Raw genomic sequence first — 144179 nt, 5'->3', positions numbered from 1 at the left:
CCACCATTATCACAATCTGGTACGGCAGAGCCTCCAGAATCTCAGTCCACACTGGCAGTGGTGGGAAAACAGTCATAAAAATACTCCAGGGCATGAAATACGAAAAATCACGAGGAGCAAAAATGAAAAGAAAATTAGAAACTGAGTCAGGAAAAAGTGTTGTCAGTACCAGTACTGAAGGCAGATCATCTCAGCCAAACGAAAAAGTCTGTCATTCTGTGTCAGCTGAGAAACTAAGATAAAGAGAAGACAGGAGAACCAACACGAAAAGAAAACAGCGCCTCCAGATTCATGTGACAGAGATGAAGACACAACCTATTTCATTAAAGGTTCGTCGAGTGAATGGGTTGAAGAGGAAGAAAACAACGATGACAATGTCAATGACCCTAACCGAGGGGATTGACTTTTAGTGAAGATTACAATTAATATACCGCTAGATTTTATGTTGGTTGCATTGAGGAAGTAATTCCTGGAGAAGGGCTTGAAGGTCGTCACATTAGAAACAGTATTGGATGCCATTTCAGATATCCTGGGACAAAGTATGTGAGCCTTGCTGACTATGACCAACATTAGAAACAGTATTGGATGCCATTTCAGATATCCTGGGACAAAGTATGTGAGCCTTGCTGACTATGACCACAAAGAAAAAAATCGAAGTGCTCCTGTTTCCATGGAGGAACGGGGAGTTTTAAAATTTGCTGTAAATATCCAGGGCTATGACATTAATTAGGCACTTACAAAGATGTGAAAAACATTTACTACATTTGTTAAAGTTAATGTACGTTAACCGGGAACCTAGAAACGACAGAGAGGCTCCGTCCCCGCCGCAGTCCACTTCACCCCTCTGTCGCCGCACACCGAACCCACAGGTACTGTGCGGTTCGGCCCCCGGTGGACCTCCCAGGGAACGTCTCACACCAGACGAGTGGAAACCCTATCTTTGCGTGGTAGAGTAATGGTGGTGTACGCTTACGTGGAGAACTTGTTTGAGCAGCAATCGCCGACATACTGTAACTGAGGCGGAATAAGGGGAGCCAGCCCGCAATCGCCGAGGCAGATGGAAAACCGCCTAAAAACCATCCACAGACTGTCCAGTTTACCGGACCTCAACACAAATCCCCCGGGCGGATTCGTGCCGGGGTCCAGGCGCTCCTTCCCGACCAGAAAGTCGTGCGTTGGACCGCACGGTCAACCGGGCGGGCAAGTTATTGTATTAGTTAGTTCATTAATAGTTGTGATAATGTTGAGTGTAGGTCGACGTAATTTTGTGTCTGGGACTTAATTAAATATTTTCCATTAAGTTGATGAGAATGAACCTGTATAACGGATGCAGTTGACAAAAGCTGTTAATGTCCACATTTTCGATCCTAAAATTTGTTTTAAAAATTAAAATATAACTAAATAACAAAATAATGTATTAGGACCTCTGATATCAAACAGAATGTGTGCGAACGTTCATTTACGTGTACTTTTACTACGGTGGTCGATTTATCACCAAGTATTGGGTATCAGAGTCGACTGGCGCTTAAAATGTGTTTACCTCAGTGACCGTGGACGTTAATAGAAGTTAAATAACAGGAACCGACCCCTTACTTGTGAGCTATAAGATACTCTTCTCAGTGAAAATGCTGATCGCTTTGTCTGTGAAGTAGTGACAAAATACGATAAAAAGCAGGTTGGTGGTAACTTCTGCTAATATTTGCCACGTTTTTATGCCTATTTTCCTGCTGAGTCAGTAACTATTGACGTGTTCCGAAGAGTTGCAATTTACGGCGAGAAGTAGAAAGTTGTAACTTCATCCTCGTGGGATCTTGTGAACGCCGCGACCAATTGGTCAATAACTGAACAAGCCACAAATACTTTTAAAATGCATTATGTCGATGCCATAACAGGTTTTGGGCTATAATGCTTATCTTCGGATGACTAACATTTCCTGTCACGTTGATATTTTGACCAGCAGCCTGTCGTCTGCTTCTGCACTTCTAAAGGACTTTTGAGTATTTAGAGCCACTTTTTATGTTGTTTCATTACTGAAATATACTAATGGGCCTCCAATTAGTTAGACATAAGGTGAAACAATTGTATAGAATTACGTATTTTCCAGCGTACGGCGATTTGTTTTGTTGTGGTCCTTACAGTTTTCCAGAACGATGTATATGCTGATTTATTGCAAACATCACCCATTTTCCTTCTCAAATTACTGTGGCACACTTCATAGCATTCTTAACGTCAGTGTGAGCTGAGCTTCTCACATACGCTTAAACCACACTTATGGTTTACAATGCAGAGAGTATTCATTAAGCAAATATGTAAAGATATAATTCATCCCTGTTGATGTAAACTAAGCAAGGAATGTATATGGGATATGCAGCATGACAGTAACAAAAAGTGCTTGTACTCTAAGAATAAACTTATTAACTAAGGACTACAGGACAAGTTGTTTTAAGCAAGTTTTATTTTTCCAACAACTAACAGTGGGAATTTTAAGGTAATATTAAAAGGCCATCAGATTTTCTACTATAAATTAGACACATATACTCGCACATTGAAATACACAGAACTTTTGAAGATCATTAGAGTTTATACGTTTGTTGAAGGCAATACTAAATTATAAAGGTGAAGGGTGGGACGAGGGCAACACATTCGCTCAGCATTAGAGTTAACACTTACGTGACTTAATACTGGCACCACAAACAAATCATTTCAGAAGTAAATAGCAGCAAGGTACATTGTATCATTGGAACATACCCGGTCATGTCTGTATATTGGGACTCTGTTTGAGAGCATTGTTTAAGTCGCGCGCGCAGCGAGTGCTGGCGAATTGGTGCTACCAGGCGGTTGAGCGGTGGCCGGGCGACGCTGGCAGTGCTCGCCTCCGCTGGGGGCAGGTTGACTGGTCATTGGGTTTCTCGCGGGCTGGTCGTCACGTCAGTTTGCAGTAGCCGTCAAAACTTTCAATTTACTCTTTACTTACTTGCGCATATGCAGCGCCAACTGTGTTGAACAGAGGGCCGCACGATGTGTCACATGAAATATAGTTTGATTACGAATCCAATGATATAAAGATATGATCTGGAAATGACATGTGGAAGGAGATACGGAGACAAATATATGTCAGTAAAAGTAATACACAAAGTAATTATTATTGATTTTTAAAATATTTACCTCACCAAATAGATCGAGCACTCAGTTTGCAGGTATGAGTAAGACACATCGAAGTATCTACTAACACGATCATTAACCTTCATTATTAAGCTGTGAGAGCAATTGTAATTGGAAAATTAAATGGAATCAGCCTGTCGTGTGAATGAAAACAGATACACTGACACCATGGCGTTATCTGTTGGCGGCGAGTAAAACTCACTAAACGCATCATGTAGATGTTAAGATATATTATTTTATTCCCCATTCTTATTGTTTTATGCTAAATTTGCATAGATTTGCCAAAAATCCGAAATTCTTCAATAATACACGAACCCTAATGACAGCAGAAGAAAGAGGATACAGAATTCTATAAAAATGAAGTGGTATTCATATTTGTATCATAAATAGTAAAGGTACCAGGAGAATAAGCAATTCTCACCATTGCAAGTACAAATTTTAAAATTTAAACTATGATTTTAGGGTAAAAGTATAGCACCCGGAAATTATTAAACACACATGTTTATAGTGTGAAGTTGTAGTGCACTGCTAATTGTGAAAACGTAATTTTGATCAAACTTTTGTATAAAAAGTCCTTTAAAAGGACTTGTGATCACAAGAAATCTTTATGTGATGTGAGTGGGCGAATTTTTCGCGGATAGAGGTGAGGAGAGTTGGACAAGGGCGACATTTCTGTGGTGGGAATGAGCGAGCCATTATATGATCGATGTACAAGTTCCTCGAACACTCGACATGTCGTGCAGTTTCCGAAATGCTCAGGCCGAGCCTCTGGGCCATCAAAACCTTCCCTTGCTCAAACTCATATACTAGGTGATTATAATTAAAGTTAATCTTTCAAACCGCTGTAGAAATAACACCACTGGTCAGAATGACGTCAAATTGCAACGGAATATTATCGGGGAAGGGGGAAAATGTATTGCAGAAGAAAAATAAATAGTTACAAAATGCAGCAATAGATGGAGCTGTAAGCATCATAATTTAACAGCGGTCGACTACAAATGAAGAATACAACAATGCCTAAGGTGTATGTTTGACGTTAAACAAACTGTTCTTCTCACTGAGCATGGGTGTACATGTGTGATACTGTTAGTTACGTAAGCGCATCCACCATGGCAAGGTCATATTTCATCGGGTGGGAAAAAAGCGGTTTCTAAGTGTCCTGAGGCCAAAAACCGCATAAAAAGCATCATTCACATCGGTTTTTAATTGTCCTGAGGCTAAAAACTGCCTAAAAACATGACTCCCATCGGTTTTTAATTGTCCTGAGGACAAAAAGCGCATGAAAAGCATCGATCACATCGGTTTTTAATTGCCCTGCGGCCAAGAACCGCATAAAAAGCACCAATCAAAATCAAATCGGTTTATTAATTTCCGTGTGACTCTCGCAAAACATGTTCAGTATGCTGTCCACCGTTTTCTACAACACGTTGAAACCGAGAAACAGCATGCACCACAACTGATCGAAGTTTTTCCGGAGACACGTTCAGAATGTGTTGCGCAGTGCGGCTTTTAATGCAGCTAAATTTGCAATAAGAACGCTGAACACCATATCTTTCACTTAGCCCCACAGCCAGAAGTCACACAGATTAAGATCAGGTGATCGGGACGCTCAGGCTGTAGGGAAATGGTGGCTGATAATTCTAGCATTTCCGAAATAGCGCTTCAGCAGCTGCTTAACTGGATTTGCAATTTGCGGATGTGCGTCATCTTGCATAAAAATGATCCCATCCACAAAGCCACGCTGTTGGAGAGCTGGAATGACGTGGTTGCACAAAAGACACTAATAGCGCTTACCAGTGACCGAACAGGTAACAGGATTGGAAGCACCTGTCTCTTCGAAAAAATATGGCCCTATGATAAATAATGCTGGAAACCTGCACCACACAATGACATTTTCAGGATGAAGTGGTACTGGTTGATTTGCATGTGGATATCCCGTTGCCCATATTCGACAATTCTGTGTATTAACATATCCTGTCAGATGGAAGTGGGCTTCGTCTGTCCACGAAATCTTCCATGGCCAATCAGTGTCCACTTCCGTGCCAGCAAGAAATTGTAAAGCAAAGGTCTCTCTCGCTGGCAGATCAACAGGAAGCAACTCGTGCACACGGGTAATTTTGAATGGATTGCAAAGAAGGATGTTTCGTAGGATTTTACGCACCGTGCTCATGGGTATGTCCAGTGTTCGGGCAATTTTCCGTGCAATACACGTTTGCACTCCACCACTAGTCTCCTCCTGCATTGCTGTGGCCACTGCTTCCACTGATGTCGAATCAATTCGTTTCCCCCCTCTACCAGGTTGCACATCAAAAAAACCCATCTTTTCGAATTTCCGAATCATTTACTCCAGACCTACGGTAGTCATCAGACCAACGCCTTTTTTCAAACCTTCCAGTGCCCCGAATTTTTGCAGAGCGACGTGTGCACAATCATCATTCTTGTAATGCAGCTCTACAAGCAGAGCGCGATCCTGCATTGATACAGCCATGGCGAACGTCGCAGACGCGAAAGGAGGAAGAGCCGTATACGCGGTGTGTTTATAGCAACTTCAGGGGGTCGTGCGCATGACAGGTGTTTTCATACACGTATTCTGACACATGCAGCGCCATCTATTGATCAATTTTCACACTATTGTTTTTCTTCTGCCATACGTTATCCCCCCTTCTCCGATAATATTCCGTTGCAATTTGACGTCATTCTGACCTGTGGTGTTCATTTATAATCACCCTGTAGAACGCGCGCCCTCCCTATTGTAAACACGGACTGCACGCTCATTAGTACCAGCTGTAGCGTGCGTCTGTCTGACTAGCAGTCATTCCTCACCAGGTGACGCTGCTATCTCCTGGGCGGGTTTATATTGATAGTAGGTCGGTGATCATAATATTCAGGCTGTTCAGTGTAATTGGTAAGAACTGGTCCAGCAGTTATGTGTTTCAAATATCTCGCATTCCGTGGAACTCAAAAATATACCGGCGCTGTTGGGACTCTGATTAATTTTGCACAGTGTTCGACTTAGTCTCAAATAGGTAGTGGGACTTGGAAATATTCTGGCACAGTTTGGACTGTGAACATTTTGCACTGTGTGTCACTGACAGTGTTGTGGGGACTGAAGTCAAATTTCTTAACTGAACGGCATAGGACTGTGAATCGCTGTGTCGATTAGCCAGTTTAGTGGTGACGGTATGTCAGTGAATTTACGGCAGTTGGGTTGGGTTGTTTAGGGGAAGGAGACCAGACAGCGAGGTCATCGGTCTCATCGGATTAGGGAAAGACGGGGAAGGAAGTCGACCGTGCCCTTTGAAAGGAACCATCCTGGCATTTGCCTGGAGCGATTTAGGGAAATCACGGAAAACCTAATCAGGATGTCCGGACGCAGCTTTAAGGCAGTGAACACGATCTGGTGCTTTCCAGCCACTTTATTGATTTATCAAATTTATGGTGTAATGTTATCCACTACTAGGGGCTCGAGTAATTTTATTAATTCAACATAATAACTTGTGTCATCAGGTTAGTGGATAATTAATTATACACTAAACTATATGCCAGAACTTAGATCATTTGTAGTTGGATAAGTGATTTACAACAGCAACTACATTCAGCCTAGCAGATCTTGGAGTTACGACTATTCGACAGTAAATATTTTACAGTTCTATTCAAGTTTAGAGAGTCGCAATTTAGGAAAAAGAATTTGGCCTCTAGACTAACGTAGAGAGAGAGAGAGAGAGAGAGAGAGAGAGAGAGAGAGAGAGAGAGAGAAAGACTGAGTCTGTTTTTGGTTTTCTGTTATTAAATTAAAAAGTACCTCGCTTCCTGCTTTAGTAAGTGTTAAAATTAAACGATTTGTTGTTAGCCTACCCTGTGCTGATTCTCGTGACTGTTACCTTACTTCTACAGGAGTCGTTAAGATGTTACTTAGTTCAGGAGCTTTTCTATTGCACTGAGTATGTTATTATACAAATTTCTGTCTGCTGGGGGTCCATGTTGTGTTTATTAGGCAGAAATTGTCAGTTAGCTAACAAACAAACAGTTATTACCCCATCACCCACAAACAATTTCTCTATAATTTCTTCAGGTTGTTCACACAAATTAGACACAGCGTAGACACCCAGAAGTCAGAAATCTTTGCGAGAATTTCCTCACTGCAATAGGAAAACACCCGCATTAATTACCACCCTAAAGACTGCTATAGCAGAAAAGGAACCGACACCAAAATCGACACACTGAGAGTAGGCTAATAACAAATCTTTTAACTTTCAACCCTACCTAAAACGTGCTAAAAGGAAACTTCCGTTGATTTACTTTTGAAGTCACCAGTTTATGATGTCAGTATAAAGCTACATAAATCTCAACAAACGATGACTAAATATGTTGCCCTCATTCCACCCTTAATCATTTTAATTTTTGCATTGCCCTCGAATAACCTGTGAATTTGAAAGACCACCAGAATTTCTGTATATTTAAATATGTGTACATACAGGACGTGGACAACTCACTAAAACCATGAACATAACACATTAAAATACCTAATACGGTGTCGGAAACCAGTTCGCATTCAAAACAGCTTCCAGGCGTCTATGGAATGGATAAATACAGGTCCTGTTCGGTTTCAAAGGAAATCGCATATCATTCTTCCTGAAAATTAGTGGCAAGATAATGATAGAGGTCAATACGGATCACACATCCTCCTCTCCAAAGCAGTCTACTAAGGCTCGAGCGAGCGGTCTGTTTATATCAGACATTACAAAAACATTGAGCAGTGTTCTGATTTTCTTTCTTTTGTTGATGTTTTCCTTCGTGAGTAAAGTGCTCCACCATCTTCTTTGGTCACGAGCCGCCATTGCAACACACTTTAAACCTATAGGAAGCAAGTCAGCAAGTCTCACAGTCACTGCTGTTTCCTTGGAATGTGCACCACTGTTGCTCCACCTAACAGCTTCTACAGTGAAATTCAACAAATATTTTGCCTACAGTTTACGCTACTCCGTAAGTGGAGGCATTATTCGTAAATAGCATCTGTTGTTATCGACTTCAATCTGCACACTGCTTCAATGCAGTGCTCCACACGAATCTGTCACTTGGAAACCTCTTCACATCTGCACAACAATGGTTGCCTACATTCATTCGAACTTTCTTAGCGTATTCATCGCTTTATCTCCGTGTACAGTATTCAGTTGCCACTATTACCTTATTAGCAGTTTATTGATACCTAAATACGTGTCCTATCAACGGATTCCATCTTTTTGTCAAATATGGTTCAAATGGCTCTGAGCACTATGCGACTCAACTGCTGAGGTCATCAGTCGCCTAGAACTTAGAACTAATTAAACCTAACTAACCTAAGGACAGCACACAACACCCAGCCATCACGAGGCAGAGAACATCTTTTTGTCAAGTTGTACCATAAATATCTAGCCTTCCACTCTCCCATTTTGATTTAGTACATCCTCATCTTCCTGTAAAATGGCAATGTATGGAGCAATTTTTACAATTTATTTAATGATCATTTATATTGATATAATCTGAAACAATTACACTAACGTTCTCTGTAATTATCCGTTTTGGAATTTGGCTATGTGTTTGACATAGATAAAACCTGCCCACACTATAATTGCAGTCCATAGAAAATAATGTCTTTATCTGATTCATTACAGACAGTGACATCAGATAGAAAAATCGAAAATGGTAGCACTTCGTCAGGTGATATTACGTCGCCCTTACTTAAAAACTTGAGTACCATTCAAGCTTTCAAACAACTGGCCTAAAAATTTATAGTCATATTGTTGAAGCAATTTGGGACACACACACACACACACACACACACACACACACACACACACAGAATATATATCTCAAAAAGTTTTGCATCACCTCAATTCTCAGAACTCCTGTAGATAGACATTGACTGTGGATATTGTATCACAGACATAGTCACTTTGACTGTTCAGAGAGGTCACTAAACCCACCCAAAGATGTAAACAACCATCCACGGGCAGCGCCTATTAGACGGAAAGGGTCCGACAGCCGATCATTTCCAGTCATTTCACCCGGAAGGAGGTACACGGCTCTTGTTGTCTGTAGTTAACCATGCCTAGATGGTCAATACCGCGGTTTGATCACGTCGGCCGGCCGGGGTGGCCGAACGGTTGTAGTCGCTACAATCTGGAACCGCGCGACCGCTGCGGTCGCAGGTTCGAATCATGCCTCAGGCTTGGATGTGTGTGATGTCCTTAAGTTAGTTAGGTTTAAGTAGTTCTAAGTTCTAGGGGACTGATAACCTCAGAAGTTAAGACCCATGGTGCTCAGAGCCATTTGAACCATTTTTTTCGATCACGTCCGTATTGTTACTTTGTGCAGGGAAGGGCTCTCAACAAGGGAAGTGTCCAGGCGTTTCGGAGTGAACCAAAGCGATGTTGTTCGGACACGGAGGAGATACAGAGAGACAGGAACTGTCCATGGCATGCCTCGCTCAGGCCGCCTAAGGGCTGCTACTGCAGCAGACGACCACTACCTACGGATTACGGATTATGGCTTGGAGGAACCCTGACAGCAAAGCCACCCTGTTGAATAATGCTTTTCGTGTAGCCACAGGAGGTCGTATTACGACTCTAACTTTTCACAATTTTATTATATTTATTTATTTATTGTTCCGTGGGACCAAATTAAGGAGAAGTCTCCATGGCCATGGAACGAGTCAATACATGAAATTATAACACGATATTAGAAACAGATAAAATGAAATGTAAAAAAACATATTCAGGTGACAAGTCGTAAGTTTAAATGAAGAAAATCAACAATGTAACACTGGAATTTGCTTAATTTTTTAGCTCTTCCAGGAGCTCCTCGACAGAATAGAAGGAGTGAGCCATGAGGAAACTCTTCAGTTTAGACTTAAAAGAGTTTGGGCTACTGCTAAGATTTTTGAGTTCTTGTGGTAGCTTATTGAAAATGGATGCAGCAGAATGCTGCACTCCTTTCTGCACAAGAGTCAAGGAAGTGCATTCTACATGCAGATTTGATTTCTGCCTAGTATTAACTGAGTGAAAGCTGCTAACTCTTGGGAATAGGCTAATATTGCTAACAACAAACGACATTAAAGAAAATATATACTGCGAGGGCAATGTCAGAATACCCAGATTTTTGAATGGGGGTCGACAAGAGGTTCTCGAACTTACACCACATATAACTCGCACAGCCCGTTTTTGAGCCAAAAATACCCTTTTTGAATCAGAAGAATTACCCCAAAAAATAATACCATACGACATAAGCGTATGAAAATATGCGAAGTAGACTACTTTTCGTGTTGAAGTGTCACTTATTTCAGATACTGTTCTAATGGTAAATAAAGCAGCATTTAGCTTCTGAACAAAATCCTGGACATGAGCTTTCCACAACAGCTTACTATCTATACGAACGCCAAGGAACTTGAACTGTTCCGTCTCGCTTATAATATGCCTATTCTGTCTCATCAAAATATCAGTTCTTGTTGAATTGTGAGTTAGAAACTGTAAAAACTGAGTATTACTGTGATTTAGCATCAAATTATTTTCCACTAGCCACGAACTTATTTCATGAACTACATTAATTGTTACTGTTTCAATATTACACACAAGATCCTTCACTATGAAGCTGGTGTCATCAGCAAAAAGAAATATTTTTGAATCACCTGTAATACTAGAAGGCATATCATTTATATAAATAAGAAACAGCAGTGGCCCCAGCACCGACCCTTGGGGAACGCCCCACTTAACAGTGCCCCATTGGGACTGAACATCACTACCACTCTCAATATTGCGGGGAATTACCCTTTGCTTTCTGTTCTTAAAGTAAGAGGCGAACCAGTTGTCAGCTACTCACCTTACTCCATAATGGTCCAACTTCTGCAGTAATATTTTGTGGTAAACACAGTCAAAAGCCTTCGTTAAATCAAAGAAAACACCTAGCGTTCGCAACCTTTTATTTAATCCGTCCAAAACCTCACAGAGAAAAGAGAATATAGCATTTTCAGTTGTTAAACCATTTCCAAAACCAAACTGAACATTTGACAGCAAATTATGTGAATTTAAATACTCCAGTAACCTTGTATATACAACCTTCTCGATAACTTTAGCAAATACAGATGGCATAGAAATAGGTCTAAAATTGTCAACATTATCAATGTCTCCCTTTTTATAAAGTGGCTTCACTACCGAGTACTTTAATTGGTCAGGAAACCGACCACTCCTAATGGAAAAGTTACGGATATGGCTGAGAACTGGGCTAACATACATAGAACAATACTTCAGTATTCTGCTAGATACACCGTCATATCCATGAGAGTTCTTGGTCTTTAGTGATTTAATTATTAACTCAATCTCCCTCTTGTCATTATCATGGAGAAGCATTTCAGGTAACAGTCTCGGAACATTTTTTTCTAAGAGCGCTATATGATTCCCTGTTGGGATTAGGTTTCTATTTAGTTCACCTGCTATATTCAGAAAGTGATTATTAAATACTGTACATATATGCGACTTATCAGTAACACGGACATTCCCACTACGCACTGATTCTATATACTGGACCTGTCTCTGCAGACCAGCAACTTCCTTTACGACTGACCATATGGTTTTAATTTTATCCTGAGACTTAGCTATTCTATCTGCATACCACATACTTTTTGCCGTCCTAATAACATTTTTAAGCACCTTACAATACTGTTTGTAATGGGCTGCTGCATTTAGATTTTGACTGTTTCTAACGTTTTGATACAATTGCTACTTTGTTCTACAAGATATTCTTATACCTCTAGTCAGCCACCCAGGCTGCCAGTTTGTGCTAGTACCCTGTTTTGATCGTTCTAACGGAAAGCAACTTTCAAAGAGCACGAGAAAAGTCTTGAGAAAAGCATTATATTTATCGTCTACTGTATCAGCGCTATAAACATCTTGCCACTCTTGTTCCTTGGTAAGGTTTACAAAGGTCTCTACGGCAAATGGATCAGCTTTCCTGCACAGCTGATGACTATATTTAACACGCGTTGCAGCACAAAAATCTTTTAAAGTTAAAATTTGTGCATCATGATCTGAAAGGCCATTCACCTTTTAGCTAACAGAATGCCCTTCTAGTAATGAGGAATGAACAAAAATGTTGTCTATGGTTGTTCTACTGTTCCCTTGCACTCTCGTTGGAAAGAATACGGTTTGCATAAGATTATATGAAGTAAAGAGGTCTACCAACATCCTTTTCCTTGCACAATCACTTATACAATTAATATTGAAGTCACCACATACAACTAACTTTTTGTATTTCCTATAAAGTGAACCAAGAACCTCCTCTAGCTTTAGCAAAAATGTTGTGAAATCGGAGTCTGGGGATCTATAAATAACAACAGTCAGAAGTTCAGCTCCGTTAAATTTAACCACACCTGCACAACATTCAAACACCTTTTCAGTGCAGTACTTTGAAACATCAATTGACTCAAATGGGATGCCGTTTTTCACATACATGGCTACTCCCTCACACCGCAAAGAGCTCCTCGAAAAGCTGCCAGCCAACCTGTATCCTGGTAAAGGAAGCCTCTGAATTATCTCCTTATTTAAGAAGTGTTCAGATATACCAATAATTTCCGAGTCAACATCTATAAGCAGTTCACTAACTTTATCTCTAATACCTTATATATTTTGATGAAATATACTAATTCCCTCATTACTCGGATACCTAAGCTTTGTAAAAAGTGATTCCCTTGTTAGAGAGACTTCCCTTAAGCAGGAATACCTATCAGCTGACTTCAATCTAAAAAAGGTGCAGCTCTAACACCCACTACTGTAGGAATTTTCCCATGAGTCATCCCACCAACCCCACCTATGCTGTCACCTATAAGCTTTGCCAGCCTCCCCTTCCCATACCTGTTGAGGTGCAGGCCATGTCTAGTGAAACCCGTCGTGCTGATAGACTCCACGGACACCACTGAAATGTGACCCATGCTTTCTGTCATCAGCGCACCCCCAAGTCTCATGTTATTACGCCTGACGGCTGTATTAACATGAGGCCGATCTTGACGCTGAAACAGTTCCACGAAATGCACATTCGTGTTGCCAGTCTGAGTGGCTATCTTTTCCTGGTCACCATCTATGTTATACTCCCCATCCCTATCAATACTATTACCAGCCCCACCCACAATCACTACCTGATCCTCTTTAGTAAAATCCCTACATAACCCCCCTATGTTAACAGTCACCTGAGCCAACCCTGCATTAGGCTTCACAATGCTGGTGACCTGGTACTCACTCCCCAGCACTTCCTGCAACTGCTGGCCTACGCCTCTGCCGTGAGAACTACCTAACAGCAGAACCTTCTTCTTTCCTCTTCGACTTTGCAACTGTTCTAGGCTGACTGAAGTCTGCTGCATACTTCCTGCATCTTCAGCTACTAGACATTCCTCTCCAGTAGACTCTGACAGTTGGTCATATCTATTGTAAACACCAATAGTAAAACTATCTGAAAATCTTCTTCTCCTAGCAGATCTCTTGCCAACAGCCACCTCCCATTCCCCAACCCCCTTCTCCCTCCTCATCATATCTAGCTCCTACAGTGCGTTTTTCAACTGCACCTGAAGGGCACAGATCTTACGCTCCTGCTCCTCTATCAACTTATTCTTGCTACATAACCTGCAGTTCCAGGAGAGGATCTCACCAGAATGCCCACCGGCTTCCCCACTGCATTCCCCCAGTGAAAATACTTCGAACAAGTCTCACACCGCAATCCACTACTCACAAACCTACGGCAAATCCCACACTTCTCACTCATGGTAAAATCTTACTTTTTCTAAGTTCCGCTACTACAATAAGAAGATGTTAAAAACCTGACTACAATAATCACAAACTTACCCTACAAGGGAAGTAATTACTATTATTAACAGTATTAATAAACAACAAATGTGAATATAACAAAAGACTAATACAGAAAGAGAATCAAACGTCTAATGACACAGTAACGAAGCTGAAAACAGTCCCCAAAACGTTCTTCTGAAATTATTTCACCAGAAAACACCAAGAACACCGGTTGAAGACTACTAAAGTTCCTAAATAAACCACTATACACAAACAATTAATTAGTACTTAGCTTTCGATGCGCCGCTACAGCTGCAACTGGTCAGCGCGGAATGTAAACACAGGCAAGAGGTTAAGTTGCTCGATACGAAACACAAATATCAGGTCACAACACAAGAAAGGCAGAGGTGAATGAAGAAACCGCTAATACGTCACTTATATAATAAATATTATCACAAAAACCGTTAAAATATGTATCTGAAACCTAAAAATATATGAAAACTTAGAGAGGGATCTCACACGCAGTCACTCGTATAATTCACAGCTTCACTCTCGACGTCCATTGCGAGGGCCATCTTTGCAACCCCGACGCCACGCAGCGCGGTACAGATGGGCCCAGCAGCATGACGAACGGACCGCTCAAGATTAGCATCACGTTCTCCTCACCAATGAGTGTCACATATGACGTCAACCAGACAGTTGTCAGAGAAGTGTTTGGAGGTAACCCGGCCAAGCTGAACGCTTTAGACTCACTGTTCAGCGAGTGAAGGTAGGTGGAGGTTCGCTGCTGTTTTGGGATGGCATTATGTGGGGCCGATGTACTCTTCTGGTGGTGATGGAAGGTGTTGTAACGGCTCTAAGATACGTGAATGCCATCCTCCGACCGATAGTGCAACCATATCGGCAACATATTGGTGAGGCATTCGTCTTCATGGACGACAATTCGCGCCTCCATCGTGCACATCTCATGAATGACTTCCCTCAGGATAACGACATCGCTCGACTAGAGTGGCTAGCATGTTGTCCAGACATGAATCTAATCGAGCATGCCTGGGATAGATTGAAATGGCCTGTTTATGGACAAGGTGACCAACCAACCACTCTGAGGGATCTACGCCAAATCGCCGTTGAGGAATGGGACAATTTGGACCAATAGTGCCATGAAGAACTTGTGGATAGTATGCCATGACGAATAAAGGCATGCGTCAATGCAAGAGGACGTGCTACTGAGTATTAGAGCATACGTACAGCAATCTGGACCTTCACCTCTGAAGGTCTCGCTGTATGGTGGTACAACACGCAATATGTGGTTTTCATGAGCAATAAAAAGGGCGGAAATGATGTTTATGTTGTTCCCTATTCCAGTTTTCTGTACATGTCGCGGAACTGTCGGAACCGAGGTGATGCAAAACTTTATTTGATGTGTGTATAGAGAAACTGGTACACCTGCCTAATATACTGTAGGGTCCCCGCGAGCACGCAGAAGTGCAGCAGCATGACGTGGCATGGACTCGACAAATGTCCGAAGTAGCCCGTCCGGTTAACTGTGGGGTCTAACGCTCTGCTTTCCGGGCGGGAATGCGAGCCGGTATCCCGGCACGAATCCGCCCGGCGGATAAGTGTAGACGTCCGGTGTGCTGGCCAGACTGTGGATGGTTTTTAAGGCGGTTTTCCATCTCCCTCGGTGAATGCGGGCTGTTTCCTATTATTCCGCCTCAGTTACACAATGTCGGCGATTACTGCGCAAACACATTCTCCGCGTACGCGTACACCATAATTACTCTACAACGCAAATATTGGTATTACACTCGTCTGGTGTGATACGTCCCGGTGGGGGGGGGGGGGGGGGGGGGGGGTTCCACTGGGGGTTCGCGAAACGCACTATAACCGTGGGTTCGGTGTGGGGCGGCGGAGGGGTGAGTGGACTGCTGTAGCCAGTTGTGGGGTTGTGTACCACTGAGGCTACGGCGGTAACGAAGCCTCTCCGTCGTTTCTGGGTCCCCAGTTCAATACACAATACACACAGTACATAAAGTTCGAAGTAGCGGTGGGGGGGAATGACACCATGAGTCCTGCAGAGCTGTCCATAAATCGATAAGAGTACGAGGGGGTGGAGGTCTCTTCCGAACAGCAAGTTGCAAGGTATCCCAGATTTGCTCAATAGTTTTCACGCCTAGGGAGTTTGGTGGCCAGCAGAAATGTTTAAAATCAAACAGAAATGTGTTCCTGCAGCCATTCTATAACAATTCTGAATGCGTGGTGTGTCGCATTGTCGTGCTGGAACTGCCAGTCGGAGTGCACAACGGACGTGGAAGGTAGCAGGTGATCAGACATGACACTTACGTACGTGTCACCTGTCAGAGTCGTATCTGGACGGCCGTCCGATGTGGCCGTGCGGTTCTAGGCGCTTCAGTCTGGAACCGCGTGACCGCTACGGTCGCAGGTTCGAATCCTGCCTCGGGCATGGATGTGTGTAATGTCCTTAGGTTAGTTAGGTTTAAGTAGTTCTAAGTTCTAGGGGACTGATGACCACAGATGTTAAGTCCCATAGTGCTCAGAGCCATTTGAAACATTTTTTCGTATCTGGACGTATCAGGAGTCCCATATCACCCCAACTGCAGACGCCCTACATCATTACAGACCCTCCACCAGCTTGAACAGTCCCCTGCTGACATGCAGGGTCCATGGATACATGAATTTGTCTCCATACACGTACACGTCCATCCGCTCGATACAATTTGAAACGAGACTCTTCCGACCAGGCAACATGTTCCCAGTCATCAACAGTACAATGTCGGTGTTGGCGGGCCCAGGTGAGGCGTAAAGCTTTGTGTCGTGCAGTCATCAAGTGCTCACGAGTGGCCCTTCGCCTCCGAAAGTCCATGTCTATGATGTTTCGTTGAACGGTTCGCACGCTGACACTCACGGATGGTCCAGCATCGAAACCTGTTGCAATTAGAAGGGTTATACTTCTATCACGTTGAACGATTCTCTTCAGTCCTCGTTGGTCCAGTTCTTTCAGGATCTTTTTCCGGCCGCTACGATGTCCGAGATTTGATGTTTTACTCGATTCCTGATATTCGCGGTACACTAGTGAAATGGTCGTAGTGGAAAATCCCCGCTTCATCGTTACTTCGGAGGCGCTGTGTCCCATCGCTGATGCGCCGTCTATAACATAAAGGTCAGCCTCTCTTAAGAGGGGTAGGACGCCAAACGGGCCGACTTGGAGCAGGAGAGGCACCACAGGACATTTTATTTTCTACTGTCTATACTTTTACAAATAAATTCATAAAACTTTGTCAGCATGACCAGGAAGGATTCACACTCATAGCAGTGGAAGTGCAAAAACATTACAAAATAATTTTTTTTAGATATGAAATTTCGTCTTTTTTTCACTTACTGTTGGCTGCATTTGTTGCTATAGGTACATTTTTATTCACAATTAAGAGAGATTCTTTGATGAATTTTGCACAGCATACAAACCATACTTACAGGTGTATGAAACTCTAGAATTTTCCAAATCTATTAAAAACTATGGTAAAAATTGAGATAATTCACTACAAAATTTGATTTTTTTTCTAAACATGAAGTTTAAAACGTAACAGCTCACTCATATTTCATAAATTAAATTGATTCTAGAGTTTCAGACACCTGTAAGTATGGTCTGTATGCTGTGCAAAATTCATCGAACAGTCTCTCTTACTTATGAAGAAAAGTGTACCTATAGCAACAAATGCAGCCAATAGTAGGTGAAAAAAAGATGAAATTTCACATGTAAAAAAATTATTTTGTTATGTTTTTAAACCTCCGCTGCTACGAGTGTGAATCCTGAATCCTTCCTGGTCATGCTGACTAAATTTTATGAATTTATTTGTAAAAGTATAGACAGTGGAAATAAAATGTCCTGTGGTGACTCTCCTGCTCCAAGTCGGCCAGTTTGACGTCTTACCCCCCTTAAATATTGATAACCTGATATTATAGCAGCAGTAACCGATCTAACAACTTCGCCAAGCACTTGTTGACTTATATAGGCATTGCGGAGCGCAGCGCCGTATTCTGGCTCTCTACATATCTTTGTATATCAGGACGCATGCCTATACCAGTTTCTTTGGCTTTTCAGTGTAGCTTATAAAAGAAACGCAAGTACAGTGGATTAAAGAGTCGCAGAAGTGACTCGAGTCGAAGGCGAGTCGCTAGAAGGACCAGGCACAGTGTACCTTCTTTGCTCATTTCTGCAAATGATGTGAACAATCACTACGCAGAACACCACAAACGGATTAACACTGTATTCGCTACGTTGCGTATTGCTACGGCGCACAGAACTGTTAAGTAGGTAAGGTTGGCAGAGTATGTAATTATTCGGGAGTGGCATGAAATCAGCCGATCACAGTAGGGCCAAGTAAAAGAAGAAAATGAGGTTGTATCTTAGAAGGAGACCGCACTGAAATCGTATGTTTGTAATTTTTAGATTTAAGGTAACTGAATTCCAAAGCAGTTCGAACCAATTCTCAGGCATTCTCGAGAAAGTCGACTCTGAAAATTTCTGATCGGCTTTAACCCTTCGGTGCACCATTATGACTGCAGTGGACAGCTTTTAATAGTAGTCACCTCTTTGGCGTTTTCAGGCAAGTCATGAGGCTCTAAATGTATGCACGACACATCACCAGTAGGGAGTGCCCGCTGTGGTGGACTACCGGCATTTGCAGACGCAGGCTGATTGAAAACGCCAAAGAAGTGACCACTCAGAGCTACGCAGTGCGTGGACAAGGCGTTCCATAGGGTTATTACTCTAAACGAAAATCGAATTTTCAGTAAGTAGTACCGTTCTGTGGTAGCGTGCTTGCTTGCCATGTGCTGGGCTTGAGTTCAATTCCAGGCGGATGCAAACTTTTAAACAAAGGTGCATGTTCTACGAGGGTTTCTATGAAGCGTACAATACAGGAAAGTGAAAAAAATGCTATAACGCTCGAGACTGGTAATAACTGGACGAGTCTCATACCGATCATTTTTCTTTTCGTACAGTTCTAATACTTACACCATTTTAAACACAAAATTCCTCAGATATATGCTAATTAATATATAAGTATCAGTTTGTTATTTTCATGAGTGATGAACGTCTTTCTATTTTTAATTATATATTCCACATAAAAATCGGGTTTTCATTCCCAATATAAATGTACAAGTATTGATTTCTTATAAAATATTGTTAAAGAAGCTTGCTTACATTAAAAACAATTAAAAAATTAAATTTCCTTTTTATCTCTAAGTATTTTACGCGTCACGGAATTGCTCGTAGAACATGCAGCCTTGTTTAAAAAATCAGTCAGGCTGGGAATTGAGCCCACCTTACTCACGAGGGAGGCAGAGATTCTGTCAAACAGCTGCATAGGGCTGCAAGAAGACTATCTTGATTTCGTGTACTTAAGACATTTAGAACACTTAAAACTGGATTTTCTGAAGAATTTTTGAGAGTTGCAGGGAACTTCTTTGGACGACTGTTGTTTGATACCTCAGCTTCACTTAAAAAGGAAATCATGTCCAGAAACGTGTCTATTTCCCGACACACACAAAAAGCGCAATACACGTTATTCTCTAACTCCTGCTCCTTGTCGTCTGGACAGACTTACAAGAAGGGTCCCATGCGACGACCACCGGCGTCAGCATATATACAGTACCCCCGTACCATCTTCTGGTACACAAAATCACAAATCTCTGGCTCTCGAGCATCCACCACATCCATAAAATACGTCAGTAGGTTTTCCTCGGGTGCCAGAGGGGCCTCGTAAACGAAGGATTTCGTGTGACCCCACAGGTATAAGTCGGCCACAATAGTATTACACCTGGAAGTGACCGCTCTTCGGTCAGCTAATAGTAAGTTTCCATCGTGGTGTTTAATGAGGACATACTGAAACACTTGATGATATACACTGATCCACCAATGCAATGTCACCACCGATCTACTATCGATATAAACCCGACAAGGCGATAGCAGCGTCACCTGGCGAAGAATGACTGCTACTGACACAGATACATGGTGTATATAGTAAGCGTGCTGTCCTTGTGTAGATTTATATGAGTCTGAGCAAGAGCAGATTTTGATGGCCCAGAGGCTCGGCACGAGCATTTCGGAAACTTAACTACTTGTCGGGTGTTCGAGGAGTGCTGCAGTGAGTGTCTTCAACACGTAGCAGAACCACGGAGAAACCACGTCCAGACGTCGTGGGGATGGGCGACCATCCCTCGTTACATATGTCGGACGTCGTAGGCCGGGCAGACTGGTAAAACAGGACAGGCGGTGAACTGTGACGGAAATAACACCCGACTTCAATGCTGGGCATAGTACAAGTGTATCTGAACGCACCGTTCGCAGAACACTCCTAACGAATCCCGACACCTTCATCATCATGCCGATGGGAAGGCACATACTCTTCGTCTTCCAGGGGAGCCGCTCCTCGACACCTGTACTGCGGAATGGAGACAAGCTGGCGGCCGATCCATTGTGCTCTGGGAAACATTCGCGTGGGCACCCATGGGTCAGTTGGAGGTCCAGCAAGGTACCATGACGGCCAATGAATACCGTGCACTGTTTGCAGACCACGTGCACCCCTTCGTGACAATCATGTTTCCCGAAGGCAGTGGTATTTTTCAACAAAATAATACGCCATGTCACAAGACCAGGAGTGTGAGTGAGTGGTTCGAGAAACACAGTGATGAGTTCCCATTGATGTGCTCTTACGTGTCTCACTCTATTCCATATCGCTTCAGCAACGCAAGCTTAAATTTCTAGTACAAGTATTTTTTAACCTAAGTGGTTTCCAAATTTTCAAGGGAGGAGGATGTAATACCACCTAGTAGGGCGCCATCATTCTCGATTTTTATTTTTTCTGGCATTGCCTGTGATAAACGAAGCCGTATAAGGGTATTCTTCTCCATGGGTTACCGTTATGGTCTATACAGCTTTTGTCTATGTGAAATATATAGCAAAATTCCAAACCACTTAATTACATACAGTGCGAATCTAATCGTTTCCAACAAGATGAACATAATTTGAGGCATGTATTCAGTGATCGTGTGAACCCTTCCATGACTTTCAATGCATTACCGATTGTGGAGTGAGAACGCATACAATTTACATGTTACAAGCATAGATGATGATAAAAGTTGAAGTGTTGGCATAAGAGCCAACACTGTGTTGCTAGAGGAGGCCGAAATGCACGCGTTTAATTACACGCTGACTGGCGTGAGGTCTGGAACAGTTAAGGGAATTAATAGTAGCAAATAAAGTACGTAGTTGATATAATACTTAACTTTAATCCACAATTGGTGTACATCGCTCTTGATGGTACATGTTTTATCTCAATATCAAATGCTATGGCGCCTTGCTAGGTCGTAGCAAATGACGTAGCTGAAGGGTATGCTAACTATCGTCTCGGCAAATGAGAGCGTAGTTGTCAGTGATTCATCTCTGGCTAAGTCGGCTGTACAACTGGGGCGAGTGCTAGGAAGTCTCTTTAAACCTGCCGTGTGGTGGCGTTCGGTCTGCAATCACTGACAGTGGCGACACGCGGGTCCGGCGTATGCTAATGGACCGCGGCCGATTTAAAGGCTACCACCTAGCAAGTGTGGTGTCTGGCGGTGACACCACAAAAGTAATGGTTGTTATCGCGTTAATTTCGGAAACTGTATTTGTAGTCTGGCGTGAGGTCAGTCGTTTGACGGCGCGTTTCGGGGCGGGCCCGCCCGCTGCCGGCGCGCCGTAGGGCACGGAAGCTCGCACTGGGGCGTATCGCTTCCCAGTCGGGTGTGCCGCGGCAGTCCTCACAGGGGAAGTGAAGCGTCTCTTATAGCCTCTCCTTCCCAAGTGGCTCTTTCCGCCTTCCCGTGGTGCCAGATGTTAAGCTTGGCGTTCTGCCTTGCGACAAAAGGGAGAGCTGCGACCCAACCCGATGCGAAAGCGAAGGGTGCGTGGCACAGGGGGAGCTGTGTCAAGGGACCGAACACCAGTCCCTTTCTGTTCGCAGGGCACAGACCAGCAGGTGCTCTGCATGCCGGCGACCTCGTTTGTCGGCGTGGGATCGCGGCGCGAGTCGGCAAGGGTGCTTCGCCGCGCCCCTGGGTAACCGGGGCGTGTTCTGCCAAACCCAGGAGGTGGTGACATCGCCTGGGCTAGGTTAGATGGGCCCAGACCGCCGAACGACTGGGGGACCGACCCACCACCTGAGTAGGAGTGGGTCCTCGGCCTTCAGGTGGAAACTCGGGCTAGTAGGCGGCGAAGGGCGAGGGGTGCATCCGCCTCTCCGGAGTGCTGGGTGCACTTGCCGAGGAGCGTCGAGTGAAATCGTCGACGACGAGGCCTTCGACGGGGACCAGTGCGCTGGCAACGGCGCGTTGAACCCTGCAGCTCTGGAGTGCCCTTGACCTAGGGGCGAGGTCGGTGGGCCAGCTCCAACAGTCCCCCCCCCCCCCCCCCCATGCCAGAGGAGCCGGTCCGGGGCAAGAGACGGGCTCCCACTTCTTTTATCACTCGTTACCTATGATGGCTGAAACTGAAGCGAGTGATACGAGTGCGCCTTTACGGGCTTCTATGATGTCTGCTCCCTCACCACAAGACGGGATGGGACAGGTAGACGATGAGAGCGTTTTACAGAGAATAACAATGCTTTTAGAGCAAAATGTAAAAAATGGGAAGATAAGTCAAGCGGCTCTTAACACAATTAAAAATGAGCTATCGGCCTGGGCCATAGCTCATGCAAGACTGGAAGGCCGCGTAATGGAGCTAACAAAGGAGAATGAAAGGTTAAGAAAACAACCCAGCAAGACTTGGGTGGCTGTGGCTGCACAAGCGCCAACAAAACAGACCTCAACAAAGGAGACTATAGAAAAGGTTGCCAAACGGTCAGACACAGCAGTCTTCTTGAGGACTCTGCCTGGCCAAGACACCAGCGTTAAAAGACTACAAGAGCTGCTAACAACAACAATAGACCCAGTGTAGGACAAAATTAAAATCAAAAAGGTCAAACCCAGTAGAAACTCTGTCATAGTGGAAGTTGCTAGTGAGGAGGATAAAGAGAAACTTTTGAATAATCAAAAATTAAATGCAGTCGTTAAGTGTGAGCCACCTAGAAAAAGAAACCCTTTAGTAATATTATACAATGTACCTACGGTTATGACCAACGAGGAGCTACATGAGACAGTAAGATCGCAAAATTTCGATGATATTCATGAGCAAGAATTTAAAAACTCCTTTAAGCTGAAATTTAAAACGGGACCTCGAGATCGCGATGTGGTACATCACGTGGCCGAGGTCTCTCCGCAATTACGGAAACGAATTAGAGCAATGGGCAGACTATATGTAGGCTTTCATGCCATTAACACCAGGGACTATATCGTGGTACCTCGATGCCATAACTGTGGCGACCTGGACCACATTCTGAGGCACTGCACCAGGGGGTCGGCTTGCTCCAGGTGCGGTGAGAAGGGTCATAACCGCAAGGAATGTAAAACAACGGGGGTCTGCATTCCGTGTAAAAATCGTGGAAAGAAATCCTGCGGTGCCACGGGACGTAACTGCCCCACTTACCGGATGCTTGAACAACGCCTGATCTCGAGAATTGATTATGGCTGAGCAGAGCGCAGCTAACAGGATGCTCAAACACAAGTCCCCGAGTAAAAGAAGGAGGGATGCTGTGAGGGCTAATAAATTTAAGCAATTTCTAAGGTCGCTTTCGGGCACCTCAAACATCATGACAGTTGAGAGGGAAATTCAAACAGATCCCTTTATGGTGGATAGATGCATACAAACTGATTCTCCGGATAGAAACACAGCTCCCCCTTCCCCAAACCGGGGAGAAAGGCCGAACAACAACCTTCAACGGCAGAAGCATCCTGTAGTGGTGGCGGCCTCCCTGGCCCCTACACACGAAGCTGTACAAACCAAACAGCCACTCCAAGAAAGTACAGTTACTAGCACCAGTACCAACCCAACTGAGGCAGATACCCCAGTAATCAGGCTACCGCCTGTAGATCCGATTAGGGTATATCCCAACATAGAATTTACAATGCAACTGGCAAGACTGGAGCAGCCGGCTATCCTGACCACTGCCTTACGACATGTGGTCCGGGTAGGACACGAGGACGGAAGAAAAGTCACCTTCTCAGTAATGGAGGCAGTGGACAGGATACAATTAAAGTCAGTGAACCTTCCCACCGACTTCGGGGCCCTGCGAGACTTACTTAAGAAAGTGTTTGACAGACGCGGGGAGAAATTCGACTTAAATGACATTTACACTCAAGCAGTCCTAGCTCACGGTCGAATCGCTTTTGATTGGAGCAAGACTTGGCCTGACGATAGAATGCACACTTACTTCCCATAATGACAAAATTAACTGTTGGACAGTTGAATACGCATAACAGCAGACTTGTGATGCAGGAGCTCCGAAGAGAGGTGGAGGAGAAGAGGCTTGACGTACTCTGCTTGCAGGAGCCGTACTCTCAAGCTGGAAAACTCTCATTCGCAGCCGCTACATGGCAGATAGCTAGCAGTGGGGAAGCCCCCAAAGCGGCAATTGTCATAACCAACCAATCTCTAAGAGTAACAACACTTGCACAGTTTTCTACCACTTACTGCAACGTCGTGGAGGTACAGGCCCCCATGGGAATTATAACCTTTATAAACATGTACTTCCAATACGGGGACAACATTGAGCAACATCTGGATCACCTGACCAGAGTAGCCACGGCGTTGCGAGGTCGCAAACTGGTCATAACAGCAGATATAAATGCAATGGTGAAAAAGTAGAGGAAATGATTATGGCCCTACAACTAGTGGTTGCAAATAGACCTGGCAACCCCCCCACTTACGCAGCGGGAGGGGGGCGCGGCACTAATATAGATGTAACGCTAGTTATGCCAAATTCTGCCAACATCATTCAGAATTGGGAAGTCAAGGAGAACGCGACAACAAGCGACCATAATCTTATAATGTTCAGCTTAGGAAATGGAGGTTGTCACTGGGCTGCAGGGTGGGAGTTGCAACTGAATTTCTAGAGAGCTGACTGGGAGAGACTGGCGAGAGAGTGCGACATTCCTCCATTGCCAGAAGGTGATGCACAACAGGACCTGGACATAGACAAGCGGGCCAAAGAACTGGTAGGTGCAGTAACCAGAGCGGTCAAGGCAGCTGTTCCAACCAGGAGGAGAGCCATGGCGGCCTCCCCGTCACCATGGTCAGCTGAACTTCAGGAAATGCGTCAGTCTGTCAGAAGGCTGAGGAGGCACTACCAGCGCAGTGTCGTTTGGTGGGAAAAACAACGATGGTTACAACTATACCGGGAGGCTAAAGATAGATTTCAAAAAGAACTAAAAGAAGTCAGACTACGTAGTTGGGAAAGATTTGTGCTGGACCAGCTGGCCCTGGATCCATGGGGAATACCCTACAAACTAGTGAGGGAAAAGATCCGGTCCCCAATGATGTTATCAACAGTCAGGTGCGGGGATGGGATGACAGAGTCCTGGCAGGAGACTGCCGAGGTTCTTCTCCGGTCCCTGCTGCCTGACGACGATGAGGCCAGTGACACGGAGGGACAGTCCCAGTTACGAAATCAAGATCTGGATAGAGTTGCTAACAACAGGGCAGTCTACCCCTTCTCTGAAGAGGAAGTGGCTGGCCACATTAAAGCATTGAAAACAGGTAAAGCCCCCGGCCCAGACGGCATTGTGGCGGAGGTGGTGCAGTTCCTGGCACCTCAACTGGTGGCACCACTAACCCAGTTATACAATGAATGCCTAAGACAGGAAAAATTCCCGAAAATCTGGAAAGAGGCAAACGTTGTTATAATCAAAAAGGGACCTAACAAGGACCCAGCGGATGTTAAGTCTTATAGGCCAATTTGCCTACTGAACATCCTCGGGAGATTATTCGAAAAATCACTAGCTGACAGACTGACTGCACACCGAGTGCTGTGTGGGATGAGTGGCAGGCAGTTCGGCTTCAGGCCGGGGCGATCGGCAACTGATGCGATCGCTCTAGCGGCTGAGGTCTGCGACTCTACCCCACACAAGTACGTTGTTGGCATCATGGTTGACATCAGTGGCGCCTTTGACAACCTGTGGTGGCCTTCGCTCTTCTCCTGCTTGCGGGAGAAGGAGTGTCCAGGGTCGCTATATGGTTGTCTGAGGAGCTATTGTGAAGAGCGGGAGGTCTGGCTATCATCCCCTAGCGGCAGAGTAGGAAAATCCATAACTAAGGGATGTCCCCAGGGCTCCGTACTAGGTCCCCTGTTCTGGGACATCCATATGGAACCGCTTTTAGACAGTTTGGAACAGAGTGAAGAAGTGCTAGAGGTGATAGCCTACGCGGATGACCTCCTCTTGCTGGTCAGCGGCCGAAGCCGCGAGGACATAGAACCAAAAATAGACAGAGCGATGACCAAATTACAACTGTGGTGCACAAATACTAAGATGACGATCTCACCGACCAAATCGACGTACTTATTACTGAAGGGACAGCTGGCTAGGAACCCTACAGTTAGAATCGGAGGCTCACCAGTAATAAGACGACAAGAGACTCGTTACCTGGGCGTCATCATCGATGAAAGGTGGAACTTTGGAAAGCACATTGAGTCCGTATCCCAAAAAGCATTGCAATTATTAAACAATCTCACCTCAATAGGTCATAAACGATTTCATCTACCACCACATCTAATCAAGTTGTATCATAATAGCATATTAACATCAGTAGTGGGTTACGGATCGGGAGTCTGGGCACATAGACTCACAAGGGTGGTGCCTGCCATGGCAGTGAGAAGAGTACAAAGAAACATGCTTCTAAGATCCATAGGGGCGTATAGAACTTCTCCGGGAAGTGCACTTTTAGTAATAATGGGGCTCTGTCCTTTGGACATCAAAATTCGGGAACAAGCAGCTTGGTACTGGGTCAAGAAGGGGAACAACGTAAAAACAGAGAACATCATGGGAATACTGGTAATAGATAGGAGAGAAATACGTAGGAGGGGCGAGGACCTATGGCAACGGTCTTGGGAAACAGAAGAAACTGGCAGAAGAACATTTGGGTTCTTGCTCGATGTAAAAGAAAGGCTAGGGATGAAGTACTTTGAGCCAACGCGGGGTCTAATACACTTTCTCACTGGTCATGGGCCCTACCCGACATACTTGTGTCGGTTTGGGAAAAAGGCTACACCCGAGTGTGACTGTGGAGCTTCGGAGGGTACTCCAGTACATGTGGTTTACGAGTGCCCCCTTTTCGATGATGTAGCAATGACACTAAGACAACAACTTCCACACAATAACACATATGACCTATTAAGACACGAAGAAACTTTCGACACTTTAAACAAATTGGCAGACGAGGTGTCACGAAAGGTATTGACGGCATACCTGACTGACTTTCATGATTGAGGCATATACCAAATGTGTCCCATTACGAGATACGTAAGGGTCGTTTACGATTAGAGACACTCACCGAATGTGACCAATTACCCTCATCCCATACCGCCTGTACGTGGACTGGTCGACTTCTTAGTTGCAATCCGCCACGTGCAGGACTAGGGGGATCAGGGTACACCAATGAAGACCAAAGCACCGGAATTGACGTAGGTTTAGTAGTAGTTGTAGCTCTAGATATAGATATTAAGCTAGGAACCTGCAGCGACTAACAGTCTTGGCCAGCCCAGTGTCAGGGGCACGCTCATCGGGATTAGCTCGATGAGCAGGGCCTAAAGCAGTAGGTTTATATCTATGCTGACACACCTGTAACGCTGCAGGCAGTTAGGAATTAACTAGTAGGAAGATATTAATAATTAGTATGTAGAATTTAGTTGTAGTCTGCCTATTATTCTCTAGTATTCTGTCTGTAGCTCACAATAATTAACATAGCATAATATAATAATAAGAATAAATAGCTGCTGAACACCTAATAAATGTAGATCAGTTATGACCCACTAATCACTAAGGTAGTGGGTTCCTTTGTATAAATATTAAAGTTGAATAAAGAGTTTTTTTTTAAAAAAAACTGTATTTGTACTTTATAAAGTAATAGCAGAGGAGAAACTGAAATTGTGTTCTGTATGTTGTGGATGTTTCAAGAAATATGATTGTAAAGCACAGCTTATGCATGTTGTAAATATAGAAAATATATGAACAGTGGATGTAAGCTAAATGTAGTAGATACATAAAAGATGTAAACTGAGAGTGTAAGGCACATGTTGAAAATGTATTATGAAGTTGAAACTGAAAACTGGATCTTGTGTAGGTATTATGAATACGTGACTGTAGCCTGATGGTTGTACCTGGTGCTGCCTAGATAACTAGTTATTCCAGTTCTGTAAGTCCATCTCCTCCCCCCTCTCAATCCATCTCCTCCTTCCCTATCAGTCCATCTCCACCTTTCTCATACCTGTGTCGATCTCCTCCGACCCCCTCTCTGTCTGTCCATCTCTTCCTCCTACCTTCTTTCTCCATGTTATCAACCCGGCCGGGCGGAGTGGCCGTGCGGTTCTCGGCGCTACAGTCTGGAACCGAGCTACCACTACGGTTGCAAGTTCGAAACCTGCCTCGGGCATGGATGTGTGTGATGTCCTTAGGTTAGTTAGGTTTAAGTAGTTCTAAGTTCTAGGGGACTGATGACCACAGATGTTAAGTCGCATAGTGCTCAGAGCCATTTGAACCAATTTGGACAACGTCTGCTAAGTGTGTTCCGAATGGAGTTATTAGTAAAGCAGTAATAAATTAAATTCTCATTCCTGATGCGTCGGTTTTACTGCAAGAACCGCGAAAATGTAGTAAACGCTAAATTCTTTTGCGTACATTATTTTGTCTGCATTGGTGGGTGCGGTGGGGGGAAGGGGGGTGAGCGATAAAAAGTCTCGTAATTTTGTTAAAATTATGTGTAAAGTTTGTTGCAATTCATTAAGTGCTCTCATTCTTAAAACTGTATGAATATGGTCCGACTATTTGTGTGTCGTCAGTTACGCTACTTTTTCGACCCTTTTGAGAGGTAGATGGTTCTTACCCATACAGCGGTCCTTTCTGTTTAGGAAGAGATATAGAACACACATACATACATTCGTACAAACAGTTTTAAAATATGTATGGTTATGGATAACGATAAAATATTCTATAGTATATCGAACTACATATCTCACTTGTCGGTATTTTTCTCGTGATCTGTACTTTGCACATCCTGCTTGAACTTCGGTAACAGACGGAACGCACGATCCCCTTCAAGTATTGCCTAAAGTATGTCACGTACTCACCTACAGACTAAGGGACTGTGTTGCATGGAGACTGACACAAGCAGAGAATACTCAACGTGTGTGTGTGTGTGTGTGTGTGTGTGTGTGTGTGAGAGAGAGAGAGAGAGAGAGAGAGAGAGAGAGAGGAAAAAGGTCAGATTGCTGTGAAGCCAGAGTTGTCCATACTTCACAAGGCTACTCTCCCTGACCACACCTATCACAGTTAGCTCTCAACAACCACGTGCAGATATTACTGGCCAATATATACAATTTAGGCGAAGCTTAAACACTTTGATACGTAATACAGACATACAAATGCAGTAAGTCACACCCTATACATACCTTTCGTAAATAATCTAATATTTATGAACATGGTGCAAAATTGAGACCGTTTTAATATCTTTGAACACAGCACCAGTTTACTCAAAATTCTGTAGATCTGGATCCTTTTTAACGTGGTGACTTCATGATGGTAGGTTGTTTTGTCTTAAGGAATGGCCTGTGATTGGCTGTATCATTTATTCTTTGGTAATATATTAACTAGACTGTGACTGGGAGAGCAAAATACGTGTGTGTGTGTGTGTGTGTGTGTGTGTGTGTGTGTGTGTGTGCACGCGTGTGTGTTTTTTTGTAATTTCGGAAAAAAAAATCAGAAGTTTTGAACATGGTGTCAATTTACGCAGTTCAGGTGAAACTTATGTAATCTTGGAAATACTGTAGTTTTGTAAATTTCTTTCTGAAACAACTGGATACGTTTGAACATTGCGCCGCACTACTGATTAAGTTGTTTCGCTTTAATGACCCCTGATAAGATACTTCTCTGCGATTGGCTGTTTCATTTTAATGATTGGTAAAAAAATTAAATATCCCTCCAGCACCATCTTGCTTTTTTCAAACTTTGCGCCACTGATCTCCTGCATTTTTTAACTTCCCCTTCATCACCGTTCTGGAGTTTTAAATTTCCTGCCATCTTGGATTATGTCGTCATGTCAAAAATCCCAGCACTGTTTCCTGACCGAGCGAGGTGGCACAGTGGTTAGCACACTGGACTCGCATTCGGGAGGACGGCGGTTCAATCCTGAGTCCGGGCATCCTGATTTAGGTTTTCCGTGATTACTCTAAATCGTTTCAGACAAATTCCGGGATGGTTCCTTAGCAAGGGCGCGGCGGACTTCCTTCCCCATCCTTCCCTAATCTGATGAGACCGATGACCTCGCAGTTTGGTCTCCTCCACCAAACAGCCCCTCACTGTGTCCTGAAGTCACAACTTCTACGTTCAAACTCGGAACTGAGGTGTGCACCAAAACAGTCGTAGTAATGGCACTTTTACACTGAGAAAAATATCTTCAATGTTTATATGCCCAACATTTAAGCTGTTTGGCTTCACAGTTGGTGAGATTGAGACCTAATTATGATTTCTGATTGTCATCGAAATGAAACCTCTCAAGCATATCAGCAAAAAAGTAGTTGTTTCGATTGAGACTGGATGTTAGGCTATTGTATAGTTTCTATTCAGTCTTCCTCTGTAGCAGCAAATATATCACTACAGTTACTGAAATATGGAAGATTACAACCTGTCTAAGAGCAAAATACGGTCGTTAAACTTGTAAACCTATAGGCGAACTGTTGACTGTTTCTCAGAAATGTGTCTTTAGATGGTTTGGAAGAAATATCATCACATATATTATGACGTTTCATCAACACGAATTAAGCGGCAAATATCATCGTCATACTTACATTACGAATTACACTGTCGTTCTCATCGTGCGATACACTACTTACGGTCAAGCTCCTGGAAGAGAACGAAAGGGAGATAATTTTGTTCAGTACAACCTGTGCACCATCCAACCAGTCACCCAACATGACTCAGCGAAAAGGCACGTAGGGTAATCTCATGCAGCTGTTGTGATGTTATCTTTATTTTTGGTTGGTATTCATTTAACTGTGTTCATCTGGGACATAATCGTCAAATTAATGACTACAGAATTGCTAATAAAACCACCAGAAATGAATAGTTACTACCTCCCGATGGATACAGAGAGGAAAGTATTGCCACCATTAGATCCAAATGTATACAGGAACGAATTCTAGTTTACTGTGTTCACTCAGACATTGTCCTAAAGTGCGTGGCTGGCTGCCTGCGTGTCACATACAAGAGGCAGACAACACAACGCGATTTTACGAACTCCAGCACCATGGGCTGCACTGCATCTATCTCTCCCCTCATCGATGTATAATTCATCCCCAGAAACTCCCAAAACTGAATACACTATCTTCTCTTCTTTGAACAGCCTTTACAAGAAGCGACTCACTTGAGTAATGGCCGCTCATTCTGTAGTCCGCTTAAATTTCACCGCCCTAAACTCTCAAAATGGCTCTCATTACTTATTTCCTTGCAGATTGCATAGTGTATTTGAACTGCTACTAACTATCGAGAAAATTGCTCTGTCCTACAAGAGCCAAATCCCGCCATAAACACAGCGCTATCCTATTGCATTACGACAACCCTCGCAATCCTCGCCTAACAGTTGCCTTCTGCAGCCCATGCCTCAAAAATGAGTTCTCATATCCTGCTTGTATGAGAAATCATTAGTTTGGTGGCTAAGTTAGTAGCGTTTTTGTTTTGCGTAATGGTATTCCGATTGCTATGGGTGTATTTATGGATTGTCGTTTCTGTGTTTGTAGTTCATTGTTGCTACCTGAATTTACATATTGTCATTTTCTCATTTGGAGACAATGAGTGGAGTTGTGGATTGCCAAGTACAGAAATCGGAACATTTCCGACATGTGCTTCTGTTTGAGTTCAGTAGAGGGGTCACAGTAGTAGAGGTACGCAGAAACATTTGCACCGTGTACAGGGATAATACTAATTTACAGAGCATGGAAAGAAAATTGTTTTCTCGTTTTGACATTAGTGACTCTCCATGTTCAGGAAGACCTTGGTTGTTTGATGAACGGTGCTTAAACTCATTAATCCCCAATGATCCACGTCAGTGTACACGGGAACTGGCAAATGTGATGAACTGTGATCTTCCACCGTTGTGCGACGTTTGCATGCAATGGGGAAGGTTCAAAAATCGGATGCTCTAATCCAAAATCACAAATATCAGTGGGTGGTCATATGTGCATCTCTGCTTGCTCGTCATCGATTGGCTCCTGAACACCACCGACCTTCCTATCCTCTATTGTTGCTGGTGACTAGAAATGGTATCTTTATGTTAACATACGGAAAAGAAAGGCCCAAAATTCCTGCGCACATCCACAAAAGACAATGTTATACATCTGGTGGAACAGCGACGGTGTGGTGTATTACGAACTGCTTCCCGGGCATGTAACCATCACTGCTAACATTTATTGTCAACAACTGAGACGTCATGCAGACGCAGTAGAGAAACAACTACCAGGAAGACTGCGTGAAGTGATGCTACTCCACGATAATGCCCGCCCGCAATTTGCTAGACCGACAACAAAACATTATACAGGAGCTGGGTTGGAACTCATTCCGTACCCACCTACTTCACCTGATCTTGTGACCTCAGATTTTAATCTTCCCCGCTCTCCATTGAACAGCCTTCGAGGAACTCCCTTTCCGGATGAAAATGAGCTCCGATCGTGGCTGCACGACTTCTTCGTATCAAAACCACGTGATTCCTACAGTCGCAGAATTGAAAAATTACTCTTTCTAAATAGTGAAGGGGAATATATTATTGACGACTAAAATGTCTGTTATGGGTATCTGCTGTGTTTATGTCATAAAGAAACACTACGAACTTATGCACCAACTCAATAGCTACTTCTAAAGATCAGTGAGGTTGATAGGACGAACGTGACAGGAAGTCTCACGGCAGCCAAATGACTGAGTGACGTAGCAGGCAGCGGAACAGCGGAAGCCGCGCAGTTCACAGAATGAAGTCATTCGGTCGTGTTAGCCCAAGCTACCCGGGCCCAGATATGCAGCAGCGGAACAGCTCGTTTCTGAATCTCCGACTATGTGAAGACCCTGACGTTTCCGCACGTGACATTCCAATGAGTTCCTGTCGTTCTCCATATAAACTCGTAAATGACGCAAGAGGTGAGGAGCTACGATCCTGAGCACGCTAGTCAGCTTACGAGTTGCTTGTTGTGTTCACTGTAACTGCCCAAAAGAATGCGTCATCTAGGATGTCATTTAAAAGCTTAATTTCTGACTTAAGCCAATGTATAACTTCTACCCTACATTGAATAAAAACGCAAAAAATATGAACTGAAATGTGAATTTTACTCGTATTTTACTGAGCAGCTAAATGACGCAGTTATGAAATAATTGAAGCTTATGTTATTTATTCAACTACATTGCATCGCAGTAACAGAAAGAACTGGCCATATAATACGTCATTTTATATCGTAGACTTATAAAAGGAGTAATACCAGCATAATGAGTTTTTGAATTACCTAATGCGAAAATGATAGTATCTACTAGAACAAATTAATAATAATATCGAATCCTCAGCTTAAGGTATTTTCATTTTTGCAAAGCTTAACAATATTCAAAGAAATAGGAAGATATCGGTCAGCGCCCCTCAGCAGGAATTATACTGCCACTTTCCTGTAATGTTTTGGGAAAACCATACTGAAGTCCAAATCAGAATGGGATGAAGAGGAAACATTTTCTTTGTTCTTTTCAAATGAACAGTATTTTATCCTATTTTTATTCAGTTTAGTGCAACATAAAGAATTCAGCACCATCAAACTGACACGAGTTTTCAATAAAGTATACAATATTTTTCACGTTGATTCATTTCAATGAATTACAGTCACCTCAAAAACTTTGTGGAACCTGAAGAGTTACTGAAGGGATAGAACGGTTTTGTGTGGAGAGCGGAATTCAACCTGATATCGAAAGCTTGAGATTGCATCCTGCTGTTCCTTTGACATAAATCCTTGTTTTAAATCACAAATCTCACAAGTGACTAGATGCGCTTGGTTGATAGTTCTGCTTGTTGAATAAAGACCTGTGTCAGGATAGTGAATTAACACCGTATATAGCCCAGGGAGGTCACTTGCTGCCTGAAAATATTCCTTGTATGTACTTTGAGTTTCTGCCGAATATAAAAATGGCACTATCAGATTGGTTTCGCCTGTTTTGCAAGTCACAGTTTATTCATACTTCAGTTTTCTTGCCCAAATATGTCTCATCCATCTGTGTCATCATCGGTGGATTCTTATTTTATTGAAATTAAAGGAAAAGGCAGAAGATCTGTTATTTTAACAGTCGTGGGTGCAATAACTACTGTAAGTTCTTGCGTAAGCAGTTGTTAATCAACTCACTTCATAACCTTGTTCTGCAGTGCGCATAATACTGCTGTTCATAACATCAAAAAGTAAGTTGGAAACAATGCAAGACAGTAACTGTTATTCATAAATAGACGGCATCGATGTAACAACTGAGGACGAATGGCTGCCAACATTAACAATAAGATCGAAAATCTGGCTAGTTTGAAAAAAAATTTACGCTAAGGTATTTTGATTTGATGAATTTGCGTTGCGGGAGCTTGGAAGCTGCGATTTCTATTCGTAAATAAACACTACCAGTATTTACTGACCGATTTATTTAATCTTTCAGCGTAACAGTTAAACAAATGGTTACCAGAAAGTATTGTTACAGACAGCGAGACAGTCCCCGAGAAGTAGAAAGAAGGAAAGAAAGAAAAAATTTGGGGTTTAACGTCCCGTTGACACGGAGATCATAAAAGACAGAGCACAAGGTCGGATTGCGAAAGCGTGGAGAAGGAAATATACCGTGTCTTTTCGAAGAAACCATATCAGCCTATGTCTCAAATGGTTAAGGTAATTCACGGAAGAACATAAATCAGTATGGCTAGACGGAGATTTCGACTGCAGTCCTCCCGAATACGAGTCCAGTGTCTCCCCACTGAGCCACCTCACGTGATCAAACAAGTAAAATTTCTGTGTTACGTCAATAAATGATCTGGCAGTTGTTATTAATTAGTGTTACTCTGTCATCGTTGTACGAAGCCTGTATACAGACCTTCGTTGATAGAAATCGTCATACTGTCCAAAGGCTTTAGAGACATATTGCAGAAAATATTTAAATAAAGCGAGAATTTAAACTGTAGAGAGTGAAAATTGATGTGTCGACAGAAGTGCCAACACAGTGTCATTTTGAGGGGGCCGATAGGCACGCTATCTAACGCAGACGGGCGTGAATTCTGGAACAGGATAAGTAGTGAATTCTCATAAGAAAAGTATGCAGCTCCTCAAATACTTATCTTTTATTCTTTGATGAATACAGAGTTCTTCTTGAGACATTTATACTATAACTCTCAAAGTAGGTAAGGCTAATGGCGCCTTGCTAGGTCGTAGCCATGGACTTAGCAGAAGGCTATTCTAACTGTCTCTCGGCAAATGAGAGGAAGGCTTCGTCCATATTGTCGCTAGCAATGTCGTCCGTACAACTGGGGCGAGTGCTCTATCGTATCTCGAGACCTGCCTTGTGGTGGCGCTAGGTCTGCGATCACACAGTGGCGACACGCGGGTCCGACATGTACTAAATGGACCGCGGCCGATTTAAGCTACCACCTAGCAAGTGTGATGTCTGGCGGTGACACCACAAAAATAGTACCTAATATTTGTTGATAAGAATCAATCTGAGCTGACGACCCTTACAAATCTAACATTATTCGTAATCTGTATTGTCTGCCATTGAAACACTTTTCAATCTTATAATATCGTTGATATGCTGGATTTGGGTGTCTCCCCATACTATTAACTTACAAAGGTATAACAAAAGTCTGACATTTACAAAAGGTTGTGATCGGCAAAGAATGTAGAATCGGGTTTTGCATCAATTTACTTGATTGAAATCTCAAAGTTTTATTGTCAAATGTAGCTGTTGTAATGGGTAGGAAAACTAGGACTTCTTTAGGATAAACCATGATAAGAGGCTCTCTTCCCTTAAAAGGATCTCAACCAGAATAGAGATCTCTTCACGCAAATACCACAGAAATTTGCACGTAATTACCTATTCTTCATAAAAATGCACTCTCTGTTAAAAATATAATACAAGAGCTTGAAGCCGAATTTCAGTCTTTGAACAGTATGACGGTATGCGTTACTAGCTCCAGTACTGAGGTAATGATATACAGTGTTTACAGTCATCGTCTCATGAATGTGGAAGTTGTTACTGCAGAATTAACGTATCATGTACTTATATCAGACGTGACACACGTTTGAAAACTAGAGAATGTGTAATCAAAATCGATGTAGGTAAACATTTTGAACTGGCAACCCTTGAACTAACAAAGCTGGACATTTGTAAGAGGTTAGACATTCTGTTGTGTGCCGCTCACGTAGTGGTAATATAGAAACTTTCTGAAAGAAATTAACTGAAGTCCCCGAAACTAACATAACATTACTTAGACACCTAGTTAACAATTGACACATGTGCTATGAGAACTTCTGGCTAGGGACAAATTGTAAGTACTGCTACTAGGATATCAGAGATTTCAGCATCAGTATTAGGCAATATACTCACAGATATTGACAGGGAAAGTTTTAAAGTATTAATAAGAGATCTTGACCTGTCTTATCATTACTGTAAGATAATAAAGCTAAAGACAGGCTTGGTAAAACCCACAAAATTGCACGCCTACAGAAAATTCTTTTCAGAACATAAAATACATGCGTTTTCTAGGACGTTGGCAAATCAAACTTGGGATGAAATGTGTATGAACGACAATGAGAATGCTAAATTGTCTAATTTTGCAAACTGTTTAAATTAATTCTTCCGTAGACATTTCCAAATAAGCTACCACTACAGCAGCAGGTAAGGTAAGTAAATGGATAACTGCGGTGTTGGAAAGTCCTCGCAGTCAATTAAATTTCTCAGTTCATTACAAAAACAGTATACTTATCCATAGTTCCTAGATTACTATGACACGTATAAAAATTATACAGGAGGGTAATGCTTGCTGTAAGAAAGTTATTCAGTAACAAAATTTTAAATTATGCGGAGAATAAATGCAAAAATGTTTGGGATGTCATACAACATGTGACTGGAAAAGGCAGACGCAAATACAGTAATATGCTAATCAAAGATGATGATAGAATAATAGAAAACCCTCAGGAACCGGCAAATTTCTGAAACAACTATTTCTCTGATATTGCAGAGAAATGCAACAAAATCTTCCTAAAATATATGTAGCATCCACAATGGCTTGTGCAGCAAGCAGAATGGTGTTGTTCCGTACGGTAGAACTTGAAGTCCGGAAGACAATGCAGAAATTAAGAAATACGATATCAGCCTTTATTAATGTGATTTCAGTCTCTGTTCTGAAGCCGTCCTTAGACGGCTTACAAAACCCACTAATAAACATAAAAAATAAGTCCGTTAATTCAGTCATTTTCCAGAGTACCTATAGCACACACAAGTTGTGCAATTACTAAAGAAACTTAGTACAGAGAGTATTGAAAACCACAGGCTAGGTTCACTACTGTGTGCATTCTCAAAAATATATCAATCAATCATGATAAGTAGACAAATCAGTTACATTAATTAATGCAAACTTTTTAATGAACCAGAGTTTGGTTTCCATAATGGGAGAGGTACAACGTCGCCATTGAAGTGTTTACAAAAGTGTTACCAGAAGCTCTTGACAACAGTGACTGTGTTACTGGCGTATTCGTAGACTTGTCAAACGCTTTTGATACTGTTGACCATCAAATACTACCAAACAAACTAGAAGCAGTAAATGTAAGAAGAACAGCAGACGAGTGATTCCATCCTTACTTGGAAAACAGAGTGCAAACGGCAGAGGTAGCTTACTCATTCGCAGATGAGAAATTTTTAGCGACACAAACAAGAAGTATATAAATAAAAGCGTTCTTCAAGTGAGTCTATTGGATCTAGTTCTTTTCTTAATATACACAGTGGCTCAACTGCCACTACCGATGCCGTTTTGTACAACCCGAAATATTACGTCTTACCTTCTTAACCCACGTGCGAGATTTTTCATATTCTCTCGCTCTCTACGCGCAAACTATTAGTCCTACGGAAAAAATGAACAGGATCTTTACTGTAGGAAATGTGGTAAATTTTTTTACTCGTATACGCTCTCGCGTAAGGCCTTAGTGTTCAACTTGCTCAAGAAAAACTCCAGATGCCGTTGTTTTCGAGTTATTCAAGAAAGACGTACAAAAATAAATTTCGGACCCCACTCCCATACCCAGCCGTTACCGGCCAGTATGTCTAGTATGTCACTCATGGCTTTCCCTCTTACCTCCGTACGAAAATTTCCGACTACACGAACTATTGCCGATATTCGACTCTTTTGGTCTTTATTGACTGGCCTATTACGCCACTAGCATAATCGGCTATTTCGCTAACATTAATAATTTAAAAATGGCCCTGAGAGTAATGAATGAAAAAAGATTTTCGTGAACGTTATGCTAAAACTAATTACGTTGACAATTCAGCCCAACTAAACCCTTGAAAGCTTGGTAGTTCCGTAGTCAGAAGGCCTGACTAATACAACGATGTAATTGATTATTTTATGCTGTTAAAATTTTAAAAAATCTCAGGTAAAATTTACAAAAATAACAGTTTTACGATTTGTAAATGTTCGATAAAGACTGTGAGACCAATCAGTGAAGACCAAAACAGGTCCAATGTGGAAAATAATTCGTGCAGTCGCAAATTTTTGTACAGTGATAGGAAGGAGTGCCATGACGACATAGTAGAAATCCTGACCGGTGGTGGCTGAATGTGGCAGTAGGCTTTGAAGCTCAGAACGTCTTTCTTGAATAACTGGAAAACAACGGCATCTGGCGAAAACTTACTCCAGTACAAAAGTTTAACTACATTAAATTTCCGACGACAAACGTCCCACTTCTTTTTTCTGTAGGACTAATACTTTGCGCCTAGCGAGCTGAGAGAATATGAAAACGTCGCGTGTGCTTTTTGACGGCTAGACATGACATTGCGAGTTATGTAAAACGAAATTGGTAGGGGCAGCTGAATCACTCTGTACATCAATTACTTTCGAGACATTATTAGTAATAAGGAAAATTTACTTTTTGCTGTTGACGGTAATACCATAGTCACTGATGAAACATAGGATCTTTTACTACAGAAAGCAAAAGCTACTCTAAAAGATGTTTGCGATTGGGAAGTATATAACAAGTTAACGTTGAATACAAAGAAAGCAAACAGTATGCACTGCAGCGTAAAAAGGGAACACATTTCTGTCGCATTAAGCATAAACGATAAGTTTATACATTGTGTAACAAACAAAAAGCTTTTAGAGATAAATATTAATTGTCGAGGGACACGAAATGAACACTTAAGGATAGTGGCAAAATGTATGTTATCAGTGTGTTTATCTCTTAGATCCCGATCATAAATTTGTACCAGTCACTGTCTTTCGGTGACATATTATTCCTATGTACGCTCTGTTCTTAGCCATGAGACTCTTTCCTGGGGAACGAAGGCACAAAACACAGATACAAATTTTAAACTGCAGAAAATCGCCGTAATATAGGAACTAATAGTCAGGCTCATTGTAAAAATTGTATCTTTATTGCACAAAGTGAGTACATTTACCAATCTGATCTCCATATCAGGGTAAGCATTTCTATGTACTTCATTAACAGTTTACCCATAATCATGGGACAAGAGCCAGTTTGGGCTCATATTTACCCAGGAAAAATAATAAAGAAGTTCCAAACAGCAAAGACTAAAATTTTACAATGAATTTTCAAAGCAGACGGTAAGGATTACTAAAGTGCATCTATTTAAAAAGGCAACTAAAACGTTCTTCATGTCCAGTGAATACTACTCGTACATAATCAGACATTACGTGAGAGTAGTTGTTGCCAATGAAACCAACTGCTTTTCATATTACCATATTGTAATGCTTTTTTAAGAAAATAATTCGCCAGATCTGTAGTGTATGACAGTAATGTGTTGCCATCCTCTTGAGTTCAATATGTCACTCTTCGTGAGGGGAAGCTGATTCAGTATCCAAATGGCGTGACAGTAGAACATGAAACGTGCTTGTGGAATAACGGCAAGTTTACGGCCGTGCAGTCAACTTTCTGAACCGATTGGAGTTAGTGCGTAAGGCACATCAAGAAGTTTGTGGTTCCGGAGTCACCTACGGGTGTCCTTGATATGTGCAGCGATGAAGAGAATAACGATTTTTATAACAAAGAATATAGAGGAATAGGGATCAACCGAATGAGGCAGTGCTGTTGTTAAAGCTCTAAACTCATACTCAGAAGAATGTAGTTTGCTTTGTCTATCCATCATTATTTAGGTTTTCCGAGGATTTCCTAAACAATTTCAGGTAAATGCGGATGTTTTTCCTGCATCAAAGCTCAGCCGACTACTTTTCCTATCCTCCAACGGCATAGTTATGTATTCTGTGTGTATCTGAATTTTTCAGCTGTTTACTTTCATTCTGCCATGTCGATAAATTTAATATGATAGATATATTTAATATCATAGATGAGGCCTGGGTGAAGAATTAGTAAATAAATAAAATAATTAAAGTAACAGTTTGTTTATTATTTACGATTGCTAAGAGTACGAGTATCTTCTCCGTAACTGTCGGTTTACATAAAATCTGAAAAAAAACATATTTACTACTAATTCCTTGTCAGGAGACTATGAACTTTTAATCTTAGCGTAATGATGTTGCTGCAACATTGGAATCCCCAGGCTCAAGTAAAAATCAATTAGTGGTTTGAATATTAACACCAAATGTTAATTCAAAGTAAGTTCCCGAGCTAGACGCAAACATAGTTGAAAAACCGAGTGATGTGTTTGCTGCTAAAGACTGCATGGGGTCACATTTCGCACAGGTATTCAACCAGTTTCGCTCGATCTTTGCAGAATCTTAGTTTTTTTTACAGAGTCTGTGGGCTTGTAACTTGTAACCATCCATTTTTTCTGAATAAGTTCATCAGTGCGCTGCACTTGGTATGCTAGTCAATCTGCGCCATTCTCAGCATATAGGGAGCTCAAACCAGCCTCTGAAGTGCCACTGGATGCGTCACGGTACTGATGCATGGTAACTCGACTCTCGATCATCAGAGTAGAGCATTGGCTTATCTCTCAGGAAATTGATGTGAATGTAACTACTTCCCTGTGTACCATCAACGCACTGAAAGTAAAACTATTCTATCCACACAACTGCCACGTATTTGTCAAAAGGAACTCTAGCATTCCAGAAACAGTTACATATCTTTATATTGACATCCATTGTGGTTCTGCAGAAGAATTCTGAAGATTAGTGGGGTAGATCACGTAACTAATGAGGAAGTACTGAATAGAATTTGAGAGCAAAGAAATTTGTTGCACAATCTGACTCGAAAAGTGATCGGTTGGTAGGTCATATTCTGAGACACCAAGGGATCACCAGTTTGGCACAGGAGGGAAGTGTGGGGGCTAAAAATCGTGGACGGAGACCAAGGGATTGTACAGCAAGGATATTCGGTAGGATAGAGGTTGCCATAGTTCGTCAGAGATGAAGAGGCTTGCTCACGATAGAGTAGCTTGGAGAGCTGCATCAAACCAGTCTTCGGACTCAAGACCACAACAGCAACAACGTTGGCGGTGGTGTTAAGAAAGCTGGACTGTTACAACAGGGAAACAGATAATCTTTATGAATGAAACATTTTCTTAGACTAGCAGTGACAGTATACATGCTTGGAAGCGTTGTTCTGCGTCAAACTGCGCCCAGTACTAGTGTTGCTGCGCAGGTGAATAAATACGTGTACGCCCTGTAGCTGCTAGGGGAACATTTGAAGTGACCGATGGACCTGACCGTTGTATCACAAAAAATCTCGCTTCACGTATACCTTTTACAATGTCAAGAAGCTCCAAAAATTGCATGGTTTCCCCAAAGTATAGAAATACTTCGAAATGAACATAATTTAAGGAATGAAATCAAAACAAAACATTTGTCCTCAATTGCACCATAGTCTGTGTGTCTGAGACTCAGTTGGTCCGCATGTCTGATAGGTGCCTGGCAGTGTGTGTCCCGCATCCACACGTATGTGTGTGTGTGTGTGTGTGTGTGTGTGGGTGGGTGGGTGGTACGGAGGGTAGGGGGTAAGGGGGCAATACGGGATGTATGCAACCCCTTGAAATCTGACACGTATAAACTTCCTTATTCATTAGAAAATTCTCATGCATTTCTAGCAGTGAGTTTCTGCGATTTTACTAAACTGTAGATTTATTAATGTCAACAGAAGCAGCAAAAACTGTGGCTTTAGCAACCTCTGTATTGTTGTGATCGGGCGGTTTTTGCTTTACCTTCAGGTGCTGCGAGCGGTTAACGTCGGTGTGCTATTAGATTAACTCTGAAAATAGAGGCGGATGAGTGTCATATGTTAGGGACATCTGTAGTGGACTCGGCCCTTAAGGGAACTGCCAGAGAAACTGAATCCCAAGGGACCAGCACTTGTAGATGTTGCGCCTTCCGTCGGTTCTCTTTTAAAATAACGAACATGGCGACAGGGGTGGTAGAACTTAAAATGGCTGCTTTACTTCCGGTATCCAGACGACAGGTACATTTAACCTTACCTGCTAATCTTCTGCTGTCTTGTCTGTAGCCAGAAGCAGGCCTCATCACTTCTAGCAGGGTTTCGGATTATTAATTAAATCATTGTAGAAGGCAACACGGGAATTCTGTAGATCAGAAGTCGGACAGATCTCATACGGTACAGCACATAATAACATAAGCACACACACGGAAAAGCAAGGTAGTTTGTTACAATCAAAATATCGGATACTGCACACATAGGAATAACACATGCCTGACACAGAAAAGTCTTGTTGCAGGACAGCACAAAGACCATAATTGTGCAACATAAACGAGCGTTCTGTTTACTCGTACAGCCATTGAGGAACTGGACGAGAATAGTGTTTAACGTCCCATCGACAACGAGGTCATTAAAGATGGAGTATGACCCCGGATTTGGGTAGGATGGGTAAGGAAATGGGCCTTGCCCTTTAGAAGGAACCTTTCCGGTGTTTGCCTGAAGCGATTTAGGGAAACCGTAAGAAACTTAAAACTGGATGGCTGGACACCGTTTTGAACCGTCGTCCTCCCAAATGCTAGACAAGTGTGCCAACCATCGCACCACCTCGCTCAGAACGTGACTGAGTGCACTGAGAGAGAAATCGTAATTATTATTACCCACGAGAAAGAATAAACTGAAGTGACAGGGGCAGTACAAAGCATTATCACGCAAGCATAGTTAGCTTTGTTGCGCCTACCAATATACTGTAAATCCAAACCGTTGCATTTCTGATCGTTCATGATCGTAATGATTGCGGTTGCTTTAGCTTTAAAGCGAAAGAGCACTAACCAGAGCTGTAAGGTCAACGCCTGTTACTGAGAACAGTAAGCAAGCACAAAGATATACAAATGGCGGCAACTTCCGCGTTACTGAACTCCACGGACCAATTCCAACTAACAATTGGAAGCAAGTCAGGACCAAAGGGCCCCTCCCGTCAATTTTGTTGCCGAGAGCATCGCAACCCAGTAAGCGTTCACCGGCAGAAAGAGGAGCCCGTAGCCAAGGTAAACAGAGTGACAGTCAAGCATTGTTCCGGCCCGAAAGGCCTGGTCTCACGTTTCCGAGGTTGGGACCCGTATAGTCATGGCAATCCTGCAGAAAGAAGAGGACAGAAAGGTGTCTGTCCGTCACGAAGAAAACGAGGTCTGGAATTCGAAATGACGGATCCAATAGCGTTTGTGGCTGTTCGCCAGATTCCTAATTACTTGGAATTTTTAAATTAAGGCTCTGAAAATTACTTCACCCCCACGAGACAACAGTCCTACGTTGCTATGGTGGTATCTGACTGTTCGGAAATATTAGCACGATTTGGCTTAACTGGAGTTTAATTTCACCCACTTCCTCATTAGTAATCGGATCGATATTTATGATACATCAAGTGATTCGTAAATGTCCGTATAGTTTGAATCTGTCGTCAGAAAATTTAAATGTATTTTTTTATAACACTCATTCTTTGTAAAAAGGCTCTTAAGGGTGGCAGTCTTTCCTACTGCACACATTAAGATAGGCTACAGAAAAGTCTCTATTCTACTCACTGAAGTTCATAGTTGTGTATTTTCTGTTCTTGAACAGCTGTACAATAATTCCGTGGGTGGTGCAGAGCGACTGCACGATAGATTCAAGGCGTACGTAGACGAAACACAAAAATGCGACGTCCTACATCACTAGACGGAGATGAAATGTTCGGAGTCTGTTTTATTGTCGCCGATTGAACTTTCTGTTCAAAAAACCATTGGGACTTTGTATCTTACGATCTCTGTTTCCCACGTTCCCATGTGCTGGGGACTGTTGTCCAACCCCGCGTAATAAATTTCCGTGAGCATCACGGCACCATCCGAAGTGTGCTCCTCTCCCTTCGTGTGTAGCCACGAGGGACGGATCCTCGCCATTTTTGGTACAAATAATAGTAAGAATTGTCGTCGTCACGGCGTTGGTGAGAAGGGGCTCAGTGTTACTACTTCATCTTCGCCGGTGTGGTGCCCCTTGCTCGTAGGCCTTACTAAGCACTCCCAGGTATAATAGGAGAAATGCTGAGCTATCGAATTCAAACGAGGACTAGTTAACAACCACGTCCTTACAATAGAACTGATACATATTTGTGACTGGAAAAACCCAGACGAGATAATCAGAGAGCCACCGGATAACGTAATTGCTACATTCAATGGCGCCGGACGGGCGAATGAAAAGGTCACTTCTAGCGAGGAAACGATACGCCTTGGATCCCAGTGAACTTACATTGGCGTTTACGTTGTATGTGCATTGCGTCAGATAGCGCTTCTGGTTTCGCCTATCGGTATTTCCGACGTTGGCAATGGCTACTGTTGTCCTAGACCATAACAGTTTAACCATAATAGGCTACGGATGAATAAAGCTACTACCAATGCTACTACTGGATATGTTTGGCTATCACGCTGTTGACGGGGCATCGTTCTGTTTCTTTGGCACGGCAGCCGTTTCGGTGCTGTCTTGAGGTCGAGGTAGATACCATTCTTCCCTCTCTCATTTCCCCGTACAAAGTTTATCGAACATCAGAAAAACATCGGTCTAACATCTTGACCCACGGATGCCGGAGGTAATTCTCAGCACAACGCAAACATGAACACCATGCCTAACCAGCAATCGTCTGCATGTCCCACAAGAACACCCACTCCCCTCGATAATCATCGTAATCACAACAGTCGTTTACCGTTTGTCTGTGGGCAAACAAGGTCCGTGACCGCATGTTGAGTTTACATGGCAGAGTTATTGCAACAGGGTACAAAGAACATAGTAATGCAGTACTGTATGTATGTACATTTACACTTCTTTGGGCCCAGATGCATCATTAGAAATGAGAGGATAAAACGAGAGTGTTCAAAGGTCTGAAAGGTTTCCTCTGTAGGAAATGGGACCCTCTCAAACTCTATGGCGTAGGAATACGGTGCAACGTGCAGCCACAGAGTTTGTAACCCTGACGTACAGTGGGCACGGCTGCACAATAGAGAGCCAAACGAGGAGCCGAGTACGGCCTTGCTTGTTATCATTAGATTCTACTCGCCAATTTCTGGGTGTTTTTTGGGGTGCCCCACATACTCCACCCTAGAAACCCAAGAAACGTATCTTGTTCAACTGTAATTTCAGCAATCATCATTATATAAAAAGAGACATGAAAATAATGAAATAAATCCAGTAACATAATCATATGTAGAGATCTGCTAGCTAACGACGTATTATAGGTGGCTACCAAGGACAATAAGCGTTATTTATTCACGGTGGCCGGCCGGTGTGGCCGTGCGGTTCTAGGCGCTTCAGTTTGGAACCGCGCGACCGCTACGGTCGCAGGTTCGAATCCTGCATCGGGCATGGACGTGTGTGATGTCCTTAGGTTAGTTAGGTTTAAGTAGTTCTAAGTTCTAGGGGACTGATGACCTCAGAAGTTAAGTCCCATAGTGCTCAGAGCCATTTTATTCACGGTGTTTTCGTGATACTTAACTACGAGGGGTATATATGTGACGTGTTTTTCCGGTTATTTTTACTGCTATTGAAAGGAATTCCTCAATAACTCTGATATTTTTGCATTGCATACTTCTAATTTTCATATTTTTATTTTCTGAGTAGAAATACTTTCATTAATCGACACACTGGATATCCTGGATTTATTCGTAAGAAGGTTGGGGCTTCAGATCGAAGAACCAAAAATATTCTGTCCGTATTAATATTAAATTTTATTCAAAGGAGTACTGCACGTATACTAATGAAACACGCTTACCACTCAGGCATCAAACAAATCTACCTTAAATTCGTCTACACCTACCATACATCAATACCCCGCAAGCCACCGGACAGTGTGTGGTATAGGATACCTCTGGTATCAATAACTGATTCCTCTTTCCCTGTTCATTCGCCAGTGGCACTTGGGAAGAATGACTGTCGGAAAGAGTCTCTATTAGCTTTAATTTCTCTGACTTTCTCGTTGCAGTCATTTTGCGAGACGTATTTTGGAGGAAGAAGTATGTTGTCCGGCTCTTCCCGGAACGCATTTTATCGGAAATTCAGTAGCAAGCCTCTCCGTGATGATAACCGGCGATCTTGTAGCGTCTGCCGTTGGAGTTTGTTGAACATTCCTGTAATGCTTTCACACCATCTAAACGATCCCATATTGAAATGTGCAGCTCTTCCTTGAATGTTCTCTATGTCTTCAATCAGTTCCACCTTATAAGCGTCCCAGAATGATAACCAGTACTCAAGAATCGATCGAGCAACTGTTTTGTAAGCCCCTTCATTCGTGGATCAGTTAAATTCCCTTATGAGTTTTCCTATGAATCTTGATGTGGCGTCTGCTTTTATTGCTGTATGTTTTATGTGGTCATTCCACTTACGGTCGCTCCGGATGTTCGCTCCTAGATATTTTATGCTCTATACTGTTTCTAACAGTTTCTCATCATTATCACAATTACACAATAATGAATTTCTTCTGCTATCACTGCGCAGTTGTTACTCTTCCATAATAACATTTTCTCTTTGCACCGTAGTTTGTGCTGATATGAAGCTTTCTAGTAGATAAAACTGTGTGCCGGACTGAGACTCGAACTCAGGACCTATGCCTTTATCACGAAGTTACTCTACCAACTCTATTTTATAATAGGAGTTTATTTAACATTACCACTTTGACCCTAAGAGAAATATCTGCACCACTTCAGGTGTTGGCCCCTAACCACACCTATCCCAACAATTCTGTATAAACCAAAAAGGATTTCTTGCACGTGTTCTCAACATAAAGAGGAATACCGTTGGGGTCATAGTATCAGAAATTGTACATCAGATCAACTGCTCATTGTATTGCATTCCAGCTACGTGGTGCGTCGTTGGAAGCACACCAAAGGAAGTTGCAGAAGTATTTTCTGTATTTCGGATTACTGACAATGACCAGTAGCAAAAAAAATATCGAACTGCATGGCCGCGGAACCAATTCACAGACTGAGTCATCGCCTGCGGGTAGCACACGACATTCTGGAACAACATCATCTGCGTTGTTATTCGATCAGGAGTGACACATACGAGGAAGGCCAAAATTCGCTGGACCAAGTGCCAGAGGCTTACTGCCGGGCCACAAACGAAGCGTTTGTGCCACGGGAGGGATCCACGATGCTATGTGGGCATTGACACAGTGCTTATGTTGCAAGAAGTCAAGGGAGCGGAGGCGATGTTCAACGAGTTGAAACCCGATCTGTTGCAGCAGCCATCTGCAGTTGAGGGCCGCAGAGCACCGCAGGTCAGCCGTAAAATAGGTGCCAAGGCGGCGTAAGCTATCGTTTACACTGAGTAGGTGAACGATCCCCTCAGGCAGGCCTGTACTGATATACATAGCTCGCCATTTACGTACATTAAGTGAGCTGCCCGACTCCTCGCCGTAGGTCACCACCCACACAAGCGCCACCCGAGTATCGTCAGCACTTCGAAGGCAAAGGACCAAATCATCCACATAAGCGGTACAGCAAAACCGGTGTCCGCCTAGCGACGTCCCCATTTGTCGTTGTCGTAGACCACACAACAATAGTTCTAGTGCAAAGGCTAAAGCAGCCCGACAGGAGTCACCCCTGTTCTACCGAGTGCCGGATCAGGATCGGTTGAGTGAGCCTACCATTATAAAAATGGCTCTGAGTACTATGGAACTTAACATCTGAGGTCATCAGTCCCCTAGAACTTAGAACTACTTAAGCCTAACTAACCTAAGGACATCACACACATCCATGCCCGAGGCAGGATTCGAACCTGCGATCGTAGCGGTCGCGCGGTTCCGCATTGTAGCGCCTAGAACCTACCATTATACAACAAGAGGGATGTCGCATCGTGCAGGGGATTTATGACCACTTTGACAATAGTTTGTGTAACACATATGACGGAGGACAGCTGTAAGAAAGGAATGATCAACCCTGTCAACACGTGGCTGAAATCTAAGGACATCAAAGCCAAGGGCAAATGTTGAGCTCGAGTGAAGGCAATCAGATCCCTGTAGGCTGGCTCTGAGCACTATGGGACTTAACATCTATGGTCATCAGTCCACTAGAACTTAGAACTACTTAAACCTAACTAACCTAAGAACATCACACAACACCCAGTCATCACGAGATCCCTGTAGCGGCAGACCGCTGTCCGAATATTGTAAGTTACCCCTAGCGATGCCTGATCATAGGACACAGCATGACAGGTGATCCTCTTAAGTCGTGCTGGGAAAAAAAAGTTAAAAGATCTTCATGTCACTATTTAGCAGGGTCAAGTGTCGAAAGTCGTTGACGTACACACCCACTTGGGATTTTGCAAATAGGGGTAATGAGACTCTATAGAAAGGCATCAGCGACCCTCACCATGGGGAGCATCAATCGTCCGACGATAACAGTCCACGTGCTTCAACCAGATGTCGGTAAGCACGATTAATTCGAGTACGATGCCGTCAGGGTCAGGTGACTTGCTAGCGGCACCTGCTCGGATAGCCTCGAGAAATTCGTCATCTGTTACCGGTGCCTCCAGCGCCCATCTCGCATCCTGTGGTATCATGCCAAATGTGTGCCTAGAGACTTCTTCAGTGACAGCCGGTGAATTAGGGTGGTTGCGGTACAACCCAGTAAAATAATCGTGAAGGGCGCTTCCAGTTTCATATTAGGTGTTATGCTGCCTGCCTTCGTCATCAGTAAGGATTTGACTCAGGGAATGGCGCCGTCGTCACCTACTTGCTACAAGGCGGTACTTCGATAGAGCTCCCAAAGGCATACGGTCAAAAGTGTGGGCTCGCACCATTATCCCTTCAAGGTGGCATCGCATGAGAGCTGCGAATTGCGCTTTGGCGCGATTCACTATTGTACATCATTCATGCGAAAATGGCATCGTAAAGCAATCCTTCAGCGCATGGTAATAAAAGACCAGGGACTGCATACTTAAAGCTGCTGAGTCTCTGCTATACGCCGTCGTAGTCTGGCGGAGGCCAGGTTTTGTGTAGGATAGCGTCCATGAGAATGTAGACGGGTAAGCGTCATGGCGGCGGTGATACGAATCCCAAGTATGCTCGATAAGATGCCGACAGCTGGGAGATGCCAGTAGCGCCCCATACAGCTTCCAACCACCCCCTCCATATCTCACTCCCTGAGAGGGTGATGGTGCAGACATAAGACACATGATAGAAAAAAGCGGCAAGCCAAATTTCAGACTCCTCCGACCAATGAACACGACATATAAAAAGAATCAAGGCGACCTGAAGACTATGTGGTGTAGTGCTTGAAATTGGGACTGTCACTATGAACGTTTTCCCACGAGTCGACAAGTTGGAGACAGTCGACAATCGTGGCAAACTCTTTGCAAGGCGAATGACGCGGCAGCTGACCTCTGGGGTGTAGAGTGGAATTAAATCACCACCCAGCACCATCGCGTCTTGCCACCCCATTAAAAGAGGTAAGACCACTTCCGCGAAGAAGGCAGAGCGTTCCCATCGCTTCCCCGAGCCTCAAGGTGAGTATATGTTAATAAGAGTGTGAGAGCCATACCCCTCGCATCCGGAAGATATTGGGCGTCGTCGACGGGTAACCCTTCATGGATGAGGATCGCCGCCGGCCACGGTGGCCGAGCGGTTCTAGGCGCTTCAGTCCGGAACCGCGCTGCTGCTACGGTCGCAGGTTCGAATTCTGCCTCGGGCATGGATGTGTGTGATGGTCTTAGGTTTAAGTAGTTCTAAGTCTGGGGGACTGATGACCTCAGATGTTAAGTCCCATAGTGCTTAGAGCCATTTTTTGAGGATCGCCACTCCGCTACCGGTATCCGAGACGTGGAATACGATGATGCACCCAAATGTGTTAAGAAAACCATCAGCGCGCACTTCTTCGCCAAGGCCGAACCTTGAGTGATCAACAGAAACAGCTTCGACGTGGCCATCAAGGTGTTTGAATGTTAGTCCCTGGGTGAAACGTCGTGCAACATCGGCGCAAACTTCCTCGGTCCGAAGTTTGGTGTACACGACGCTGCTCGTGAAGGAGAAGTGAATTCCTACATCTCAAGGTACGAGATGAAGATCGTCACGTACGAACTGTATCACTTCACGATTTCGAGGTCGAGCATGATTCGCACGAAATGTGATCTTTATAATACCACGGCAGTAAGATAACGCCATTGCAGGTCAGAACTTGGATTTATATATGGGTGTAGCATCACTCGCTAACGAGTAGACTGAAACACGCCTGCGGAGCTCTTCCCAGAAAACCGAGTACATCCGTCTATTGTCATGGCTATGAGACGACAACCAACTGAGCTACTATGGAACGGATCACTACACTTTCTCAAAGATTTACTTCCGCCATTAACTCTTCTCCTACCTTCCAAGCTTCACAGAAGTTCTCCTTCGGAACTTGGTGGAATAACACCCCTCGAAGAAAGGACATTGCGGAGATTCTTACGTTACATTTATGTACGTTCCGGATGAACTGCCTTCCCTGCACCATTCATCAATCCTCTGCAGAACCTCCTGCAAGTCGCTACAGTCTTATGGCGTTGTTACGTTCTTATAGACAACTGCATCGCCTGCGAACAGTCTTAAGTATCTTCTGGCGTTTTCAAGTAGATCCTTGCTATACGAGTATACAAAACCAATAATATTAATGTGACCATCGCCTATGTTCGACATCAGCGTACAATAACCACTTATAGAACGCAGGTGGCGGCACTAGCGATGGAGGGTACATTAAGTGTGTTGGGGAGATGCGGGATACAGTTCAGCCGTTGTCGTAATGCTGAAACGGGCAGATTTATCTGACGTCCAAAAGGACATGATCATTCACTTTCGGCCCAACCGTGGAAGCATTTCCGAAACGGCTAAGTCTGTAAACTGTTCCTTGCCATCGTGGACGAAGTTTACCATGAATGCAAAATAGCGCATTCTAAAATTGGCGCCAAAGCGATTGTGGTGTACTACGGGCTATACGAGTAGATGACAGGGCTGAACGACAGCGGCGGAGGTAGTGTGTAGGCGAATAGACGTGAAGCTGTTGAGCAACTGACAGCCCAGATGAACCAAGTAGTTACTAATAGTGTCTCCTCGTTGACTCTACAGTGAACGGTACTGAGTATGGGTCTCCGCAGCAGACACCTGGTTCATTCACCAATACCGACTGCACGTCAGTACCGCAACTGGATTCCACTGAGTTTGGACAGGTCGGCTTTCCAGGTGAATCGCGTTTTATGATCCATTGGACAGATAGCCGTTGGCGTGTACGCCGTGAAACGTCTGAAAGCAAACACACTGCAACAATCGTCGGAAGAGTCCAGGACGGAATAGCGTTATGACTTTGGAAACGTTTTCGATGCATTCCCTGCATCATTTTGAAAGGTCAGAGTGGATCAATACGAGTATGAATCTGTCTTTGGGGGCAATGTCCAAGCCTACATGCAGTTCTTGGTTCCTTGGAACGATGGCATCTACCCGCAGGGCAATGCAAAGTGTCACACGGCTTGCAGTGTACGTACGTGGTTCGAAGAGCAACAGCATGAGTTTACCATACTCCTGGCCACAAATCTCTCCGAATTTTAACCCAATCGAGACTCTGTGGACTACCACGTTCGGGTTGCTAGTTCAGTAGAGAGACGTAGTGCAGCTTGTAATCTCACTGTAGTCGGCATGGCTCTACATCGCTGTCGCTATCTTCCAGAACCTCATTGACCCTGTTCCTGAAGGTCTCACTGCGGCCTGCGCTCCAACAGATGGCTATTCATGCTTTTGACAGGTGGTCGCATTAATGTGACCGGACAGTGTATACTCTAAACAGTAACGGTTCTATCTCACCTCCTTGGATACTCGCGAAATTTCTGTCGATTATGTTCCGTTAACATCGATTTATTGAGAGCTATCTGCAAGGAAGACTTGAATTCAGTCACGAATCTTGTACGATACTCGGCGACCTGATATTTGTTTCACTAAGCGGCAATACCGGACCGTGTCAAACGCCCTCATTAAGTCAATTAAGGCGGCATAATCTCTGTACAATCTTATAGGTATCTTGAGTTGTCCACATGCCTTTTCTCTACTAAGCGACTGTAGTTTCTTTTCTATTCCACAACTTCTTAAATCAGTATCTCGCATTCTGGCGTTCCTATAGTGACTGGAAAGGGCGATCTTATTACAAAAGGGCCGGCCTCGGTGGTCTAGCGGTTCTAGGTGCTCAGTCCGGAGCCGCGCGACTGCTACGGTCGCAGGTTCGAATCCTGCCTCGGGCATGGATGTGTGTGATGTCCTTAGGTTAGTTAGGTTTAAGTAGTTCTAAGTTCTAGGGGACTGATGACCATAGATGTTAAGTCCCATAGTGCTATAGTGCTCAGAGCCATTTTTTTTTTATTACAACGGGCATTCAAAGAGTTTTGCACAGTCGTCTCTAATTTTTTTTATTATTTACATGAGGAGAATGAAGTTTATTGCGAACATACTTGGAACATTTAGGTGTACATAGAGTCCACTCAATGTAGCCTCAATTAGCTGTGACGCATCTGGCCCACCGCTCTTTCCGTGATGTAAATGCACTTTGGTAAAACTCAGGGGTTTACTTTTACACCATCGCTTGACATAGGAAATAAGGTCTTTCTCACCATCAAATGTTTTACCACGCAGGTGGGCCTTCATACGACCAAAGAGGTAAAAATCAGACGTAGCCAAGTCCGGACTGTAGGGAGGACGAGGAACAATTCTCCAACCCATTTTCCCGATTTTCTCCTTTTTCATAGGGGCTGTATAGGGTTTGGCATTGTCATGGTGTAGCCTGATGGTCTGACCCTCAAGCGGTGGTCTATGGGTATTAATTGCACGTCGCAGCTTGTCCAATGACAAACAGTAACGGTCCAGGTTAATTGTGGAAGCAGGTTCCAAAAAGTCAATGAAAATGACACCATACTGATCCCAGAAGAAGGAGGACATTATCTTTCGGCCTACCGTTCGTGAAAGTCTTGGTTTCTTCTTCCGAGGGGAACCCGGATGACGCCACTCCATTGATTGGGCTTTGCTCTCAGGTTCGGACAAAAACAACCATGTTTCATCCTGGGTAATAATGCCATCAAAACACTGTTTCCACTCGTCAGTAAAGGTCTTCATTAGACACTCGCAAACATTCTTCCTCATCGTTTTCGTTTCTCTTGCCAATAATCTATGCACCCAACGTGCATAGATTTTTCTGTACCTCAGTGACTGTACCAGTGATACCACACTACCCGATGACAAACGAGTCATTCCAGCAAGGTGTCGTGTCGTCACAAATCTGTCGTTTTGGATGATTTGATTAATGCTCTCCTTATTCACATCACGCACTGCCGTCGATGGTCTACAGCATCGTGGATTGTCCAGTAGAGAGAAATCACCTTCTCTAAACTTCTGCAACCACCACTGGATACTGCTGCGATACACTGTGTCCTCCCCATAAACGCTGTGGCGGGGTCATCACCGGTCTTGAAGAGGAATTCCGTCACCGACCGTTGTCGCAACACGACACCTACTTCAGAGTCCATTATGGCTCACCTATAAATAAAAGAATATCTTTAAATACCAACTTATAGCTAAATGTTCCAAGTATGTTCACAGAACATTTCATTACCCTCCGGCAAAAAATAAAAAAATTCGAGACGACTGTGCAAAACTTTTTGAAGGCCCTTTGTACAATCCTCCGTTGTGAAATTATTTTTGAAGTTAAAATTCAATATTTTTTCCTTTTCTCTGTCATCTTCCGTTTCGGTGTCACTGAGGTCACTGAGTGACTGAATAGGTGATTTCTAACAGCGTACCCATTTTGATAATACCAAAACTTTGTAAAGTTGTTAGTCAGTTCGTCTGGCAAAAATTTACTTTCAAGTAATTAAACACTTCCCCCATTGCTCTCCTTACGCTAATTTTCACTTCTTTCAGTGCTTATTTGTGTATACCTATATCTCCGTCTATACCAATCAATGGACTGTGACAGAGCCAGTTCTGTGTCCTTCCATTAAAATTTAGTTCTTACGCCGTAAGAGATTCTCAGTCTCGCTGTCAAGTGGAGAAAGAAAATTGTTGAATCTTTCCCTCATTTGATAAACTAGTAGACCGCCCATGCGCTTAAGGCAGCGTAGAAACGTATTCGTTTGTCGAATACACAGTAACATCGAGATAGCGTGGTGAGCAAAGGGAAGCATGTGTTCTTCAAATGGAATTCCTGCTTCAGTTTGCTAGAAGAACAATGGTATCCTGTATAGCGCCAGTATTATCAACGAAAGAAGCCAGCATGTTGGTTGTGGGGTCATTATATGAGGCGGTTTGTGGTTCATCCCTCCGGTACAAAGAACAACGTCCTATGACATAAACAATTAAGTAATAACTAATCAGTTGTTACCAATACTAGAGATCAAGTGGGGTGAAAAATGTTGTTCACGCACATGAATCATGCCATAGAATCAAGATGGCGCCCAGGTCTCCTATCAATTGAAATATTACCCGCCACACTAAAAACAGATTTTTCACAAAGGGTTAGTCTGCGTAGTAACGAACTCGTCACTCTCTTATGTTTAGTGCGTTTGTCTTTCTTGGGATAATGGACTTGTGATTGTATTCAGTAATTACACTGAAGTGTGTAAAACACATACAAAATCGATATTTAAGAAACTGTAAAACCATTTGGCCTTTCTAACGCGTCAGTTTGTCTGAACTGCTATATTCAGACCTTATACAGTCATTTACTTCATATGGGCTGTTATGAACTGTTGCGTCGTTCATTCGTTCACCGCACCATCTGAGAGTTAGCATTATCTTTTATGAGGTGGTTAGGAAGATCGTTCCCAATTTTGAAAATCTCTATGTTCTCTTCACGTTTCCATTAATATGAAATCTTTCTCTGATGAATTACTCACCCTCTTTGAATCGTGAGGTGAGATCTTTTGCTATCCTTAGTTTTTCAGCGTTTTTAATCAATCCACCCAGGTACCATGATACCCTCCAATTCTCTTCCCGTTGTGCTCAAGCAAAACACTAGTGGCTGGAATGCTGACTACTGTGTAAGGATCTCACATAATTCAGTTTTCATTGAGATATTTCAATCTAACTTTATCTATGACAACAACAGAAGATGAAGAAGTGGAATAAAATTCGTGCATCTCTCAGGACTTGAACCTAGATCTCCACACTCACAACAGCAGCACAGTAAAAAAATGGTTCAAATGGCTCTGAGCGATATGGGTCTTAACATCTGAGGTCATGAGTCCCCTAGAACTTAGAACTACTTAAACCTAACTAACCTAAGGAAATCACACACATCCATGCCCCAGGCGGGATTCGAACCCGCGACAGTAGCGGTCACACGGTTCCAGACGGAAGCGTCTAGAACCGCTCGGCTAAACCGACCGGCAGCTCAGTAAAATTGATGCACGGAATATCCTAGACGAATGCCTTCCCTAACATAAACGTCAATTCACGTCTTCAGCTTATTTTCCCCTTCTTAGATCGTCACTAACAAGGGGAAAATAAGCTGAAGACATTGTAGATAAAGATGAGACTCAACCATCTCAAGGAAAATTTAATCATATCAGAACACCGACATCTAAGGGATAGGCAAAATTTCACCATTACGTCGAACACTGGGGTGCTATTCCAATAGCGAAGAGCCTCGTCAATAACGATGATCTAAGAGCTAGAAACTAAGCTGGAGATGTGGACTGAAGTTTCTATTGCGGATGATTTAGGACTAGGGTGGCCGAGGTTGGTGTTATGTCTAGCACACCTACATTATATACCGAGAAACCTGTGTTGAAATCTTGTCTGTGACAAAAATTTTAATTCTTTTCTTCAGCATCTATAATTACTGTGGAATGAGTTGCGATGTTGGTTGGGTTTACGCAGTTTTTCATATCATTCGATTGTCGTAAACATGTCCCCAAGTAAACGTTTTGCTTTTGTGGAAGAGATTCCTTTTTATTCTTTTTAGTTGTAATGTGTACCAGTGGTTTCGTATCTTCTCTGTTTGCACCTTTGGACAGTTTAGCATGCAAAATCAATGCTGTTTATGCCTTACGTTCTTCTGCAAATCATTCGACTTCCTTTCGAGAAACATGAGCACTTTTCATGAAAGCTTTGCGTTATCAATTCGCTTGGCTCGATTACACTTGATTTTTGGGTACTAGTGTACTACTTTTTCCATTATTGCCAAGTATTGCACTTTCTTTCAAAAAAGGCAGGTTAATGATTAATTGTTTAAGAACTGTAGGTAGGTAGAATCTTCCACATTCCCAAATTCATAATTAGAGTTTTGCGGTTTAAGAAAGTAGATATTACTGAAACACTATTTAAATTGTTTATAGCTTGCTTTAACAGCATGATATTACTTAGGTGGAAGTGCATCCCCCCCCCTCCCCCACTAGCCATGTACTTTGCCATTGGTTGAGTGGCTTGTGTGCCTATGTGACATAGACAGCCATGCCGCAAGTGGAACCACAACAGATGGGTATCTGTTGCGATGTGAGACAGACAGGTGGTTTCTGAAAAGGGGCAGCAACACTTTTCAGTAACTGCAGCAGCAACAGTCTGGATGACTGGGTGAACTTGCCTTCTATTATGTTGGTGCATAAATTCGTAGCTTTAGTGTTTTGCATGTTGTTGTTCCGGTTGCTATGGATTTATGTATCGGTTGTCAGTTTTTATTTGTTGTTCACTACCGCTATTTGATCTTACATATTGTCACTTTGTCATTTGGAGGTACTGAGTGGAGCCATGGACGCTAGAAAATGGAGTGCCAAGTGGAGACATTGAAACATTTTCGATACTCTTCTGTTCGAGTTCACTATAGGAGCGAGAGAAGCGGAGGCCATGTTTGGGGATCACACAATTGGACAGGGTATGACAAGAAAATGGTTCCCTCGTCTTAAGAAGGATCTTTTTGACATTATTAGCTCCCCAAGTTCAGGAAGATCTTCGTCGTTTGATGAAGAACGTTTAAACACATTAATCCACAATGATCCATGTCACTGTACTCGAGAACTGGCAAATGTGATGAACTGTAATGTGTGTGCGTGAATTCCTAAGGGACCAAACTGCTGAGGTCATCAATCTCTAGATTCACACACTACATAAACTAACATATACTAAGGACAATACACACACCCACGCCCGAGGGAGGACTCGAACCTCCGGCGAGAGAGGCCTCGCGATTCGTGACATGGCGCCTCTAACCGCTCAGCCACTCCACGCGCCGAAGAACTGTAATCATTCCACCATATTGCGCCATTTGCGTGCAATGGGGAAGGTTCGAAAATTGTTTGTGTGATTACAGCATGCTCTAAACTAAAATCATAAAAATCAGAGGGTGGCCATATGTGCCTCTCAGCTTGCTCGTCGTCATTTGGCTCGAGAACAACGCCTACCAATCGTGGCCTGTACCGTTACTGGTGATGAGGAATGGTGTCTTTATGCTAACATAAGGAAAAGAAAGGAATAGTTGAGCCCAAACAGAGCAGCAACTCCCCGTGCAAAGAACCCCGCACATACACAAAAGACAACGTTAAGCGTCTGGTGGAACAGGGATGGTGCAATGTACTACGAATTGTTTCCCCTAGATGTAACCATCAGTACTGACAGCATTGTCAGCAGTCATATAGACGCAATCCAAGAAAAACGAACAGGATTACTGCGTGAAGTGATGCTACTCGATGAAAAGGACCGCCCGAAATCTGCTAGACTGATAAGGCTCGCTATGCAGGAATTGCGTTGGGAAGTCATTCCACACCCACCTTATTTACTTGATCCTGCGCCCTCAGATTTTCACATTTTCCTCTCTCCATCTAACAGCTTTGAGGGAATTTAATTTCTAAATGAAAATGCGTTCCGAACATGGCACGACGAGTTCTTTGTATCAAAACCACGTCATTTCTACAGTCGCAGAATCGAAAAGCCACCCCAGCGTTGGCAGACTGTTGTAAACAGTGAAGGAGAATATGTTACTGATGCCTAAATTCGCTGCTATGTGTACCTGTTATGTTTATTAAACTAATAGAAAAACGTTAAGAACTTATGCACAAACCCTAATAGAAACCTTGGATTTCGAAGGAGATATAGAATTTAATTGGTGAAAAGAGAAAATATAAAAATTCAGTAAATGAGGCACGCGGAAGGGAACACAAAGATATAAGAAATGAATGAAATGCTGAAGGACTAAGCAAGAAAGGCTAGAGGACAAATATAAGGACTTAGAAGTATATTTTCCTGCGGAAAATATAGATACTGCCTCCAGGAAAATTAGAGAACCCATTCTAGAAAAGAGAAGCAGCTGTATGAATTTCAAGAGTTCAGACAGAAAACCTGTACTAAGTAAAGGCAATATTATAGAAAGGCATAGAGTACGTAGATGATGCAGAGAGATATGATACTGCGAGAAGAATTTCACGAAGCACTGATACACCTAAGTCGAAACAAGGCCACTGCAGCAAACAACATTCAGTCTGAACCACAGACAGCCCAGGGAGAGCCAGCCATGAGAAAACTACGTGCAGGACATATGAAACAGATGAAATATCCTCAGACTTCATCACTCTTTTTTACTGACGACCATTGACATTTGAAGCTGCCCACCAACTTTACTGAGTTTTGAAGTAAAGATTATTATGGGACTGGGTGTGGAAACTACAAAGCGTGCGTAATCTTTGCATTCGGGGCCCTGCCTGAGCTTCCCCCACCCTGTAGCTTCCCCCACTGCAGCTGTCTCCCACCACTGCCTGTGTGCCCCTACTCCGCGACTCCTCCAACAGTCCATGAAGAGCGCAGCTGACACTTAGTTCGAGTGAGATCTCCGTGCATAGTGCGACTTGTGTGAGCTATTCGACGAACGTCTCAGTGCTTTGCGCGCTCCGGGTGGTTTCATAGTATCAGTTGGATCACTCTATAGTGTATTATGTCGTCACAGGCTGCCAATGAATTAGGACAGAACGCGGTTATGTGCTACTTCCCTTGGCTTCCGTACTACCTTAGGTACCAGATTGGGTTTGATATTCTTGTTAATACTCCTGATGCAGAAGGGGATCCTTCCGTGGCAGGTCAATCTCCGCGCTTGATCCATGTTCAGTTGCACTTTCCAGATGGGTTTCTCTGTAATCCTGCTAACTTCGATGAACTGCCACATCCCCTTTTCTTTCTAGGTGGTGAGCAAGACGTCTACCCTCCACACCGCCATTTCAATCCGCCAGTGTACCCAGATTACTTACATGCAACTTCACCCTTAAACCACCTTGTACAGATGTACTTCCACAGAGTTATGATGTGCCAAGGACAGCTTGATACTCGTGTGGTTGTACATGTCGTAAATGGTCAGCCTGGGGAATTTATAGTAATTGATGACACACTATACGGTGCCATTCCTCAGTGTAAGGAGTGCGGTGAGTTTCATAGAGAGCCAGAACACGTTCACAACAGACGACCACAAGGCGGTCGAAAACGCAAGCGTTCAAAGCAGTCGCACAAACAGTCAGGACGTTCACATCAGCATCACTCAAAGTCTGGAGTCACAGGTCAACGAGACACACCATATCCAGCTAGACCCACATGCAGTGAAAGTGTCACCACAGACCCCAGTGAGTATAACGTAATGCTTATGAACTTCTTAATTGACAATTAAAGCGGAACACAACCTATTAACTATGATTGTCTCTGTAATGTTCTCTGTAAACGTGCTGCTGTATTCATGAATTGCACTAAAGAACTATCAAAATTAGAAAATGTCGTTGCCACTATCTAGCGAAAACAGGTGAATACACTGTTGCCAACAAGATTTGAAGTAATCGTGTTATGGAATCACTATGAACCTTCGTTAATCACTAACAAAATTCGTACTTCATTAGAATATGATAAGGTGTATAAGCCAGATGTAGAATTCTGTGTGTGGAACATTTATGATAATTTGTTGACTGTGATGCATACTGAACAACTGCACACTTACAATTAGAAAATACTAAAGCAAACTAAGAATTCAAAAGTACATAAGTGTTATGTACATAGAGCGTTATTCTGTACAGACTGCAGCACATACTACAATCTGACTTGGCCATTTTAGTTTCAAGTCTTTCCTTTTCAGCACCGTGTATTTAATACTGTTTCGTTATTTTATACACATCCTGTGGTGTCCCCACCAGACACCACACTTTGCTAGGTGGTAGCCTTTAAATCGGCCGCGGTCCGCTAGTATACGTTGGACCCGTGTGTCGTCACTATCAGTGATTGCAGACCGAGCGCCGCCACACTGCAGATCTAGTTTAGAGAAACTCCATACCAGTCGCCCCAGTTGGACAGCCGACTTTGCTAGCGATGGTTCACTGTCTACATACGCTCTCAATTGCCGAGACGACAGTTTAGCAGAGCCTTCAGCTATGTCATTTGCTACGACCTAGCAAGGCGCCATATTCAGTTACTATTCTGAACAGATAATATTGTGAATCATGTACCGTCAAAAGCGACGTTCATCATTAACGGATTAAACTTAAGTATCACACTAATTACGTCCGCTTTCTGAATTCTAATTCCTTGTCATGTTCCAGACCTCACGTCAGTAGAGTCCTTCCCTCCTCACGCCAGCCTGCGTGAGGTAAAACGCAGGCATTTCGGCCCCCACTAGTAACACGGTGTTGGCTCTTCTGCCAACACAACACATCCAGCACTAGTTTTGTATTCTATGCAGAAATTAAAAAATGTGAACTTATGTTCATAGTTAATGAGGGGAAAGTAACAAAATTGATTTATGATATGTGTTTGCTTTTCTACTAGATGCAATAACAAATCTCTTACCAAACATTTATGAGTATGAGTTCTCTTAAGGATAATATGAAAACATATAAGAAATTACATTCTGTCACTCAGTAAACGGTATCTAATTTTAAACTATACTGCAAGTTGTAGACTTCCACTGATTGTCTGTTATAGTCACATAAATTTTTTATTCAGGTTGATGAAAATATCTAAATTTCCAGTATGCAAATCATAATTAATTTGTGCACAGTCATGACTATCAAGTTTCTAATTTCAGTTGTATTTTGGAAACTCAAAATTCCTAAGTGAATCACAAATAATTAGCACAAAACATGAATTTCTTCACATGAATGAAATTGTTTCAGGAGTCACAGTTGTGCATTAAGTTATCTTGTTTAAGTTTTTACCACAGCCCAGAATAAAACATAACAGGAAATTCCAGCGATTTAGCAGTCTTACAGAGCATACAGCACCCAAGAAATATTCGTTTACTTGTAATTTCTTATTTTAAGAATAACTTTCACTAGCTGTGCTGTATTAAACTAGTTATCAGTGACTTACCTGTAGCAAATAATTTGTTAGATTTCTGTTAAATCTTCTACCTTTTTTTTCAGGAAACCATCTGCAAAATCAAGATGAACCTACATTGATTCATCAGATGGCAGGTGAAGATCAACATGGGTTACCTGAAAGAATGGAATGATTACAACACAAAAAGGAGAATGTCAGATTAGTTTCCACCCAGGCTACTGCTGCCACCGCCATAAAGAAAATGGATCGTTTTCATGAGGATGGTCAGAATAATGGTGAAAATTTTGTTCATGGTGACGAATACATATTTTTTACGGGTGGGTAATATACATGGATTAAAAGCGAAGTAAAATGTCCATGTTCAACAGTGAACATATAATAGGGAAAGCTATGTCTACAGAATACATCACTGTTGGATGAATAAGCTTAATATGAAAACTTGTACTGAAGCTGTGACAGCAGTCATACTATTTTTGTTGTGGAATTACTAAAGTTAGAAGGGACAATTACAGCAAAGTATAACTGGAAGTAGAAGTCGATAATTTGGTTGAATTAGACTCTTGTAATCAGGTTATTAACCTTTGGATGTGGTAAATAATATCAGACCTATATAGCTGTGTTGTTTGTGCACTACAGTTCGATATGATTTCATGAATTATAAATTTAATGGTTGTTACGAGTGACTGGCAAAATTTTTGTGAGAATTAAGTGGAAACAATATTTTTTATACAGTGTGAAGAATGGATGCTTACCTTTACCAGATATGATATCATACTTGATTGTTAACATAGCCTTTTATAGCATATTGCAGTATATTGAAACATTTCTTGTTAGATAAATTTTTGGGGATGTGTTTTTCTCTAGATATAGTACATGCATATTACTACAACTTGTAAAATGTATAACTAATTTAATTTTTCTATAAAGGAATTCTGATTGATCAGTTTTCTATGAATCTTCCAAAAATTATAGTATCTTACACCTGTAATTCTACAAGAGTGCTACAAATATTTAAAAGTACAGTTTTATACTCATTCACATATATACACCAGTTATCCTTAATATAATTGTCAAAATATTTATGTAATTGACAATTTTGCCTTTTGATGTATTTCTTTCTAATGAGTATTTTATAGTAATGTAATATTATGTCTGTATGTTTCTCATTTATTAAAGAATCAATACATTGAACAAAATCCCTTTCATATGATTTTTTTTCCAATTGGCATTTAGGCTACAAGTAAGCAGTGACATATCTAAATACAAGCTGAAGAACTTCTACAGCATATGATGACGGCTAACATAGAGCAAATTAAAATGAATTCTGAGATTATAGGTCCCTATAATAAACAAAGTTTAGTAGTGTGAGATGAGATAACATATCTTAATGAGAGTATTTTGCTCATCATCAATGTTTGTGCTAAAATGCTGCCATGAAAGTGGTGTCAGGATTTTCTGAAGCAGTGACTGAAGTTACACACAGAATGTTTCTTGCAGAACCAAAACAGAGATAAAAATGTAAATAGAAAACTAGCAATGTTACTCTGTCAGAAACAACAGCTGCTATTTCTAGAAAGTTTTGCAAGTATGAATCCAGATCTGCTGTACATACTTAACGTATTTATATATAGAATAAATATGCCCTTTTTAAGTGATGTAATTGTAATAAAGAATACTCATATATGCTGTTTTGCTTTTATTATGGTGCTTACAAGATTCAGGACAAAAATTTCGACAAAATCTCTCACTGAATGACATAGTATTCAACAAATTAACTATTATCGAAGTTAGTAAATTAACGGCAAAAAATTCGTCATGTGACTACAGGAAATTTGTAAGAGAAAAATTACAGTTATTGTTCTTTAGGAATTTTCATGAATCTAATGCTGAAAATAAATGGATGTAATATATATTTCTCAAATACACTGTTGTTGTAGCAGCAAGGAAGCTGATAATTGTGTCAGTATTGAAATGGTACTAAAATTTTGGAGCATTTGTTAACTTCTTAAATGTTTTAATGATCTTTATTCTTGTATGTCTCTCTCATAGTTTTCACATCAGGAATTTTGTAATGAGTATCTGGGTGTAAGACTGGCTTAAGTCAAAATATTGTCATGAACAGGGACAGTCACTATCCTGCTTGAAAGTTTGTAATGTCACTGAAAACAAAACAAAAAATTTATTTCTAGAATATAATACATAATAATACAAGAAATTATGTTGTGAAACAAATACTGTTCGCAAAATCAATACCTCTCGTAAAATATATTCTCACTCACTGAAAGTAGCACACATTACAGCAGTTCTAATTCATTAGCAGTGCTTTTAATCAGTACAAAATCAATATAGCCCTGAATGCTCTAAAAGAGATTATGTTCACACATTCCTGATCTAACATTCTGATCACTCAAAACCATCCTTTCTCAATGTATTAGTATATATTTTATAAGACTAAATGCTCTTAGACAAAGATTCTGAAACATCACCCACCTCACATAGTAAATAGATAATATAAAACATGAAGTAATTGACAACTAAATAAAAACAGGATGCTGTATCACTTAAAGGCAAACAATGAGGACACTGCAGTTGTTTTGTCAACAACGATGAAACATATTGTGAAGTTATTTTTAGTTTATTATTAAAGTTAACAAATTCCGATATGCAATTAAAATTTCTATACAAAATACTTTTTATCGTTCATTAACTAGGCGACCAAATAAGTCAGTCAACTGCATTTATACCTCAATATTTATAAAGCTGCTGTCACAACACAGTCGCAACAAAATGTAACATAGAAGACAGGCGGCCATGTAAAAAATGAATAACAAAGCTGCATTAAGTTAGGACCGGCCACTATTTAAAAATTCATGCTTCAAATAAACGTGAGTTTGCTGTTCCCAATATAACGCACTTCCAACATACCCATCTTTCAGAAATCTTTCAAAAAATATCAAAGATCTATTGAAAATACAAAAGAGAATCACTAATGTAATAGTTACAACATTGCCACCGTATTTCGTCCCAGTTGGCCATGGATATAATAAACAAGAAAATAATATAAAATTACGCTGAAAATAAGAAAACGAATGAAATGAGCCATACTGGCTGACCTCAGCTTGTAACAAAACCTAGCAGTTGAAAAGAGCACAAGAGCAACAGGAGTGTCTTTACAAAAATTGTAAGAGCATAGAAAGAGAATAATCAAAATAAATATTTTGTAATACAGTTCCATGAAATATGGGGGTACAGTTAGTTACTGCTAGTATAAAAAGTGACAGGTGAAAATGAGAATAAGATGTAATGTCTGTGCAAACTACCTCTTCTTGAGGTACAAAAAGGTATAAAAAGTTAAGACTTTTGAAAACGATAATGACATTCAATGTCTGAGCAAACTGAATTTTGTGTTTAGATAGGTATTATTCGTTGAACTATCAACATTCTTTCATAGTGTTTGTAGCAGGAAATGGCGGGGGTTGTGTGTTGGGAGGGGAGAAGATGGGTAATATGAGAGATCAAGGAGGTGTCACAGTACAAGTGTACACGTGTTATATCACATTATTTTTGGCAACTGCCATAAATTTTTTTTCTTTTTTTTTTAGATTTCAATCTCTTCCAAAATATCCAAATCTCACCATTTGTATTCTATACTAAGACAGGTAAAGGCTTTTCAGCTGTCTCCAGTATGTTTATTACTGACAAGATGGTATCCTAGGGCTGTGAAATTTTTATTGGAGAGTTCCTGAAACCTTTTTTCAAAATCACGAAGCGTTTTTTAACGGTGATAGCTAATATAATCATGAGTGCTGACTCTCTGGTCACCCAAGGGCGTACAAATGTGCGTTCTTCTGTGCAATGTTAAACAGATTAGCAAAGTGAGACCTCGACCAAGTATGCATTGACAAAGAACAGACAGTCATACAGATCAATTTGCAAGATGTTTAATGCGTTATAGTTCGGGGTCTACCTCTTATTCAAACCAGTTTAAAGAACGTAACGCAAGGGCATTTAGCAAAGCTAATACACAGTTATGCTTCCTGACACATAGAAAGCTCAGATCAGAGCTACACACTTCGGCAGGTGAAAACCTAATTGGATTTTAAACAGGTGCCTGCAAAAAAATCATGTGACTCTTGTGAAAAAAAATTGATCAATCGAACAGATCGTGATTTTCAAGCAAGATTTAACGAAGACTGCAATAAAACCAACACGCCCTTTGGATGCTATTTTGTCAGGAAGAGACATACTTTGGAGGCAGTTGAAGAGTTTTTAACTGTCTTCCATACAGAGCCGAATGGTTTACATTTTTATATGTTGGGAGAGATGGAATTCGGCAAAAACTTTAATGACAACATACGCAATATTCTGAATGAGCAAATCAACTCTAATCGGAAGAGCGTTTCTGATGTTTTTCAAGATTTGTTATATACACAGGTCTTCTAGTTTCCAAGTCCCTTGTTCTAAATAATGTAATTTGGCACTTGTGCTGTAAAGCCTCCTTGGTCAACTGCATTCTACTTCTCCCGCACTCCCCCCCACCCCCCCTTCCCACCGCCCACCTGCTATGGACATTCCGCACAGTGTTGTTACTGCTCTCTGAATATTAAGTCTCTTAACACAAATACCAAGTTTGCAAATTAGTTAGTTCATTAGGAAATAACATATTCAATGGTTCATTTTGCACGATAAATGCCGGCCGAAGTGGCCGTGCGGTTAAAGGCGCTGCAGTCTGGAGCCGCAAGACCGCTGCGGTCGCAGGTTCGAATCCTGCCTCGGGCATGGATGTTTGTGATGTCCTTAGGTTAGTTAGGTTTAACTAGTTCTAAGTTCTAGGGGACTAATGACCTCAGCAGTTGAGTCCCATAGTGCTCAGAGCCATTTGAACCATTTTTTTTGCACGATAAATAGTAATGTTGTGGGATGAGTGGTTATACAGTCACATCTCAAATTAATTTGTACACACAGTTCCAGTCTGAACATATCTATTTCCTTTTCACAAAAACAAAAGAAGATATACAGATGATAACTAGTAATTCGTACCCATCATCTTCTTACATTAAAATACTGGTATTTTTCTATGGAAAGGAAGGAATTGTAAAGGAGAAATTTTCTCAGGTTATTATCAAATTTTACTTTGCTCTCTGTGAGCTGTATTAGTGATCAAAATTTGTTGTTGCAGCATTGAGTATCAGTTTTCGTACTGGAGACAACCTTAAGGTGGAGTAATTAATGTCATTTTTCCTTATGGTATTGTAATTATTTATTTCATTGTTCCCCTTGAACGGTAGTGGATTATTTACAACCAATTTCATGAAGAAATAAATATACTGTGAAGCATGAGTCGGAACGCCCAGCTCCTTAAACACAGGACACACATTATCATCACGACACGTTTTTGCAAAATGAAGATTTTCTTTCTTAAAAATGAATTATGCCAGAACATTATTCCATAATACACTATTGAACGAAAATACGGTAAATATGTAAACTTTCCGGTTTCTCTCCCCACAAGATTTTTAATGATTCTAAGCTCAAATGTGGCTGAAATGAGTTGAGTTGTTTTAGAAGTTCCAAAATGTATTTTTTCCAATTTAAATTCTGATCAATATGGACCCCTAAGTATGTTGAAGTTTCCACCGTACTTATTATTTCTTCTTCATGTGTTACACTTATCATTGGTGTAGTACCTCTAGACATGCAAAACTGAATATGTTGTGTGTTTTTAAAACTGAGGGTGAGAAAATTCTCAAAAAACCGGTCAATGACACTTTCAAGAACTTTGTTTACAATTTCTTCTGTTTCTGTGTGTATGCTTACATTGATTATAATAATTCTGCTTGTTGTATACTAGATGGACGATCGTTTACTTACGTGAAGAAGGATAGACGACTTTTGCCTAAAAGAGATGGGGCCCCTCCACGCCCGCACCAACGTGGTGACCAAACCAAAAGTTCTACTGTCACCTCCATAACCATGTTAGTTGTCTAGTAAGTGGATCACAGGATGCTGGGCTGTGATGTTGTCCGTGCGTCTGGGTAAGGCTACGCATTAACACGGTCCATCAGGTGATAGATAGTGGACGAAACGTGAGTGAGGGTAGCGATTTGAAGAGCAGAGGGAAAAAAGTGCCATGGCTCGTGCCGTGGGAAAAAAACCTCTGCGACAGTGGGATGGGTAGTAAGAGCAGTAGTGGCTTACTAGCTGCGATTGCTCATGCAAGGTTGGATTTGTTAGTATAGGTATCATGCATCATTACCATGGCAAGCGATGGCGATGTGTCCCAGTTGCTGCTGCTGCATTCCTGGAACAATCAAGATCGTTATACAGTAGTGGGAGATCGGCCATAGATCATCTCACTGTGTGGGGGATGTGTGGAGCTTGTTTGCGTGCAGTGTAGGGTACGGCTTCCCTGTGTGGTGCCAGTTATTCGGCAGTGTATTCCAGCTGGATATCCAGTAATGGCGTCTGACTAACAGGGGCTCGCCTGTGCCGTTGTGTTTGCGTATGTTTGGCCATAGATGTTATGTCCTTACAAGTATGTCTTTTGGTCTTTTATGTTTCCATCTATGGTAGTGGTCGTAGTTCCCCAGATTCAGAATGAACGGGTTCTGCGAATGTCTGGAGTTTCTGTAAAGTCTTGTGGTGAGTTTGTGGATTACCTCCGTGAGAGTCTCATGTCGGTATTCCCGGTGAAGGTCCGCGATGCGTGTGTATTGTGGAGCATTGCTTATGATTTTGAGTACTTTGTTTTGTATGAGCTGCAGACGGCGCAGGCGTGTAGGCGCAGCGTAGCCCCAGACGAACTGCGTACGTCATCAGGGTTCGGATAAATGTCATGTACATGGACCTCGACACCCTTCTGTTCAGTGTGCTACGCCTGTTGAGCATAGGATAGAGCTGTTAGAGCCTCCCGCTAGCTCGGTTGGTCATGTGTTGTATGTGGTCCCCCCAGAGTAATTTCCGGTCCAGCCAGACACCGAGGTATTTTACTTTCTCGCGGAAACGTATTGGACGTGAATGTAGAGTTATTGGTCTGCAGTAGCGGTGTTTGCGCAGTTGCTTCGGTCTTCTAGTGAACAGAACGGCTTCGCACTTGTCGACGTTTACTCTAACACGCCATTTCTCCAACCAAGGCTGGCCACTCTGAGTGCAGTCTGTAGGCGTGACGTAATGTTTGATGGTTTCCAATCTTGCGCAAGGATGGCTGTGTCATCCGCGTAGATTGCCATCATTGTGTTGTGTGTGGTTGGGAGATCGTATATGTAGAGGTTAAACAGTAGGGGCCCTAGGATGCTTCCCTGGGGTACTCCCGCGTGTATACCGTGTCGTGTTGATTGTTTTCCCTGCACGTCAGTGTTGAAACTCCTGTCTGTGAGGTATGAGTGTATTAGACGCAGCAGCCCGTCAGGGAATCCCGCGTCGCTGAGTTTGCGGATGAGGCCGTTGTGCCATAGACGGTCGAAAGCCTTTTCGATGTCCAGGAACACTTCCCCTGTAGCTTTGTTTATGTTGAAACCATGTGTTCTATGTTCAACGACCCGTAGGAGTTGTTGTGTTGTGAAGTGGTGATTCCTGAAGCGGAATTGCTCCGGTCTCAGGATGTCATTTGTTATGCAGTGCCTAGTGATGGGTTTGAGAATCACCTTCTCAATAATCTTACTGAGCGAGCTCAGAAGGCTGATGGGTCGGTAATTTTGTGGAGGGATGTGGTCTTTCCCCGGCTTCCTGAACATCATGACCTTGGCCGTCTTCCAAAAGGCGGGGAAGTGTTGGTGTTTAGTCTGAACCTTGAGGAAGCCCATTGGTGATTTCTTCCCAGTCAGAACTCTGCCCCCAGATTATATTGCTTGAATTAATAAGAACAGATCTCTGCATTCTTTTGGATAGATGCAACATTATCCATCAAACGTCATAGAGAAGTGGCAGAAAATACCTACCAGTGATATTTTATTATTTAATGGTTGTAAAATCTGGTGAGCGGACGTGTAAATGGCATTCTCAGAATAGCAACATTTCTCGAACCCAAACTGTGATTTGCTAAGGATACTATTGTTGCTAAGGTGAGATACCATTCTATAATACATCCCCATCTATAATATATTGGAGAATGATGTCAGCAGTGAAGCAGGTCGATAATTATTGACATCTCTCTTGTTACCTTCCTTAAAGGGGGGTTTAACAACGCCATATTTCAGTCTCTCTGGGAAAATGCCTTGAGTTAATGACACATTACATTTTTCAGAGAAAACTGGGCTTCTTATATGGAAAAAAATTTGTCGTACTCTTTTAAAATTATACATTGTGGTGTTGGAAGTCAGATGTGGAAGCTGGAGAGATCTGTAGTGACTGAATAAGAGTCCGTAACCGTCCTTTCCACCAACCAGACGTCTTCTAAAGTTGTGTCTCCAGCGCAGAAGAGAGCTCGTTGGTTGCGGGATTATCTTCGGTGGAGTCTGCTCCGCTGCAATCTCGAACTCCAACCTGTGTTTGTGTTTTATTTGTGGGATGCCATTTGCCCAGGTTAGTCTCTGTATCTACAGAGGGCAAGATCTGTAGTACTGACAATGATGGTAGGCGACAACTTTTATTAATATATCCTGTTTGTTTATATTTTAAAATATCACTTTTTACACTGTCTTCTACAACACTCGACGTAGCTTTCGTATTAGTATGGTAACTTTTCTGACAACTTCCGATATAGAATACAACTTCTGTCCAAAACGGAGATACACGTCCGGCCCTCCGGAACACCCTAAGCCCGTTCCATTACACTCCCCTTCTCCTTCACTCCCATCACACACATCCCACCCCTTTCTGGTATAGATACTATGCCCAATGTTAATACTGTTCGATGAATAGATTGCATCTAAAGAAGAAATTCAGTTTTGCACTGACGTTGTATCTTATTGTCATTTTTATTTTGTTTATTCTGTTTATTTGCGCTTACAGTTTTTGTGAAGACACTCAATGCAGCTTCTGTGCTCCTCTCACCTGTTAATTTTTGTTACAAGCTGACATCAGACAATATGGCTAATTTCATTCCTTTCCTTATTTGTACTATAATATTACGTTATTTTGTTGTTCAGCTCTCATGATATCCATTGTCAGTTGAACTGCGTCGTTGTTGTAACTATTCTGCCACCTGATGGCAGCTGAGATCGCTTTGTTTATTAGTTTTTATTTCACATTTTTAATTTTGTAACGTAATTAATTTGATGTTGGACTTTTATTATGTTCTCATATCTAACATTCTTCATAAACAAAATTTGCTACTACCTTGCCACGTAACGACAGTTATGTGGCTTTTTTTCTTTGCTCTTCTTGTTATAAACTGAAAATTTTTGCATTCTTTCTTAATGTTGTAATTTTATAATGTACACTTGACCATTCTCTTTTTAATTTTAAATGTTTAGAATATGTTGTCAATTGCGACGAAGTGTGGCGCCACTATTACCACTATACCACCATCTGGCGTGAATGTTAGCCTCTAAGTTTCAAGTTACGATTTTTTCACTAACTTGCTTATGTCTGTTACATGCACATCTTGTAACCTTCTTGCAGCACGATTCTCCTAGGTATGTTTCTGCTTGAAGTAAGTTGTGTGTTCAAATAAGGTTTTTTCATTTACTTCCCTATTCTGATACTGTCTTGTAATATCCATGTTTCTTTAGTAGTTTTTGACCGATATCTGAAAATAACGTATTACATCAATAAAGTCGTTCTGTCCTGAAGCACGGCTTTTTGATTAGCGATCAAGCCAGCCTTCATGCAGTACTACTGTTCGATGATGTTAAAATCTTGTTTGTTCTTATTTCATGCAACACTCATTTAGATAAATAAAAATAGGTTCTAAGAATATTTTTAGTGTGTCTGGTACATGAGAATTAGCATTAACATTGTAATGCTGCAACTTCAGTTTTTTATGCAAGTGTTTGACAACAGTAAATTATCGTCATTGTAGCTGCAGACTCTATTTTCTAATGCTATTTTGGTATTGATTATTATAAAAATTTAAGTAACTGTATCTGCAAACATAAAAAGAAATTTCAAAAGACCTAGATGTTAAACTTGTTACAATCGATCCTAATATGTTGTTCTTTCGAAAATGTAACCTATGTGACATTCATCCTGATGCACAAGTCTCAGACAGAATGTAACTGATACTCTTGGGAAAAGTTGCTTCTGTCAGGCTCTATCACAATAAATTATTCCTGCATGTGAAGGTAACATATGTGGCATGATCAAAATGCTCTGTAAATATTTTAGTTCTATTCAAAAAACCACAACATTTACTGTCAAATACATATGTAAACAGGCAGTAAATTCATTTGACTTACACTGACGGAAGAAAATGGGAATTCCAAAAAATAATTCATGTACAGTAACGAAATTCCGAGTTTACATTTGTATAGGTAACATAATTAAATGATTAAAGTTGCAACATCAGAGGTCAATGTAAGCGCGCGATAAGCAATTGTAAATGTGAAATGCTGTTACATTAATAACCAGTGTGACCACCAGAATGTTGACTGTAAGTATGCAGATGTGCATGCATTGTGCTGTACAAGTGGCGGACGTCAGTTCGTGGGATGTAATTACGTACTTGTTATACTTGGACGTTCAGAACAGGGACAGTTAACACTGATTGTGAGTGATGCTGGAACTGTAGTCAGATGATGTCCCATATGTGCTCGACTGGAGACACATCTGGTGATCGAACAGGGAAAAGTAACATATCTACACTCTGTAGAGCATTTTTGGTTACAACAGCGATATTTCGACGAGCGTTATCCTCTCGGAAAACATCCCCTGGAATGCTGTTCGTCAATCGCTTCACAATAGGTTGAATTACCGGATTAACATACAGATTTTTCAGTCAGGGTACGTGGGATAACCATGAGAGTGCTCCTGCTGTCATACGAAATCGCACACCAGACCATAACTCCAGATGTTTGCCCACTGTGTCGAGCACGCAGACAAGTTTTTTGAGGCGCCCAAGTGGCTTCCTTTTAGAAACACATGGCCATCAGTGTCACCGAGGCAGAACAAACTTTCATCATAAAACGCAACAGATATCAACCCTGCCCTCCAATTAGATCTCACTTGGCAAATGGCGGTAGTTTGTTGTCAGTGGAATGCGTGCTACAGGGCGTCTGATGCGGAGCTGTTTTTGAAGTATCCGATTTGTAACAGTTCTGTCGTTGTGGTGGGAACTGCTGCTCACATTGATGCTGCAGACGTAGTACAATGCACCAGAGAAATTATGTTTAACTGCCGTCTGAAGGATCTATGTTCTGTTCTGGGCGCTGGCAAGGATAATTGTTTCGTTGGAGGACTGGAAAAAGGTTTTCAAAGTTTCATGAGACCTATAGAGGAGCTACTCGAATAAAACGTACATGCTCCAAGGTGTGGAAGTGCGTCAACGGATAGGAGATCCTTGGGCTGCCCCTATACCTCTCCAAACTGCATCCAAATAACGCAATTTGATATTGGAAGGCACAGCAGCCGGTAAACGTTGTGTGATCGTCTGAGTGTGATTGCGTAACAGCTTTTGGCTCAGAATAGCTAAAATATAAATGCATATGTACATAAAGTAGAATTATGAAAGAAAACGAAATCCGACACGATAACTATTCTGTTCCAGATAAAAGTTGTAAACATTCTCACGTGGACGGAAAAAGTTCATATACTCTGATTCATACAAAATTATCCCCTCGTAATGCGCCCCTCGAAGTTGAGTGTTGAGCGCGACGGAATGTCATACCTAACGGCCCGGGTTCGATTCCCGGCTGGGTCGGAGGTTTTCTCCGCTCAGGGACTGGGTGTTGTGTTGTCCTTATCATCATCATATCGTCCCCATCGAAACGCAAGTCGCCAAAGTAGCGTCAACTCGAAAGACTTGCACCAGACGAACGGTTTACCCGACGGGAGGCCCTTGCCACACGGCATTTCCATTTCTATCCACTCGTATAACAACGAAATCAGGCATTTTTTAGTGAGACGCAGTGCGTGTTGTGCTGCATTTCACCTACTGCAGTGTACAAATTGCATTCTTGCCATCCATTTCCTTAAAGTTCTAATAAAGTGCCCAGTACTTAGAAATGTTTAAATGTGATAGACGATCAGTAACAAGCCAGATGCCTAAAGAATTAAATCGTTCCGAAATTAACACGTCTGTTGTCTAAAAATAAAATAATATATAGATTAAATCAAATTACAGATGGTGAGTTCTTAGGTCATTCCTAGTTAATTTTATACAGGGTGAGTCACCTAACATTACCACTGGATATATTTCGTAAACCACATCAAATACTGACGAATAGATTCCACAGACCGAACGTGAGGAGAGGGGCTAGTGTAATTGGTTAATACAAACAACAAAAAAATGCACGGAAGTATGTTTTTTAACACAAACCTACGTTTTTTTTTTAATGGAACCCCTTTAGTTGTGTTAGCACATCTGAACATATAAACAAATACGTAATCAGTGCCGTTTGTTGCATTGTAAAATGTTAATTACATCCGGAGATATTGTAACCTAAAGTTGACGCTTGAGTACCACTCCTCCGCTGTTCGATCGTGTGTATCGGAGAGCACCGAATTACGTAGGGATCCAAAGGGAACGATGATGGACCTTAGGTACAGAAGAGACTGGAACAGCACGTTACTTCCACATGCTAACACCTTTTTATTGGTCTTTTTCACTGACGAACATGTACATTACCATGAGGGGTGAGGTACACATACACACGTGGCTTCCGTTTTCAATTACGGAGTGGAATAGAATGTGTCCCGACATGTCAGGCCAATAGATGTTCAATGTGGTGGCCATCATTTGCTGCACACAACTGCAATCTCTGGCGTAATGAATGTCGTACACGCCGCAGTACACCTGGTGTAATGTCGCCGCAGGCTGCCACAATACGTTATTTCATATCCTCTGGGGGTGTAGGCACATCACGGTACACATTCTCCTTTAACGTACCCCACAGAAAGAAGTCCAGAGGTGTAAGATCAGGAGAACGGGCTGGCCAATTTATGCATCCTCCACGTCCTATGAAACGCCCGTCGAACGTCCTGTCAAGGGTCAGCCTAGTGTTAATTGCGGAATGTGCAGGTGCACCATCATGCTGATACCACAGACGTCGACGCGTTTCCAGTGGGACATTTTCGAGCAAAGTTGGCAGATGATTCTGTAGAAACGCGATGTATGTTGCAGCTGTTTGGGCCCCTGCAATGAAGTGGGGACCAATGAGGTGGTCGCCAATGATTCCGCACCATACATTTACATTCCACGGTCGCTGTCGCTCTACCTGTCTAAGCCAGCGAGGATTGTCCACGGACCAGTAATGCATGTTCCGTAGATTCACTGCCCCGTGGTTTGTGAAACCCGCTTCATCGGTAAACAGGTAGAACTGCAACGCATTCTCTGTTAATGCCCATTGACAGAATTGCACTCGATGATTAAAGTCATCACCATGTAATTGCTGATGTAGCGACACATGAAACGGGTGAAAGCGGTGACGATGCAGTTTGCGCATGACACTACTTTGACTCAGTCCACCGGCTCTCGCAATGTCCCGTGTACTCATGTGTGGGTTCATGGCAACAGCAGCTAACACACCAACTGCACCCGCTTCTCCTGTGACGGGCCTGTTGCGGACCCGTTTGCGTGCTACGACCATACCTGTTGCATACAGTTGGCGGTAGATGTTTTGCAATGGGCGCCACGTTGCATGCTCTCTGTCCGGGTACCGTTCTGCATACACCCTGCAGGTTTCAGCTGCATTTCGTCGACACTTGCCATAGATGAGTATCATTTCCGCCTTTTCAGAGTTCGAATACACCATGGTCACAGTTCCTACAACACTACACTATCACAGACGTCTGGTAACACGGTGTACTACAGTTGGTCTGCGTGCGGAGACGAATGCAGTATAACAATAGCAGCAAGTGCTACATGTGGACACTGCGACAGCTAGACCAAACCACAACAGTGCACTACAGCCACACTCGTAAACACGGTCGTCATCGTAAACATGTCCCTGCAGATGCTGCTCGCCGACCGTAGCCCGTGTTTGTTACAACACGCAACTGATCGTCGGAGGTTTCAAGCGTCAACTTTAGGTTACAATACCTCCGGATGCAATTAACATTTTACAATGCAACACACGGCACTGATTACATATTTGGTTATATGTTCAGATGTGCCAACAAAACTAACGTGGTACCATTTAAAAAAAATGTAGGTTTATGTTAAAAAACATACTTCCGTGCATTTTTGTATGGTTTGAATTGAAAGGGTACAGTACCGCCCGACATTGAAAATACGTACAACATACTTCATTATTTTTGTCAGAACAACACATTTTTGTGTAAAATAACTCAATTTCAATTAATACAGCGAAGCCGGATACCAGTGTGGGAAAGAATGACAATTTATTTATTTAATTGATCACATGTGCACTCCCACAAAGTAAATCCCTACATCCAGTTTGGTGAGATCTGTGAAATGAATGAATGTATGGTCGTCTGCTAACCACAGATAGTGAATGTCAATATATGATCATCTTTGAGTCGATCCTTTGGCCACCTTTGGTGGGACCAAAGAGATGAAATTTACCAGAGCTTTGAGCGCCTGAAATGTGGCTGACCAATACGATAGCAAGGTGCTTCCCCCACCTCGACAGAGATGGGAGAGAACCTCAGGAACGGCCATGTTTCAGCACTCTGCCGCTGGATCTTGTGCTGTTAAGACCTGTTTTAGTTGTGCTCCATAATGACGAAAGAGTGGAGACATGGTATGCATGTGGAATATTTAAGAGTAGTTTGAAATATTAATTTCTCTATTTCAGGAACTTTTGTGGGGAGAATTAAATGTCAGGCAGGTAATATTAAAGGGATTGTAGTAATCTTCAGAAGTGACCAATGGTCACAATGAAACTATGTGTAGCAATAAGTTGAAATACTTCCGTGTGCTTAAGTTAAGCTGAATTACTAGCGTGTGTACAATAAGTCGAAATATTTAAGAAATAGCGTGTGTACCATAAGTTGAAATATTTAAGAAATAGCGTGTGTACCATAAGTTGAAATATTTAAGAAATGGCGTGTGCAGGACTTGAAATTAGAGACGAGTACTTCCACGTGGTGAATACTGTGTGAGTCTCAATCTGTGTATGAGACAAAGGATAAAGAGAAGTACTCGTCCATGGTATCAGTTGAGGACTCGCGTGTGTGATGTTCTTAATGTTAAATTGTGTGATATGATTCCGTGTGACGCTGGATTTAAACTCTGAGAGAGAATCAAGGTGAGTCGGCCGTCTATCCAGCAACGCCACTTGGCTTGCATTGCACAGGAAGACGTGCATATATCTTCAGAGGTCACAGTAGGAAAGCAGAATTACAAAGTGGGGCAGTGTCGTGTGAAACTGGGATAAATATTAATTGATGTGGGAAAGCTGAAAGTGATAGTGCTGTGACTATTTAGTGTTTTATATTTCTTATTGCAGTGTGATGTATGTCATGTAATTTGGGTATGTGTGGTTTGCATGGGAGAGTAGCAAGGTAGTTTCAAAAGATTAGTGGGTTACACTTGTTCCTTCGGTACCACTCGGTCTGGAGGAAAGTTTCGTGATGATGATTGTGAGAGTCGAAGCGTGAGATATAATGAAAGATCCACCATCCTATCTAGAAAGTGCACTGTAGCGTTAAAAATAATTACGAGACCATAATATAGAGATTCACCATTGTAAAGCCATGCCCACTGGGCGGAATTTCTCATGTGTTATTGTTGTAGGTTGTAGAATTTGTGTGTTTAGGTTAGAGAAATTATTGGAATAAATAAGATAGTGAAAAGAAAAAGATTGGTAGACTATTCCTTCGAATTGTGTGTTGTCATAATGTCCCGATTTTATAATGTGTGCACCATTCATATTCAGTGCAGTGGCCACGTGCTGACAAAAGCCGTTAAGTAAAAGACAAAAAGAAAATGTGGTATTGCCAGTGCGTAGTGTACAGTCAGAGTTCTGTAGATTATTGATAGTCAGATGCGTGTTTCCGTTGCGTATTAATCATATAGGAGGATAACTTGTAACTTAAATTGTGAGTACGAGAGTTCATGTTACTCGATAAAATTAAGAATGAATCCACTCGCTTGGCAGACCACTCATCTTGCAGGCCTGACTGCTTGATGCCACAGTATGAGCAAGGCATGTGGGTGCCTCTTATAATTTCGACCCTGCCAGGATATTTTGCTGCCAGGATAATTTGGCCATGATATATTCTGCCAGGATATTTTGCCAGGATACCGTTTTTGCCAGGATATTTTGCTGTTAGGTTTTTTGCTGTTAAGAATTTTTTTATGGAATGTATTGTGATAGCGATAGGAAGTAAAATTATTTCTCTGTTTGCAATTTCTTTCTGGATTGGTGAGGATCTTTTATTTTTTTATGTAATTAATTGCTATATCGTCCAAGGCTGGAAGATCGTGGTATAATTTTTTTGCGTAATGTCCGTAGTAACTATGTCGCAGTCGAAAAGTGTAGCCACCATGGAGAATAGCGATTCTGGGGTGGACGTAGCAGTGCAGCAGGAAGTAGCTGTTGACCATGGGTTAATGAGCGGGTCGGCAAGCACTCAGAAGGGGCTGAATTGTTCAGCGGACCGCGGCCGGTGATCCTTTATGCGGCGGGCTTTGTTCAGAATCGGGGGCTTTTCCCGACGACGCAGGCGAGCCGGGACTAGGTCAGGTATGCAGTGAAAGTGCAGCTACCCTTAGCGAGGCTACGGTTTCTCAGGCGAACGAGGTGAGCGCGTCGAAAGTAGCAAATGACAATGTGATACTACAGTTTTTACAGAGGATGGATAGGGAGACTAAGAAAGGATTGGAAGCAAATAAGGAAAGATTGGAAGCAATGGATAGGGAGACTAAGAAAAGATTGGAAGCAAATAAGGAAAGATTGGAAGCGATGGATAGAGATAATAAGGAGAGAGATAGGGAGAATAAGGAAAGATTGGAGGCAATGGATAAGGGAAATAAAGAGGCAATGAGGAAGCTACACACAGTTATCGATGAGCGTCTGTTCGCAGTTAATAATCGGTTAGATGACGGGGAGAAGAATCTGGGTGCGGTGAAGCAAGTATGTGATGCTGTGAAAGAAAAAACCAATAATTTGGAGGTACGAATAAGTGCAATAGAGAGTGATATTACAGAACATAGGGGCGTGTGGCCGGATGAGCGAATCAAAGAGATAGTGGAGGACTTACTTGCAGATAAACAAGGGGCATTAGACAGCGTGGAAGCTCAAGTCACACGGCAGGAAATGGCGCTAAATAAACACAGGGATGAAGTTGCGGAGGTAGTGGTCAGAATGAATACGATTAGCGCAGATGTAGAAAAGATCAGTATAAGAGGCGAAACAGGCTCTGACAGTACGCAGCGAGAGGTTTATGCCGACGAGGAGGAGATACAATCACTATTACAGTTTAAAGAGGCACAATTAGAAACAAATAGGAAACATAGGGAAGAACTAGCACAGTTGCAATTAGCGTGCAGAAGCGAAGGTGAAACACCACGAGGTAGACTGCAGAGGGAGAGTGAGATAAATTCAAAAAAACCAAAATAGGCAGAAAGAGGAAGACGAACTCAGAGAGTTAGAAGAACGGTTGTGTCGGATAAAGCAGGTGGCAAACCCAACTGGGTATAGTCCAAGGTCGGAAAACATAAATGCGGAAGAAGAATGTAGGAGGCACTTCGTGTCGGTACAAACGTACACTTGTTTTCCGGATCCTGATAATTACCAACATCCATGCCTGTGGCTGTCTCAGTTCAAGATTCATTACCTTCATCGTGGGGACCGCTCCTCAAAATGAAGTTTGTGTGTAACCATTTGAGGGACGAGGCTAGAGCGAAAATGCAGGAAGTTATTAAAGACTGTAGTAGCTACAAGATGTTTTGTGACAAGTTTTTAAATGAATTCTGGTCGAAAAGTAAGCAGGACCAGGTTAAGCAAAGCATATTGATGATGCCAAATTGTAACGAAGGTGGTATAAGAGATCCAGTGTCGTGCTATCAGGAAATGCTGAGACGAAACAGGTATTTGAATGTGCCATACGAAACTGGGGAGCTCATTAAGATTTGTATAACGAAGTTGCCAGTGAGATTGCGCAGAGATATAGTGATAGCAGGCAGAGGCTTGAACGATTCTGCGTCATTTCAGCACTTCTTACAGGAACTGGGTAATGAGAACAACATTGTGAACGGCGACATGACTCACAGGTCAGACGGAGTTGAGGATAGGAACGGTAGAAACTATCAGAATGACAGGAGAGCATGGAATCAGAGGAATGACGGAAATGGAGGATGGCGAGGAAATAGGGGGCAGAATTCATGGGGATATCGACCAGCAAACCGGGAAAATAGAAGATGGGACAGAGATGGAAGAAGAAGGGAAAATGAAAATGATGGGTGAAGAGAGGATAGGCAGTCATTGGGTTCACGACAGGACAATCATTGTCACAATGACGGAGGGACAAGAAGGTGACTACTTGATAGACGGGTACAAACCAGGACTATTAATGATGTAAATATTAGGTATATCGATTACGGAAAACTAAGGGAGAATCTGTTAGAGGAGGTAGGAGATGTGGGGAGTGAAGTCCACCCAATAATTAGCGTGGAAATAAATAATATAATCGTACCTTGTGTCATCGACACAGGCAGTGTAATGAGTGTTTTGAGGGAAGATGTGTTTAAGTGTTGTAGTCTTACAAAACAATGGCCAACGTTGCCATTGCAAAGGACAACAGTGAGAGGGGCAGTTACAGGAAAGGGAATTGAGGTGAAGTTACAAGCGCAGGTAGACTTTGTGTGCCAGGCGAAGAGGTTTAGTACAGTGTTCATGATTGTGTCATCTCTAACTGTTGAAGGGATATTAGGCGTTAATTTTTTGAACCAATATAAAGCAGTCGTTAACATGAGAAATGGTTCGATGGAGTTGAAACGAGATTCGGAGGAAATTATATTAAGATACGACGAATGCTTATATGGTAAAGATAACGCACACTTAGCATTATGTCTGGCGGTAAAGTCCGGTAGACAGGCACAGAATACGGGGTTCGAACAAGAGAAGAAGGAAATTCATAAATGTTTGGAGGAGGCGATCAGGGAGAAAATCTGGCATTTACGAGGGACCACGGTCTACGGGGAATTGCAGAAAATTTTATACGAGAATAGAAAGGTATTTAAACATGCTGCGGGTACCATAAGAAATTTTGTGTATAGATTCAAGGTCAAGCCACATAAACAGTTTAGGGCCCAAGTGTACCCGATACCTGTTGTGTACAAAGAAAGAGTGGAAGCGGAGATCGAAAGCATGCTACAACAAGGGATTATCGAACCAGCATCCAGTCCGTACAACAGCCCTTTAGTTTGTGTTGAAAAAAAGGATGGGTCAATTAGATTAGTTTTGGACGCAAGAAGGATTAATAAGATAATAGAGCCAGAGACAGATCGGCCGCTGACACTTGACGAATTGCTACAAAAGTTCCACGGGATCAGAGTTCTCAGCTCAGTTGATTTGAGAATGAGTTTCTGGCAGGTGGAGTTAGATAGGGGGTGTAGAAAATACACTTATTTCTTGTGCTACGGGAAATCGTATCAATTCCGCAAACTACCATTTGGGTTAAATGTATCATCCGCGGCATTTATCAGAGCGCTAAATACTGTCATTCCTAATGAAATAAAAGATAAGGTAACACAGTACGTGGATGATGTCCTCATAGCCGAAAGAAACTGGGAAGACCACAATAGAACGTTAAGCATATTGCTCGGTGCATTGGAGAGACATGGGGTAACCGTGAATCTGGGAAAGTCAGAATTTGGACGAAAAGAAATCGAGTTTCTAGGTCACATTGCGACACCAGAGGGAATAAGACCAAATCCAGACAAACTTGAAGCAATCAGAGATTTTCCGGTGCCAAGAACAAAACGTCAGCTACGGGGTTATTTAGGATTAATCAATTTTTACAGGAGGTTCATTAAGATTGGGGGTGCAGCGACACCCAGACTATGTCAGCTGACTGGAAAGAAAACGGTATGGAATTGGGACCCTGTCGCACAGGAAGAGTATGAGGCGTTAAAGAAGGCACTGCTATCGGCACCTCTTCTCGGGCATCCAGACCTAGGGAAAGAGTTTTGTATGGCCACGGACAGTTCCCGTAGTGGACTTGGGGTGACATTGTTCCAGGAGCAAGAGCAAGGAGGAGAAGTAATACAACAACCTACTGCATTTGCGAGCCGAGTGCTTAGCAAAGCTGAGAGAAATTACACGGTAACTGAGCTTGAAGCTTTGGCAATAGTATGGGGTTTTAGTAAGTTTAGATACTATTTGTATGGAAGGCATACTAAAATCTATACTGACCACAAGTCACTACAGTTTCTGATGTCGGCCAAACTTAACCATAGACGACTCGCTAGGTGGGCACTCTATTTACAGGAGTTTCAGTTTTCGGTCATGTATATTCCTGGGCCACAGAATATAGTGGCGGATGCGTTGTCAAGGAACCCAGTAGGTCATGGTCAATGCTTTGATGAGGAGGTAAACGAGAACAGATATGATATATTGTATATGCAGGGCGTGCCGTTCGAGAAATACATAGGGGCGGTACACACAAATATCGCGAAAGAGCAGGATAAAGACGCGTCATGGAGAATGGTGAAGGACAGAGTTAGAGCGAACTTAGATGCCAATATAGCGCGCTTTTATACAATTCAGAACGCGGTCCTTTTCTACTGTAGAAATCCGAACACACAGGACTGGGTGTTGTGTATACCAAATGAAATAGTCAACAAGTTAATCTTGTACACTCACCTAAGTTACGGGCATTACGGGGCAAGGAAATGCTGTAAGAAGTTAAGGGAATCAGTTTATTTCATTAGTATGGAGAGGAGGATCAAGAACGTGCTTGGTAGTTGCAAATTGTGCCAGAAGGCAAAATCGTTAACTATCTCATGCAAAGCACCGCTTTTTCCGATAGTGCCAGGTAGATTGAGGGAATTCGGAGCAACAGATTTGTTTGGCACGCTACTTAAGTCAGTGCAGGGATATAGATATGTTTTAGTAGCAGTGGAATTGGTGTCAAAGTATGTGACTTTTACCGCATTGAAACGTGCAATGGGAAGGACAGTGGCAGTAGCGATCGTTAAAAACTTTTTGCGAGAAGTAGGAACTGTAGAAAAGTTCATAGCTGACAATGGACCGCAATATAGATCCAGACAATGGCTAACCACACTGAAGAGAAGAAGAATAAAACCGGTGTTCATATCCCGATACCATGCTGCAAGTAACCCCAGTGAAAGAGTGGTAAAAGAACTGGGAAAACTGTGTAAGATCTATTGCCATAGGCAACACATAAGTTGGAGTATTTTTCTCAAAGATTTTCAGGACATCCTCAATGAGCTACCACATGGGGCAACTGGTTTATCACCAATTACGGTACTAAAGAATGAACCACCACCAGATCGAGTCAGGGAGCTGGTAGATTTTCCGCGATCAGGAAAGCAGAGGCACACAGAAATTGTCAAGGTTGCGATAGAGCGTATTAAGAAAGCAGCTAAGGATAGGCAGGAGAAGCAGAAAGGAAAGATCCGTAAGATCGAATTGGCAGTAGAAGACAAGGTTCTAATTAAAACTCATCGATTATCAAAGAAGCACAGATCCCAGTAACTAAGTAAATTTTTATCTCAACATTATTTTTTATTTGTGTGATGTAATGTTTTATTTGTCATGTGGATTGTTGCAAACTTGTATGTGTACGTTACTCCGGATTGTGGAGAGTACAATAATGGAACAATTGTGTCAATACTTTGGTAAAGTAACAGCATTTGGTCGTCAATTTGAGGTCACCAAGGGCTATGGTCTCCTCCTGGTTAGTTTGATGACTTGCTACGTTGGTTCTAATACAGCTTTCTTAAAAAAATGTTCGGAACTACCCTTGCATTGCAAGGATAGTACCGTGCCATTTTTTTCTGCATGGGTAGCCGGTGGTGAAAGGGTACAGTACCGCCCGACATCGAAAATAGGTACAACATACTTCATTATTTTTGTCAGAACAACACATTTTTTGTGCAAAATAACTCAATTTCAATTAATACAGCGAAGCCGGATACCAGTGTGGGAAAGAATGACAATTTATTTATTTAATTGATCACATGTGCACTCCCACAAAGTAAATCCCTACATCCAGTTTGGTGAGATCTGTGAAATGAATGAATGTATGGTCGTCTGCTAACCGCAGATAGTGAATGTCAATATATGATCATCTTTGAGTCGATCCTTTGGCCACCTTTGGTGGGACCAAAGAGATGAAATTTACCAGAGCTTTGAGCGCCTGAAATGTGGCTGACCAATACGATAGCAAGGTGCTTCCCCCACCTCGACAGAGATGGGAGAGAACCTCAGGAACGGCCATGTTTCAGCACTCTGCCGCTGGATCTTGTGCTGTTAAGACCTGTTTTAGTTGTGCTCCATAATGACGAAAGAGTGGAGACATGGTATGCTTGTGGAATATTTAAGAGTAGTTTGAAATATTAATTTCTCTATTTTAGGAACTTTTGTGGCGAGAATTAAATGTCAGGGAGGTAATATTAAAGGGATTGTAGTAATCTTCAGAAGTGACCAACGGTCACAATGAAACCACGTGTAGCAATAAGTTGAAATACTTCCGTGTGCTTAAGTTAAGCTGAATTACTAGCGTGTGTACAATAAGTCGAAATATTTAAGAAATAGCGTGTGTACCATAAGTTGAAATATTTAAGAAATAGCGTGTGTACCATAAGTTGAAATATTTAAGAAATGGCGTGTGCAGGACTTGAAATTAGAGACGAGTACTTCCACGTGGTGAGTACTGTGTGAGTCTCAATCTGTGTATGAGACAAAGGATAAAGAGAAGTACTCGTCCATGGTATCAGTTGAGGACTCGCGTGTGTGATGTTCTTAATGTTAAATTGTGTGATATGATTCCGTGTGACGCTGGATATAAACTGTGAGAGAGAATCAAGGTGAGTCGGCCGTCCATCCAGCAACGCCACTTGGCTTGCATTGCACAGGAAGACGTGCATATATCTTCAGAGTTCACAGTAGGAAAGTAGAATTACAAAGTGAGGCAGTGTCGTGTGAAACTGGGATAAATATTAATTGAAGTGGGAAAGCTGAAAGTGATAGTGTTGTGACTATTTAGTGTTTTATATTTCTTATTGCAGTGTGATGTATGTCATGTAATTTGGGTATGTGTGGTTTGCATGGGAGAGTAGCAAGGTAGTTTCAAAAGATTAGTGGGTTACGCTTGTTCCTTCGGTACCGCTCGGTCTGGAGGAAAGTTTCGTGATGATGATTGTGAGAGTCGAAGTGTGAGATATAATAAAAGGTCCACCATCCTATCCAGAAAGTGCACTGTAGTGTTAAAAATAATTACGAGACCATAATATAGAGATTCACCATTGTAAAGCCATGCCCACTGGGCGGAATTTCTCATGTGTTATTGTTGTAGGTTGTAGAATTTGTGTGTTTAGGTTAGAGAAATTATTGGAATAAATAAGATAGTGAAAAGAAAAAGATTGGTAGACTATTCCTTCGAATTGTGTGTTGTCATAATGTCCCGATTTTATAATGTGTGCGCCATTCATATTCAGTGCGTTGGCCACGTGCTGACAAAAGCCGTTAAGTAAAAGACAAAAAGAAAATGTGGTATTGCCAGTGCGTAGTGTACAGTCAGAGTTCTGTAGATTATTGATAGTCAGATGCGTGTTTCCGTTGCGTATTAATCATATAGGAAGATAACTTGTAACTTAAATTGTGAGTACGAGAGTTCATGTTACTCGATAAAATTAAGAATGAATCCACTCGCTTGGCAGACCACTCATCTTGCAGGCCTGACTGCTTGATGCCACAGTATGAGCAAGGCATGTGGGTGCCTCTCAGTATTAAACAATTAGACTAGCCCCTCTCCTCACGTTCGGTCTGTGAAATAGGTTCGTCAGTATTTGATGTGGTTTACGAAATACATCCAGCGGTAACGTTAGGTGACTCACCCTGTATATACAGGGTGTCCCAGCTATCTTGTCCACCCAAAATATCTCTGGAACAATAACAGCTATTGGGAAACGACTTTCACCGGTATCAATGTAGGGCATACGTGCTTTTTAACACAAACTTATGTTTTTTTAAATGGACCTCCTATATTTTTTTTCAGCAATCCATAGCATGACAAAGCACATACACAATGACGTTGATTGCCTCGCGATATTCCCATTACATCCCGAGATATTGAGACGCGAAGTTGACGCCTGAAATACCCGACATGCGCTGCTAGCGCACGTCCTGAGACTCAGGCGTGAACCCCATGCTGCCCGTAATTGCGATGTGATTGACATGTGTAATCACACCTCCATACTTATGAAGAGGTCCGAAACGAATAATACGGTCTGCTGCCATCAACTCTCATAAGCACATAATGGTTTCCCTCTTGCACGTTTTACGTATCTACGTACACAATATGAACCAGTACCGATCGGTGTACACCCGTCAGGTTGTCTTATTTATCCTACACACCCAAAATAAAGTTTATCCAATGCGTTATGTGACCCATTGTGCCCGTCGCGCAGGGCCTGGCTCTATCTAGTCAAGTGTCCAACGTAGTTCCCACTACTGACACAGTTACCACTTCGCCTTGTTTATGATTTGCGACCCATGCAAACTCCTATACTCCCCCACCCTCCGAGCATGCCCCTTGTTGTTGCTTTGGCGTGCAGTACACCGCTTGCCAGTGTAGTCGTGCATCAGAGTAATCTAGTGACGGCACGGAGGTAGTACACATTGTGAATAAACGTTGTGTTGTGGAACTTATACTGGACAGTATAATATACACACATGTAGATATGGTAGAAATGCTGCTGATCTATGGAGAATGTACGTTGACGGGAAATACGTTATGAGATTGCTTGTTTGTTGATAGTGCTGTTAGCGAACATCTACATCTACATGACTACTCTGCAATTCACATTTAAGTGCTTGGCAGAGGGTTCATCGAACCACAATCGTACTATCTCTCTACCATTCCACTCCCGAACAGCGCGCGGGAAAAACGAACACCTAAACCTTTCTGTTCGAGCTCTGATTTCTCTTATTTTATTTTGGTGATCATTCCTACCTATGCTGGTTGGGCTCAACAAAATATTTTCGCATTCGGAAGAGAAAGTTGGTGACTGAAATTTCGTAAATAGATCTCGCCGCGACGAAAAACGTCTTTGCTTTAATGACTTCCATCCCAATTCGCGTATCATATCTGCCACACTCTCTCCCCTATTACGAGATAATACAAAACGAGCTGCCGTTTATTGCACCCTTTCGATGTCCTCCGTCAACCCCACCTGGTAAGGATCCCACACCGCGCAGCAATATTCTAACAGAGGACGAACGAGCGTAGTGTAAGCTGTCTCTTTAGTGGACTTGTAGCATCTTCTAAGTGTCCTGCCAATGAAACGCAACCTTTGGCTCGCCTTCCCCACAATATTATCTATGTGGTCTTTCCAACTGAAGTTGTTCGTAATTTTTACACCCAGGTATTTAGTTGAATTGACAGCCTTGAGAATTGTACTATTTATCGAGTAATCGAATTCCAATGGATTTCTTTTGGAACTCATGTGGATCACCTCACACTTTTCGTTATTTAGCGTCAACTGACACCTGCCACACCATACAGCAATCTTTTCTAAATCGCTTTGCAACTGATACTGGTCTTCGGATGACCTTACTAGACGGTAAATTACAGCATCATCTGCGAACAACCTAAGAGAACTGCTCAGATTGTCACCCAGGTCATTTACATAGATCAGGAACAGCTGAGGTCCCAGGACGCTTCAGTTTTACTCGATGATTTGCCGTCTATTACTACAGACTGCGACCTTCCTGACAGGAAATTGCGAATCCAGTCGCACAAATGAGACGATACCCCATAGGCCCGCAGCTTGATTAGAAGTCGCTTTTGTGGAACGGTGTCAAAAGCTTTCCGGAAATCTAGAAATACGGAATCAACTTGAGATCCCCTGTCGATAGCGGCCATTACATCTTGCGAATAAAGAGCTAGCTGCGTTGCGCAAGAACGATGTTTTCTGAAACCATGCTGATTACGTATCAATAGATCGTTCCCTTCGAGGTGATTCATAGTGTTTGAATACAGTATATGCTCCAAAACCCTACTGCAAACCGACGTCAATGTCAGTAGTTCGATGGATTACTCCTACTACCCTTCCTAAACACTGGTGCGACCCGTGCAATTTTCCAATCTGTAGGTACAGATCTATCGGTGAGCGAGCGGTTTTATATGATTGCTAAGTAGGGAGCTATTGTATCAGCGTAATCTGAAAGGAACCTAATCGGTATACAATCTGGACCTGAAGACTTGCCCGTATCAAGCGATTTGAGTTGCTTCGCAACCCCTAAGGTGGGATTATTGGAACATAATGATTATTAAGTTAATATGTCTGTTTTCTACCCTACTCTACATACCTGTATTGTACCCTGTTGTAGGTGGACGAAATGCTGTTCAGGCAGAACGACTGTACAGAAGGCGATTCCCTGACAAGCCATCGCCTTCGCGCCGGATGTTTGGTCGTCTCACATTTCGTCTACGTGAAACGGCAAGCTTAAATCCAAGACCTCGACATCGTCCTAGAACACGCACATATGAACGTGCTGAAGTTGCTGTGCTCGCTACCATAGCTGTGAATCCTCAAATCAGCACACGTCAAATTGAACGTGAAATTGGTGTGTCGAAATCAAGTGCACAGCGTATTCTTAAACGTCATAGATTTCATCCTTACCATGTTCATTTACACCAGGATCTTCATGGAAATGACTTCCGCAATAGGTGGGCTCAGCAAAAACTTATGACTAATCCAAATCGTTTTGCAGATGTTCTCTTTACCGACGAGGCATCATTCTCCAACAAAGGAATTGTCAATATGCGGAATACGCGTTATTGGTCCGCAGACAATCCAAAATGGCTCCGTCAGGTAGAGCATCAACGTCCGTGGAAAGTTAATGTTTGGTGTGGGATTATTGGAGATACCATTATCGGACCTTTCTTTATAAATGACGTCCAAAACGGCAGACAATACTCCAGATTTGTACGACACAATCTTCCTGTTCTCTTGGACACCGTGCCTCTGAACCGGAGAATGGTCATGTGGTATCAGCATGACGGATGCCCAGCACATAACGCCTTACGAGCACGACGACTTCTGAACCGTAAGTTCCCTGGTAGGTGGATTGGACGAGGTGGCCCAGTTAGGTGGCCTGCCCGATCTCCGAACCTTACACCGCTGGATTATTTTCTTTGGGGAGCAGTGGAGGATGCTGTTTACCAACATGAACCAACGACACCAGAGGACATGAAGCAACGCATTATTGATGCTTGTACAGCCATCAAAGAGGAAACAGTAGCACGAAGTAGGGAATCCTTCATCCGCAGAGTGACCCTATGTATGCAAGCCAATGGGCATCACTTTGAGCATGAGATGTGAACGCTTTGTTTAGTATGTAGTGCTGGTATCACAGTGGAAGTTTCTACAAATGGCCGTTTTACCCAGTGATGTTAAGAAGCATTTGTTTGCAACAGTTTGTCATTTAACGCATTAAATAAACATAACATTGATATTTATGTGATAATAAAACTAATTGGATAAACATGTCTACATTCATCTTCTATGTCCAACCTGAACTTCCCAAATCAAAACATTTTTACCTAAACAACGGCAAAACTTTTAGTCCACTTGCTCGTTTCACTAAAACCATCAACATGAATTTTACTATTACGAGTGAATGATTAACTGTCACTTGCGCTAGATCTACAGTAAAGTAAAGTTTTAACGTTGAACGGCATTACCTTTTTAGTAACGGATTAGCGATAAGCGAAGTTAACTTTGTGACTAACGTTGCGGTACACAGATATGTTACAGAACCGCATCACCCCTAGCCAATGGGATAAATACCTGCTGGAATGTACGACGTTAACGCAGGATGGCAGCAGACCGTATTATTCGTTTCGGACCTCTTGATAAGTATGGAAGTGTGATTACGCATGTCAATCACATCGCGATTACGGGCAGCATGGGGTTCACGCCTGTGCCTCAGGACGTGCGCTAGCAGCGCATGTCGAATGTTTCAAGCGTCAACTTCGCGTCTCAATATCTCGGGATGTAATGGGAATATTGCGATGCAATCAACGCCATTGTGTATGAGCTTTGTCATGCTATGGATTGCTGAAGAAAAAATATAGGAGGTCCATTTAAAAAAACACAAGTTTGTGTTAAAAAACACGTATGCTTTCGTCTGTAAAAATGTTAGACGAGCGGTGTCAAATCTGGAGTGTTAGCTGAGTTCGCCCATCTTAAGGTCACCTTTCGTGAGAATTATTATAGTGATAGACAGGTAAGACGTGCGATGCACTATCGAATAACCGTGCACCGCGTGAGTGATGATAATACCGAGGTGACACCAAAGTCTGCGACCTTTTTTCCTTACGTTGGGAGCATTTCGAACATTATTGGTCGTATTTTACGTAAACATGATTGAGACGGGTGTTACGATTAATCAAGGAAAACCCCAAGTTGGGAAACGGGGCCAAAATTAGTTAGTTACTGTCGAATTGCAATTTACAGTTTCTTTATTGATTACTTCAACCATTAAGTTTCATTTCTTTATCACTTGACCAGGAACAGATCCAAAGAAGCTAGTAGGCATGAGTGCCTTTTCAAAACGATTTACTTTACAGTTAACGGCCAAGCCATTTTACTTAAAACCGACTTTGATAAAACATTTGATAACAAATCAAAATTTTCCAAGAAATGAAATTAAAAAATTACCCTTAATAGCCAAGCCATTTTACTTAAGACAGACTTTGATAAAGCATTTAATAACAAAATTAAAACTTTCCTAGTAATGATACTAAAAAAACACCAATTTGCATACAATTTCGTTACCGAACATTTAGGGAGCCAACTTCTTTTAAACTTTGGCACAACAAGATATTAAATTACAAGGGCTCACTAACAGGGAGGCAGAACTAGCATTTTCAAAGGATGACAAGTAGACTAAAACAATCAAAGTAAAGATCATTCATTCACCTTTTACAATAACTAACAATTTTAAAGCCACGTAATTTTAAAAACCCACCAATGAAAGGCAAACTTAACCTTTTTAAAGTGGCCAAAAACAGTCAGAGTAAAATACTACCATTTAACATCTTACAATAACTAACAACTTTAATACCATGTCCTGCCACCAAAACGTCCTGGGATAGAAATAATTAACCGACCGGGTGTAAGGGCGGCCACAATTGTCTCCCGAAGGATGCTCAGGCTAGAAGCGGACTAACAGACCCACAACGCCTCACATTCAGCAATCACATCGACCTCACGCGAGGCCAGGGGAGGAGGAGGAATCAAATCAGGAACCATAATCCCTGTCCAAAAATACACTTTCTCCCAAGCAGTACTAATAAGAAGCCAAAAGATCACTGTCTATAATTACACCGGCGACAGGGACAGGAAAACCGAACGCAGGAGGCCACAAGGCAGAAAAAATGTGATCTAAAACAATAATCACTGCCCAAAAATACACTTCCTGTCGGGTAGTACTAATAAGAAACGGAAAAGATCACTGTCTATAAATACACCGGCGACAGGGACAGAAAACCCGAACGCAAGAGGCCACAGGGCAGATAAGACGCTGGTTGCACAAACCAAAACTCTTCAATTAACATCTAAACCTTTAACCAACTTAACTTGCAGTTTATCAGAGAAACAGCAGGTGAACTCCGATGCAAAGGTTCCTCACACCCGACCGTGTACACGTCGCCAGCGTACCAAATTGGGCACCGTCACGCAGCCACGCGCTCTGTCAATTTTCCGTCTGGAGGCGGGGGAATGATGGACTAGTAACTCGCCTAACCTGGGGAGTGGTATTTCGCCGCCGTGGGTGCAGAGAAGACGAGACTGGTAGATAAATAGATAGATAGAGAGAAAGAGAGAGAGAGAGAGAGAGAGAGACAGAGAGTGAAATGCGTATAATATTTCTCCACCATCACTTGCTTGTAAGTGTGAGGAACTCGTCGATATGGCGTAGCAAAGTGATCATAAGGTTCCAAATTCGATCCACCTTATACAGCACCTCCACGCATACATATACATATCACTTGTCTATAACCTTAGTATAACACCTTACAACGCGCCACTTAACTATATATACGCGTGCTACTGGTCATTTATATAGGGAGAGTATTCTAGCCGAAACGCAACATTGTATTTCAGTAAGTGCCAGTGGAAGATCACTTGGCTACGGTATCGAGCTAGAGATAGTAGAATATGAGATAGTTTCCTTTAAGTTACATTTTCGATTGAAGCAACTTTTTTAAAATATTACATTTCTGTTTCAATTGCTCTGTGCCTGCATACTTGAAAGGTATTAAATTAAGACTAGCTTCTTAAGGCTGTTTTTCGTAATCTATAATTCACCTCTCTTTTGCTGTCTATTGCTACCTCTTTCATCTTCCCAAAAATAAGAGTAACATTTCTTGTAAGATTTATTCACCATTAAAGTCCATTCCCACCTCTTTCACTCTTGTCTCACTTCCCTGGCACTTCATCCTCCCAAAATTAATAAACAAATCAAGCCGTTCACGGTGAAAGTATAGTTTTTTCTCTTACGGCCTCCCTATACCTCAACACTTTTTACTTTCCTCCTCTAACATTCCTAGCAATATCTATGAACCAGTTTTCTTTAAATACGCTGTGTGACTACCAATTCTTCGTTGTGAAAACATTTTTGCGTTATTACCTTCTCCACTAAGATAAAAGGAACTGCGACATACAGTTCTATAAGATCTAATTTTCTTACTTGGCAATCTTATGTTTTGCAGTTCTCCTCTTCTCTCTGTTGCATGCTGACTCCATCCCTCTCTCCTTTATCTCTCTCTCTCTCTCTCTCTCTCTCTCTCTCTCTCTCTCACACACGTGATGACTGGGTGTTGTGTGCTGTCCTTAGGTTAGTTAGGTTAAGTAGTTCTAAGTTTTAGGGGACTCATGACCATAGATGTTAAGTCCCATAGTGCTCAGAGCCATTTGAACCATTTTTCTCTGTGTGTGTGTGTGTGTGTGTCTACGGAAGGCCTGGGAGAACTAAGGTCTGTCACTGTGATTGGGCGCGGATATTCGGATATTCGCTATCAGTTTCCGACTTCTGGAGTCATCGTGTGAGTAAGTGGAGATGTACAACACATTACGCCAATAGCTGCCAGTGGTGATGGCTAGTCGGCGATTCTGTAGTTCTAAGTAGAGACGTGAAAAGTGGGTATGTATACCCAGCTGGTGTTCCTTAAGGGCAGCACTTCGCGAAAATAACTAGAGCTGAGAAGCACTGTAAAAGAAGAATGAACTATACTGTTTTACCCCCATCGGCTGCTGATCGATCAACACAGCGGATTGTTAACAGTAGGGGCCCTGGGTTGATCACTGTCTGGGTCGGGGATTTTCCCACTCGGGGATTGGGTGTTCCGTTGTCCTCACGTTTGTATCGTTATAACTGACTTTCCAGTATTCAGATGGCTGAATGAGAACGTCCCAAAAGCCAATAAAAAATAAATTAGATTGATCTCATGAGATCTGATGTGACGGATTTACTGTGACACTTTGATCTTATTTCCATGAGATCTGATGTGAGATTTCCTGTGACACTTAGATCGTTCTTGCTTTGAAAATATATTGCCAGTTTTCTCTGTTCACATTTCTGATAACGTAGCAATATTATAGCTGGGATTTAGGTGGAGACCTATAGCGTTGTATGTTTCCGGTTCAGTGGTAGGAATCTGGAACTTAACGTAATGTAATCATGTTGCTACAGAAGTTATTGTAGTATGTTGGTGGTAACGTTTTTATCCTCGCCTCGTGGATCAAGGCGAGGGTGTTATGTCCTGTCTGAAGTATTTTGGTACTACACAATTTTTGGGACTTTATCCGGGTCCGCTGATAAAATTTTTTAGTAATGGCATAATTGCCTCATGTAATGAGACTGGGCACATTATCGCACCGGGACTGCATTTACGCTAGTCACTTGACCGCGAGGTGTGTATTATACGCACATCAAAAAATGTTTTGCCATCACCTCGGTTCCCAGAACTCTTGAAGATAGACGTTGACTGGGGATATTGTATCACAGACACAGTCCCTTTCACTGTTCAGAGATGTCACTAAACCCACCCAAAGATGTAAACAACCACCCATGAGTAGCGCCTATTAGACGGAGGGGGTCCGACAGACGTTCAGTTCAGTCATTCCACAAGGCAGGTGGTACACGGCTTTTGTTGTCTGTAGTTCAACCATGTCTAGACAGTCAGCAACGCGGTTCGATCGCGTCCGCATTGTTACTGGGTGCCAGGAAGGGCTCTCAATAAGAGAAGTATCCAGGCGTCTCGGAGTGAACCAAAGAGATGTTGTTCGGACATGGAGGAGATACAGAGAGACAGGAACTGTCGAAAATTCATGCCCCCATCGTGCACATCTTGTGAATGACTTTCTTGAGGATAACGAAATCGCTCGACTAGAGTGACCAGCATGTTCTCCAGCATGAACCCTATGGAACATGCCTGGGATAGATTGAAAAGGGATGTTTATGGCTCTGAGCACTATGGGACGTAACATCTGTTGTCATCAGTCCCCTAGAACTTAGAACTACTTAAACCTAACTAACCTAAGGACAGCACACACATCCATGTCCGAGGCAGGATTCGAACCTGCGACCGTAGCGGTCACGCGGTTCCAGACTGTAGCGCCTAGAACCGCACGGCCACACCGGCCGACAAGGGATGTTTACGGACGACGTGACCCACCAACCACTCTGAGGGCTCTACGCTGAATCGCCGTTGAGGTGTGGAACAGTGGACCAGCAGTGCCTTAATGACCTTGTGGATAGTATGCAACGACGAATACAGGCATGCATCAATGCAAGAGGACGTGTAACTGAGTATTAGAGGTACGGGTGTGTATAAAATATGGACCATTACCTCTGAAGGTCTCGCTGTATGGTGGTACAACATCCATTTGTAGTTTTCAAGAGCAATAAATAGCGCGGTATGATGTTTATGTTGATCTCTATTCCAATTTTCTTTACAGGTTCCGGAAATCTAGGAACCGAGATGATCCAAAACTTTTTTGATGCGTGTACAAGGTGATACAGCTGCCCCTTACGATGTCGTTTTATGCAGCCTGCAATTTTATTCCGGGTCTTCAGATACCATGCGCGATTCTTCAGATTCTCTCGCTCCCTACTTGCAAGCTGTTAGTCACACAAAAAAATTAACAGAACCTTTTAATACGAAATTTAATAAAGCTAAATTTTGTACTGGGATACATTTTGGCTGGAGGCCGAAGTCTTCGAGCGATTCAAGAAAAATGTACAAAACTGGCCCTCAGAATCTCACACCCATCCCCCACCGGTCAGAATCTGTAGTATGTTGTTTGTGGCACTGCATCTTACTATTACACAAAAGTTTGCGACGGCACGAACTATTTCCCACAAACGACATTCTCTTTTGTTTTTGTTTACTGGCCTTATTAGGCCTTCGGTTTGCTCAAGCTGTAAGTAGGCTGTTTAGGTTTTTTTATTGGTAACGCCACCTCTGTATGAAAATCACTGGCTGTGCTGTGTGCAGTCTGTGGCTGCTTTGCATTGTTGTAATACTCGCCATGGTAGTGTAGGGCAGCGGCAGCTGGATGTGAACAGCGCGTAGCGTTGCGCAGTTGGAGGTGAGCCGCCAGCAGTGGTGGATGTGGGGAGAGAGATGGCGGAGTTTTGTAATTTGTCATGAACTGCTATATATATTATGACTTTTGATGATACTAAGGTAAATACATTGTTTGTTCTCTATTAATATCTTTCATTTGCTAACTATCCCTATCAGTAGTTAGTGCCTTCCGTAGTTTGAATCTTTTATTTAGCTGGCAGTAGTGGCGCTCGCTGTATTGCAGTAGCTTGAGCAGCGAAGATTTTTGTGAGGTAAGTGATTTGTGAAAGGTATAGTTTAATGTTAGTCAGGGCCATTCTTTTGTAGGGAATTTTGAAAGTCAGATTGCGTTGCGCTAACAAAATATTGTGTGTCAGTTTAAGCACAGTCTTGTATAATTGTTCACTGGAATCTTCTGATTTTTTTCTTGTAGTTTGTGTAATTAGTGTAGCTATTGTTTATTGCTAGCGCGTAATTGTAGAGAGAATCTCCTTTGTAGTTGTAGTTTTTCATTGTTGTACACAGTTGTGGCATGCATGTAGATTTGCACCTAGTATTTCGCCGCTGCAATTAACTAGATATTATTTTAAGTGCTATGTTAGTGTGTTCTTTTATTTTTTCTCTTCAAATTGTGCTTTTCTGTGTTATCGTGTGAAATATTGTGACAATAATGGGGTGTGAAAAACGTAACACTAGGCTCCAAAGTAAACTGAGAAATAATAGTGACGACGAGTGTAGCTTGCCAGCACCACTGTGTAAGGAATTAACAGACGTTCAAAGTAGTAATTTGGTAACTGTGCATAGGGAAATGGAGCGGGCTGCAAACAATGGCGTAGACAGTGAAACAGGTAGTGAACAGGGAAGCATTATCGATCGATCGCTCGGCAACAGCTCGCCTCAGGAATCCGAAATGACAGGACACAATTTCGAAAATACTGTAGATTCAGGTTTTGGGTCATCACCGTTTTCTCAAATAAGTCAAGACACATTTTCTGCTTGTCAAAATGTGAATGTTGCCGGTGCAAATGCACTGCCGAAAAGCGTAGAGAAGCAGATTCCAGACACTAATACATTATTATTGCAATTAATGCAACAAATGGAACAAAATCAGAGACAAGTGGGACAAAATCTTAAAAAGTAAGACACAATGGAACAAAATCAGAGACAAACACAGCAAAAGCTTCAAAAGTTAGACACAATGGAACAACACCAGAGACAAACACAGCAACAGTTAGACGCAATGGAACAAAATCTTCACACCACGCTTGAACAAACACGTGAAGATTTAACTACTGAGTTACATAAAATCGAATCGAAATGTCAAAAAGTCTGTAATGACGTAAAAACACAAATTTGTGAGCATTTTCAACCTATTTTTTCGCGGCATGAAAATGCATTACAGAATCACGAAGCAGCCATAAAAGAACTGCAAACTATTGTTCATGAAAATCATGAGACCTTGCAAGCTAAATTTGAATCAGTTGCATCTACCGATTCGGTTACGCAACTTGCAAAAACTCAGGAAAACTTGAAGGACACAGTAGATTCGATTTCAACACAAATGGACACTCTGAAACTTGGTTCAGAAAAACACACTGAGGAAATGTGTTCACTATCGGAGAAAGTAGCCGAACTTTCGGATCAGGTCACTAATTTATCTACGAAGGGAGATGATAATCTGAATGACACAAAACCGGCAGTCTTTAATGACACAGAAGAGAGCGAACAAATTAGGAAACTGAAACAAAATCTGAATCAAATTAATACGCAACACCAAAGAGAAATCCGGGAAGTACAAGATCAGCTGACACAGGTAATACAAGAATTACGTATTTCAGAGGACACTCGCGCTCCAACACGGGAAGAGGGACTTAGAAATACGGAAAAGCCGCAAAATAATAACACAGGGCATTTCGGAAGTAATGAAAGAAATTGGCAATGTGCACCGAATTTTGAGATGGAACGGCCGACACGACCTAACAATGACCGATATGCGACTCGCCGACGTGATGATTTTGACAATAAGCTGTTCATTACTACACGTAAATTCAAAACATTTAAGAATTCTGGCAACGACATTCATCCACAAGCATGGCTCCATCAATTCTCTCATTGTTTTCCTCCCAACTGGTCGTTAGAGCACAGATTAGAATTTATGTGTGGCTACTTAGAGAATGAACCAGCTGTAAGAATGCGATCGGTCATTCACGATTGTCACAGTGAAGGAGAATTTTACCATGCCTTCCTCTCAGCATATTGGTCTCAAGCTACACAAGACCGAGTAAAACATGGCATCATAATGATGAAACATTTCGAACAATCTGAATTCTCCAGTCTTGTGGAATATTTTGAAGACATGTTGCACAAGAATCAGTACGTGACAAACCCATACAGCCCCTCAGAACTCATCCGCATTTGCTTAATCAAATTGCCTGAACATTTACGACATATTATTTTGGCAGGACGTTGCAAAGACTTCATTGAAGCTTTTCAGGGACTCGTACAAGAATTAGAAATTGACACAGACAGTCGCCGGATGCGAAAACAGGAAAACAATCACTACAGGTCACATACGTCACAATTCCGTGATGATAGAAACAATAACTGGACACGAAAAGGCTATTCTTACTACGCAAATCGTGACCAAAACAGACACCACCCATATGACAACCGCTGGCAGAGTAATATTAGTTACAGAGAAAGATCGCATTTCCGTAGTAATGACTATCACAGAGACAATCAGAGAAACAGACAATATGGGAACCAAAACAATTATTATCAAGGGAGGCTGAATAACTGCAGACGCAACAGTTCGGCGCACAGTTACGATTCAGGGAGAAACTCTCCACCACGTGACGGACAAGGAAGAAACTACGGAATCTACCGACATGACAACAGATGATATATTCGTAACGACAGACCTGAATTGCATCAGAACTGGCGGGATTCAAACAGAGCAGGGCACTTTCGACAACGTGAATTTGTAGAAGCTAGGTCTCCTAATCCCAATAACGGCGCGCGCCAACAAAGAGACAGACAATGACTCGCACTGCAGGCAGCCACCTGCGCCGGCTGGCTAAGAGAAAAATAACACAGACGCTAACCTTGAGAAAAATTTGAGCATTCCTCACCGACGTATACCACATGATGATTGCGTTGAAGTTGAAACTCTGCGTACTAGGAAGGGTAAAGGTTTACACCACATTTCACATGTAAAACCGTTTATTGAAAGATAATCTGCTTTTTAACTTTGTCTTTGCCACATAACTTTTCACTTTACATTACTAGTATGCTTTGTCAGACTTAGAATCTGTAAATATGCAACAATGTTTGAAGTTAAATATCCAGTCAAGAACCTAGAGAACTTATTTAAACAGAAATTACGAATGCATTTTTATTGTGAACAGACGACACAGTGTTATTGTGTGTGTACATTCTTGCCTGTTAGTTGCATGATTACGTAACGACTATAAGGCTTACATACTTAGAACATTTACCAGTACTGCTAATGAGATTTTAATACAACATTTTGGTTTACTTGAAAATATATTCTGGATTTAAAGTACTTTCAGTGAGATACCAGATGGCAAAGTGATTAGTTTATGTGACAGCTACACGATTTTATCACGACGCTACTAATGAGTGACAATTTACAGTGTTGCTTTTGCAGTGTTTCTGTTTTATATCTGCACAGTTTTCTGTTTTATTCTGGAAAGTAAAACAGGTTTTAGTAGTAACTTTTGTGGTACAGCTACAATGAGACTGCCTTTTCCGTAGCACAACAATACGTTACAGCACAGTACTTTCCTCATCACGGCAATAAGCGTAATAACTAAGACATTTATACGCAAAGCATTTCACTTTTGTGTATTATGAGGTAAGTACATTGACTTCTGCAGAACGTAGCTTTCGGAGGACGACAACTATGACACTTCCACACAGATTATGTTGCAACAAGACGCATATTTAGCGCTACAGTACACGTATTTGAGTGATTAATTTTGTACTTAAAACATTTATTTTTAAAGATTTTTTAATTACTTAGAAAGTTTTCCGTGATACATTTCATTCCATTGCTGTAATCTGTAACACCTGAGGGTATAATTACATTAATCCTCAGGGGGGTACACGCTTACTTTGTGTACCATGTGTGTGGCAACCACAAGGAACCCTAGCTAATATGGTATTTGCTTATACAACTTTACACATCGGTACCATATTTCTCTAACACACAAATTACATAGCTATCTGATCATTTAACTGAGAGATAAACATTTTTTTACTACATCAGTGACACATGTTTACGCAATACGCAGTTGGGTAACTTCACACTTATGAAACTGTATTTTGTCTGTACTTTGTAAACTGTTCATATTTTTTCGGAATCATTGTGATACTATGAGAGCTTTGAATGATGTATTTGGTAAGGGAGCATGATCTTAAAGTACGTTTGAGGTAGATGACACTATTGAAATGAGCAGAGAATTTTTTTTAGGTTTTGAAATTATTGCAGAAAGCTACGACGTTTTTGAGATTTGACTGAGGTGTTATGTTATTATTACGACGACGATGTGTACTATGCTGTTGAGATATGTTTATGATCAATAAGATGATGCTACCGTATATGAGGAATAAGAAGTATGTTGGAAACCAAGAATCGTGCTTTAAGAGTTATGAAATGTGCGTAAATGCGTGACTGTATCACAATGCTGACGAATATTTTATTTGGACACTTATATTTATAGGATTTTCTTTCTACAGATTTGCAACGCTAATTCTTGACCTGTGAAATATTTTTATGTGAGACTGTCACTGTAGCGGAAACTGCTGTCGTAAATATTTCCGTAAGAAAGTTAAGTGACCACCTGCACATGCGTCGTTGGCACACCGCTGTGTCAGACACCTGGAGAACAAGCCATTAAGGTGTGCCTTTCCGGAAGCACAGGTAGAAAAAAAAAGGGGGAGGCCATTATCCTCGCTATTGACATTTCCTTGTTGAAAGCATACTGTGGAGCTCGTAATTTATGATATTTACTGAAATGCCTAATGAAATGACGAGAAATATTTTTCATCTGCACACCTGATTACGACAAGCGTCTTTCTACGAGAGTTGAGAGAATTTCTACTAACTTATGAAATGTCACATGACTATTGAATGATATTTTTATGCTTTGGTTTGTGTAATTGCTTATTTCATTTGATACCCGTTTTTCAGCTGTGTTACAGCATTAGTTTTATAAAATAAACTTAGATGCATTTGCTAATGTGAACACTTTTTGTCAACAGATCAATTAAATGATAATTTTATAATCCACATTCTTTAAAAAAAGGAGCACTTGGAAAGGAAAGAACAATAAGAAGGGACTAGTAACAGTAACTGGACACATAATTTTCTTTTCAAGTACATGGTAATATTTTTTTACAATAAGTTGTTGTGGTGCACCACTTTAATTACTTAGACATTAAGATGTGATTATACATTTCCCTTATCTGCATTGTTGTTTTTACTGTAATATTTTTTCTGCTTGAGCTATGTCATGTTTAGATATAAACTGCTGTTTGCCAGGCATAGTGTTACTGAATTTGACTTTGTGTTACTCTGCTAAGCCAGTTTTACTACTCATTTATTTTTCTTGTTGCTGCACATTGGCTCATATTAGTTGTAATGTTGCATTGCTTGGTAATTTAGATTTACTGTAGCTTGCTTTGCAATTTTCCATTTTTTTGGTCATTGCTGTTTGTGTTACTTATTTTGTGCTGCTGCATTGCCTCGTCCCTTAGTTTAGCATCTGAGCGCAGTAGGTTTATGTTAGCTTAAGAGGGGGTAGCCTCTAAGAGAATGAGTTGCGATGAATTGGAAGAAATGCATTGAGAAGTTATACGAAAAAAAGTACAGAAAACAGGTTTAGGTAGGATTTTCTTGGAAATAAATGTTGAGGTAAGAAATGTGTGAACATATAAATACAGAAAGCACGCTTAGACAGAATTTTTTTGGTGGAAACAAAGGATGAAATAAGAGGAAAGATATACGAAGTTTTGGGTTGGACTGCAGTACCACATGTTACACTGAAAACGAACCCTGTCCTTTCCTATTGGTGTTATCCCACTATATGTTTGTGTACCCTTGTGTATTTGTTTTCTTCCTGTTTCTGTGTACTGTTTCATAGAACTTTTTTCTCTTCTAATACTAAGTTACATTCACTATGATGAGGAACACTGTTATCCTCAAATACAATTGGCATTAATAATGTGTTATTTACTTTGTAAAGATGTTTAGACATTATTTACTCTGTTTTGTTTTAATGCTCATGTGTGAAGTTGATGTTTCGAAAGTTATTCTGATCTTTTATGTATGTACTCATGTCAAAATTCCTGTCACACTGACGTATATGCTATTTCGATTCTTTTGTAAAGCCTGTACTACAAATGTTCTCTGCATTATTATGTCTTTAATGATGTATTTTGTACCTTTGTAATTGTATTCTCATGTTATAATATTGTAATTGACACCAGTTCATCAAATTAAGTAACTTGTAAGCATTCATTTCACTGCACACATTTCTGTTGGTCACAGTAATGCACAATATGTAAGAAGTTGGGATTGATAGTGTTTGCACGTGTGTTAATAATTCAGAAAGGGACTGGATAACAGCACTGCTGGTTCTAAGGACAGTTCCAAAAACTTTGTGAGTGCACAAGTGGTGGTTATGGACTTGCTATATTATCCGCAAAACTCTTCAGTGGTGATTGTGCACCTGCACAGTCACAACAGATGGCTGCTGGCCGTCTCTACAAGGACTACAGTGGGTCTGCACCTTTGATGACCCACCAATACCATACTCTCTACCAGGACTACTGTGGGTCTGCTCTGTGATGACCTACCTACCAATTTTCCTCCAAACTACGACTGACTCTGCTGTGGGTTTGCTCTGTTGTGGCCCATTACCTGTATGCATGTCAAGAGTCAGCACTGTCTTTCCGTTGGAAGGACAACACTACTTCTTCAAGACTGCATGGAAATCCACTACTTCTGTGTGCATTTTCTTTTACTGCTCAGACTTTGAGAAAAACTCTGCATTTTTACTGTGATGAACAATCTGGACTGTCTTTATGGACTGTGAGAAAATTTTAGCTTTTGACCAACATTGTATGAATAAGTGTGTGCATTTGATTTCTTTGTTATTGTAATTATGAAAAATTATTTTCAAATCTGTATTGGCCACTGCTCAATCCAATTTGTAAAATTTTTTGTGGGGAGCATGGGGGCTATGTAAGTAGGCTGTTTAGGTTTTTTTATTGGTAACGCCACCTCTGTATGAAAATCACTGGCTGTGCTGTGTGCAGTCTGTGGCTGCTTTGCATTGTTGTAATACTCGCCATTGTAGTGTTGGGCAGCGGCAGCTGGATGTGAACAGCGCGTAGCGTTGCGCAGTTGGAGGTGAGTCGCCAGCAGTGGTGGATGTGGGGAGAGAGATGGCGGAGTTTTGTAATTTGTCATGAACTGCTATATATATTATGACTTTTGATGATACTAAGGTAAATACATTGTTTGTTCTCTATTAATATCTTTCATTTGCTAACTATCCCTATCAGTAGTTAGTGCCTTCCGTAGTTTGAATCTTTTATTTAGCTGGCAGTAGTGGCGCTCGCTGTATTGCAGTAGCTTGAGCAGCGAAGATTTTTGTGAGGTAAGTGATTTGTGAAAGGTATAGTTTAATGTTAGTCAGGGCCACTCTTTTGTAGGGAATTTTGAAAGTCAGATTGCGTTGCGCTAACAAAATATTGTGTGTCAGTTTAAGCACAGTCTTGTAGAATTTTTCAAAATGGGGACGTTTCAAAGCACTTAAAAATTATAAAACTGGGGCTTGTGTATATTTTACCAAACAATGTGAATTTCAACAGCATGAAATAAATAATTACTTCGTTGTATTTGTCAGGTCCTCTGCGTACGAATCTACTGTGATTGTAAATTAGTTTTAGCGTAACGTTTACAAAAGTCTTTCTTTCATTACTCTCACGGTCACGTTTAAATTAATAACGTTAACGAAATAGCCGATATAGTGGTGGCATATTACCCCACTCAGTAAAGACCTCAGAAGTTTTAATATCTGGAATAGTTCTTTCACACGCAAATTTTTGTTCAGTGGTAGAAGGGAGTGTCACGAATAACATACCACAAACTCTTACTGGTGAGGGATGAATGTTATGGTTTGGGTGCGTTTGGAGCTCACTTTTCTTCGTTTCTCTTGAATAGCTGTAAAACTGTGGCCTCCACCAAACACGTATCCCAGTACAAAATGTAACTACGTTGCAATATCTACTGATTTTTTATTTAGGACTAATAGTTTGCGCTCAGAGGGAGCAAGATGATAAAAATTTCGCGCGTGGTTTTCGAAGGCCGATTTTTACCCGCTTGTTGCATGCAACGACATCGATAGGGGCAGCTGAGTCACCTTGTGTGGTTGTTCGTTACTTTTAACAGTTCTTAATGACTGTCACGTTATTCCATGGAAGTCTCAAAAGTGGGGTTGGTGGCCTCGATATCTGTCATTCCCCTTAAATTGTATTTACGCAACCCACAATATTTTCAGCTAATCAGGAGGTGATGACCAATAACATGAGGCAGGTTAATGTTCACAGGGCCTATCTCGAATACAGTACTCTACCTTTAGAATAGCTTCCAAGTACTTGGACTAGTTTAGGTAGGCCATATACTTTGTGGAAGGAAATCAAACGATTTCGTTTATCTACCATTAAACAATTTAGCTACAGCTCTCCATCAGAGATTTAACCTAAACACTGAACGATATTCATAGAACAAAATATAGGATTACTTCCAGGAAGCCGGACGTAGTGGCCGAGAGGTTCAAGGCGCTACTTACAGGGGTCGGATCCTTGCCATGTAGCCGATTGACCCGAGGCTGGGAAACATATTTAGTTACGGTGACGTACTAGCAACTATGGTTGGCATCGGCCCCACCTTCCCAGAGGTTTCTGCTGCTCTACGTAAAGCGATTTTGTTCGTAAACCAAGGTTAAGGTGTGCACTTTAGAGCCCATGCCTATACGACACTTTTTCTTTTTTTGTCCCATATTACAACCTCCCAAAATATGGAAAACAAAGAACTGGAAGTATCTGTTGCGTATATGCTATTAATTATGATACATCCTGTATACACAGATGTGCATCTCATTCTTTAACGACGATACCACACCGGCTGCGTACATATAACATTTATCGAAATTCTTTGTAAAACATCCTAGAAGTGCTCTGATGGGTAGATTCTGATCGGTTGCACACTGAATATCCTTGGTGCGTGCTCTGACAAGACGAAAAACTAATGGCATCGTCTCAGTTGTGTCCTATCAGAAGGTCGAGGCAGACGTTTAAGCGGCAGAACACCACCGAACGCTGCGGTTGGGACAGGCGCAGCAACAAGCGACTGCGATAGTGACTGCCCAGCCTGGTACCAACTGAGTGTGGACGGTTGTCTGTAGGTCTCCACTAACTTGAATTTACTTTAAATGAAGTGGTTGTCTATCCTATTCCCATCCTACACTATAGGGATAATTGTTTTCTTCTCAGTGTAGATTTGGGATTTTTTCTCTGTAGTTTACTTAAGACAGTACTAGGGCAGTCTTATAAGGCCGTCACACACTGATAATATATACTTGGAACGTATGTGTTGTTGTGTGTTATTTTTTGACATGGGATTGGCATGTATTTGTTGCAGCGGTTTTTGCAGAATATGCCATGTAATATTTAGCACCATTTCCGGCATTCTACATCCATTCTGGTCAAGAGTACTAAAGAATGCAAGGGAGTATCGTAGTACAAAACATAGCTTACAGGCGAAGAAACGAACTTGGGCGGTTCCTCCACGCTAACTTTAACAAGTGGATAGACAAGAAAACAATTTTTTGGATGTGTTTGCTCATATAAATAGTTTGTCTCGTACTTAGGACAGATATTTGTGGAGTTATTACAGAAAAATAGCCAATACTTCGCTGCTAATTGTGGTAATTAAGGTTTGAATTTGACCACTTTGCACCATTAAGAATAGTAATAATGGCTAACATTTTTAAGTAGGGTCGCCGCCAATCCACACAATTCTTCCGGGAGTGTATGGGCTAGTATTTTCCGTCTTGTCGTAGAATTTGAAATGAGGATGTGGCGACGATCTGTGATTAGGAGAGCGATCGCATTGGCACTGGTTTATACATGGTATAAAAGAACTAGTACTTTTAGGTGGGATAGCCACCAGACACACACAATTCGTGCGGAGGTCTAACATTTTTATAGAATTTAACATGACGTTGCTATAATACACACTAACTGTAATGTCAAAGTATCTTACTTTAATATTTGCCAACAGTTTTGCAGAATATGCTACGATGTCATTATTTTATCGTGTCAAAGTCTCTTATCTCGTTACTTCTTGTAGTGTTTACAACCAGTTTATAACTCTCTTCTCATTACACTGTACAGACCTCGAATGTCAAAACTCACGATCAAAATAATAAAAAAAATTGATTTGTTAAAACACTTGTGACGAAGGAAGCTGGGCTAATTTTAATTCCCCTCTTGTTTTGACAACTGCCTCATTACAATGCATGTTTTCGTTTTGACTTAACTAACATTAACATAGCTAGTATAATCTGTATTTTCGTAAAAGAGAAAGGTTGGCTATCAGTTTTAAAGAATATAACGACGGATCTAATTTTGTGCCTAGTTTTCTACATGTAATTGATTTTCTAATTTATTTTGACCATTCCTAGTTAGTATCATTTGTTATAGGGTGAAATCAATGATTGTTTCGTAACCTAAATTCTATTGTTGACATCTAAACAAGCATTAATTCTGTAATAATTGTAAACATTTGGAAGACAAAGTGCTAGTCATCTTAAAGCATCATTTAGCTCTATTTAAAAACATGTTAGCAAAACCAGCACTTCATTAATTTCAAAGTAATTAACACTTTTGTCAAAAGCATTGTTTATGTAACTCTATTTGTTGCTTTCAAACAACTTAAACAAATAATTCTGCCTAAACCCTTGCAGTACCAAAAACTGCTAAAAAGAAATTTTTCGATGAATTCAGTTAATTTAATGAGTTAAGTTTTAATTGTAATTTCTGTAAAACAAACTTTGAACAATGTGTAGTTTCAGCACCGATTATTGTGATGATATACAAAGGACCGATTTTTGGTCACGAGACAGTCAGTCCACGGCCGAATTTCAGACGGGTAACCTGTGCTGGTTAGAACATCAACAATGCTTCACATTAACTTTGGAATAAGTGTTAAACAATTAGGTCGTATGTAAAAACAGTGACGGTGTCTACTCCATACGCACCTGATTATTCTTCAAGAACTGTGAACTTTGTGGTTAGGTTCAAATGGCTCTGAGCACTATGGGACTTAACATCTGAGGTCATCAGTCCCCTAGAACTTAGAACTACTTAAACCTAACTAACCTAAGGACATCACACACACCCATGCCCGAGGCAAGATTCGAACCTGCGACCGTAGCGTTTATGGTTAGGTTTTACCGCTCGTAGACGTTCAACAGGAAACTATTGTACCAGTATGTGGAGTTTCGCCTGAAAACTAAACATGAGGCTTATCAAAAGTAAAAAAAAAATAGTGCACTGGCCATATAACTGTGTAATATTTTGGATTGTTAACAGTGAAAATTTAAGTACTGTGAAACACAACTGTGCATCTGCCGGCTACATAATTTGCAGTAATCAGTGTCGCAATCCACAACTCATTTTTTCAGACAGTGTAGCAACGCAGCACGTCGACACCGAGGACAACAAACAAAGAATATTAAAAGCAGGTGGAACCGCCGCACACTCACGCCCTTACCCTCTCGCTACAGAGTACCGATCCAGAACATCGACCAAATGGCACGAGAGCAGTAGGAGCCCGCACCAATATGCCAAGAACAGCAGCGCAAGGTTGATAAATGATTCAAATTATTCGGATAATTTCGAGCACACGCTGCATTGTGATTGACTCATTTTCTGCAACTGTGGAGTCAAGATTTGCATTTAACGTGAGGCAGCTAATTATTTACAATGCGCAGTTACATCTGCATTGCATGAAGCCTTTGGACAAGACAGGGCACATTTGCAATTTGGATAGATGCACATCACCATAAAGTGTCGTAAGGCGGTGTGACGTACGTGTGGTGTCGGTACGACGTGTGTACGACGTCGGTAGACGTGTGGGCCACCTCGGTATGCGATGGATATCAGCATACAGTGTCCAACAGTTGAACAGCTACATCTATTTTTTTGGCATCTCCTGAAATGTTTTTTACTGTTCGTTTGCTAAATTAATTGTGGTCCTCTCACTGCCTAGCACAGACCTAGAATGGAGAGCAAGTTGCCCAAGAGCGGTGGGGACGCAACAGCTATTGGCAAAGAGCGTGATGATGTGAGCAGTAGAGCACCGCAGTGATTGGCCAAAAGAACATCAGCAACCAGCACCGGAGGTGCGATTCGTAGAAGGCGCACATCACGGGGCAGAGAATGGGGAGGTCACCGACCTTTATGTAACAAGTACGATTCCCTCAGCACCAGAAGTACAGTTCCTAGGACTCTGATATTGTAATGTGCTGACGTCTATGTCTACATCTACATGGCTACTCTTCAAATCACATTGAAGTGCCTGCCAGAGGGTTCATCGAACCACCTTGACACTAATTCTCTCTTATTCCACTTTCGAACAGCGCACGGAATGAAAGAATACCTGTATCTTTTCGTGCGAGCTCTGACTTCCCTTATTTTATTGTGATGATAGTTCCTCCACATCTAGGCCAGAGTTAACAAAATATTTTCTCAACCGGAGGTGAAAGCCGGTGATTGGAGTTTCTACATCTACATCCGTACTCCGCAAGCCACCTGACGGTGTTTGGCGGAGGGTACCCTGAGTACCTCTATCGGTTCTCCGTTCTGTTCCAGTCTCGTATTGTTCGTGGAAAGAAGGATTGTCGGTATGCTTCTGTGTGGGCTCTAATCTCTCTGATTTTATCCTCATGGTCTCTTCGCGAGATATACGTAGGAGGGAGCAATATACTGCTTGACTCTTCGGTGAAGGTATGTTCTTGAAACTTTAACAAAAGCCCGTACCGAGCTACTGAGCGTCTCTCCTGCAGAGTCTTCCACTGAAGTTTATCTATCATCTCCGTAACGCTTTCGCGATTACTAAATGATCCTGTAACGAAGCACGCTGCTCTCCGTTGGACCTTCTCTATCTCTTCTATCAACCCTATCTGGTACGGATCCCACACTGCTGAGCAGTATTCAAGCAGTGGGCGAACAAGCGTACTGTAACCTACTTCCTTTGTTTTCGGATTGCATTTCCTTAGGATTCTTCCAATGAATCTCAGTCTGGCACCTGCTTTACCGACGATCAACTTTATATGATCATTCCATTCTAAATCACTCCTAATGCGTACTCCCAGATAATTTATGGAATTAACTGCTTTCAGTTACTGATCTGCTATTTTGTAGCTAAATGATAGGGGATCTATCTTCCTATGTATTCGCAGCATATTACACTTGTCTACATTGAGATTCAATTGCCATTCCCTGCACCATGCGTCAATTCGCTGCAGATCCTCCTGCATTTCAGTACAATTTTCCATTGTTACAACCTCCCGATACACCACAGCATCATCTGCAAAAAACCACAGTGAACTTCCGATGTCAGCCACCAGGTTATTTATGTATATAGTGAATAGCAACGGTCCTATGACACTCCCCTGCGGCACACCTGAAATCACTCTTACTTCGGAAGACTTCTCTCCATTGAGAATAACGTGCTGCGTTCTGTTATCTAGGAACTCCTCAATCCAATCACACAATTGGTCTGATAGTCCATATGCTCTTACTTTGTTCATTAAACGACTGTGGGGAACTGTATCGAACCAGTAGATCTGTTGCATCTTCTAAGTCTTCTGGCCATAAAACAGTCTTTGTTCCGCCTTCTCTACGACATTTCCTGTGTATTCTTACCAATTTAAGTTTCGTGAGAAATTTCCGCAGTAACGAAAAGCGCCTTTGGTTTAATGATTTCCACCCCAAATCCTGTAACATCTCTGTGACACGCTCCCCCATTCCTCGACAATACCTAACGTGCTGCCCTTCTGTGAACTTTCTTGATGTATTCCGCTAATCATATCTTATAAGGAAGTCGCACCGTGCAGCAGTACTCCAAAAGAGGAAGGTCGAGCGTAGTGTAGGCAGTCTCTTTAGTAGATCTTTTCCATCTCCTAAGTCTTCTGGCCATAAAACAGTCTTTGTTTCGCCTTCCCTACGACATTTCCTGTGTATTCTTACCAATTTAAGTTGTTCGTAACTGTAATTCATAGGTATTTAGTCAAATTTAAGGCCTTTAAATTTGAATGATTTATCATGTAACCGAAGTTTCATGGATTTCATTTAGCACTCGTTGGTGATCACACACTTTTCATTATTTAGGGGCAATTGCTCATTTTCGCACCACAGACATCTCATCTAAATTGTTTTGGAATTGGTTTTGATCTTCTGATGATTTCACCAGACGATAAATGACAGCATCATCTACAAGTAACCTAAGACGGCTGCTCAAATTGTTTCTTAAATCGTTGGTAAAGATAAGGAACAGCATAGGGCCTATTACACTACCTTGGGGAACGCCAGAAATCACTTGTGTTTTTCTCGAAGACTTTCTGTCAGTTGCTACGAACTGTAACCTGACAGGAAATCACTAATCTAATCGCATAACTGAGACAATATTCCATAAAAACGCAATTTACGTCAGATCAATTCCTAGGACGCCGACGCCGATGACATATAAGTTGGGGTCAAGGGTGGCTCATCTCTCCTTCCCTCCCATTTCTGTACATACAGGAAAATGTAACAATCATACAAAACACGCTTTACTGGTCGTACATGCTAGAATTTTGGAAAAACTCGAGGCGGGAAATACAATGGATCTATCTTCTTGAACTTTCCAGTCACTCGTAGTCATCTCGGTTGCTGTAAACATAGAATGATGCATACCAAGAAACCTTTTCACATATTACCGTGCTAGAGTGCTGTCGTTGCCCTCTCTTAGCATCGTATCAGTCATTTCGTTCCTTGTGTAATGGTACCTGTCAGAATGTTGTCAAGAATTATGCTTCTCTAACGTACAACGCAGCTACCAAATTATAATGTGGGTAAATAACCATGAAAAGAAGCAGTTCAAGTGCAGCTACGGTATTAGGTGTCATCATTTACTCCAACATTTACTGGTGGCTATTAGGCTGTATAACTAATGAAGCTACCAATCACATTCTGATGGCACACGGACACTACCGCTTTCAAACTTTGATTGTACTCAGCACCTAAACTATTCATTTATCTATTGAAGCCTCAGGCAATATTCGAATCGTGTGTGTGTGTGTGTGTGTGTGTGTGTGTGTGTGTGTGTGTGTGTGTGTGGGTGGGTGAGTGGGTGGGTGTTTATGTTTTATACACCCCGTATATGTTACATTCGGACTGATATTGCTTAATATTCTATCATGCTGTACGGACGACTTGTAACTAGTATAATTTTGTTTATTCTACTTTGTTTGAAAATACGAGCCGTGAATCACTTTTCAGGTACCATGACCTTTTTACAACTGAACCAATTTGCGTCCATCATTTCTTGATCCTTCCATTTTGCTCGTCTCTGTACGACACACGTCAACAATGAATACGCGGGGCGTATCCAACAAATAAACATGAAATTTGCATATTCATTAGGTTATGCGTTATTACGATTCATAACAAACCTTTTCTTGATATTTTTGTTTCCTAACAGTCCTCTGACTTCAGTATGAAATATTTTCCTAATTGGTACAAATATGTCCGAAATTCAAAGTATTTGATTAAGTCCAAGTTTAATTGGGCTCAAATTTCACGAATGGCACATGGGTGCTACGTGCAGGATGGTACATTGGCACATTTTGCTGCCGATATACGACTAAATCTAACGTACCAATATGGAACCAGATGGAGCAATCGAATAGGGCCTGTACTTTCACCTCAAAGATTGCATCACCTCACTCATTAAGTTGTTTTATGTTGTATCAACTCAATAGTGAAGTGTACGGTACTTTTGGTGACGAGGTTAACGAACTGGAGCATCGAATTTAAGTCTTGTCAAGATTTGCAAACCGATTTAGGGGTGTTTGACAGAATCTGTGAACCACTGTAGAAACGAGTGGAATATTATATTTCAATGCAAGAACGACACTGTGGAAAATCTCCTTTAACAGTTACAGGTGTATAGTGACTTGTAACACGTAAAGTGCTGAAGTAGTATTGTACTCCTTGTTAGCGTAGCCCCTGAGCGAAATTCAAGCCTAGTTAGATGGGGCTTTAAACGACAAGTTTAAATTTAAAATACATTCGTACTTACTAGAGTTATATTTTATACTGAAGTCATTAGCCAGTAACCAGTACGAGATAAGACGAATTTATTGTATGGCTGAAAGCTAAGAGCCCAGGGCTACGGTGCGCCACAGCAAATCTAGCTAGGTGACTGGAACAATTCAGCCCAGACACAAAGACGAGCAGAGTAGCAAGAAAGGAGCAAATCCCGAGGCTGGGAATTTGGACGGTGATGCTAGCACGGCCTTTGTGTAAGAGGGCATAAGAATCTCAAAGAAATGGCGGATTGTCCAACAAGCTGAAAGATGGCTTCTTACAGCTCTTCAAGAGTGTATTATAATTAATAGTCAAGTATTAAAGCAAACCTGAACACATCTGTGATCTCAGAAAAATGAGGCCCATCGAATGTCACAAGAATATTTTATTGTCTTTAAAACCACAGGAGTTAATATTTCACAGCAAACGTTTTCACAAAGAACCTCTAAATTAACAGCTTTTAATTGCTTCATGCGATTTCAACAAACAGTATCTCAGATGATAGCACTGCACGATTGCTATCATTCTAGAAAGCTACTCATCTTTATGTATTTTATTTATCGCCATGTGAAGTCTTTCACGTCTTTTTTATTACGCAAATGTTTGTCAGATTATCACATTCTCCATAAATATATATGCAAATGAATACAGCATGAATACCATACATATTGTCATCCTAGAGTATTTATTTAAAGAACACTTTACTATTTTGCCAGTAACTTTATTTAAATATCAGTTACAACTGACGATACAAAACCATGGTAATTTAGTAAGTGGTCAATCCCATGTGTCAGTTGACAACAATTTTGTAAAAGGAGTTCCTAAAGTAACCTCTGACCAGCAGGTCTAAATAACTGTTTACACAATATTTAATGACAATTTTTCAATTTTCTTGAGCACAACTGCTCAAGAATACTGTCTTATTTATTTATGGAAAAACCTTAATGTAAATACCATAAATATTGAGATAGTGAATATATTGTTCAATACATACTACAGTTACTAAATTGGTGAACACAGTTAGCACACAAAGTTGCTAAATGTGAAATATGTTAAATACAGATATTAAATACAATTAATCAATTAATATAAATTATGCACAACAAACAATCTTGAGAAATTGAAAGCAGTTATTATCTTACATGCTAATATTCATTATACATTGGCCGAGGTAAGCAGAATAACCAGTAAGTTTAGTTATTTTCTTTGGATTACTGAATATTTATTTGATGAGAACGAGTGGAGAGTGATTTGAATGATTCCTGTGTACTATAAAGCAAAGTTGAGAAGTTCTAATGTGAGTGAAGCAGGATTGTGTCATCAGTTTAGCATATGGCAGCATGATTTATGTAATGATGAAGAAGACGGGTTCAAAAATTGAACCCTGTGGGATACTGGTATTAATCACTGCTACAGGGGAGAGTTTTTTATATGTCACAAAAGGTCTTCTGTTGTAAAGATACATAATTCAAGTTACACTATACTCCAGTCTTTGAGGGCTGTTAATATTTGTGCAATAATTGGCAAAACATCCACTGCCGTATTCCTGCCCTGCCAGAATCCAAAATATTACTCAAATGTTACTAGTCTCAAAATAGTTACTTAACACGGTATACATAAGGGAATCTAATATCTTAGAAAATATTGGTACAATTGAGATTAGTCGATAAATTATCTTTTTAAGCACTGTAATACCTTTGGAGATTTTGAGACAGTCGGGAAACACTCCAGACTGTATACATTTGTTAAATATGAAAGCCAATGGTTTACAGATAGTCTATGGCTTTATTTTAACGCTAGCTGACTACCCAGCGTTGTCCAGATAAGTATTTATGTCAATCTTTTACTAGTCCCTCTCCTCCTCCCCCTCTCTCAGCCGTGGGTGTACGTATAGATTCGAATCTTAATTGGAAAATTCATATTTTATACATCTCAAAGCAACTAGAATCAGCAACTGTTGCAATCACAATAACTGCTAATTTTGAGGATATAGAATTTATCAAGCTAACATACTTTGCATATTTTCACTCTCTGATGCCATACGGAATAATATTTTGGGATAACTCAACACTTAGAAGAAAAATATTCACTGCTCAAAAGAAAGTGATTAGAATAATGTGTGGGGACCATAGTCGCACATCTTGTAGCGTTTGTTTAAAAGGTTTTTACAACAGCCTCACAGTACATTTACTCAGTAACGAAATTCGTTCTCAACAACATAGACCACTGTACTCCATCTTGCTGTTGTGTAGGACCACTAGCAGCGTTCGATGTATTGGGAGCAGATCGTCTGTCCTCATCACACAAGTCGATGAGTGGGACAGATAACAACAGCCCCTGGTCCTGCTCCAGCAAGAGGGCTATGTGCGTTACAGGATCCTACGTGGTTGCTACAGGTTCGGACATGCTGGAGGTTGTTGCTGCTGCAGGTCCAGAGGTCAATGCAGGTATCGACAAGAAGGCAGCCAAGGTTGCTTCAGGTCCTGACCCAGTAGAGATCGGTATGTTGGCGCAAGGCCCTGTGGGCTTGGAAGTGTCGAGGGCTACTGCTGAACAAAGACAAGTAAGCATTACATATGGGCCTAGACCTGAAAACAACCAATAATAATAATACTAATCACAGAGAAAGATGTGATATGAGATACTTACTTTTCAGTTTCTTCCTGTACTGCAGGGCTGTGTTCGATTGTGACTACTGTTGACGCTTCATGGTTCTTCTTCTTCTTCTGCTGCTGCTGGCTGACTGAGCATGAGTGAGGTCCCAGAGCCGCTGAGCCTGCCCTATATTCCCCCCCCCCCATTAAATTTAGAGATACCGCCATCCTACTCGCTGAAGTCTAACACGTGACTGGAGTAAGGGTTCCCATTGGTTCTCACCATTTCTCCCCCACCCCAGACCGCCATCTTGGATTACATCACAGGAGGGATGACTTCTGGTAGAAGTACTGTGCACTGGGTCAGTTGGACTCCAGACCTCATGGTGATGTCACTGCATGGAGGTACTGCCTCTAATTGTTTGAATAAAGACTGTTTAAATAAAGACTTACATCCATCCTACCAGTACAGGCAGAGTCCTTTTCCTGTCAATTCCTATGAAGAGGTGACAGATGACTTAGGTTAGTGGAGGTAGCCCAAGTGACCTATTTTCCCACCATTTTCTCAGGTTAGTGGAGGTATCTGTGGTGTGTTGCATTGTCCTGCTAGAATTTGAACATCCCACTATTTTCTGGGGGAGGGTAGGTGGCGAGGAGAGGGTAGGGGGGTGGGGTAGGAGGGGATAGGTTAGTGGAGGTAGTGAAATTAACGAATTATCCTGAGAAAATTTGAACTTCCTGAAATGATATCATTGTGATGTTGGCATATGTCTTGCCGCCATCTTAGATCCGCCATCTTGAATAAATTTGGCAACAATGGAGAGTGGGGTGGTACATACTTTGTCCTACTATAACCTTGTTATTCGGAAGCAATGCCAAACTTTGATTTATAAAGCCTGTATTAGTTTTTAAAATGGATATCGTCAGCGCATGTGGAACAAGAACCGTTTTTTATTCACGACGACGGTAATATCGCCATCGCAATAGCGTTTTTAACATCTGGGGGCTTATAAGACGATTACGTCTTTCTTCGTAAGACACAGTGGTACCACTCGGAAGAAAAACAGATGAGGCATATCCATCCATCATGGATTTTCGCTCAGTAATGTTTGGTATCGCCAGCATTCAGTTATTCGCGAAGTATTACACTTAGTACGGATTGTGTGATCGATTCGCTGTGGATAGCAGGATTTTTATGTGTACTATCGTCAGTGTTCCAACAAGTGTAAAGAAAATTACTGTGCTGTCATAAGGGGTGGTATGGGTTTGACGTGTAAATTTGCCATAGCCTTAAGGGGAATGAAAGATTTTTTCGCGTGGAAAATTATGTCCAGTGATAAGAAGGATATAAATTTCCATATTTTTAGAGCCGCAGCTGTCAATAGGAGATATTCCCGAGTCTTCGCTCATTGTCGAATGCCATCTGATTGACACTGCAATCGTAATATTTAATTATAAGTACAGTGATAAAATACATTGAGGAGATAAAGAAACTGGTACACCTGCCTAACATCGCTAGGCCCTACACGAGCACACAGAAGAGTCGCAACAGACATGGCACGGACTAGACTAATGCCTGAAGATGTGCTGGAGGGAACGGACTGCAGTGCTGTCCATCAATCCGTAAGAGTACGGGGAGGTGGAGGTCTCTTCTGAACAATAGGTTAGAAGGCATCCCAGATATGCTCAATAATGTTCATGTCTGGGGACTTCGGTAGCGAGCGGAAGTGTTTAAACTAAGGAGAGAGCTAATGGCACCACTCTGTAGCAATTCTGTACGTGTGGAGTGTCGCATTGTCCTGCTTGTGTTGCCGAAATCCGTCGGAAAGCACAATGGACATGAATGGATGCAGGTGATCAGACAGGATGCTTACATACATGTCACCAGTCAGAGTCGTATCTAGACCTATCAGGGGTCCCATATCACTCAAACTACACACGCACCATACCATTACAGAGCCTCCACCAGCTTGAGCAGTCCCCTACTGACATGCAGAGTCAATGGATTCATAAGGTTGTCTCCCTACCTGTATACGTCCATCTCCTCGATACAATTTGAAGCGATACTCGTCCAACCAGGAAACATGTTTCCAGTCATCAACAGTCCAATGTCGGGGTTCACGGGCGCAGGCGAGGCGTAGAGCTTTGTGTCATACAGTCATCAAGGGTACACAATTGGGCCTTCGGCTCTGAAAGCCCGTATCAATGATGTTTCGTTGAACGGTTCGCATTCTGACACTTGTTGATGGCCCAGCATTGAAATCTGCAGCAATTTGCGGAAGGATTGCACTTCCGTCATATCGAACTACTCTCTTCAGTCTTCGTTGATCCCGTTCTTGCAGGAACTTTATCCGGCTGCAGTGATGTCGGAGATATGTTATATCGGATTCCTGATATTCATTTTACACACATGAAACTGTTGTGCAGGAAAATTCCCACTCCATCGCTACCTGGCAGATGCTTTGTCCCATATCTCGTGCCCTAACTATAACACCACATTCAAACTCAAATCTAGATAACCTGCCATTGTAGTAGCTGTAACCGACCTAACAACTGCGCCAGACACTTGTCTTATGTAGGCGTTGCCGATCGCTGCGCCGTATTTTGCCTGTTTACATATCTCTGCATTTGAATATGCATGCTTATACCAGTTCCTTTGGCGTTTCAGTATATATGTGACTGGTTTCCTAGGACGATTGTTCCTGGCGTGCGAGACGTGTGATGGCAGTAGCCTGCGGCTGGAATGATTGAGATTTCCAGCTTACGGCAGGTGCCGTCCAGACTCCACGGGCTGGAGCACAAGAATGCAGCTGACCTAACCGTGTCACCCTGTAGTCGGGTGTACAGCGAACTAATCCTCAGTATGTGCTGGGGAGCCTTCGTGATCACGTGTGGTCTCTTTGGAAATTTGAGAAGATTGAATATGAACGTGTGTTTATGCTGGACAGTTATTCCCTCCCATGTAGACTGACCAGTTGACTGCTTCTACAATCTTCCAATCTTTATTTGGTTGAGAGAACACCGATTGTGACGTGAGTTTTGTGCATCTAGATGGTGAAAAACAGGTGGAACAGACGTTCGCTTTTTCTCTAGACATGAGAAAGACTTTTGATGACTTTGTAAAGTACAAGCATGATTTGGAATATGTTATATCGCTGACATTGGTATTCGCTAAAAAATACGAGTGAAACTACCCGTTTCCTTTTTTTCACTAGTTTTCGCGTAAATATCTTCACAGATGTGGTAAGTCCCTAGTTACTCAGTGATTTGCAGCAGATTCCACCCCTCTGCACCTAGCTAAAGTTTCGGGTTTCTAGAGATATAATTTCCGCTATTTAGTTTCGGAATTATAATTACTGTGCAAGTGACCCGTAGCAGCATGCCGCTTTGAGGCTGATATTGAGAACTATCACGTGAATCGTATGATATTCTAGTAAACCATGTGAAAACACATATGTTGTTGTAATAGATGGCTGTAGAAAGCATAGCACTAAGCAAGCAGGTTTAGGCCAGAAACAGTAACGCAGTTTTACCGGGTGGAACCTGCCCAGCCTTTGTACATCAGCTTGGAGAGCGACCGCGGTCCGCTGAGGGTGTTCTGATCCTATGTCCGACAAGAGTGTGCAGGGGAAGTTGACTGGTGACCGCTGAGCACGGTGGATGACCGAACGACGTTGCTAGAAGTATCTAGTGCAGCGATGATGATGAGCCGGCCGCAGTGAACGAGCGGTTCTAGGCGCTTCAGTCTGGAACCTCAAGAGCGCTACGGTCGCAGGTTCGAATCCTGCCTCTGGCATGGATTGTGTGATGTCCTTAGGTTTGTTCGGTTTAAGTAGTTCTAAGTTCTAGGGGACTGATGATCTCAGATGTCCCATAGTACTCACAGCCATTTCAACCATTTGATGATGATGATGATGTTTGGTATGCGGGGCACTCAACTGCGCAGGCATCAGCTCCCGTCCGAAGTCCCAGTTTTTACGCAGTACATTTTTTACACAGTCCAATGTAGCCACTGTCACGAATGATTATGATGAGGATGAAATGATGATCACAACACAAACACCCGGGCCCTGGTCAGAGAAAATCCCCAACCCGGCCGGGAATCGAGCCCGGGACACCGTGATCCAGAGGCAGCAACGTTAGCCTCTAGACCACGAGCTGCGGACATAATGCAACGAGGACTATATACTGTACTTACTTTTTTTTCGGGTGGGGGGACCAGTCTGTCTTTGCGGTATATGTAAGAGTGTCTGCTGATCGATAGCTATATGGAGGTTGCAGAAGTGATAGTTTTGAATGGTGCAGCATACGAATTCCCTTTACTACATCTGTATGGTATGTGGTGATATAGTCAGATTGGAGATCGGTTTCACGCTGAAAAATTCAAGTTTTCCTCGTCCATGGGAAGGTAGTATAATGAAGGAAGTGTCTTTGACGATAGTTTCTGTATTTCATGATCTGTAGACCACTTTGCAGGGTTTAACTTTCAGTACAATATGAGTGCAGGATGCTTTTTTTCGACCTGTACCGAACAGTTTTTGCTGTTGAAAGTATCGTAACTAGCCTATCTGCAGAAAATGGTGGACAGTGCTTCCACATCGGCAGCAGCAATATTTTAGTGGGTAAATTCAGTGAGAACCAATCAGAATGCTTCATTCACAAGAAGTTCCATAACGTCAGAGAGACAGACAACCTTTCTGCGAAGCAAAGGAACCTTTACAGACTCGTTCGAACAAGACGGGTACAGGGCATCTACGGAAAGTTCTGTGCCGTCTGAGAGTCATATGATGTCTTCTTTGTTCGAGTGTTCAGATACATGTCTAAGGAGATAATCATTCTCTGGTTCGGACAATCGGGATACTATCCTCTCCACCCGCCATTGTGGCATTAGAGCATTTCCGGACCAGCAGCTGTAGGACTTAGAAAATTTCAGACATTCTTCTCGTCCGTAGGACAGTGCTTCGAAATCTGTTTGTGTACATGTTTTGATTTTCCCGTCTGTGCTTAGACCTCAGTGTGTGCTTCGAGAAGGATGGGAAATAACGTCCATGACTCCAGCAGAAAATATAAACTAAGCCCACTTACCATTCCAGAAAAGTGATGAACACCAAAGCAGCTGTAGGACTCAGAAATTTTCTTCATCTCTTTCTCTCTCTCTCTCTCTCTCTCTCTCTCTCTCTCTCTCTCTCTCTCTCTCTCTTTCTTTGGCAGTCCTTCCAACAAGCAGCTAAAACTCGAAGAGTGGTGACTGTCCTGTTTTTAGAGTCACAGAACAACATTTATTTCGACTTTCAAATACCGTCCTTTTTGCGTGTAAAATTAGGTATTACAGCTGATAAAGGTCTCAGGATCTGTTTTTCTCACAAAAGCCTATGAAGTATCAGGGAGGTTTCACAAGTGTGCAGCGATCTTTGTGGAGTCTGTGTTCGAGTGTGGGGTACACTTTGCAAAATTGAAGCAAACTACTGTGCAGCGATCTTTTTTTGAAAGAGTGTTTAGCGACATATTCGGTTGGATTTAGTAATAAATAAAGCAGTCCATTCTCAAAGACAAGGGTATTTCCCACAAAAGCGCGCGAAGTGTATCAGGGATGGTTCCACAAGTGTGCCGCGATCTTCTTTCAGAATACCTTTTCAAGTGTGGTCGTGGTATTCCTCGGAATAAAACGTGTATTTACATCGCAAATTGTTTAAATATTCGTTTCATCTGCAAATCTCTCTCACTCTCTCTCTCTCTCTCTCTCTCTCTCTCTCTCTCTCTCTCTGTGTGTGTGTGTGTGTGTGTGTGTGTGTGTGTGTGTGTGTGTGTGTAAGTGAGTGCGTGTGTGAGTACAGTGCTACATTTAGTTCGTGTCACACCTTCAAGTTATGTATGTACCAGTATTCCATACACTGCTTAAACACCAGATGTAGTTACTCCTGAGGCAGTTCGTGTTCAATGGCAAACTATATTCATGGGCTGGGAATGGGTAGGAAGAACGCTGCGGGTATTTCTAACAGCAGGAAGTACGTGGCCGCCGCTGCGGCTACCTCGTCGTTGTGCCCTGAGCCCAGTGCGTGGCCACTGGGGCAGGGAGTGCGCTCACAATGGAGTGTTACTTCTGTTCCTGGTTCTAGAGAACCAGGTCTTCGACCGAGTCAGCCATGCCTTCTTGTTGTAGGTACTGGTAGCCGTCTGGGTCACAATTAATGCGTACAGGGTGTTGTCTAATTCGTTTGCTGTCAATGGCCAATCGTTACCACCAATTAATATCCGTATGGGTTTTCCTCAGGGCCGTCCGCTTTCAATGTCGTCTGTTGTATCACTTTATACCCTTCTTCAAAACATTGTCGCTCAGTTACAAGGATGGATGCACTTGAACAAGACGATGTCAGTGCTCGCATACGCGGACTATGTGATGGTGTTAGTCCATTCTCCTGCTGAGATTGTTACTCAAGGCTACGTTGGATGTCTTTTGCCTTCTATTTGGTGCCTACATGTTGTGATAATGGTGTCAATCTGTGGACGACGGTGGTCGGTAGGTATTAAACTTTGGGAGTCATAACTGATCGTTCTTCACTCCACATTGCTACGCATAATTCGGTTACAGATAAAAGGGGCAGTCCTGAAATGTGAACGGTGTTCCCTTAACTTGCTTCAGGAAATTCGGGTCCTGAATACCTGCGTCTTGTGCAGAGCATGTTACATCACTCAGTCGCTCAGATCTTTCTTCTTCCCACGATGATGAGTAGGAAAGTAAAACGGCTGTCTAGTCGTTTTTATTGAAGCATCACATTTTTTTATTAAGAAGTGGTTGTACGTGCGCGTTCCTTTGCGGGGTTTGGGACTTTCTGGCATTGAAAGGAAAGTGTATGTTATTTGTTCGGCGCACTGTGTTGACTCTCCTTCACGTAGCTCGCATACTTACGTCTCGTCGATTAAAATTCCATTTGAAACATGTCAGTGAATTTTATATTGCTGTCAGTTATTTACAGCCTAATATTCGATGGAGACAGCGTATCACTACCATATCTTTGTTAATGCCTGGGGAAGTGGCTCTGTGACGCCTGTTGAATGGGCATCGGCGCGAACTTCTTGGAAGACAGTGTGGTTTCATCTTAGCCTTACAGTTTTACCGATGGTGGTATCAAGTGGTACACGACTACTTATCCACCAACGAGCCTCTATTTAGTATTGGACGTAGTGTCACGGTCAATGCAGTTGCTGTCCCGCCATGGACACCCCACAATATAGATATATCTGTCATGGTCACGAAGAGAATTGACATTAGCTTAAAAAACAATTGGCTTTTTAATTAAATCTGTTGAGTTCAGACTGTCTTTTCGGTTGATATCATGTTCCGTCCAGACTCTACTTTGAGGGAAAACTTTAATACAACTGCATGGCTGTTGGGCCACTATTCCAGCTGAAGGGGCAACACAGACCCACTCGCCTTTCAATATATGACCACAGCATACAGGAAGTGTTCGCATCTGCAACGGTATCGTGACTTATTCGCCAATATGTTGAGCCTCGTATTTCATGGTCTAGTTATCGGTTGAGTTAGTAGGTCCTTGTAGTATTCTGGTCCTGACCACTTTTGACGTATATTGTTTCACAATTTTTCTGTTTTGTGGCCATGTAGGTCTTGCTTAAAAATATAAGAGGCAGATATCGCAAGTACGAGGGCGTTTATTTATTTAGCGCATGGCAGTGCTTATCATTTTATGCTTCTTACAAACGTTTAAACAAAGACAAAGTTTTAACAAAGGACACAATAAAATATGGGCGGGTTTGGCCATTTAAGGGTTGCCCAGATGTGATTCCTGGCATGTTGCAGGAAGGAAAGAGGAAGGAAGAGAGAGAGAAGAGAGGTGCTAAGCACAGAGATAACCAGGATGATGGAGTACATCATGAAGTACCGTATGCTTTGCGATCCAGAAAGTAGTAGAATATTTGTAGTTTTTTTTGTTTGTTTTCGTGTCATGTATCACTGGGTTTGCGTAGAGTAATTAGGCATTGTAGTTCCGTATATGCGTTTTCGAGTATTGTGAGCCTGCCGGGGGAGTAGTCTTTTTGAAGAAGGAGGAAGGGTGATGGTGATCCCTGTCCTCAAGTCACTGAAAAGGGAAGTGTAGCGTCTGACGTATGTGGAGTGTTGTTGGAGGAGAAATCGAACGCAGTTGTGGAGAAATAATTGCGTCAAAGTAAATTTTGCGGCAAAGCCGCAATAAATATGTGCTGAACGATATCAGAGTCGTACGATTTCCTGTTTAAATTTTTTGTTATCGACAGTGATGGGTCAGGAAAGTCGTGTTTATTGCACCAGTTCATACAACGTAAATTTAAGGATGAAAGTAGTCCCACAATCGGTGTTGAGTTTGGATCAAGAATAGTGAATATTGGAGGAAAATCTGTGAAGCTACTAATATGGGATGAATGCACGGTGCAGTTATTTTTAGCCAGGGGGAAAGGAATAGATTGTCCAAGGGACATCGTGGAGCCAAAATTGAGCCTGAAACGGGTCGGAATGCATTGGATCTTCTTCACCTACAAGAATTTGGTGGCAGTAGCAAGTTGGTTTGAGTGGGGAGTATTTGCATAATCGAAACGCATAGAGTTCGAGGGGAGGGAATTTTAATCAATGGAACTAAGTGTAATATAATAGGACCAACCTTCCACCTGCCAGAGTCAATTCTAGGAGTTAAGCAATTGAATGTTATGGTGCCACAGCTGTACTGGCCAGAAGCCACTTTAAGAGTTTTTGCCAAGGCAGAATCTGACCTTGTTAAAACAAACTCTGGAGCCAGGGCTGTTGACATCCGTAAACCAGTTCATTTAAGAGCAAGAGGACCGCATATCAGCCGAACAGCTTGTTCAACATGTCACTCAGTATAGGGAAAGGCAACGGCAAATAATGGTCATTTTGAGCACCCCTGTGCCTAGTGTCATCGTGTTGTTTTCTTTCTGATGAGGTGGAAAGCTAATTCCAAAAGGGAACCAAGGGTAGTCCAAGTCAAAGTGGATTGGATACCGAGGGCGTGAGACGAGTAGGTAAGGGGTTGATCGAGCAGTGGTCGTCCAGTAAGGAATTTTTACGTTTTGCTTCATGTCATGGTTTTAAGAGGGCACTAGACTACATTTAAGTTTTCTAGTAGTAAGGAAGTATGCCATAGGTGCCGACTCAAAGAAGTTAAGAGCTAGTTAAGGGTCGACTCAGGGACCGGGTCTTTCCGAAGAGGGGAATAATGTAGCGGCACCACCGTTTGGGATAAGGAAAGGTAGTTTTGTGCGATATTCTGAGCACAAGTTACAGTCAGGTGTGGGACAGATTGCTATGAGTTACGCATAGAAGCAGTTGCGACGGCAAATAGAGGCCACAGGGGCGTAGAACTGCTGGAGAGGGCACACACAACTGTTTTCACTGCGCAAGTCACAGGCAGAAGGGTGCCACTGGCCAACCTAAGAGTTATGCGTACGTGATGCGAAGCAGCGCTCTTGGCAAAACAGAGGCGCACAGCCAAGTATAAATAGGTGCCGTCTTCTAACGAGATTCATTCAAGTGTGGCAGCTCTCCTGGACGGCGGGGCGTGTTACACCACCGGCTACACACAACAGCAGATGGGGCGACAGCGTTCCAGTCGACGGCGGGTCGTTGGTTCGACTCCCTGAGGCCGACGCAGGGTCCTAGCCGGCCAGATAGCGGCGGGCCACTCCATGGCTCGCTACTGCGGGCAATCGTCCTGGCTTCCAACACACGCTGGAGGCATCTCAGGCGAGGGCAGCAGATTCGGACGCTGGATGCTCGTTGTCACCGCATTCTTAGTCACACCAGCGAGGACGCAGCTAGCCACCTGCAGCTCACGCCGAGCGGCACTGAGATGCCAGAGACACAGATCACTGAGCCAACTGCCGCCATCCTGACGACGCCGCAACTCTGCTGGCGTACAATGCCGGCTCGACACAGCATTGCACTGCACAGGCCGCTGGGGTGCTTGCTCAGCATTGCGGGGCCCTGTGTGTTTGACCAACAGGAATGGGGGCACTGCAGTTGGAAACAATAATTATTTGGATACTTCTCGCCGAGTTTTAATACGGCACCTATTGGCACCAGCCGCTACAATAGGGAGAAACGAACACCACGATAAAATAAGGGAAATCAGAGCTCGCACAGAAAAATACAGGTGTTCATTCTTTCAGCACGCTATACGGGATTGGGAAAATAGATAATTGTGAAGTTGGCTTGATGAACCATCTGCTAGGCACTTAAATGTGATTAGCAGTGTATCCATGTAGATGTAGATGTGAGTGTAGAAGGTACTCTGGATGCACATGAAATCGCAGCCATCGACACGAACGTCAGGTTGTTTCCTTGCTAATTTATTATTGAGATGGAAACATGTAGTTTCGGTTTTTGTGGGATTTGGCTATAATCTCTGTTTACGAAAGATTGTACTTAATGTCTCCAAGTCATATTTCAAGGTTGTTTCCTTGACCTCAAAGTTCTTGTGTTGTGTTGCCAAGCCCCAATTGTCTGCGTACCCAAACTTATTAGAAGATATGGATGGCATATCGGCAATATTACGAGAGCTACGCCGGTGCAATTTTGCCAGATTTATTCAATATGGATGCCACAAGATGGCGGCAATAGAAGTAGCAATGGAAGTTCAAATTGTGGTGGGGAAATAGATCACTTGGGTTACCTCCACTAACCTAACATCACCCGCCCAAACGAAGTTCACGGCACACTTGTGGAACCAGCCCTGAGACACTTCGCACCCCTTTGTGGGAAATACCCTTGTCTTTGAGTATAGACTGCTTCATGTGTTACTAAATCCAACAGTATATGTCTCTAAACACACTTTCAAAAAAGATCGCTGCACAGTAGTTTGCTTCAATTTTTGCGATGTTTACTCAAACACAGACTCCAAAAAGACAGCTTCACACTAGTGCAACCTCCCTGAGACTTCACACGCTTTTGTGAGAAAACAGATCCTGAACCCAATATCAGCTGTAATACCTGACTTTACACGCAGAATGATGGTATTTGGACGTCGAAATAAATGTGGCTCTGTAACTCTAAAAGCGTGACATTCACCACTATCCGAGTTTTAGCTGCTTGTTGGAACGACCTGCCAAAGAGAGAGAGAGAGAGAGAGAGAGAGAGAGAGAGAGAGAGATAGAGAGAGAGAGAGAGAGAGAGAGAAAATTTCTAAGTCCTACAGCTGCTGCAGTGCTCATCACTTTTCTGGAACTGTAAGTGGGCTTAGCTTATATTTTCTGCTGGAGTCAGGAGTCATGGACGTTGTTTTCCATCCTTCTCGATGCACACACTGAGGTCTTAGCACAGACGGGAAAATCCAAACAAGAACACAAACAGAATTCGAAGCACTGTCCTACAAACGAAATAAATGTCTAGAGTTTTCGGTGAATTTTCGCAGTCTTACAGCTTATGGTCTGGAAATGCTCTAAAGCCACAATGGTGCGTGGGGAGGACAGCATCCAGCCTGTCCAAAGCACAGTATGATAGTCTGTTTGGACTTGTCTTTGAACACTCGGGCAAAGAAGACATCATATGACTCTCACACGTCATAGAACTTTCCGTAGATGCCCTGCACCCGTCTTGTTCAAACCAATCTGTAGAGGTTCCTATGCCCCGCACAAAGGATGTCAGTGTCTCTGACGTCATGGAACTGCTTGTGAATGGAGCGTTCTGATTGGTTCTCATTGAATTTACCAGCTTAACTGCTACTGCTGCCAGTGTGGGAGCACTGTCCGCTATTTTCTGCAGACAGGCAAATTACGATACTTTCAGCGGCAAAACTATTTTTTACAGGTCGAAAAAAGCATCCTGCAATCATACGGCACTGACAGTTAAACCCTGCAAAAGAGGTCTACAGACCATGAAATACAGAAACTCCTATCAAAGACACTTCCTCAATTACACTGACTTGCTATGGGCGAGGAAAGATTGAATTTTTCGTCGAGAAACCGACCTCTAGTCTAGCTATATAACCACATACCATATCGATGTACTTATAGTAAAGGCAATCGCATCCTGCACCATACAAAACTATCAATTTTGTAACCTGCATATGGCTATCGACCGCCAGACACTCGTACATATACCAGAAAGACAGACATGTCCAACCCCCCCCCTCCAAAAAAAAAAAAAAAACTTGCGCTGTATACATCCTCGCTGCACTTGATACTTCCACCGCCGTTGGTTGGTCATCCACCGTGCTCAACGGTAACCAGTTAACTGCCCATGCACACGCTTGTCGGACATACGATCAGAGTGCCCTCAGCGGAACACGGTCGCTCTCTTAACTAGTGCACAAAGGCTGGGGTGCTCCCCCTGGTACAACTGCATTACTGTTTTTCGTCCAAACCTGTTTGCTTACTGCTATGCTTTCTAATACCATCTTCAGACACTCAGATTACAAGAACATACGTGTTTTCACATGGTTTACTAGAATATCATACGACTTACGTGATAGTTCTCAATATCAGCCACAAAACTGCATGCTGCTACCGGTAACTTGCAAAGTAGCTATAATTCCGAAAATGAGCAGTGGAAATTATATCTGTAGAAATCGGAAACTTCAGCTAGGTGCAGAAAGGTGAAATCTGCTGCAATTGTTTGAGCAACTAGAAACTTATCACGTCTGTGAAAATATTTACGCCAAAAGTCGAGAAAATAAAGGAACCGTAGTTCCACTCGTATCTTTTAACGAATACCAATGTCAGTGATATAACATATTCCAAATCATGCTTGTACTTTACAAAGTCATCAAAGATCTTTCTCATTTCTAGAGAACAAGCGAAAGTCTCTTCCATCTGTTTTTCACCATCTAGATGCACACAACACACGTCACAATCGATGTTCTCTCAACCAAATAAATACTGGAAGATTGTAGAAGCAGTTAACTGGTCAATCTACATGGGAGGGAATAACTGTCCAGCATAAACACACGTCCATATTGAATCTTCTCAAATGTTCAAAGAGACCACACGTGATCACGAATGCTGCCCAGCACATACTGAGGATTAGTTCGCTGTTCAACCTACTACAGGGCGACACGGTTAGGTCAGCTGCATTCTTGTGCTCCAGCCCGTGGAGTCTGGACGGCACCTGCAGTAAGCTGGAAATCTCAATCATTCCAGCCACAGGCTACTGCCATCACACGTCTCGCACGCCAGGAACAATCGTCCTAGGAAACGAGTCACAAAGGAACTGGTATAGGCATGCGTATTCAAATATAGAGATATGTAGACAGGCAGAATACGGCGCTGCGATCGGCAACGCCTACGTAAAACAAGTGTCTGGCGCAGTTGTTAGGTCGGTTACTGCTGCTACAATGGCAGGTTATCTACATTTGAATTTGAAAGTGGTTTTATAGTTAGAGCACAAAATATGAAGCAAAGTACCTCCGAAGTAGCGCTGTAGTGGGGATTTTCCTGTACAACCATTTCACGAGTGTACCATGAATATCAGAAATCCGGTAAAACATGATATCTCCGACATCACTGCGGCCGGGAAAATTTTATACAAGAACGGAATCAACGTAGACTGAAGAGAATAGTTCTATATAATAGAAGTGCAGTCCTTCCGCAAATTGCTGCAGATTCCAGTGCTCGGCCATCAACAAGTGTCAGCATGCGAACCGTTCATCGATACGGGCTTTTATAGCCTAAGGCCCACTCACCTACCCTTGATGACTACATAACACAAAGCTTTACGCCTCGCCTGGCTCCGTGAACACTGACATTGGACTGTTGATGATTGGAAAGATGTTGCCTGGTCGGACGAGTATTGTTTCAAATTGTATCGAGCAGATGGACGTGTACAGGTAGGGAGACAATTCATGAATCCATTGACCCTGCATGTTAGCAGAGGAGTGTTCAAGCAGGTGGCAGCTCTTAATGGTGTGGTGCATGTGTAGTTGGAGTGATATGGGACCACTATTACGTCTACATACGACTCCGACAGGTGACATGTATGTAAGCAGCCTGTCTGATCACCTGCATCCATTCATGTGCATTGTGCATTCCGACGGACTTCAGCATTTCCAGCAGGACAAGGTGACACTCCACACGTACAGAACTGCTACATAGTGCCGGCCGGTGTGGCCGTGCGGTTCTAGGCGCTTCAGTCTGGAACCGCGTGACCGCTACGGTCGCAGGTTCGAATCCTGCCTCGGGCATGGATGTATATGATGTCCTTAGGTTAGTTATGCATAAGTAGTTCTAAGTTCTAGGGGACTGATGACCACAGATGTTAAGTACCATAGTGCTCAGAGCCATTTGAACCATTTTGCTACAGAGTGGCGCCATTAACGCTCTCCTGACTTTAAACACTTCCGTTGGCCTTCGAAGTCCCCAGACATGAACATTATTAAGCATATCTGGGATGCCTTCCAACCTATTGTTCAGAAGAGATCTCCACATCTCCACCCCCTCGTACTCTTACAGATTTATGGACAGCTCTCCAACATAGCTTCATACATTAATCAAGTCCATGCCATGTCTTGATGCGGCACTTCTGTGTGCTCGTGTGGGCCATAAACGATGTTAGGCAGGTGTACCAGTTTCTTTGGCTCCTCAGTGTATTTTATCACTGTACTTATAATTAAATATTACGATAGCAGTGTCAATCCGATGACATTTGACAATAAGCGAAGCACCAGAAATATCCCCTCTTTACAGCTGCGAATCTAAAAATTTGGAAATCTGTATTCTTCTTATGACTAGATATAATTTTCCACGTACAAAATTCTTTCATTCCCCTTGTGGCTATGGCAATTTTACACGTCAAATCCATACCGCCCCTTATGACAACACAATAATTTTCTTTGCACTTGCAACACTGACCACATACAGACACTTTATAATCCTGCTGATCACACCGAATCTGTCACACAATCCCTACTAATGACATGGTCTTCCACAAAAATATCTGGTCACTGAATACAGGCTGTGATCGCGGGATGTGAATTAACGGACCGAAAGTGCAGGTGTACGACTCCAGCAGTGTAAGCTCATAATAAAATCATCGATTTTAAAAAGTGCTTCTGTCAAGGAACGTGGTACGAAGCAGGTATTTGCAACTGCTTCATGCTGCCACTTGATAATTCTCACGCTACAGTATTTGTAACGCATTCGGTCTCCCCTTTCTTCAAGAGATGGGGCCCCTCCAAGTCCACACCAGCATGATTGCCAACTCAAAAGGTCACTGCCATATCTGCATAAGGATTAGTTTTCACTTAAGTGAGGTGTCGCAGGATGAGGGTACTGCGATGTTTACGTACGTCTGGTAAAGGTTAACCATTAATACCCGCTCATCTGGATATAGATTGTGTCGAAAGTCGAACGAAGGTTAGCTGTTTGAAGGGCAAAGGAAAAAAAGTGCCAAGGCAAGAGCCAAGGGGAAAAAAAAACTTATGCGATAGTTAGGTCGGGTAGTAACAGCAGTAGCGGAAGTCTTGCTGCCTGCGACAAGTCATCCAATGGTAGGCTTTGTTAGTAGTTTGTATCATGGATGTCGATACCTTTGACGTTGAGCGGTGCTGTTACTCGGCAGCTGCCGTTAGGTGCCGGTGATGGTCTCTCGGTCAGTCTCAGCATACGTGTAACAGTTAGGTTCATCATCGTTTTGTGTCCGATAGGTCATATATCAGATGTACAGTGTAGGGTGATGTTGGTGATTTGTTTGTGCGTCAGTGGGCGAGCTCGTCGGTTTCCCTGCTGTAGCCTGTTGGTCGACTTTAATAGAAGCTGGAATGTCCAGTCAATGTTGCTGATATGCAGGAGCTTGCCGACGTTTGTCGCTTGTTGGTGTATGTTAACTTGCCATAGGTGGTTGTGCCCTAGCTAGTAGTGTCTTTGGCCGCTTATGCGTCCACCTATGGTTGTTATCATAGTTTACGAGAGTAAGAATGAAAGGATTGTTCGAGTCTCTCGGATTCCTGCATAGTCGTGTGGCGTGTTTTTATATACTTCCTTGAGGGTTTCAAGGTGGTATTCATTGTGAAGATCCATGGTGCGTGTGGAGCGTGGAGCGTTGCTAATGATTCGTAGCATATTGTTCTGTATTATCTGCAAGCGGCGCAGGTGTGTAGGAGCTGCATATCCCCAGACGGGAGCTGCGTACGTCATCAGATGTCTAATCAGTGTCATGTATATGGATCTCGACACCCTCCTATTCAGTGTGTTTCCCTGTTGAGCATTGGGTAGAGTTGTTTGAGCCTCGCATGCTCTCTGTTGGCAACATATTCGAAGTGGTCCCCTCATGTAAGTTTCCAGTCCAGCCACACAACGAGACATCTGACTTTCTCTCGCAAGGGAACCTCCCCATCGCACCCCCCTCAGATTTAGTTATAAGTTGGCACAGTGGATAGGCCTTGAATAACTGAACACAGATCAATCGAGAAAACAGGAACAAGTTGTGTGGAAGTATGAAAAAAATAAGCAAAATATACAAACTGAGTAGTCCATGCGCAAGATAAGAACAACAAGTAGAGGGTGAGCTCAGGAGCGCTGTGGTCCCGTGGTTAGCGTGAGCAGCTGCGGAACGAGAGGTCCTAGGTTCAAGTCTTCCCTGGAGTGAGAAGTTAAATTTTTTATTTTGAGACAATTATTATCTGTCCGTTCGTTCATTGACGTCTCTCTTCACTGTAGTAAGTTTAGTGTCTGTGTTTTGCGACTGCACCGCAAAACCGTGCGATTTGTAGACGAGAGGACGTGTCTCGCCAATGGGAACCGAAAACATTTGATCGCAAGGCCATAGGTTAACCGATTCCTCCACAGGGACACACGTCTGATATATTCTATACGACACTGGTGACGGCATGTGCGTCACATGACAGGGATATGTTGTCGACCCACCTTACTTGTACACTTGGCGAGTGGGTAGAAAGATTCTTCTACCTTGCCCGATTTAGGTTTTCTTGTGGATGTCATAATCACTCCCAAAAAGTGATGGCATCGAACGGACGGACGGACAGATAATAATTGTCTGAAAATAAAAAATTAAACTTCTCACTCGAGGGAAGACTTGAACCAAGCACCCCACGTTCCGCAGCTGCTCACACTAACCACGGGACCACAGCGCTTCTGAGCACACATTATCCTTGATGTTGCCTATCTTGCGCATGGACTACTCAGTTTTTATATTTTGCTTATCTCTTTCGTAGTTCCACACAACTTCTTCCTGTTTTCTCGATTGATCTGTGTTCAAATTTTCAAGGCCTATTCCCTGTGCCAACTTATAACTAAATCTGAGGATGGTGCGATGGGGAGGATCCCTTGTCACAAACGTATTGGGCGTGTATGTAATGTTACCTGTCTGCTGTGTTGGTGTTTGCACAGTAGTTTCGGCCTGCGTGTAAACAGAACTGCTTCACACTTGTTGACGTTTACTGTAATATGCCATCGTTCCAACCAAGTCTTGGCAGTTCTGAGTGTCATCTGTATTCGTGAATTAATGTTCGACGGTTTCTAGTCTTGCGCAAGGATGGCTATGTCACCCGTATAGATGGCTAACGTCGTGTTTCGTGTTGCTGGGAAGTCGTTAATGTACAGGTTGAACAAGATGGGCCCTAGGATGCTTCCCTGGGGTACTCCAGCTTGGATACCGTGTTGTGTCGATTTTTTGCCCTGCACGTCAGTGTTCAAACATCTGTTCGTGAAATAAGAGTGTGTGAGACGTACGAGTCCGCCCGGGAAACCAGCTTCGCTTAGTTTACGTATAAGGCTATTATGCATTAGATGGTCGAAAGCTTTTTCGATGTCCAGGAACACGCCCCCTGTGGCTTTGTTCACGTTGTAGCCATGTGTTATATGTTTGACTATGTAGAGGAGTTGTGTTGAGTGATGATTCCTAAAGCCGAATTCCTCTGGTCTTAGGGTGTCATTGGCGATGCAGTGCCTAGTGATGCGTTTTAATATTACATTCTCAACAATCTCGCTGAGCGAACACAGCAGACTGATGGGGAGGTAGCCGGCCGCTGTGACCGACCGGTTCTAAGCGCTTCAGTCGGGAACCGCGTGACCGCTATGGTCGCAGGTTCGAATCCTGCCTTGGGCATGGTTGTGTGTCATGTCCGTAGGTTAGTTAGCTTTAAGTAGTTCTAAGTTCTAGGGCACTGATGATCCCAGTCGCTAAGTCCCATAGCGCTCAGAGCCATTTGAACCATTTTTGATGGGTCGGTATCTTTGTGGGAGGGAATGGTCTTTCCCTGGCTTCCTGAACATCAGGACATTGGCCGCCTTCTAAAAGTCAAGGAAGTGTTGGTGTATTAGGATGGCATTCGTTAGGTGTGCAAGGTATTCTACGGCTCTATCCATGAACTCCTGGAGGACACGGTTTTGAATGCCATCAGGCTCAGGGGCTTTCCTAGCGTTGGTATGCATTCTATCTCTGTGATAGGTTCTGTGATATATTCACTGGGCTATAGGCGAGGGAGGATGATGTTTGACTGAGAATTATCACGTGCAGTAGATGGTGAGCTATGTGATATTCATTTAAAAAAACGCAACTCTAGACTGAAGTCGTATGAAATGTACAGAATCCTATGACCAATACACTGGCTTTTCAGATCTATAATGTTACCCTTTCTGGCATAAATGCTGTCTGTGATTTGGAACCAAGTCTCTCCGTTCAACCACACACTTGCGTTAGATTCTATGGAGATGTCTTTTAATGATTAGAGCCACTGGTTTATCATATTCATGATAGTCGCATGTCTCAAAGCGAGTCACCTTTTTCGAACTTGTCTGCTACAGTAGAACTCCAGCATGGTTTTAGACAATCCTTCTGCATCTTGTAACTGTCCCTCAGTCCCTGCCCCGCGATCCTTGCGACTTCATCCAGTTGATCGTCCCGATTTGTCACAACTGAACAGAAGTCAGAGAGCGCTGTATCTAAAACCTTCTGCAGTCCGTGTAGAAACAGAGTCGGCTGAGTTAACATTACAGGACCGTCTTTTTTGACCACTCAGTGGAATTGGGAGCATGCTGTCGTAGCTCCACCGACGATGTACGATATGTGAGGCCAGTGCCTAACGAAGCTTTCTCCTGCAACATGATGTGGTAGTGGTAGAAAAAGACAGTGCAAGCAGTTACGGGAACAGAGAGGGACGAGGATTTTGCTACTGCATTGCGGCGTGTCTCTAAACTACATACAGGTACAGCAGTCCGAAGGAGATCTGTATCCCTCATGGTGAATTCACATCTGTTATCTCTCTCTCTCTCTCTCCCCCCCCCCCCCCTCTCTCTCCCTCCCTCTCTCTCTCTCTCTCTCTCTCTCTCTCTCTCTCTCTCTCTCTCTATATATATATATATATATATATATATATATATATATATATATAGTGGTAGTGGTAGAAAAAGACAGTGCAAGCAGTTACGGGAACAGAGAGGGACGAGGATTTTGCTACTGCATTGCGGCGTGTCTCTAAACTACATACAGGTACAGCAGTCCGAAGGAGATCTGTATCCCTCATGGTGAATTCACATCTGTTATCTCTCTCTCTCTCTCTCTCTCTCTCTCTCTCCCCCCCCCCCTCTCTCTCCCTCTCTCTCTCTCTCTCTCTCTCTCTCTCTCTCTCTCTCTCTCTCTCTCTCTCTCTCTATATATATATATATATATATATATATATATATATATATGTATCTGTGTGTGTGTGTGTGTGTGTGTGTGTGAGCTGTCATCGAGTATATATGGCGATCCTATTAAATATACAGTTATTGATCCACTCAGTCATCCGCACAAACCAGTGTAAGATTTCATCAGCTGTAATGTAGGACGACCATATCCCACTGACTGTCAGTTGCAAGACACGGTCCCTGTTTTGTTATTTGATACATATGTTGTTTCTGCTGTAACACGTCCAAGCAATATATGACTACAGCTTTGTTCACTACCATACATTTTGTTTTTTCCACCATGACTTCCATGTCTGTGTCAGTTTCTAAACTGACATTAACATCCATTGGCTCTCACAGAAAACTAGACATCGCATGGTGTAAATTATGCTGCTGCTCCAACTACAGACACACAGGATGATTGAAATAAAAGACAGAGTCAGTGTTTCTTTTAGACAAAAATGCAGAGAATATCACAACATATAGGCGCTGTAAAAGATTTGTGGCATTGTGGACAGTTTCCAAATAGCTGTGTGAAGGTGATTGATGACCTTTACACTGAAACTCATATTTCACAGTGATGGGGTAGAAGATGGGGTGATTCATTTCAGCTGTTTCCTCTCATTGGGGTCATGTATGCGATAACTGTATCGGTGTTAACTGTCCCTGGAGGGTGTTGGCCCTCCACCAACTCTTTCTCCATTTTAACCAAGTGATGGCATTCAATCATAATGTGGTAATTAACAGCACAACAGTGGATGTATTGGATGGAAAAGACCCTGTTGATGTACTGTAGCAACCATCAAAGTTGATAGTACAATAAATTTTAGCAATTCTACCAGCTTCTTCCATAATTTCAACACTGACCAGTGACAGGGCAGCATGCTTCCCAGTTTCTGTATAATTTCTAAACCACGTGTCCTCTACTTTTCACACAGTGATCTACATAGTTCGAGCACTTCTATAATAGTGCATAATTTACGGTTATGATAACCCATCTTTCCCCAATCGGATGGGACTCCTCCTCGACATACGCGTATCCAGAGAGATTTTGTGCACTTGGATGGGTGCCATGAGTAAGAGTGCTATGGAGCAGCAGTTGCGAACTTGACTCGCTCAGTTCTTTCATGGGACGTGGAATGTAGCGGTTTAATACTGATCAGCTGTGGATTAAATCAGTGACAGTGTTGCAGGGAGGGTTGGTCAGTGAGAATTTGAAGAGATCTGTCAATCTCCGCCGGCCGCGGTGGTCTAGTGGTTCTAGGCGCTCAGTCCGGAACCGCGTGACTGCTACGGTCGCAGGTTCGAATCCTGCCTCGGGCATGGATGTGTGTGATGTCCTTAGGTTAGTTAGTTTTAAGTAGTTCTAAGTTCTAGGGGACTGATGACCACAGATGTTAAGTCCCATAGTGCTCAGAGCCATTTGAACCATTTTTTTTTCAATCTCCAACTTTATCCTAAGAATGTAAGAATACTCTGTGACTCCCATCAGCATATGGAAAGATGGGCATTTGTAATCATCAATTACACACAATGATCGAAGTTCTAGAAGTGTGTAAATGGCTGACTCGTGTGTGTGTGTGTGTGTGTGTGTGTGTGTGTGTGTGTAAAATTCGATAATTAACAGAGAATGGACATATTGCAGCGTCAAGTATCTACATTTGCAATCCAATATATGGTACTTGCATAGTACAGAAGGGGTTGCTTAGCAATAATGCAGAAACTGGGAAGCATGCTGCCTTGTCACTGATCAGTATTGAAATTATAGAAAAAAACTACTAAAATTGCTGAAATTGATTGCACTATCAATTTTGATGGTTGTTACAGTATATCAACAGTGTCTTTTCCATCCTATCCATCCACTGGTATGCTGTTAGTTACAATATAATGATTGACTGACATCACTTGTTTAAAATGGAGAAAGAGTCTTGGTGGAGCGGTAGCACATTTTGGGGACAATTAGCACTGAAACAGTGATTGCATACATGACGCCAGAATGAGGAAACAGTCGAAACAGAACACGCTGCCATCTGCTACCCCATCACTGTGAAAGATGAGTTTCAATGTAGAGGTCATTAATCACCTTTGGACAGCTATTTCGAAGCGTTCCACAATGCCACAAAGCTCTTCCAACTTCCATATGTTGTGATATTTTCTGCATTTTTCTCAATAAGGAACACCGACTCTGTATTTTATTTCAATCATCCTGTGTGTCTGTTGTGGGAGCAGCAGCATAATTTACACCATGCAGTGTCCAGTTTTCGGTGAGAGCCAATGGATCAAAATCTGTTAATGTCAGTTTAGAACCTGACACAGACCTGGAAGACATGGTGGAAAAACAGAATGTGTGGTGGCGTCCAAAACTGAAGTCATACACTGCTTGGACATGATACAGCGGAAACAAAGATGTATTAAACAACAAAACAAGGACCCTCTCTTACTGACTGACTGACAGACTGTGGGATATGGTCCTCCTACAGTATAGGTGATGAACTTTACAATAGTTTGTTTTGTTTTAGGGCGCAAAAACAAATGGGGTCATACACACTCACCTCAAAACTATAGGACACGAAAACAGAGAGGAATTAGAGAACAACTAAACGTTAATCCCAACTGACATACGAGAAGACAGCTAAAAACAGGGATGTAGAGACGGGGTAACTAAAGACACCATACAGAAACAGAGGTCCAAAACTAAAAGTTAAATGACCTCCGCCATATTGCTTTGATGGATAAACAGTAAAATGCAGTCGACAGCCTGCACAACATTTGCTAAGACAGCCGATAACTCAGATGGCAAACCCAAGTGGGAACGTAAACGGTTAAAAATGGACTTGGATGAAATGTGTACAAAGTGGTGGGAGAGCGCCACTTATCAAATGACGATGGCTAAAAAGGCAGTGCCCAATACGAAACCTAGTTAAAATGACCTCCTCCTGGCAGGAGGGCCAAGAGGAGGCCATCCAAGCCACTGGGAGAGGCTTAACAATCCTCAGCGTATTCCCATGAAGGGAGGACCAATGGCAGTGCCAAAGGGACACCACCTCCTGACAACAGCAACGCAGAGGTAATTTGAGTGAATACAGGAACTAGAGGGCTGAGGTACGAGGACTGCAGCCTTGGAAGCAGCATCAGCAGCCTCATTTCATGGCAGACTGACGTGACCAGGAACCCACATAAACTGCACCGTGGCTCCACCAAGAGTGAGCAAATGACAATTTTTCCTGGCCCCATTGCACTAAGGGATGAGCGGTGTGCAGGACACATAGACTTTGACGGATGCTGAGAGAGTCTGAGCACAGAACACAACTGCAAAGTTTGTACCATAGATTGTACTTCATAGCCTGATACAGGGCAAAGAACTCGGCTGTAAATACTGAGCAGTGTGCCAAAATCCGATATTTGAAGACGTGCGCGCCAATGACAAAGGCACGCCCGACACCATGGTCAGTCCAAGAGCCATCAGGGCACACAAAGGTACTATCGCAAAAGTCCATGCAAAAGTCATGAAACTGAAGGCGATAGAACGAGGCTGGGGTAGTGTCTTAGGAAGCGAATGAAGGACAAGGTTAACATAGGCCACTTCATGAAGCCAAGGTGATGAACGGTTCACGCCCACTGGGAAAGTTGCTGTTAGTGTGAAGTTAAGCTGACAGAGCAAGCACCGAAAGCGGACTCCATAAGGTAACCGGCAAGAGGGACACGCCCCATACTGGCAATCAAAGGAATCATCAAAGAAGGAGGTACAGGATGGGTGGCCATGCGTGGCAGACAAACAGCTTGCATAAGTGCTGTGGAGAAAGTCATGGCAAGAGGACAGTGGTATTTCAGCAGCTTCAGTATACAGACTCTCAACCCGGCTTGAGTAAAAGGCGCCAGTGGCCAAATGGATGACTCGGTGGTGGATGGTGTTGAGACAGCGTAAGACGGATGGACATGCAGATGCATAAATAAAGCACCAATAGTCGAGTTTCGAGTGGAGAAGGGATCAGTACAAACGGAGGGGGGTGGTTCGATCAGCACCCCCGAAAGTACCATTGAGGACACGTAGGACATTGAGGGACCATGAACAGTAGGCTGGCAGGTAAGACACATTGGAGGACCAAGAGTGTTCCCTATCGAGCATGAGCCCCATGAATTTAATAGTTCCAACAAACAGAATTGCAACAGACCCAAGATGTAAAGATGCTGGGAGAAACCATTTGCGCCGCCAGAAATTCATGCAGACGGTTTTGTCAGTGGAAAAACGAAATCCATTGTCAATGCTCCTGGAGTAAAGACGATGAAGACATAGCTCAAGGCGCTCTCAGTGAGACAGGTCCGAGGAGAACTGCAACAGATGCCAAACCGTCAACAATAAGGGAGCTGGAGATGCCCGGCGCGAGACAGGCCATTATAGTGTAAATGCCGAGAGCAAAGAGGACAACCCTCTGGACAGAACCATGAGGTACACCGTTTTCCTGGATAAAGGTGCCCGAGAAGGCAGAACCCACACGCACCTTGAAAACTCGGTATTTTAAAAATTCCGTAAGGAAACAGGGCAGGCGGCCATGGAAACCCCACATGTAAAGAGTGCGGAGGATGCCAGTTTCACACCAGGTGTCTTAGGCCTTCCCCAAATCGAAAAGCACGGCTACATTCATGACATGGGGGAACATAGTAAGGAGATGGTCAACTGCAGAACGTCGTGCTCGAAATCCACACTGTGTAGTCGTTAGTAAATTATGAGAACCGAGCCACCATACCAGCCTGACATGAATCATATATTCCATCACCTTGCAAACGCAGCTGGTAAGAGAGATGGGGCAGTAGATTGAAGTAAGATTTTTGTCCTTACTGGGCTTAGGTATGGGTGTGATTGTGGCTTCACGTCGACGTCCGGGGAATGTGCCCTCTGCGCAGATGCGGTTGTACGCGTTAAGCAGAAAATGCTGGCCCACAAGAGAAAGGTGCTGCAGTGTATCTGAATGTGGACAGCGTCTGGCCGTGGGGCGGAGGGTCGGGATGAACTGGGAGCATGATCTAGCTCCCTCATAGTAAAGGCGGCATTATAGCACACAATTCTGAGAAAGGAAGGATATTGCTCGAGCCCCCTCCGCTCGTTTCCGATGGAGGAAGGAGGGGTGATAATGGAAAGAGCTCGAAATTTTCGCAGAATGGCGGCCCAAGGCGTCGGAGATAGCAGTAGGGTCCATGATAAATGGTCTGCTACTGTCAAACCGGAAGCTGGTGAATGGATCTTGGTCCCAGAGAGCCATTGGAAGTTGGCCCACAGGACAGACGAAGGGGTGTAACTGTTGAAAGAACTAGTGAATGCAATCCAGCTAGCTTTTTTGCTACCCTGAAGAATGTGACGACACTTTGCAGATGATGGTTGAAAACGCGGAGAGCACGTCTTCATGTGCGAAATGCGTTGTGGCATGCCTTGGCCCACAAAGGCACTGGGATATAGCTTGGTAACGAGGAAGTGCGAGCAATGGAATGTTCGGCTGCAGTAAGGGTAAAGTCTGTGACATATTCCACCTGCTCATCACAACTGGGGAAATCCTGTTCTTCGAAGGTCGCCAGGGAGGAGAAGAGCCGCCAGTCAGCCTTAGTAAGCTGCCATTTGGGTGTGCACGCAGGTGGAGTAGAGGTCAGCAAACGGATAGCACATGGGAAATGGTCGCTCCAGTAGGTGTCAGAAAGAATGGACCACTCAAGACGATGAACAAGGTGGACAGTGCAGACGGATAGGTCCAAACGGGAATGTGCGAGGAGTCGGAAAGGAATGTGAGTTCAAATGGCTCTGAGCACTTTGGGACTCAACTGCTGAGGTCATCTGTCCCCTAGAGCTTAGAACTAGTTAAACCTAACTAACCTAAGGACATCACAAACATCCATGCCCGAGGCAGGATTCGAACCTGCGACCGTAGCGGTCTTGCGGTTCCAGACTGCAGCGCCTTTAACCGCACGGCCACTTCGGCCGGCAGGAATGTGAGTGCTCCAGTGTTAAGGCAAAAGAGACTGAGTTGATTAAGAAGATTAGCCAAGACCGCACTTCTCTGACAGGTTCTGGGGGAACCCCAAAGGAGATAATGTGCATTAAAGTCACCGAGTAGCAGAAATAGGGCAGGTAGCTGCCCAATAAACTGAAGGAAGTCTGCCCTGCTGACATCAAATGACGGAGGGACACAAATGGTACATAGGTAAAACGTCAGGTGAGGAAGGGAAAGGCGAACTGCAACAGCTTGAAGATGGGTTGTTAGGGAGAGGGGTTGCCTATGAATGTTATCCCATATCAATAGCATGACGCCTCCATGAGATGGAATGCCAACCTCAGGGGGGAAAGGTCAAAACCAACCGGGAAGGAATGTGAAAGCTCAAAGCGGTCGAGAGGACGCAATTTCGTTTCCTGAAGGCACAGTACAAGGGGCACTGCGATGCTAGAAGCAGCCATAAATCCTCTTTGTACGACTGAAGGCCACGAACGTTCCATTGGAGGAGAGTCATGATGAGGAAGAGATGAAGAGGCTGCTGCGGATTGACAGCCTGTGAAGAGTCGCTGCTACAGGGCATAGAAGCAGGAGGATCCTGCTCCATGGGGTCCACAGAAGCATCGGCTTGCTTGCGCTGTCAGTCTGTGGAGTCCAATGCAGAAAAACGTTTGGTGGTGCACACTGGCGTCATTGAGGCCGGCTAGGCTAAGGAACCACGTGGCAACACTGTCAAAGAGGATCTTCGAGTCGGTGAAGGAAAAGACCATTTTCCTGTGGTGGACTTCTTAGAGCCTTTCTGGTTAGGAGAGGAAGACTTGAGTGTTGTTTGGCTGGAAGAGCATAGGAAGTCTCCACGGGAGTACTCCTTCTGTCCTCTCCGGCTGAATTTGAGGTCACATGTCTGAGTGGCCGACTCCTTCAGGGAGCGAGAGGTAACAAGAACATAACTACTGGTGCCAGAAGGGAGACCGCAGAGTTTGCGACTAGCCAATAACTTTCGAGCGACTGGGTAAGGCACTTTTTCCTTTACCTGGATCTCTTGGACAGCCCGCTCATCAAGATGCATGGAAAAATCCCGAGAGCAGACAGCATGGCCGCCATTGCAGTTGATACAGTAGGCAGAAGGAGGCAGACAATCGCCCTCGTGTGTATCTCTACCATGGGTTACACATTTGGCTGGGTGTCGACAAGACGCTCTAATGTGGCTGGAACGATGACATTGGTAGCAGCGCATCTAGTTTGGAATGTACAGTCACATGTGGTAATTTCACAGCCTGCTTTGATCTTGGACAGAAGTACCACTCTATCAAATGGGAAAAAAACAGTGTGGGTGGGAACTAAGGAAGAATATACCTTTTTGATCATGTGATGGACGGCAATGACACCCTGATCAGAGAGGTAAAACTGGATTTCGCCCTCGGTCATACCATCAAGCAGCCTAGTGTAAATAACACCACAGGAAGAATTCTGAGTTCTATGGGCTTCGTCATGAACATTGTAGCCATGGAGAAGCGCGGTGGCTAGCAGTTGTTATGCTTGAGAATCATAAGTAGTCTCTAAAACCAAAGTGCCATTCCATAAACAAGAGCAGGATTTCACTGGGCCAGCAATTGCATCAACACCTTTCTGAATAATAAACAGATTTACCGTGGCAAACGACTGACCGTCTTCAGTACGTGAGACCACAAGCAACTGTGGTGCAGCCTGAAGCGTCTTCGAATCGTTAGCCTCATTACGTTTACGTTTCATATACTTTGATAGTGAAAATGATTGACTAATTGCAAGAAAGTCTTCCATGATTGCCAGCATCTCCGATGGCGGGCTCCTTCCAACTGGAGGCCCCCTACACAAGGGTGCACAGCTGCCTTATGTGATTGTTCACACCTCAGTTCATACCTCCCAAACACGTGACAGAGGGACCAATCGGCAATTTGGGAAGTTTGAAGCTCAGACAATCACCCCTCCCTGGGCCTGGCCTGCACCAGGGAGTACGTGCAACACCTACCTATCGACATGGGGCTGGGAATTACGCGTTACCCAGTCACCTTTTACGAGTCAGACGCGTGGACTGGCCTTCGAGAGAGCGCAGGGAGGAAGAAGAAAAAGAGGAACCTCAAACGCCGAAGTGGAGGAACGAAAGGAGAAGGGAAACAAAGAAAGGAAGCGGGAATGGAAAACAGTGGTGAGACTTCTCTTAAGTCAGCGACAGACAATGTGGAACATCCCCAAAAACACCCTGTACTTGTTCCCCAAGGGAGGGGAGAAAGAATAGCAAGAGGATAGACATACAGCGCGAAAGGGAAAAGACGCTGCAAAGGCTGGGGCCCCATGGCCGCCAAGCACGAACCCACCAAAGAGTTGCGAGCCCCCTGGGGGTTACACTGGTTTGTGCAGGTGGCTAAGTGGATCAATCAAAACCTGAATGTTTAATAGGATCGCCACATGCTCCATGCCAGTTCACAGACGGTATTTTAGATACATCTATTAGAAGAGAGATAGAAATGCGGTAAAAATTTTATCGAGGTCTCTAAAGGATGACATCAGCGGAGTTTCTATAGTGTGTAGTATTTACCTGTTGGATGGTATAAAATAACGATGATAGAGAGAATTTTTGGGAGACAGACATGAATGCACACTGAGAGACACAGGTCTCCTTCAGACTGCAGTACACAGAGTTCTTTTCCCAAGACTGCCGTCTTGGATTATGTCATGCGAGATGAGAGGGGGACGGTTGATAGCACGCTCTGCTGGTGGTGTTGTAAACTATGTCATTTGGACTCTGGACCTCATGGTGAACACACTGCATTAACCTACTGTCTACAAAAACTCAAATTGCTTAAATAAACAATGAGTATAAATAAAGACTTACGTCCATCCTATCCAACAGCCCAGCACAGACTGTGTCCTCATTCCACCAATTTCCAGGTGGGGGTGGGGGCAGGGGGAAGGGTAGGGGAGAGGGGAAAGGAGGTTGGAGATAACTTAATGGTGAATTTCATGATTCACACAGTCAAAAGCGTTTGAGAGAGCACAAAATTCCCAATGTGTAATTTTGGTATATTCAGAGCACTTAATATTTGATCAGCTGAAGCATATATAGCATTTTTTGTTGAAAAGCCTTTGTGAAAATCATATTGACATATTGTTAATACTTCATTTTCACAAATATATGAAGCTATTCGTGAAAACATTATTTTTCCAAGAATTTTGGATCGATAGACAATTAAGTGAGCTTGGACCACGATGTTATTCTTGTCCAACTTTTGCGGTTGCAGATAGAAGCCGCAGCTTCACATAGTTGCTGTCAAACCAAAATCAGTAGCTTTAGAGCCGCGGAAATCATGTCCACATTGCCATCGGAGGTACGCTAAACGTCAGTACACGTATTGTCACAATATTTCGTGCCTGCCAAAGAAAAGTGCAGGTAGTTAATGTCTATAAGGTCTGTCGAGTAAGGTGGCCGTATTTCCAGGATCCAAATTATGGACACATTACAAATTTTTATATTGCAAAACAGATGTCATAATACAAATCCCTTTAATTAGTACCGTCCAAAATAGAGTGAAAGCAGAAAGACCGTATTTATCAGTGCTGTGAATATTCTTCAACAAGTTCGTATT

This window comes from Schistocerca serialis, chromosome 3, assembly GCF_023864345.2.
Source record: "Schistocerca serialis cubense isolate TAMUIC-IGC-003099 chromosome 3, iqSchSeri2.2, whole genome shotgun sequence".
NCBI classification, from domain to species: domain Eukaryota; kingdom Metazoa; phylum Arthropoda; class Insecta; order Orthoptera; family Acrididae; genus Schistocerca; species Schistocerca serialis.
This window is presented reverse-complemented; position numbering follows the sequence as displayed.